This window comes from Sphaerodactylus townsendi, linkage group LG03, assembly GCF_021028975.2.
Source record: "Sphaerodactylus townsendi isolate TG3544 linkage group LG03, MPM_Stown_v2.3, whole genome shotgun sequence".
Classification (NCBI taxonomy): Eukaryota; Metazoa; Chordata; class Lepidosauria; order Squamata; family Sphaerodactylidae; genus Sphaerodactylus; species Sphaerodactylus townsendi.
Window position 1 is genome coordinate 134,558,497 of NC_059427.1, and position 121,896 is coordinate 134,680,392.

General features: G+C 47.2%; 1 protein-coding gene across 1 annotated transcript; it reads right to left on the reverse strand.

The window, feature by feature from the left end:
• Positions 1 to 35,843: 35,843 nt before the first annotated feature.
• RGS9 (regulator of G protein signaling 9) lies at positions 35,844 to 120,351 on the reverse strand. The gene is made up of 19 exons (XM_048487429.1): positions 120,142 to 120,351; positions 101,123 to 101,219; positions 97,301 to 97,351; positions 97,084 to 97,190; positions 94,338 to 94,389; positions 92,264 to 92,322; positions 91,340 to 91,416; positions 89,808 to 89,889; positions 89,082 to 89,191; positions 71,597 to 71,657; positions 69,666 to 69,727; positions 68,414 to 68,527; positions 66,731 to 66,846; positions 64,465 to 64,552; positions 61,368 to 61,506; positions 59,206 to 59,291; positions 55,208 to 55,322; positions 40,064 to 40,566; positions 35,844 to 36,075 (listed from the first exon to the last, which is right to left on the reverse strand). The coding sequence occupies exons 1-19, from the start codon at positions 120,202 to 120,204 to the stop codon at positions 35,934 to 35,936; spliced, it is 2,124 nt and encodes a 707-aa protein (XP_048343386.1). The 5' UTR covers positions 120,205 to 120,351; the 3' UTR covers positions 35,844 to 35,933.
• Between the last annotated feature and the right edge of the window lie 1,545 nt (positions 120,352 to 121,896).

The window sequence follows — 121,896 nt, forward strand, 5'->3', positions numbered from 1 at the left end:
ACCCACAACACAATGGAGTAACTTATGGTTCCACTGGAAACTATGTCATTCCATCACCTCCCATCCTCCTGTTTTTTCTCCTGCCATTGGCGAGAACAGCCAGTAAAGGCAGGAAGTCTCTTGCCAAAGCGGGAGATGTGGCATCCCTGGATGAATCTTCGCTGAAATTTTGTTTGGCTCTTCCTGTTTCAGATGTATATCACGGGCATGGCCAGGAGGCATGAGCCCATGGGGTCAAGCCTGCAGTCTGGACAATTGGCCTGTTAGATGCTGGCTTGGCCCCAAGGTACAGTTTGTTCTTGTTGTTTCTATTTGAATATTTTTTTTAATTGAGTCTTCTTGTACCTGATTGTATTTTTATTTGTGGCAAGCTGCTTGGGTCCTTTCAGGGAGAAAAACTAGCTAGCTAGGTCAACTAACTAGCTAGGTCCAGAATAGTTTTCCGCACGCTGCCTCCATGTCTGATTTGCTGTTGATGCATCATGGCTCAGCCAGGGTTCCAGAAACCCTGTGAAATATGTTAGCTCCCATCCATCTGAAAGTGTGGTTCATTTCTCACATTGCAAGGCAATGTGAGGGTGAAAAGAGGCAGCGTGTCCAGGATGTCAGAGAGTATCCAGCGGCACAGCTTGAAGTAACGCTTTAGCATCAGGCCCCCTGCTCAAATGATGAGCATAAAGCACCAGCATATGTGCTCCTCCTTTTTATTATGCTTCCTCCTCTGCTTTTTCCTTAATGATTGCTGATGTTTGTTTCATCACACTGTGAGCAGACCTACCAGATCAAAATAGCCAGCCATCTAAAAAAATGCTTCCCCCCCTTTGTTCTTCAAAGAAACCAAGTAATCTCAATCCTCTAAAAAGCTCAAAGCGTCAGGGCTAGAAGAACAATGGGGGCGAACCTCCCCAGTGTAGATGCATGTCTATATTTCTGCATGGTTATTACAATAAAAATAAATAAAACAGCAATCCTTGTACTAAAAGAATGCCTGGGTCAATTACTGTCATCCCAGGCAGATTTCAAAGTATTTGTTTTATTGTTGTTTAATGATTCTGTGTAGCAACATATTTTTAAAAATGGTGAATTTTTCACACTGTTTAGTGAATCCTGTGTGAAAGATAAAGAAGAAAGAGCTGTTTCTAGATCACTTGGATTTGTGCCTGGTTGCATGAAGCCCCAGTTGATTTCACCAGAATTGGCACGCGCAGCTGAGTGCAGGTTTTCAAGGATACATTTGCCATTTTAAAGAAAAGTTACAAAAGAGATTGTTCGGCCCAAACGTTGGGCATTCAGCCCAGTTCTGAACTTGATGAACATGAACAGGGATCTCTGAGGCCACTGGAACCCTCTGCTCAATTCAGATCCTTGTTCTTATGTTACACACTTCTCACCAACAGGATTAATTGTGAGGCATGCCAGTCCAAGCTTTTAGGCCATCCGTCATCCCAACTTGGAAGCATTACCCTGCAGCAGAGAAGAGCCTAGAGGTTTAAGTTGTATCCAGTCCCATTCAGAAAATCCTTTGACAAGTATCATCTTTTTGAGGTACTGGCAATAACGACAACACATAAAGGTATATATTTTATTGCCTAGTTCAAAGCTGCATTAAATTCTGGGGATGGAATCATAACTGTTCAGTGTCTGTCATTTTGGGAAATTCTCATTTAACAATAGTACCATATACTAAAGCAAAAAAATAATAATACCCCAGATGTTTTCAGAGAGGAATAGTACCTTTCTAAGCAGAATTATACCTAAGTCAATGAGCTTAGAATGGTACAGCACTGCTTAGGATGCACTGGAAATATATTAAACCTTTGGGTACTAGTTAATGCTAATTCTTCTAAACAATAGTAGTTTGCTGCAACAGGGCAACAATCATCCTATATGGATATCAAACGGGAAGAAACAGCCATGTCTATCAAGTGAATGCTCTTTGATCATCAGCAGTCACTCATTATTTACACATCAAAGGAAGATGCTCCAGAAGGCTTCAAGTCAGCCAAAAAGAAGAAAATGACTGGCTGAGTATTTATATCTTCAAGAAGTGCAATCATTAAAAAAGGAAAGAAAGAACTAGCCAACCTCCCAAGGGTATCTGCATCTTACACTCAGACAATTTATGCATATTTCATTCTGGCTATTGCTCCGTGGTTCTCCACCTTCATGTCTAATGTCATCAAGTAATTCTATCTCTGTTACCCACTTACAAAATTATCCCATAGGATATAAATTCTATTATTTACAAGCTTCCCTTAAAGTTCATATTATAGATTTATCACAGGGTTGTACAATACAGACTGCTTGGAGGGGGGCTAATCATATTGTGTTTCAATCCAAAGAGCTCCTACAACTTGACTGTGATTTGTTCTTTTTTTGGCAATTCACTTTCCCCAACTGTGCCCTCCAGAGAATGTGTTGTTCTGTTCAGAGGCCTATGCTAGAATTCTTGGCCCCCTACCGAGCAAGTTAGAAAGAAGCTAGAATGAGGGGTGGTGAGGAAATGTTTGCCTTCATCCTCCTCAGTATCAGGGGATGATGAGAAGAATACAATGCAGAGACTTGTTTCATTTACACAATCAAAACATAAGGCAGGAAAAGATACTGTGAAGAATGTTGTAGTTTTAAAAGCCCTCAGGCAGATTTCCTAGAAGGTCAAGTTAAGTGTGATGTGGAGGGAAAGTAGCCAGTTCTTCACAGGTAGGGCTGAATGAGTTCAGAGCAAGTGAAGTCTACCAGATTTTGACCATAAATTTCAAAAATATATGAGTATCCTAATGAAACACAATTCATCTGTCCCTCTTTCTATACATGTCCTATCTGACATTAGACTATAGGACACACTCTTGACCTTAGGATGTTATAGATCTGAACAGGGTTTCCATTACCTGGGAGTTTTCTGCAGCTCCCTCAGACAGCAGATGGTCAAAATGTCTCCTCCAGATCTGAGGTGAGAGCTCTTTCTCCCCTGAGAGTCCCAACCAAAAGAGAGCTTCTTCCTTACTCCCAGGAGTTTCATTCATTTCCTTTCTCCACCCACTGATCATAAGAAAGAGCCTGCTGGATCAGACCAGAGTCCATTTAGTGCAGCATTCTGCTACTCGCAGTGGCCCACCAGGTGCCTTTGGGAGCTCACTCCTCTCCGCTGCTTCCAGAGAGTGAGCAACATAGCTAATAGCAAGCCCCACCTCTCAGAAGCCTAGTGCCACTTCTCTTCATCCTGCTACTCCTCTCCTCCGCTACTCCACTCCGCTGCTTCCAGAGATCAGGTCATCCTGTGTCAAAAAAAACTTTTCCTGGGTATTTTTCCTGAAGTCCTTTCTAGTGTTTTGGAAGTTCCAAATCTCCTGCTCCCTGCTTGGAAAAAAAGGGAGGGGGGGATTTAACCAATCCCATTGTCTCTTACTACCTCTATCAGCATTTCTAAAATGATAGTTCAGATGAGGCTAGAAGGCCATTAGCCTGACTTCCCCATTGCTCCTGCCCAGAGGGAAAAATGGTTAAACTGTTCCCTTCAAACCTCATGGGAGAAGTCATTTCTTCATACTCCCATCTTATTCATTTGAAATGTGATATTGGAGGAGAACATTATGAATACCACGGACCACCAAAAAGACAAATAAGTGAGTTCTAGAGCAAATCAAGCCTGAAATATCCTTAGAAGCTAAAATGATCAAACTGAAGTTATTGTAGTTTGATCACTTTATGAGAAGCCAAGAATCACTGGAAAAGACAACAATGCTACAAAAAGTTGAAGGCAGCAGGAAGAGGAAGAACCAATCTGAGATGGATTGATTCCATCAAGGAAGCCACAGCCTTCATTCTGAAAGACCTGAGCAAAACTGTTAACAATCAAATGTCATTAATTCAAGGGTCAGAAGTGACTTGATGGTACTGAACACACACAGGCTCACATGTCAAGGCTAATTGGATCCCAGGGAAACCAGTTTCAGAAAGGAAAATGGTGACAAGAGTTAAACCCCTCCTTCCCTGGCATTGCAACCCAACCCACACTGGCCTACCCAAGGTTGCTTTTAAAAGCTGAAGTACACATCTGTGGACATGGGGTCCCAAGGAAATCTGCAGTTAGGCCCATGTAGAAACAAAACTTGGTGTCTCTCACTTAAGAACTAATCACAAGAAAATGGAGCTGTCTTCCACTCTCAGAAATTGCAAGGGAACAGGGACCAGGGTGGCAGAGATGATTAAGAGCCTGATTGGGGTGGGGGGAGGCAAATCCACCCGTGAGAATGGTGGGCAGCCTTTTTGGTGGATCTGCCCTCCCCAGGCCACTTGCCCTGGCAGAGGGGCAAAATTACTGGCACAAGGCCACTGTTACCATGTTCAAAGATGTCAGTCAGATGTTAGCCAATCACTCAGCCTGGCTGGTTTGTGCCAAACAGCCACAACCACGTGCCAAATTGGTTTGCAATATTTTTTGTAAAACTGTGTATATGCAAAGGCACTGCAGATTCAAACTGCTCTGCAGCCATTAGCATCAACACATAAACATTGAAGGGTAGGTTTTATCAAAACACACCATTTATTTATGACTGATTTATATAGTTGCTGTGACTTAAGTCATTGCCTGGTATGCAGAGCAGGTAGGCCATAAGGATAAGCAGGGTAATAGAACTTACTCGGACTGTGTGAGAATTCACATGAGTCAAAATCCAGTTGTGCCATACTACATGGTCAGGAAGGAATATAGTGCAGAAACATGCCAAAAAACCACAGACAAGTTGATAAACAGTCATCGAAAAACTGGCTCATGAAAGGTGACTAGAATGTTAGCCAAAACAATACATGTTCTGAAATCACTAATGTGAAGCTGCTTTTTAGGATCGACAAACGCACTGAGAGGTCACACCATGGTTCCCTCAAATAGTCCTCTTGGTTGACTTCCAGCTTTTCAAACTAAACTAGAACGCTGCTTTTACTGGGGTTGGGTTTTAATATATAGAGCTGTTCCTAATGATTTTATAGTTTGATACTACTGATTTTATTGTGCTCTATTGCCTGTTGTTCTCCGCCCTGAGCCCTCCGGGGGAGGGCGGCTTATAAATATAATAAATAATAATAATAATAATAATAATAATAAATCTGCATGATATGTAGTTATTGCCACCACACATAGACTAAACAGACTCTTGTATACTTCAAAAATATAGGTTGAACCTCTGCACATGATGTTTCTTGTTCCCTATCTGACAAAAGGCTGTTGTCAAAATTCTCTCCTGCACAACTATTGAGGACACAGAATTTTTTTTAATTTTATTTATTTATTTATTTATAATCATTTTTATATACCGCCCCTCCCCCAAAGGGCTCTGGGCGGTGAACAACACAATAATAATAATTCAACAATTCACATTAAAACCCCAATTAAAACAGCAGATTAAACAAATTTATCGGCATCCAGCATAAAACTTCATAGGCCCGCCCTGGAAAGAACAAACCCAGAGAGTTGGGTCCTGTAAAAGTTAAGGGTCCAGAGTGTAAAGGGTGGAAGAGGAGGGCGCACATCAGCAGCCAGCTTCTCCAAACGCCCGGTGGAACAATTCGGTCTTACAAGCCCTGAGGAACTCTCCAAGATCCCGCAGGGCCCGGATAGCTGGTGGTAAAGTGTTCCACCAGGCAGGGGCCAGGGCTGTAAAGGCCCTGGCCCGGGTAGAGGCCAGCCGCATCATTGAGGGGCTAGGGACAACCAGCAAGTTGGCCTCTGCCGAACTTTTGTGCCCTAACCAAATGTACTCTTTGCAGTCTGACATTATGGAAACCTGGAAAGTACAGAGGCCTACTGATTTCATAAAGACTTTCATGTTCTCATCCAGAAGGTATCTGGAAGGGAGAGGCATGAAGTTAAAAATGAAACAATCTAAATAAATTTTCTGCCTCTCAAAGGGCCAGGAATTTGGAGTCAATTAGTTTAAACCATAATATAAGCCCCATCCAGAGGGGACCCCCAAATCTGCTGGTGGAAGCAGCATGCGGCTGCACCTGAGGATTTGCACACGCACACACACACCACAAGGCACTTACCCCGACAGAGGAGTGATTCTGCCTGCATGCAGCTACTGCCCCCTGAGGATGTAGCTGGGGAGGAGCCAGCTTTAGTCAGCTCCCTCCCAGCTATTCACAACATTATTCTGACAGCTGGGAATTCAGACTTGCACCACCCAAAGTCTATCAAGCCCCACAGAGGTTTCTTAGTGGTGGGGAGGCTTTTTCACTTTTCAAGCCTCCCCACACTGCCAGAAAGCCTCATTGGAGGTGGCAGCTGGGCACCTGGCTCTTGGATGGGGCTGCCCATCTATTATGAACATCTGGCATAATTTTGAAAGGTGTGGTAATGGCCAGAACTTTAGATGGCTTTTAGAAGGGATTAATGGAGCCCTCACAATCAGAGGCATCATCCCAGGCAAGCTTGCTTGCAGGTGATCCATGGTGTCTGCTTTGGCCTGTTGGAAAGAGAAGGCTAGATTAGACAGACTGTTCCTGCAGTTCTATCAGTTGTGTCCAGGGAAAATGGTCTGTCAGCACTGACGACTGCAACCCACTAATCTCTATGAGCCAGTGTGGAGTAATGGTTATAATGTCAGAAAAAGAAGGATCCAGGAGACCCAGGTTCAAATCTCCCCTCTGCCCTCAAAGTTTGATGGATGACCTTGAGCCAGCCACACACACTCAGCATACCCTACCTCAGTGGTGGCGAACCTTTGGCACTCCAGATGTTATGGACTACAATTCCCATCAGCCCCTGCCAGCATGGCCATTTGTCGTGATAAAATGGAAGGGAGAGGCATGATGTCAGCCGTTATGGGATTCCCTTAGCAACAAAAGCAGGATATAAATGAAAGTATGTAAGGTGGAAACAATGAAGAACAACATAAAAGGGGTCTGAATAGGAAAAACAGCATTGTGTCAGGCCTGCGCCATTCCAGGCCTGGCAGTTTCCACATTTAAAGCCCAGCTGCGGATGGCCCGGCCATTATCATCATCAGTCAAGGCTATGGGGGCCTCCATCCTTTGCTTGTTGTTCCTAGTTCAATAGAGCTTAACCGTTTATCCTTACCTGCCATCTTAGAGGAGTAAACGGTCTGTACCAAACAATGCTGTTATTCTCACTGTTCTTTCACGTGCTGATATTATGGGAATGCAAGGGCAGGGGGATACCAGGGGTTGAACTAAACTGTAAGGTATATACCAGGGGTCAGAGAGCCAAACCCCTCCATTTCGGCTATCTGAATCTGGGATGACACAGTTCCAATAAAGCTCTTGAGACCTTCCTGAGTCTTGTTGATGACTGGAGTAACAGACCCTTACACATTGAAGGAAATTCGGTTGGTGAAAAATTTAGCCTGGCCCAATCCTGTGTTTTTCATATTGTAGCCATGTTTCTTTGGATATTTATTCAGAAGGAAGTCCTATTGGGTTCAGTGGACTTACTCCCATGAAACTGTGCACAGGATTGTGGCCTTCATTGAATTTATATTGCCATTAGCTGTGGAATATGAAAAAGAGAACAATGTCACATGTACGATCAATGTGAGATCATTATATTACAAAAAAGCTTTCAACAGTAGCTCATAAAACTGCACTAGAAATATCTGGATGTATTTATAATGAAAGACATTTTAAACAGCCATGTACCTTTTAACATCCTGGTCTTTTAACCAAAGGCTAACCTGTACAGGTTATGGTGCTTTTCATATTTAAATCCAATCAGTACTTTTTATAGGGCAGGAGGAAAATATAGCCAGATAAGATTTTTTTAAAAATAGTACATTAAGCCTTACAAAATAAAGTTATGGAATTTTTCAAATGAAGTCAATGACTGATAAGTGGGAAATCTAATAGAAATATGAGCAAGACTTCAGGTAAACTATGCTATAAAACTGAACATTTTGCATGCATGTAATATAAATTCTGGGCCTGAAACTTCAATGTGTAAAATGTACAGACAGCAAACAAATGTACAAAATTAAAGTTTTACAAAAGATGTTTTGCAAACTTTTATTATTTTGCATAATGTAGACTGGGTTTGCTAGAGGCAAAAGCAATGAAACACTATTCCTAACCACTGGACTCTCACTCAGCTCCTGATATCATTTGGCATTGCTCATGTACTTCCAGGCCCAACTTTGTAGCCCTAAAATCAAGAAAGGGGTTCTAGAGTCTGCATTTGTGATAAGTCATTGATTGAAACTTTTGAGCATTTCCTTCTTTCTTCGTAATTTATTCTGAATTGAGAAATACATTTCTTGTCCTCATTTTATTAAGAAGGCTTTTTTGCTGCCAAAATTAAAATTTAATGGATTCATTAGCAGATCTGAATTTTAACATAACAGTAGATTTTGTAAATATGTAACTGAAGTTTATTTTTTATGGAATCCCCATATGGATAGCAACCTTTACTTCAGAACTTGAACGTGTTCAAACAAACTTTTTGAGGCGAGTTATGGGTGTTCCTAATAGTGTAACCCTTACCACACTATGCCTTGAAGCTGGCTTATCATTAATTGAGACCAAGGCTTGGATCACTACAATAAAGTATTGGCTTAAGATTCATTTTAGAACAAATCAAAACGATATGACATACTATCTTCTTACAGATAATTATATTTCAAAATGGTCTAAAATGATTATCCAAAAAATTAGGCATATTGGAATTGACATAACTGCATTACACAATAGCAATGAAAAATTCATTTTGATTCAAATTAGTGATAGGTTGAGAGATCACGAGAGACATTTTTTTTACTCAATCATGATCCCAACCTGTTCACCTCGAGCACTGGGAATTTCTCCTAAGTATGGAGTCCCAGCTAGATACTTAGTTTCTACCTTATCTGTTGAACAGCGACGGGCCTTTATGTTGGCCCGATTTAATAGCCTTCCTTCAACTGTGACATCCGGCAGATACCAAAAAATCCCGAAACATCAAAGGTTCTGTCGATGTGGCTCACTTGACTCCCTGACTCATATTCTGCTTGAATGTGTCCTAAATGCCGATGTACGATCAAGTTTGATTCACCCTCTATTATTGGCAAAGAAAATACAAAACTCTACTTATGCTGTACATTTTCTTTTACAGGACCATTCTTTTGATGTTACTTGAGCAGTTGCTTCCTTCCTGGCCATTATTTTAAAACGATAGCTATTGTTTTTATTTGCTTATTGCTGCTGATCTATATCTAATTAGTTATTTAAATGTTTATATATTTGTTGTTATACTATGTTAATAAAAGGCATATTGATTGATTGATTGAGTTTGTTTTTTAATGAATAACGAACAGCATAAAATGTTTCTTTTTTCAAAGGGTCAAACAGCTTATTGGCTTTAAGACTTAGTTGGGTAGCCCTAATGGCTAAAAACTTTTTTTTTTTGCTAAAGGTGGAATGTCTCAGGAAGTTGAACTTGCACACAATTCCATGGGAAGTTTTAATTTTTTTTCTTATAGAATCACCACATACACAAAGCCCTGAATATGAGTGCTTTGGAATATGAAATTCTATTACTATCTACTTTAAAACAAACCCACCACATTTCCAATGTGTGGTTATACATAGGTATGGAAAGGATGGAGTCAAAGAGTCATGAGTGATTATAGCTATACCATGATCAGCCATGAGTGATTATAGCTGTACCAAAACATACCTTGTACATGCACCAGCACAAATCCAAACCAATTCTCTTCCCATTTTTCTTTCTTCGATATGTTCTTTGCCACCATTTTAGCTGTGATTTCTTTTTTAAACTCTTTTTTAAACTGCTGTTTTCAATCATCCTTTCTTAAAGGTGTACATCCTATATTGGGATTCATAAATAACATGAAAAGTCGATGTCCTTATTGAGACCATTAGCTGAATAAGTTTTTAATCTATAAATCCACTTGGTTTCCCACTGCAACAAGTGCTTTTTAATGTCTATAGTTCCATATCCAGGAATATCCCAAGTATGATTGATGGAACTAGAGTGTGATCTGAAGAAGATTGTTTCAAAAACGGCTATAATAGCGCAATCCGTTCATTCTCAATACTCGGATTAGGCACAGACCAGTCCGTTCACCAGTTCACACGTTAAGTAATCCAGTACAATAGAATATGGGCTTGATATATTGGAAACGCAGCGCACTGAAGCATATATAAAGTCTCTGAGAACAATAACCTGCGTCCCTTTGGAAATTACGGACACGGAGGTTCATTGTAATTAACATAAGAGGACTTCATTGAGACATATCGGAGGCACGACTAGTGAATGCTGCGACCTTAGTTACTGTAAGCTGTATCGTGAAAATTGTTAAGGAGTGTTTTTCACAATTTGTTTTGCACTGAATTTCACTGTTTATGCACTTTATTGTTGTTTGTTATGCACAATATATAAAGCGGTAGATGCAACGCGTCTTTGCTTAGTGGTTGATATTAACATTGCATTAGGCGAGGGATTGATTTTCTGCAAGCCTCAGAACAGAATTACACTTTCACAACCATATGTTTTTTCTTATGATATTAGCATATAGGCAGAATAAGGTCATTTACTATGAAAAAGTGATGGGTGGATGGGGGACCTTAACTGTTCCTCTGAAAATGCTTCTAGGGCATGACACAATTACCCCAGGGTAGAACCAGGATCATACTTACCAGGTTGTTTGTATCTTGATTTCTCCCTTCGCATGGCTGTCCGTTTCCATGAAGGAATCGAGTTGAAGTACTCCAGTTAATTTTGCACGAGCCCCCCAGTTTATTTGTGTTTACAATGCAAACAGGCGGGAAGGTTACCCACTGGGTGCTCCCTTTGCTGCTGCCGCTGCCTGGCCATCGCCTTGGCTTCTTCCTTTTGCTTGGCTCCCTACTCCCACTCTGCCACCACCACTCATCCGAGAACAGGAGGGAGAGAAGGGCGCTATCCTGCCTCTCCTGCGGGACGATGCCCAGCTTACTGTTCACCGAACAGGGTGAACAGGGGCAGCGGAGGAGGTGGAGGGGGCAGCGAGACCCTGGACGGGCGCAGGAGCAGGGAGAGCAGGCTACGAGGTGGGAAAAATAAACAGGTCTTTCTTCAGCTCTGTATGCATGGCAGTGGGATCAGCATGGGATATTTTAACAGAACCACCAATTTAGCAATTTTTGAAAAACCTGGGATAAGGGAAATCCCATGGATTTAAATCCATGGATTTAAAGGGAGAATGTGAGGTCCCCAGTTTAAACATTGAAAGTGATGCTGTTTCAGGGTGGGGGAGAATCAACCCAAAAATAGCATCACTTTCAATGTTGTTTAAGCCGGGAACCCCAGATTCTCCCTTTAAGGTGGATTTAAAAGGAGAATCTGGGCTCCTTAGTTTAAATTGAAGAGATAGAAAAAGTGCAGAGAAGGGCAACGAGGATGATTGAGGGACTGGAGCACCTTCCTTATGAGGAGAGGCTGAAGCGTTTGGGACTCTTTAGTTTGGAGAGGAGACGTCTGAGGGGGGATATGATCGAAGTCTATAAAATTATGCATGGGGTAGAAAATGTTGACAGAGAGAAAATTTTCTCTCTTTCTCACAATACTAGAACCAGGGGGCATCCATTGAAAATGCTGGGGGGAAGAATTAGGACTAATAAAAGGAAACACTTCTTCACGCAACGTGTGATTGGTGTTTGGAATATGCTGCCACAGGAGGTGGTGATGGCCACTAACCTGGATAGCTTTAAAAGGGGCTTGGACAGATTTATGGAGGAGAAGTCAATTTATGGCTACCAATCTTGATCCTCTTTGATCTGAGATTGCAAATGCCTTAACAGTCCAGGTGCTCGGGAGCAACAGCCACAGAAGGCCATTGCTTTCACATCCTGCATGTGAGCTCCCAATGGCACCTGGTGGGCCACTGCGAGTAGCAGAGAGCTGGACTAGATGGACTCTGGTCTGATCCAGCTGGCTTGTTCTTATGTTCTTAAACACCATTGAAAATGATGCTTTTGGGGGGTGGATTCCAGCATCACTTGTTTAAACTAGTTTAAATAACGTTGTTCCCAGTTTAAATAACATTGAAAGTGATTCTGTTCCCCTCAATTGGAGGGGCTGGATACAACACCATAAAATGTTTTCATAGCAGTAATAAAACATTTTGGAAGCATTTTGAAAATGGCATGGCCTATTGCTGTGTTCAGATTTGTGAGTTGGGGCATGTTCTATAATGTGATGGTGACTTTGAAACAACCTGGTGTAAAAATCATTGCTTGGTCACAGTGGGGGAGGGCGGCTGCCCAAGGGGGGGGCACCAAACTCCAGTTTGCCTAGATACGCCACTGGGCGTAGCTACAAGGGGGCCGGGGTGTGTGTGCATTGCACCGGGCACGCGCCTGGGAGGGCATCAAACTCAGGTTTTGCCCAGGGCTCCAGTTTGCCTAGTTACGCCACTGGGTGTGAAAAAAACTTGCTGAGATGTGTAGTTCATCAAAACACTGCCTTGCATGCAATGAGCTGAAGAACAACTACTGAAAATGATTGCAAGGAACTATGATTGCAACGAACTATGTGAGGAGTGGTGGCTATCCACGGGACGAATGATACAGCCCGAAGCACGTCGACCTGCTGTATTCAATAGGATGGTGGCTGTATTCGACCGCAACAAGCTGGCCATGAGAGGGCCACATAGGTTGCGGTTTGTGGAACATATTATAACTAACACGCAGGAGGCTTGCTTGGGTGGTGTGGGCCCCACGCTCGCCACCTGTGGATTGTTCCCATTATTATGTCCCCTGATGAACACAGCAAGGAGTGATCTCAGTAGGGAGCTGGTGGCAGTGGCTCCCTCTGCTGTCTGCTGTTAGCTGGTGCCCTCCTGAGTTCCCATTACCTCAGCCTCTATCACTTCCCTGGTATCACTTAGGTACTTAGTGTTTGGCACCTTCCATTTTTATCCATTAGTTGCTTGGATTAGAGTTAGGGGTTTATATAGTTTGTTAATCTGGTCTAGTCAGTATTGTTTGTTTAGTTTGATCAGTTGTATTAACTTAGATTAGATTAGGTGCAGCTGGATTGATCCAGTCTGCCTATTGTACTATTTTAGTGGAGTTATTAATTAGCTTGGGCCCACGTGTTGTGGAGCTTTGAGCGACTTAGTAGTGGGGAGATAGAGGGATGGGGGCACCACCTATGGGGCCAGGGATTCCGGTCCTAATGGGACGGGGTAAATATGACAGTAGGTGGCGGCCTTATGATAGAAGACGGACGAGATACGGTTATGCTCGTTCGCTTTCTGACCTCCGTCCTATCCCGAGGAATGAGAGTGGTTGGGTTCAAAGTAAATACCCTGCTTCGTCCCTGGTGTTGCTTAATGCCAGGTCCATCAATAATAAAACTGCAGTCCTCCGTGATTATCTCGGGGACCAGCAGATGGACCTGGCTTGTATCACCGAAACCTGGGTGCGTGACGGTGAGACCGTCGCCTTGGGCGAGGTCGCGCCACCAGGTTTCGCGTGTCTCCACCGGGCTCGAACTCAGGGCCGGGGGGGCGGCGTGGCGATGTACATCCGTGATTCTATTCCCTTCAGGGCCGTTCCTGTTCCGGAGATCTCCGGCATAGAGTGTGTCAGCCTAGAGTGGTTGGTCTTGGAGAGGTTGGCCGTCCTTTTGGTGTACCGGTCGCCTAGCGCACCTGGGGACGGTCTGCCACGGTTGCTGGAGGTGGTGGCTGACTGGGCGTTGCGGTTCCCTCGACTCATCGTCTTGGGTGATTTCAACGTCCATGTCGATACCGCCTCCTGTGCAGCGGCCGTGGACCTAGTGTCATCCATGGCGACGCTAGGCCTCTCCTTAGTAAATTCTGGCCCCACCCATGAGGCCGGTCACACGCTGGATTTGGTCTTCGGACTGGGAATTGACCTGGTCGTATCTTCTATTGATAGAGTGCCATGGTCTGACCATTTTGCCCTGAAGGTCCGGATGGACCTGCCGCGCCAACCCTGTCTAGGCGACGGGCTGATTTATGCCCGCCCGCGGAGACTCATGGATCCAATTGGTTTCCTGAATGCTCTGCGGGAACCTGAACCTGCTGGCACACTCGATGAGCAGGTGGAGGACTGGAACTTCCGGCTCTCTGATGCCATCGAAGTTGTTGCCCCCTGGCGCCCTCTGCGCCCCCGTTCTCGGCGGGCTCCATGCCGCCTTGAGCCCTTCGGGGATAGGCGGCCTATAAGTTTAATAAAATAAATAAATAAAATAAGTACACTGTGGAGCTCCGCAATATGAAGCGGGGTCTCAGACGTCTGGAGCGAGTGTGGAGGAAATCTCGTGACGAAGTGGCGCGAACATCTTATAGGACGTTTATGAAAGCCTATGAGATGGCGACGAAGGAGGCGAAGAGGGCCTTCTTCTCCTCCTCTCTCGCATCTGCTAGCTCTCGCCCGGCACAATTGTTCCGTGTGATTCGGTCTTTGACCTCCTTGTCGGAGGGTTCTCTAAATTATCAATTGGCTATTAGCTGTGAGGCATTTATGAGCTTTTTTGCAGATAAAATCGCATCACTCTGCCAGGACCTTCCCCGCTCTTTATCTACAATTAGTGAACTGGAGACTCCCTTGCCGTCTTCGGGCCCATGTTTGGCCCAGTTTTCCCTGCTCTCCGAAGCCGCTGTTGACAGGGCCTTGGCTGCTGTTAGACCTACTACCTGTCCTCTGGATCCGTGCCCCTCCTGGCTTGTTAAGCTTTGCCGGGAGGAGTTACGACCCCACCTGTTGAAGATCATCAATGGCTCCCTTGAGCAAGGAGTCTTTCCAGGTGGGTTGAAGGAGGCAGTGGTCCGCCCACTCTTGAAAAGACCATCCTTAGATCCTAGTGATCTGGCCAATTACTGCCCCGTCTCGAATCTTTCGTTTCTGGGGAAGGTAATTGAGAGAGTGGTGCTGGAGCAGCTTCAGGGTTTCCTGGATGACGCATCGGCATTCGATCCCTTCCAGTCCGGCTTCCGTGCTGGGCATGGGATGGAGACCGTTCTTGTCGCCGTCACAGACACTCCGTATGCAGCTTGACCGAGGCGGATCGGCGCTGTTGGTATTGTTAGATCTGACCGCAGTGTTTGATATCGTCGACCACGACCTATTGACCCACCGCCTGGCCGCTTCTGGGGTACGGGGCACTGTCCTTCAATGGATTGCCTCGTTCCTCTGGGATCGGAGTCAGCAAGTGTGGTGTGGGGACCAGGCCTCCCGACGGTGCCCACTTCATTGTGGGGTACCTCAGGGAGCGCTATTGTCCCCACAGTTATTTAATATCTATATGCGACCCCTTGCTCAGCTGGTATGGAGTTTTGGGCTGTTCTGTCATCAGTATGCTGATGACACTCAGCTCATTCTGTTGATGGAGGGGGGAGCGGTCATCGCCCCTGCAGCTCTCCAGCACTGTTTGGAGGCGGTTGCTGGTTGGTTGCAACAGAGCAGGCTAAAACTTAATCCATCGAAGATGGAGATCCTCTGGCTTGGTCGTGGGGGGGAGGGTGGGAATTTCCAGCCGCCGGTGTGGGAGGGGGCCTTATTGGCGCCAGCCCCCTCAGTCCGCAGCCTGGGGATCCACCTGGATTCGTCTCTTTCAAGGGAGACCCAGGTGGCCCATATAACCCGGGTTGCGTTTTTCCATCTTCGACAGGCCCGGCGGCTGGTTCCCTTCCTCTCCCACACGGACCTGGCCACAGTGATCCATGCAACGGTCACCTCCAGGTTGGACTATTGTAACACGCTCTATGCGGGCCTACCCTTGCGGTTGATCCGGAGGTTACAACTGGTCCAAAATGCGGCGGCCCGTTTGCTCACGGGGGGCGCCTCCCGTGACCATATCCAACCAATATTGCGTCGCCTGCATTGGCTCCTGGTTGAATTCCGGATCATCTTCAAGGTATTGTTACTTACCTTTAAGGCCTTAAGCGGCCTGGGACCCTCATACCTTCGGGACCGCATTACCCCATATGTCCCTACTAGTAGTAGTAGTCCCTGGCCCCTCATTGACGCGGCTGGCCTCCATGCGGGCCAGGACTTTTACAGCCCTGGCCCCTGCCTGGTGGAACACTCTTCCTCCAGCTGTCCGGGCCCTGCGGGATCTTGGTGAGTTCCGCAGGGCCTGCAAGACGGAGTTGTTCCGCCAGGCTTTTGGAGTGTCCAGCTGCTGATGAGTGCCCCCTCCACCCTCCTGTTTTCGGGCCATACCACCTATGGGCCCCACTCTTTTTCTCCCCTTCTGGGAGCATTTAATTGGTATCATTGCGGGCATTGTTGTTATTATCTGCTGCTTTTAACTTAATTCTTTTAAAACTTATATGTAATTATAATTTTGTTGTTCACCGCCCAGAGCCCTTCGGGGGTTGGGCGGTATATAAGACTAAAAAATAAAAATAATAAAAAATAATAAAATCCTCCTTTGCATTTAGAAAACAGATGTGGATGTTAACTCTTCTTAGAAGCACCGCAGAGCTTTCCACACATCATTATAAGGGACACTCTAAACTGTAATGATTTCCTGTTGTCACAATTCATGGTTTAACTCCTCAGAATACAAAAAGAATCCTAAATCAATGGTTCATCTAGTTCACTATCCTGTTTTCCATTAATTGGTCTAATCCCCCTTTAAAGCCAGCTGAGCTAGTACCCACTGCTTTTACATCATGTACTAATAATGAGTTCCACAAGTAAACTATGCTTGGCATCTTTTTTCATTTTTTCTATGTTGTATGCACAAACAGGGCCAGGGCTATATATTTTTTCAAGGGAGGGCAAAAGTACCCAATGACACCAATATATATTATATATATATATACACACACACATATATAAATCAGTTGTTGATTTTATAATGAACAACTTATTTAAATGATAGAATAAATTATGTTGACCTCTATGAACTGTTAATGAATAATTACACTTTTACATTATTTTATCTATCTATAATGTTTGAATATTTCCTCAACCCCTCTGAACACAATTTAAAAAAAAACCCTAAAATGCCTAGCCTTCTTTCCAGACATGTTTAAAAATACAAGAGATACATAATTTTGACACCAAACACACATCATGCTCCTTCACAGCCTGATAAAGTACAGCCTAATAAAAGCTTTATCTTGTAATGACTTAACTGACGCTACTGCACTTTAGTCACTGGAAAGACTCACTGGAAAAGATAATAATGCTAGGAAATATTGAAGGCAGTAGGAATAGAGGAAGACTCACCATGAGATGGATTGACACACACAAAAGGAATCCATGACCCTCAGTTTGCATGACCTGAGCAAGGCTGCTATTGAAAGTATGTTTTGGGGGTTATTGATTCATAAATCAGAAGCAAGTTGATAGCACACTTGAACAGGCTCTTCCTCCTCTTTCCCAAAGTGTAAAACCAGGCTCTTCAGGGAAGGTCAAATCTATTAGGTGAGAGGGGCAGGTCTACTTGTGGTCTTTGACAAAGCCAAACATAACACAGCTGCCATTTTTAAGGGGGGGGGGAGGCAAAATTGGAAAGTCGAAGAGCCAAAAGTGCTTCACCTGGGGAAAGAAAGGAGATTAGTGAGGCCAAGGAAGGTTATCTGAGGGTCTACATCTCTAATTGCATAGTACATCAACATCTTTGAAGTCTCCTCAGAAATCTTTTGCTCCTCATCCTCTTGGCTCGCCATAGTCTTGACTGACTAACAATTTCTGCCTTACCAAGGGTTACAACCCCTCACTTAGGCGTGAGCTTTCCCTCTCCCTTCTCCCCACTTCCTAGCAGCAGCCTAATTAGGGGAAAGGGTGTGGGCACTGCAGAATGAGGCATCTCTGCTGGGCAATAGAGCCTCCCCCCACCCACCAGCTTAATCAGGGAAACAGGGTGTGGATGCTGCAGAATGCACCATCACTTCTGTTCAGTTGAACCTCTCCTATCTTCTAATAGCAGCCTCACTGGGGAATAGAGCATGCACCAGTGGTGGGATCCAAAAATTTTAGTAACAGGTTCCCATGGCGGTGGGATTCAAACTGTGGCGTAGCGCCAATGGGGCTGGGCGGGGCACGACGGGGGCATGGCCGGACATTCCGGGGGTGGGGCATTCCTGGGCGGGGCTGTGGCAAGGACGCAGCCACTTTGCCGGTCTTTGGGTGGGAAACGAATGCACGCAGGCGCAGGCTGCCACGCACGCCGGTGCACCTCCTGCTAGACTGCTTCAAGTTCTGCGCGCTACTGCTGAGAGGAGGGGCGTAACTAAGGCAAAAATCATGTGGCAAAATCACCAATTAGTAACCCCCTCTCGACACACACAAATAATTAGTAACCTACTCTCGGGAACCTGTGAGAACCTGCTGGATCCCACCTCTGGCATGCACCCTATAGAATGAGCCATCTCTTCCATGCAAGTGATCCTCCACTATCTCTTAGCAACAGCCTAATCAGAGGAACAGTGTGCATGCTGCAGTACAAGCCATCACTGCAGGGTAATTGAGCCTCCACCACCAGCTTAATCAGGGGGAAATAGTTTGCACGCTGCAGAACCAGCCATCTCTTCTGGGCAACTGAACTTCCTCCACCTCCTGCAGCCACCCATTCTCTGCCCCACGACCAGGCCACACGTCCCCCTCACCACCTACATTCAGCCCTGTGTGCAAACAAGCAGAATGCATAGAACTGCATGCCAGCATGTAGAAATAAGTACATGTGTATTGCAATATTGTACAATGGTCCTATTTTTTTCAACCTCCTTTACTTATTCCCAGCTATATGTTGGCTTGGCATGTATTAGGTATGGCACAAGCTATGCTCACTTGAAAAGGTTTCCAGCCAGCTTTGCAAAACTGCTTTCCAACTGTGCCAGGAACTTTCAGAATGAGCCAAAGGGGCTTGAAAGAAGATGAAAAAGACCCTTCCCTAGTTCCTGAGCCAGCCGTTGTTCCTGTGGCTGTGTGTTAAATTACAATCCAGATTGTGCATTTTGTATTGCCATGGTACACAGGTGCAACCAAGAGCCTTGGGCTCCATTTCCCTGAAGCATCACAATTACAGAGCTCTTTCTGGTGGGGCAGCGGGAGGGGGGGATTCCTATTTATGCAGCAGAAAAACTACCACCTGCAATGGCTCAAAAGTCCTGTTTGTTCCTTTGGTTTGATAGTTCCTTTGGTTTCCTACCCATACAGGAGGAATTTCAAGTGTTCAGAGTTACAGGTTTGTTAATCTGTTAGGGACTCTGATGATATTACAATGTGAACATCTGAAAAGAATGGGTTCAGGATTTAGAGCACTAATCTGGAGTTTCCCAGCTGTCTATCTGATCTTGACAAATGACTGATATACACATCTATACAGGATTATCTCTCAGGGTTTTGAAAACTCAGGGAAGTCCCTAGATTTTCAGAAAAGTCTGAGTTTGTTGGAGGAAAGTTTGTATTTAAAAAAAACTTGTGCAGATATCACAGAAGTAAAGTGCTGGGGTTCAGGGCAAATATGTAATCCTGGTGAGGATGCGGTTGCTGCAAGCAAGCGATGGAGGTGAAGGGATGAGGGGGCAGTAAGTGATGGTGGGGAGGTGGTCGTGACCAAGAAGAGGGAGAAGACGAGGTAAGGGGAGATTCTGCTTCCAACACAAGTCCTTCTACAGTCCCCACTTGATTATTTTTAAACACAAATACATTAAACCTCTGTAAACTCTGTCTGCTAACCATAAGAAGTTCCATACTTCCAACTTGATAATAGCTCAGATAGCTCTTGAAAGGCCAGCTGAGCCCAAACTGAAAATTCTTATCACAGCTGAAGCATGTCAAACCTGGGTTTTGACCTTTCATGAGGGGGAGGAAGTTCACAGCTGGGAGATCAGGGTAGACTGAGGCATTTGCAATAAATACGTGTAATCTCCTGACTACTTCAGACACTAGATGGGAGGGCTAATATTTAAATGCTCCTGAACATCAAAAAATGGTTGCTTTTTTAGATAGCAAAATATTCAGATGTGCAATTTCTCTGTGGCACTTTGAAGTGGTATGGCTTGCCTTTCTCAAATATACAGAGCAACTCTGATTCACTGAAAATGCTTTCTTTCCCCCTTTTCTTTTCCCCAGCAGTGGCGTAGGAGGCTAAGAGCTTGTGTTTCTAATCTGGAGGAACAGGGTTTTATTCCCAGCTCTGCCACCTGAGCTGTGGAGGCTTATCTGGGGAATTCAGATTAGCCTGTGCACTCCCACACATGCCAGCTGGGTGACCTTGGGCTAGTCACAGCATCTCGGAGCTCTCTCAGCCCCACCTACCTCCCAGGGTGTTTGTTGTGAGGGGGGAAGGGCAAGGAGATTGTAAGCCCCTTTGAGTCTCCTGCAGGACAGAAAGGGGGGATATACATCCAAACTCCTCCTCCCCCTCCTCTTCTTCTTTCTCTTCCTCTTCCTCTTCTTCTTCTTCTCGCTCGTTTCCCCTTTCTCTCTGGATGGAGGATTCACTACTGTAGTAGTGTGTAAGAACAAGATCTTGGGGTACAGGTAGTGGTAAGTTAAATATGAGCAGTCAGTGTGACGCCACGACATACAAATCTGTTAAAATGATCCCATCCTGAAGAAAATTCCATTGAGTTTTATGATACTTAACCAATTTGTGTTAGTTTCTGAGTACATCTGCAGACTCCCGACTCCCACGCTCAACACTATTTCCCACTTTTATTCTTTGTCCTAGCTCATCTATAACCAAAGCTCTGAATATCAGAGCCCATATTGTGATCAGTACCATTGTCACGTAAAAGCTAACTCATCACTGTCCATCTCACATTTTATCAGCATTGCTACAAATCCTTGAAAAGCCCGTCGGTTCTCTGCCAGTTGCATAGACCTTCCCCTCACCAAAGCTTACCAAACAATTTCCCCCTGCTTGAAAAAACCGTGCAATGTGTTTGAAATTCAGATGCAGGCTTGTTTTTCTATAGAAATGGCATGATGGCAAATGATGAGGGGATTAAATTTCACTTCAATCAGCTCAAACCCAATCCAGTAGGGAATGAGGTCCCAGTGGAAAATATACACAGAGTTCCTTAGCTTCCTGATTTGAATCACTTTGTTTTCCTTCCAGACAGAGGCAGGAGTGGGGGGGGAGGAAGAGCGGAAAAATATAAAAGAGGGAGGAGACAGAATTTGGCCGCAAATGAAACGTTTTCTTTTTAAGTTGAGCACTTGAAAATGGCTCAGAGCTGGAACATTATAATACCAGATACTAAGGAGTAAACGAGCCGGCCAGAATGTTCTCTTTCTGAAAAGAGAAGGCAGGGAATGAGTGATGGCCTGGAAACAAAATGCAGTCCCTAAGAAGGAGGAGATTTGCTATATTTGATCTCTTTAGTCATTGAAACTTACTGATTAGCTCCTCTGGGACCTTCTCATTCTTTTCAGCCCACTGGGAAAATGCAGTCGGCATTGCGGGCGACTTCAGATGTGTATCTCTTTCTGGGTACTAACTACAATAGCAAGGGCTGATTCCAATGTAACATTTTCTGCTTGCACAATGTCCTTCTGAAGTCCTCCTGTTATGTTGCCCCTGGAGAAGTGACAGGGGAAGGGGTCCGTTCTCACAAAATTTCTCCACAAGTGTGTCATACCATGTGCAAGAAATGTTACATAAGTATTTGCCTCTGATTATTCTTATTCAAATGCACTCACCTCCTCCTCCATTTTTCTTTTGTGGCTTCTGTCACCCAAGACCTTTGTGAACAATTTCCACGGCTCCTTCTTGTTAAAATGAAGTGGAGGTTTTGACTTCATATTAATCCTTGGGGCAAAGGGCATTGTTCATTGTCCCAGCTGGAGGTAACAGGTCTCTTGCTACAACTGGAGACCGCCAGGCCCCTGCTGGCTATTCCTGCTGCCACTCAGCTGGGCAGTGGGAGAAAAGTAAGGTGGTAGAGGCTACTCAGCACTGCTGGCAATGTTGGTTCACTTTCTAGCCTCCCAGACTTCAGCTGAAATCACTGCATTTTCCCCTCCTTTGAACCCTGGCACGTCATCCTCAGACATGCCTTTCATCACCCTATCCTAGACTCTTACCCATCTTTTCAAGATCAGGTTTGTACATCTTCTTTCTCCCTTTTATTGGCCCAAAGCATCACTTGCTTGCCTAATTGCTTGCTGGTCATTCTTTTCAAGGTTTTCCCCCAATAAACTACAGCTCATAGGCAGAAGGCATATGTAAATGTTTTGCATTTGTTTATTGTACTACCTTTTTTTTACTATCATTACCATTTCATTATTCCATTCTATATTATTAGGGGAGACCTTTCTTATTCAAGAGCTATTTTCTCCCTTTTTTTAGGGGAGTGCTACCCCCAATTGAGACCTTGGTATACATTGGTAGAAGACTCCAGAGTAATTGCCCAGGTGATGTGTATTGGGTCTTACACATTGAAAGGAGGCTTTGCACTTTAAAGCCCTTGCACAGGTACCCATTTGGATAATAGCACTGCTGGTGATCCCCTTGACTCTATAGTAAAACCCTAACTCTGACTGTATGGATAGACTATAGTGGTTTTTTCGTCAAATGCTAGCTAATAATTGATGACATCATTTCCAGTCACACAGGAAGTTACATCATTGCATTGCCCGCAATGTCACTATGTTACTGGCCTAGCCCTCCCCCTCTCCCCCCACAACTGGTAAGCCTGTCTCATCCTAGTGTCACCCTTATGCTTAGTCCTCTTGTTACATCTTGTCTTTACTCCCACCACTCCGGGCTAGTCATAGTTCTCTCAGAACTATCTCAGACCCACTGACCTCACAAGGTGTCTGTTGTGGGGAGGGCAAGGGAAGGTTCCTTGAGATTCCTTAAAATAGTGAAATGTGGGGTATAAAAGTCAACTCTTCTTTTATATGAGGCCTTGTTAGAAAGTCAGATCAACATAATTGAAAATAATGTTATTTTCCCCACTATCTTGCTTGGAAGCAATGTCTCTTCTAGATTCAGTTGATCTAGGTATATTGATTCATGCTTTTGTAACTTTTAGACTGAACTACAGCATCACATCCATGGGGCTGCCCTTGATGATAATCTAGCAACAGAACACAACTTTTTGTCTGTGGACTGGAAAATGTCAGTTTGATCAGAGCTGACTTATGGCAATTCTATAGGGTTTTCAAGGCCAGAGACTTTCAGACGTAGTTTGCCATTGCCTGCCTCATGTCATGACCCTTGGAGGTCTCCCATCCAACTATTTGAGCTTCTGAGACCTCAGTTTCTGGGAAGATCAGGCAAGCCTGGGGCTCTCCAGGCACATTACACTTATTTTAAAACAGTTTGATTTCCTGTTTTTGAGTTCAATTCAAGATGCTGGTATTTCATAATCTGGGACCCATATACTTAGAGGACTGCCTCTCCAGATGATAACTCATGTACCAACTTCACTCATCACAACCGTTTGACTTGTGTTTCCCTGTGCAAGGTTATTCAGTCTTCCTCGTGTTCACCAAGGTGTTTGCAACCTCAAAAAACGTTTGGGGGTCCCCTTGGAGCAGTGATTCTTAACCCTTTCCATTCTATGGATCCCTTTGGTAATCTGATGAAGCCTATTGACCCTTTCTCAGAATGTTTTTAAATGCATAAAATACATAGAATTACAAAGGAAACCAAATATATTGAAATACAGTTATCAAACTATTTTTAAAAATCAATATGTGTAATAGCAATATATGTGCTTCTTTATTAACGCATAGGCAAGTAAACACATTTTATTTTTTAAAATATCAGTGTGAAGGCTGTTGTGACTAAGTTCGAATAAGAACATTAAAATCTGAGGAGTTACTGGAGCTGCTGGACACCATTTATATTTATTATTGTATTTTTATTGTATTGTATTTTATTGTATTGTATTTATAAGATTTAGCTTTTACTGTTTTATCACTGCTTTTAAAGATTTAGCCATTTTATGTTATATTATGTTTATTGTTGTACACCGCCCGGAGCCCCTCGGGGATAGGGCGGTATAAAAATCTAATAAATAAAAAATAAATAAAATAAATAAATAACTCAACTGTTGAAGTGAGTTATTTCAACCTTCAAACAAGTTTGAATTTGCCTAGTCTACAGTCTAAGCACCTCCAGTGTTTCAAAAAACCATGCCTCCTGACAGAATTAAAAATTCTAATTTGAACTGTCCAGTTTTGCAGAACTTTACCAAACAATGAAAATGTCTCTCCTTCAACATATTGATTAACAAACAATTGTAGATAGGGAATACTGGAAAGCAACATAGATGTCTGGATAGATGAATCCGCAACTTCACCATTTGGTGGCTGAATGCCTCTCAGAGTCTCCTGTCCACATGGAAGATTCTTTTCTCACTCTATTCCTCCTGGTTTACTGGTATCAACAGAAATATATCACTGTGGCTTTTTTTCTTTTTTAGGGTGAGCCAAAGTGCTCTATTACTTCACAGAGCACAGCATTACTCCCTCATCCCCACATGCATCTTAAGCAGCAGATCTGATAACAATTCATGCAGTTTCCAGGGAGGAACTTATTCAACCCCTTCATGGATCTCAGTCTCAGATAATTCTAGCTAGAAACTGCATCTTAAATTCAAATTGTGCCTTTAGAAAAACAAACTGCAACTATGGCAGCTCTTGCTGCACTACTTAGGGGTTGCAAGTTAGATTTGAAGTAGCCCTGGTTACAAAATAGTAGCTCAAAGGTCATGTACACAACACTATGTTTGTGTACCACACCAAAAAACTTAACAAACTGGACTCCAGAAAAATAGAACAAGGAACAGGAAGAGAGCAGAAGAACAATGGATTGTTAATGACTTTATCTGAAGCCTCTGCTGCAATGACATATGTGTGTACCACAACTGAGTGATATGGGTGTGGGAACCCCGCCCCGCCCCCAACTTTGGGTTCAATATTGACTAGACAACAGATGCAGAACTTACCTTTAGCACTTTCTTGAGTTGTTATTGTTTTCTTTTTGGTTGGGTTCAGTTATTGCAGCCTGAGGAGGCTGTCAGTGTGGTTGGTGAAGTGCGGCTAACCTCCTGTATGCTTGAATCATGTCCTTGAAAGCCAGCATGTTGTAGTGGTTAACAGTAGTTGACTCTAATCTGAGAACCAGGTTTGATTCCCCACTCCTCCACATGAGCAGCGGACTCTTATCCGCTGAACTAGATTTGTTTCATCAGTCTTCTAGATGAAGCCTGCTGGGTGACTTTGGGTCAGTCACAGTCCCCTCAGAACTCTCAAACCCCGTCAACCTCACAGGGTGTCTGTTGTGGGGAGGGGAAGGGAAGGAGTTTGTATGCCACTTTGAGACTCGTTACAGAGAAAGGTGGGGTATAAATCCAAACCCTTCTTCCTCTTCTTGATTAACATTATATAGCCCAACGTTTCTCAACCTTTGGGTTGGGCCCAAAAGTGAGTCTGAAAGTGGGACACGGGCCAGCCTTTCCTAATGTCTGCTCCTGCCCTTTCCATTGCTCTCTTTTGTATTTTGGAAATCAAGATCTGACCCTGAAAACAGTATCTTCCATGTCAGACATTAGTTGCTTTTTATCTATCTCAAGTACATGTTGATCTAATAAAATGTATCCTAATGGTTGCTAAAGTGGGTTTCTTAAAGGGAATTACAGGGAGTAATGGAGAAGAAGAGGGGGTCAGTCTGGAATGTAACCTCCATATGCAAAGGGTGTACTCCAGAATGTCAGTGGCTTGGGGTTCATAGTGAGGGCAACAGAGCTCTTTGTGCAATGGTTGCTGTTTTCTCAAAAGCATCTGGTTGGCACTGTAGAAAATGAAACACTGAAATTGATGCCAAAGTCATTGTTTGCATAGTGTATCAAAACTGCCTTGGGCCATCTTCAGATGGGACACCGTACCAAATAAATTCAGACTTGTGAGTCACCATATAGAAGGTTGAGAACAGTTGATATAACCAAAAGAAACTGGGTGGTTGGGTCCAAAAACTAGTCAACTTTTTGAAAGAGGGAGTTGTGAGGCTACTTCTGAGAAACATTATCTGGCCCACCCTTAGCAATGTTTCTAACTCTTAGCTAATTACTATGAGGTGTTGAAGTGGATGATAGTGTTCCAGTTCCAGGAGTTACAAGCTGAGATGAATTTTGCTGGGCTTTGGGGCTGAAACTGCTTTGGAAACCATCTGGAATGAAGTGGGCCAGGACAGGTGGAAGCTATTCCTGTTGATTCTCTTGGACTTCTTAGAATCTTTCAGTAATTTCCACCTGCGTCATCTGGCAGGGTTGAAAACTGTGGCCACTGCATTCTAGTAGTTCTACTTCTGCCAATTAGTACATTCCAACAGGTGGTGCTGGGTCCTGTATTATAACATTTTCACTAGTACTCTAACTGCAGCCACTTCAGGGGAAAAGGATGATCTTGCTGCATTTGTTCATGCCTTTGTGACATTCAAACTGAACTACTGCAATGTGTGTATGTGAGTCTGCCTTTGGGGAGTCTTTAGAAACTTCAGTTGAACTATAATATAACAACCATTTTGTTAACATTACAAAGAGCACATTTCCCAGGTGTTCAGAGATCTCTGGTACCTTTCAGTTTGTTTCTGGGCACAATTCCCAAATGCCAGTGTTGACATTTTAAGACCTGAAGAGTCTAGAGTCTGGTAGCCACTGGTGTACTTTCACCCATATGAACTTGCCTGTCAATAAAGATAATAAGTTGAGGCCTTTCTTCAAAGGTAGGAGGCTGCCAACCACTGATATAAACTGCTTATATTAGGAATGTAAACACAGCACAAACTTTATTGATCTTTTGTGCACCAGATAAAGTATGTCCCATTCTTCTGAACTTTTGGGGTCTGAATTTTTCTTTTCTGATACGTTATTTCTTTAATTCAGACCATGTTGATATGCCTTATTAATTTTTGTTGCTTTCAATGGCTACTGCCATTTAATATTAACGGGTGTTTTAAATCTATTTTTATATACTGGAGCTTCTTACCAAATAAGGATACTTAGGATTTCAGCCTTGAGAGTGCCACTGAATAATCCTGAGTTGGATCCTGAGTAGACCTGCTTAGGATTGCTTTCTTAAAAGAGATATTTTTTTCCTTGCTCGATTGCCTGCTTTCACCTTTGTCCCCTGAGGAATTTGTCCTGGATTATGGAATTTTAGCAAATCCCTAAAACCAGTGAAGGTGTGAAAGAGGCATCCGCAGCTCTATCTAAAAAGGAAGAAAAGTTAGGAGGAGGAGAATCAAAGGGAAACTGGAGCACAAGGCCCAACTTAATTCATATACATCCATTTAACAAGCAAACTCATTGATAAGCAAGCCACCTGATGCTTGCGCAGCAGAAAAAGAAAACACCTGGATCTGCCCGTGGCATGATAAGCCTGCAGCTTTAATCTCAACCTTCTCTCCCCACCCCTTGCCTCAGATGACTGAAGTACACATTCTGCGAGACCCTCTGCTCCAGCCATGCTGGTAATAGTGACAAAGCTTTGATGTTCCCCTCATTCAACAGAATGTTGTTTAGTTCAAAGCCCAGAACAGAGGGGCCTCTTTGCTTTTAAATTATTAGCTCCCTAAGTCTTCTGTAATGATATAGTTTGACTGAAGTATGCAGTTTATTAACTACATAAAGATGATATTATTAGAGCAGAGAAAGGCAGTGGAAAGTTTTGCCTTTCAGCTCAGCAGCAGGGGTTTTAAATACTTTGATCTCAATCAATGCTAAATGTCTTTGTATGAGAGAAAGCCGCTGAAATTTCCTTTGGCACCAGAGCTGCATCAATTATTTAGCCCTTTTTCTTACAAATTAAAGTCATCTTCAACTTTTGCCTTAATTTTTGCTTTAGTTTCCTTATCTTCCACCTTTTGGAATGATGAGTGGGAGGAGTTTAAAGTTGGCAGTCATTTTCCGATGTATGCCGAGAACATCCACATTCTTTTCCAAACTTGGCAGCAGGCTCAGTTCTTGAACTGGCTTTGGGGACAAATGATCTATTAGGGGCAATTTAAACAGATTGGGTTGGTTAAGTTTGCTATTTAGCCAAATGATGGCCAAACATACTCTGGAAGAACAGATTAAAATTCTTTCAGGACCCTTTTTTTAAAGGCCTTCCATAGCATCCCCTGCCCACCCCCCATCTCTCATGTCTCATATTTTGATATATTCTTGCCTGGGATCTTCACTCCTTCAGCACTGCTAATTGTTAGACTCCCTTGAATTACTGTATTTGCTCACTATAGTTGCTTTTATGTTCACTTTATTCAACTATCACTTCTCTTTTCCTCCATATTCTTTTTCAAAATCAAACTCTTCAGTAAGACCCATGGATTAAATACCCCTTAGGCTTCATTGCTGACCATAAAAAAGCCTAAACACGTATGAATTGTGTTTGTTCATCCCCTTAACTTTTTATCTGCAGCAGGGGAGGGCAGACCTTATGTTTCAGGGAGCTTCTTATTTTTTTAAGAGTCTTGGGAACTGTGTGTGTGTAAAGTGCTGTCAAGTCATAGCTGACTTACTACAATTCAGTAGGAATTCAAGGCAAGACACTAAAAGGTGGTTTGCTATTCCATCCCTTTGCATAGCAACCCTGTTATTCCTTGGTGGTCTTCCATCCAAGTAACAACCAAGACCAACCCTTTCTTAGCTTCTAAGATCTGGGAGTAAAAAAACAGATCGCTCAGTGGGGGACTAGATCAGGATTTTTTCTTTCTATGTATGTGTTCTTCAAATGTGTAAAATAAAAAAATTCTCAAAACAAACGATGGCTCAGTGAATGGAGCCAATCACAAAATGGCAGCTTTTTCAAAAACTACAGCATTGCAGAGTTATATGGGGAAACATTTCCTCTGCTCTTTTCCTGAAGCATAGACCTATCACCTGTGCCTATTACATGCCCTGCAGGAGAAATATGACTTCCTCTGTTTTCCCTGAAGACACAAATAGCATGTCTGGTGCAGAAGGAAAAGTCTACCGCGTATGACATTCTCATCCAGAGCAAGGATGTGCATTAAAGGTCATTTCTGCATGGTCAAAATGTCCTGTGTTGAGCAAGAAAAATATCCTTGTGCAGCTGAGATGTTTGCATGGTTCCCGGTCCTAAAGCGGGTTTGCCCCGCAATATTTCCCTCATCCCAGGGTATTCAAAAACCACCAAATTAGTGGTTCTTTTAAAAAATCCCAAGGTGACCCTGCTACCATGCAAACACCAATCAGGAGCAGAAGCAGTTTATTTTTTCCTGCCCAGCCACCTGATCCCCCCACCTGATGTTCATTCAAGCTGCCACTCAAAAACCACGGCCAATCAGAATGCGGGACACTGAGCATGCTCAGATATTCTTGCAATGTAAATACAGAAGTCCTGGGCTCGTGCGAAAGAAATTGGAGTATTTCCTCTCGGTCTCTGCTGGATTCCTTCACAAAACAGGCAGCCATGCAAACGGAAAAACCAGGATTAAACAGACCAGCATTATAAGGAACTGGTGCTACACAGGTATAATTCTATTGTGCGGAAATGACCAAAGTTGTCAACAGACCAGGAGAAAAAACTGCTGCCACTTTTAATAAAGTTTTCATAGGATGTTATTCACTAGATGGTGCTATTTATCTTCATGCCATGAAAAGTTACTACTGCCATTTCCACACGTGAAGCAACTTTTAAAGAGACAGGATATTTTCCTCCAAGTTTGTTTCTCCAAGTTTTCTCCAAACTGGTGCATACATGAAGGAGAGAAGGAGTAGAGGCAGGTGGGAATGGGAGCTGGTATCATTTTCCTGTCCTGAGCAAGCATGTATGCATACCTTCTTTGCATGAAAGGGAAAGAGAACAAAAGCTCCTGTGGTAGCGACAATGGAAAGGAAATGATAATAAAATAGTTACAGCAGCACTGGAGGAGTAGAGAACTATTTTTACTGTAGGAAAGTGACTAGTCACTTCCGAGTGATTTTTAACCCTAATTACAACTTTCTTCTCTGGAGATTTAGACCATGAGATCCTCAGGGTAGAAGAAACCTGCCTCTTTATTATTTTTATTTCTATTCTGACAGTCATGGCAATCTCCCACACAGACAGAGTTAGCTTGAATCATGCTTTGAGGCATTTTGCTAATGTCATGTACACACTTGGGACATATAAATAATAGCCTTCAGCATTTTTACACTTTGGGGGTGATAGTTTCTAGTATGAATGTGTAAAAAATCTTTTAGTGGTTCAGTTTTCCTTTAATGTTGGGTTTCTGAGAACACGTGACAGGAACTCAGCGCATGTCCCACTGAACTCTTGTGAACAACTATGGAGTAATGCAGTTTAGGATTTGGGTATATGGTTCTCACAATCATAATCACTTTGGCCACCAAGATTACACCTTTTTTGGGATATGGCTCCTGTGCATTTTCCTGTCATGCCAACAGCTTTTTCTGTCATGCAGATACAAGTAATCAAAGCAAGCTTTACCAAATTTCTGCTAGAACCAAGGAAGGTAGCCAAAATACACAGTAAGAGAAAATGTACAGATAGAGCTTTCCTATTACCATAAAGATTTGAAAAAGATACAAAGGGAGAATACCAAATCCTTGTCTAATTCGTTTATAGAAGATAATTCCTTTATAGAAGATAAATCATCACCATTGGTATCTGCAGGAGCTTTGGTTCTGGTTTAATGACTGACAATAGTCACCATGTGCACAGCACAAAATTTGTAAAAGTGAGAAATTGGATTATCATATATCTTTAAATATTCTGATGTCATGACTGTACTAAGAGTTGGAAGTCACAGAATGTCAAATTACATTGCTTACTGGTTGGTTCAGAACAAACCAAAGTTCTTCTTTATAGCTTGTGAACTTCTGAATTTAACTGAAAAGCAGTTGTTTTTTTTAAAAAAGGCAGCCATAAGTGTTTTTTGTCACATTTTGATCTAGAATCAACTAACTGACAGAAAAAGATTAAGATACTCAAGGTTTTATTCAGAAATATAATGGTTGCAAGAAGTTCAGATTTATTTATTTACTAATTAAAGGGCAAACCCTGGCTTGAAATGCATTTGATTTCTGTCCATCTCCATAGCCATTAGAGCAATCTCTTCAGAGGTCCCCAATGTGGTGCCCGTGGGTGCCAGGACATCTGCTGATACCACTGTGGGGTAGTGGAGAACCAGGTTTGATTTCCAACTGCATCACATGAACAGCAACTCCTATCTGGTGAACTGAATTTTCTCCCCACTTCTACACATGAAGCCTGCTGGGCAGTGGCGTACCTAGGCAAACTGGAGCCCTGGGCAAAACCTGAGTTTGATGCCCCCCCCCACAACAACCACCTTTATTAGGCATTGAAAGAATAAAAGAAAGAAAACAAGAAAACAAGCATTGGCAGGAAGGGGGTGGATTTAAAAGGAGAATCTGGGGAAATTTTTAGGGTGTGCCTGCTGTCAGGGGTGCAATTATTAAGATAGCAGCACCAAAATTTCAGAGTATCTTCATGAGGTCTCAATCTCAGATAATACTCCAGGTTTGGTGAAGTTTGGTTCAGGGGGTCCAAAGTTATGGACTCCCTCAAAGGTGTAGCCCCCATCTCCTATTAGCTCCCCATTGGAAACAATGGGGGATGGGAGAACACTCCCCTATGGGGAGTCCATAATTTTGAATTCCCTTTAAACCAAAACATCACCAAACCTGGGCAAGTGATATCATTACGATAGTCCTCATGAAAAAATCCCTTCCTTGAAATCTTTGGTGCTGCTAGCCTAAAAACTGCGACCCCTGCAGGCCAAAAACAGAAAAAAAACCTCTGAAAATTCAAAAAAAATCCCACCTGCATTTTTGGTGCCCCCCACAAGGTGGTGCCCTGGGCAACTGCCCACTTTGCCCAATGGGAGGAACGCCTCTGCTGCTGGGTGACCTTGGGGCTGAGCTTGCACTCTCTCTCAGAGATTCCCTTCTCAGCTTCACTGCACCAGGTGTCTGTTGTGGGGAGAGGAAGAGAAGATGTTTGTAAGCCCCTTTGAGACTCCTTACAGAACAGAAAGGCAGGGTATGAATCCAAATTCTTCTTCTTTTCTGGTGCCTGCCAACCTGCTGGCAATTTTTCTGATTCCTTCCAAGTGTTTTTAGAAAGTAGGTGTAGCCAGGTGGTGTTCTTGCCTAGCAGAGTATCTTAGCACTATTGGGAATCTGATTGGCTATACTATACAAATTAAAATACCATTGTTTCAGCACAAGCTGCCACCATAGTTTTTGTTTTATTCTGTCGCTTCTTTTCTGATGCATTTTTTTTTAAAATCCTCTTCTTGTCCCCTGCATTTGGACTTCCTGTGTGTGTGTCTACCTCTCATAGTGGCCATTTTGTGGTTGCACAATCCCAAGGTTCAAATAGTTGGGGGCCCTGATCTAGATAGTATACACTACTGTAATCTCCACAGGTGAGATATTAATGTTATTGTCAGGAATTTAAAGGAAATATTCTTTCCTATGCATTTGGCCTAAGGTGACATGCCTTGAGGCATCCATAGCCTAAGGCAATATAATGGTAATAACTGTAAATATCCCCTGAAAGGCTCATGGAAGAGGTGACTATCTTCTATGTGAAAATAGCTATTTGTATTAAAAGAAAGTACAGTCAAGATACTGAAAGAGAAAGAAAGAAGCAGATAGACAATGCTGTAAATTAGTTGAAGTACCTGGGGGGTTCAGGATTTCTTTCTGGATATCTGATGATGGGTAACAGGAATGCTGTCCTGCAGGAATATCTACACCTGTGCTCTGCCTGTATGTTTTTAAAAGAAGCCAATTCTACAAAAATATCATAAAGTCTCCTATGCTCTCTTTTCCAAAGTAAGCACTACTTCTGAAACTTCAAATCACTCTACGTTTTTACAGTTCTGGCACAAATTCTAATAAATAGAACAATGTAATGTGGCGGTACAATGTAGAAACTACTACCTAAAACTAACTGTTCCAGACTAGTAGCTTCTTCACCCCTCAGTATATCATGTTTAGAAGCTCATGCTCTGTTTCAGCTCTGTTTTGAGATTTGTTTTCAGATTGTTACTGTCCAAACCCTATTGCACTGTTCATTGGATGTCGTATCTTGTTTATTGTACTTGACTTACACTATGTAATCTGCCTTGAGTCTCAGTGGGAAAGGTGGACTGCAAAAAGTAACCTAATAATAACAGCTGTATGATTAATAACTGGACTCCTGTGGCCCAGAATGGTAATCTGCAGTGCTGCAGTGAAAGCCCTGCTCATGACCTCAGTTCAAATAGTGACAGAAGTCAGTTTCAGGTAGCCAGTTGAGACTTGACTCAATCAGGACAACTGTTCAAATTCTCCCTTCAGAGCAATTGCAGAAAATGGTGATATATCAATTTGAACGATCCACACATTTCCCTAATTAGGCAATCTCTGCTTCAGTTGGAGGAATTAGCCAGAGAGCAAGAATACTTAACTGGGATACGTATACCAGGATAGTCCTGGGTGAACACTCTCAAATGAGCAGGCAACTGAATAATTAAAATTATTTTTATTAAATAATAAAAACAAGAAATATATATTTAAGCAATAAACATCTGCACACAAAGCATACAAGAGCTGATTAAGAGAACGGGGAGGAGGCTGGACAGCGCTTCAGGGATGGGTCATAGTTACCAATCTTGAAGGGATGTCCAGGAAAGGCAGCACTGAAGAGGAAAACAACCAGCAAGAGCAAAAGGAAGAGCCCACACACAAGTGGGGGTGCATGCATGGATCCAGAACACACACTATGAATGGCCAAAGGACCAATATTTATACCCTAAAATGGTTCCCGAGGTGGTGTGAGATAAGTTGGCAGGAAAGCCAGACACAAAGAACGGATTGCTCTTCTGGGGGTTCCAACAAAATGATGAGTCATCAGGACTCAAGAGAATGCCTGGGCTATTCTCAATGTGGGGATTAGGTAGCCGCATCGCCCAGTCAGGCACACCTTAGGATGAGGGGAAAAGTTCAGCTGCCAACCTCCTTCCTGGCCAAGATTAGCACACAAGATGGATCCCACCAGTTTAGGATCACCAGTCTAGGGGAAAATCTGTTGTATTTTGTAAGGCAATCGTAGAGCTCAAAATATTTTTACAGAAGATGGCAACAAATGTTTTATCATAGCGTGCATATTTACATAGTGTGTAATAGTAGCTATGCTGGTTTAGATAAGGTGATAGGTATGCTACCAGTCTTCAAGTTTTTAATTAAACCAGGATCTGTTTGGTGTCAGTGAGAAAATTCCATGATTCAGGGTTCAGAATGAATCTGTTCAGGCACAGTTCATATTTCATAAGAATACAGGCCTTATCTGCATTACATTTTACACTGGCTTTAGATCACTTTGACATGACTTCCGCCAAAGAATTGTAGTGGCTAAACTCTGTAGAATAACTATGCCTACAGTCTCTGTCATGGGTGAAGCAATCTTTGGGGAGTTTTTCCACAGTTGTACAGCTGATGGACAGAGCTGGACAGACTTTGAGGGTTAGTAGTACTCAACTGGCCCAGGAGTGATGTTGCTTATTGGTGATGTCTGCATCCCCAGCAGCCTTGGAAATGCTATCAAGATATGTAAGCACAGCTGAGTAGGACCATTAGGTAGTCCCAGGGTTCAGGGGTCATGGCCTGGGGAACAACTACCAATAATTCTCAGGACAGGTACACGAAAAATATTTTACTTGGTTAGGATGGATTAATGCTCAAGGTAGCCAATGTGAATTACTCTCCAACCAATACATTTTAATAGCCTTACAATATCCAGACAGGCTATGATTGTTATTGCAGTAGAAGCTAAAAACCATTTATCAGAATGAACTTTCCTTGTCTTCTGGAATCATAAGTCATTGCATTAAAATATCTTTCCTCTGCAACATTTCAGCCTAGATCAGTGGTGGCGAACCTATGGCATGCGTGCCAGAGGTGGCACTCAGAGCCCTCTTTGTGGGCACGCATGCCGTCACCCCAGTTTGGGCACTTGGCAGTGGAATAGCATCAAGGGGGCGAGGGGTGCGTGATGCACTGGGTGCACATCCCTGCGGGGGCATGGCAAGGGTGTTTCAGGGGCATGGTGGGAGTGTTTTGGAGCATTCTGGGGGCGTTCCAGGGCAGGACGGGGCGTGGCAGGGGCGCGGGGCGCACACGTGCCCTGGGTGCAGTTTCCCCTTGCTCCGCCCCTGGCACTCGGTCTCTAAAAGGTTCGCCATCACTGGTCTAGATCAACATTAGGTACAAGGCCTGTGGTTGAATAGGAAGCACCTGATGATATAGTACTTTACAGATGACAGCCTGATCAGTGCTTGGATAGGAGACCATTAGGAGACACATGTATATATCCCTGAAAGAAGAGCAGGATGTAAGCATAATTAGTACAAATACAATGGTTCCAGAAAGCTAACCAAGTAGGAATTTCTTAGGATATACTTGGATGTAGTAGAGTTACCAAGAAGTAAAAAATGGGACTGATACCAACAACAAGAGGGAAACAAGCCAAGATATTCATTGAATCTTAAATGAAATGTATATCTGAATTCATTATTTGTAAGCTACATGCTAGATACTGGATGATTCTCATTGATTATTCTCATACAACTCCTTTCAACAACCTAGTTCAGCAACCAAATAGTAGGTAAGTTCAAGGCAAGGAAGAATGTAACCATTCTTAAGTATGTCACATCTGAACACTCTACAAGCCTTCTTGTGGTTCTTCTTGGTGAAGTAGTTAGTAGCCAGCATGGTTCAGTAGTTATACGTGGTAGACTCTAATCTGGAGAACTGGGTTTGAGCCTCCACTCCTCCACAAGAAGCTTGCTGGATGACCATCAAGTAGTCACAGCTGTTTCAGAACACTCTCAGCCCTTCCTACCTCACAAGGTGTCTATTGTGGGAAGGAAAAGGGAAGGCAATTGTAAGCCACTTTAAGACTCCTTTAAAATTAAAGAAAAGCCGGGAATAAAAGCCAACTCTTCATTTCTTCTTTTCATCCCTTTACTCTGTCTGGTTCTCCCATGGACAAATAACTTCTTTTGCCGATTCCTTGGAAGCCCAGTGGTTGTTCTCCTCTTCCTCATCAGAGTCTATGGGGTAGACTTTGCTCTCCAAAGGAATGTCTACTTTTATCCGGAAGAAGCTGTGGTGCAAAAAGAAAACTTATCACACATGGAATAACTTCCAGAATGCCTTCGAAGAGTACAGAGAGTAGAAAAGGCAAGGAGTTTGGCCTTGTTGTTGGGAAGCCATTGAAAGGTGGCTTTCTTCAGTACACCAGCCTATTAGTTCTCAACTGCCTTGCCATCACCTGTCTCTGCACAGCAATCCTGAACTTCCTTGGTGGTCTCCTATCCAAGGATTAAACAGGGCTGACCCTGCTTAGCTTCCAAGATCTGACAAGATCAGGCTAGCCGAGATCAGCCTAGTCTGGACAATTTTTTTCTACATCATTGCCATATTCAATAAGAGACAAGGCACCCAGACATTTAACAGTTATTCTAGGGGGATGGGGGATGCATGCCCTTATCTCAGAGTTGAAAGGGACCACAAGGGTCATATAGTCCAACACCCTGCTAATGCAGCAACTACATCTATAATATCCCCAACAAGTTGATATCCTACCGATACGTTAAAACCTCCAATGAATCTACCACCTCATGACAAAAACTGTTTAAGTGTTTTTAGGAGCCAGGTTGGCAGTCATAATTATTTCTCCTCCTAACATGTGATCGGAACTCCCTGGACAAACCCACATTTGAAACCACATAGCGGGCAAAAGTCGTAGTGGCAACATAGTGGGTGTGGAGAAACATCTGTTGGGGGAAGGATGAATTATATTTTCTACTAATTCCCCTCTTGGAAGGTATGTGGGGTCTCAGTTATGTGGAGTCACACATAGCATTTGGCGACCCTCTTGTCAGTTGTCAGTAATGTCTCAGTGACCACGCAAGTCAGAGTTCAAAACAGGGCTGCCGCTGCATTGTAAAAATAAGGATCAGTTCTGGACTTGCAAGATGGTTCTTTTACCTTCAGGGCCTGCATATTTACTTAGTGTGAAATATCCTTCCTTGTTTTAAAAGTGCTTCATTTTAAAGGCACAATACATGCTTTCAGTTTAACATCTATGTGTAGAAAATAAAGTGGGAACCTTTTTAAAAGGTTGTTTTTTATATATTCAGAAACCATTCTGATTTCATACATGTTAGAGAATTGAGTGGTGTCGTCCTAGATTAATTAGATTTTTTACTAAACAAAATGGTAAAAGTTATGAGAGGAATTGGCTATGACGCTATGGTGCTAGGCAAGAAAACTTGTGGTACAAATCAGAGCTGATGGTGGACAGCATTGATGAATGTGGCTCCTATAGGCTATAATGGCTTTAAAACAGGCATTGAAACAAGGAGAATTATGATGAAGAGGCAGGGGTTTCTAACCCTTTCCCTGCCATTTCCCTCCACTCCAGTTTAAATCATGCACACTGAAGCTGCTACTTGCCCTATGGGAGAAAAACTATAGACACATGTATATCTTCCCCCATGTGGCAAAGAAAAATGGATGGCTATTCTAGGAGGTTCTCAAAATTGTGGGGTATTCTAAAATCAAAAATTGGGGGGGGGGGGGTGTTCGAATATTCTGAAGAGAAAAAAGAGGCACCATTTTAATGGAGCCCAAAAGGCAAAGCAAAAAAAAAAAGAATTTTTCCAGTTTTCAGGTCTATTGTGGCACTCGACCGTGGGGAGCTGAATTTGGTGTCTCTACAATGAAAAATAGTTCCCCTCCCCTTGAGCCCCAGAAAGAATAATTGTAGGGTAATATGGAGCCATTCTTTTTAAAAGTTAAAGAGAATGGCTCCTATGTTAGTTGGTTGAAAAAAATTGTGGCATTCTGGGGGCATGCTATTTTTTAAGATAGAGGTACCAAATTTACAGCATAGAGCAGCAGTGGCATAGTGGCTAAGAGCAGGTGCACTCTGATCTGGAGGAACCGGGTTTGATTCCCAGCTCTGCCGCTTGAGTTGTGGAGGCTTATCTGGGGGATTCAGATTAGCCTGTGCACTCCGACATATGCCAGCTGGGTGACCTTGGACTAGGCCAGACCTGGGCATTATATGGCCCGCGGGCCGTATCTGGCCCGCCGGATGACCCTGACCGGCCCCCCTGCCTTGCTGGGGAGCACAGGCGTTTTTGCCTAGGGACAGTACCTCTTGTCCCCGGGCGCATCCAAGTGGGGGGCGCCAAAACGTCCCTGCACACAAGCTGATTCAGTAGGCCTTAGCAAGAGGCAGGGACTGTTGCCAGTGCCTGTTGTAGCCCCGCCCACTCTGTACGGTGGCCTGGAGTGTCCAGGGGGCGGGGGAGAAATCCCACTGTGCTCCCAGGAGCAGGACTGGGGCGCTCCGCCTCCCCTCCCTCTGACCCAGTGTGCCTTATTCTCCCTTACTCACAAGCCTTCTCGGCAGACTGGCTCCCATAGGCACAGGAGAGGGGAAGCTGAGGTGGGATCCCAGCAGCAACAGAACTGATGATGCTGGCATTTGTTTGGTAAACCTTCAGATGGGGGTGATTTGTGAGAGATTTATATGCTTAAAAGTTAATTTCCCCTTGCACTGGCTTGGAGCTGTTTCTCAGGCCAGCCTACCTCACAGGGTTGGTGTAAGGACAAAATTAGGAAAGAGAGCTTAGGTGGGAGAGAGCCAGCGTATGTTTTGCTGGGGTGGGGGTGTTTCGGGGCAGTGGTGCAAAAAAAAATCATTGTTTGAGGTCGGTAATTGGGGAAGGTGGCCGCCCATACCGAGGGGCTTAAATTCCAGGTTTTGTCCCCGGCTCCAGTTTGCATAGATACACCTCTGTTGGGGAGTGAGGAAACAGCCTTTGTCTTGCAGCCAGAAGCTGGTTGCCTTTACGCCGCTTCAAGGGCTTCTCAAAAAAGCTTCAGCGCTTCAGCCTTAGTTAGCTGGTGTCTTTAGAAGCCCACGCAGAAGCCGGGTTGCCTTGGCTACCGGCTTCTGCAGAGGCTTCAAACCACCTCGCCTCCCCTTGAAAGCTTGCTGGGGAGCCGCAGGCTTTGAAAGCCCCGCAGAAGCTGGTTGCCTTGGCTGACCGCTTCTGCGCGGGCTTTCAAAACCACCTCGGCCTCTGGTTTGCTGGGGAGTGAGGCCTTTAGAAAGCCCCGCATGAAGCTGGTTGCCTTGGCTGCCGGCTTCTGGCGGAAGACTTTCTGCGCCTCGCACTTCTACTGATAGCGCTGGTGCCTTGAAAGCCCCACAGAAGCCGGTTGCCTTGGCTGCCGGCTTCTGTAGGCTTTCAAAACCACCTCGGCGCTTATGGCCCGGCCCTCCACAATATTTTCTGTTTCTTATGCGGCCCCATGGAAAAAATAATTGCCCACCCCTGGACTAGGCACAGCTTTCCGGAGCTCTCTCAGCCCCACCCACCTCACAGGATGTTTGTTGTGAGGGGGGAAGGGCAAGGAGATTATAAGCCCCTTTGAGTCTCCTGCAGGAGAAGAGATGCCGTAAATCCAAACTCTTCTTCTAGATGGGGTGGGGGCCTGCACCAGGTGTTCAGGAACTACCAATTCCCATCAGCCACCTCTGTCAGCATGGCCAGAGTTGTGCTGGTAGAGAGCTGATGGGAATTCTTAGTTCAATTCATCACTAGTACCTCTCCTTATAAGAACCTCCAAGTTTGGTAAAGATTGAGTAAGGGGATCCCATTTTATGGGCCCCCAAATTTTCCTCCATTGGAAACATTGGCAAATGGGACACCCTTGTTTGGTGCCCCAGAAATTGGACCCCATGACCCAGTCTTCACTAAACTGAGCAGTTCTTGTAAGGACTAACCCTAACCCTTCAACTACATTGTATATTTGGTGACTCTACCTTAAAAAAACAGGAGTGGGCAGAGACCCCACAAAGGTTTTCCATAGGGTTTAATGGACCTAAAAGTTATTGAATATTTGAAAAAAGGAACACACAAACACACAAATAAACATACTGGTATGGGAACTGGTTTTTCCAGATTTTTCCAAAATCTGAAAAATGCACATCCCTATAAGAAATGTTTCCAACTTTGAATTCAAAATTAGCTAGTTACGAGGCAAAGGCAAAGGGATAAAGAGGTACTTACTTGGACACCTTTTTGTTCTTTTGTTGCAGTTCTTGGTTCAGATCATCTAATGGCTGCACTTTCCCATGAGTCACTGCAGAGCACTTGGGGGATAGTGTGCCAAAAACTGGTGAGTTCAAACATCCCCGTTTCAAGAACCTGCCGAGGGACGAGTTCACCCAGGACTTCGGGGGCAGCCTGGTATCAGAACTCGCTGGTTCCAGGGAGCAGGTACCTGATTCCCAATCCATGGAGATCTTGGTGCTTTCAGTAACAGAAGGAAAGGGGTTAGAGCTGGTGCCACTGATCTCCCAGTTCTTATCCACAGGCAAAGTGTTTTCTAAGGCTACTCTAATGGGAGAGGGGCAACTGGGGCTGTTTGGCAGAGTAATGTGTTCAGGACATTGAAGAGGACGCTTGCTCAGGGCATGGCAGGAGGGAGGAAAAGGACTGGAAGGAGTTGGGTGATCAGGAATACCACTGTAAACAGCCAGGTGGGGAACTGGAGCAGTAAACTGGCATAGCTGCAGGAAAGAGAAAAAGAATGTTTACAGCACAGGGAAATTGCATGGAATTCTTAAAAAGCTCTAGGGCCCAAGCGCAAAACTACTTCCTCCCTTTGGTCCATCTCACTATTTGCATCTGTCTATTCCAATATAGGGCTTCTCTCCACTTCCAAAAAAAAAAAGTGCTGGTCCCAATACAGATCGTTCAGCTTACTGCTCTCCACTATGAAAGTGCAATCTCAGTAACAATCTAATACAGTCTCAAAAGAGGTTTAAGTTCACTGTACAATGATAGGGCTGAGTACATGACTTTCAAGCAAATATCCATGTCATGATTTTTTTTTAAAGCAAAATACAAAACTGAGTGCAGTTCCAGGAACATGTGAAGCTGCGTAATGCTGAGTCTGATGCTTGGTAGGTCAAGGTTACTTTTGTCTGTTCTGACTTGCAGTGGCTCTCCGGGCTTTCAGGCAGAGGTTGCCCACAGCATGGACTACCCTATGAATTGAAGATGCTGGTGTGCTGAACCTGGGATTTTCTGCATGCAGAACAAATGTCCAAAACATGTAAGATGGTGAATGACGTAATCTATTTACATTGCAATTTGTTACCCCTGATAACAGGAAGAGGTATTTCAGGATGAAACTGCCACATGAGCCCTTTGGGGGAGAGCGGTTTATTAAATCAGATGATGATGATGATGATGATGATGATGATGATGATGATGATGATGATGATGATGATGATGATGATGATGATGATGATGATGATGATGATGATGATGATGATGATGATGAGAAGGTGACAGCAGGGTCATTGAAAAAGAACATGAGAAGGTCACTAGATACCATGATTTGAAAATCGAGCTTCAGCATCTATGGCACAAACCAACTGAGGTTGTCCCAGTGGTAACTGGCACGCTGGGCACCATCCCAAAAACACTAGGGCAGCACTTGAAACATCTTCGAATTGACAAAATTAACATCGGTCAAATTCAGAAGGCAGCCCTTGCTGGGATCCACCACCTATCATTACGCCCGATACATTACAACTTCCTAGGCCTCTGGGTGAGGCTCGAATTGTAATGAAGGCCAACAACCAGCTAAAGATCTGGCTGCTGTGAAATTTACCATCATCATCATCATCATCATCATGTGTGAGCAGTATATACTGGAAGGATGGATGGAGAGGTTCATGGGTGAATGACTGGATAGTGCAGTGTGCCTATAAAGGGGATAGGTATATGCTAGGAGGGATTCTCTACTACTTTTGCTGCTTCTACTAGTACTACCAAAGTGACAAGAAGAAAACTTGTACCAACCAGGCTACAATAAATTACCAAAATTTGAGTGTCTCCCACTTGAGTAGTACCTACTTATAAGTAACCAAATAATTTTACATAATACAGCTATACAAGATGTTTTGGAAAAATTATTACATCTCTCCCACCGGAGTAATGAAAAAACTTTTTGTATACAGTTTAGAACAGCACAGCAGTATAATCTTAACACAAAGATAACAGCTAGCCAGATTATAAATAAGTAACTGGCCTCGTTATACTTCAAGGCTGTTCTGGAAGGAAACAAAATAAAAACTTGTTACAAAGAATTACAATTTACATGCGAATTATTTTGGTTACTTATAAGTAAATTGCTACTCCAGTGGGAGACAAAAATTTTGAAGCAATTATTGTAGCCCGGGTTGGTACAAGTTTTCTTCTTTTCACTTTGGTTGTGTACCTTCCCCTTTTGCATAGCATGGAGGAATCTACTAGTACTACCGCAACAATTAATTGGATTGAGTTTTTCCATCATCTCTGTAAATGTTGATAAAATTTGGATGCACTGTTGTTGGCTCAAGACTGTCGTTACTCCTCCATCTCCTACACAAAGCTGAACTGTGACATTCAGCTCTTAGGATCAAGTTATTCATTTATTTATTATTTAACTATTTATTTATTTATTTATTTATTACATAACTATTGTACACCTCCTTGGCTCAAGGTGGCTTACAGGTAACAGTTAAAACATTACCATTTAAAACCAAATAAAACAAAAAGAACTCAAATACTCCCCTCCCCCCTGCTACCCTCCCTGCTGTAAACATGCCCCAACAAAAGCTCTGGCAAACAACCACAACTTGCTGTGACTCCTGAAGAATTCCAGGAAGGGGCTCCCTGCACCTCTTCAGGGATCCAATTTCATGGAGTGGGAGCTATGATGGAAGAGGCCTAGGCTCTGGTTGATGCCAGGTGGGCCACCCTAGATAGGAGAACAGCCAGAAGGTAGAATCGTGAAGACTGTAGTTGGTATGCAAGAAATGGGACGGATCAGGTCCCCTAACATATGGGGCTCCAGGTCATGAACTTGAAGAAGCTAAGTACCTACATAGCTGCAATTTACAGGTTGTCTTCAAGAGTTGCCCAACATAGAATGCATAACAATTATCCTGCAAGTGCGACTTCGTACACATGGGATCAATGGAATCAGACTGCTGATGTTCGGAGCTTTTATGCGTTCTACCATTTTAATCTATAGAAATTCCCTAATCGGCATATATGCATCTGTCTCTTCCCAGATGTCCAAGGTGCCAGGTGATGACAAGTTTTATTTTTCCTAAGCCTCTGCCGGGTCACTAAAAAATTGCATTTGTTTGTTGCGGCTCTTTGTTTGATTTGGGTTGTTGAGATTTTTTCCCGTGAGCTGTGTTGCTCTAATTCCACATTGCTTTCTACTTTTTTTAAAATGGTGTTTTTGCTTGCCTCTTATAATTTAATTACCATTTTTACTGCTTTTATGGTTTGGTGACTGCCTCTGATAGTAGAAGAATCACTGTTAGGTTATGCTGTTAGTTTTAATAATTAAGGCATTGTTTTTAGCATATTTTATAATAATTTGTCTGCTGTGATTAAGAACCCAGAATACAAATACTTTAAATAAAAATACAAATTAATTAGTGGGGCTAAGATTTGACAGTATAGTTGTGGTGCTGTTTCTGTTTGGAGTATACTTTCGAAGTGGTACTTGTAAAAGTGACATTTTCTTACAGGCGGTGATTGTGTTTCGCCTTTAAAACTGTCACTCTGGCATTGTTTTAAGAAATCGTCACTCTACAATAACATTTGGGAAATAGCTACTTTACAGCCCCATCCAAAAGGGAGGGCCTAATCCACCGTTGGGAGCAGTGCAAGGTCATGCCGGGTGGGATTTACACGCACCCTCCCTGGGACATTTGTCCTCAGTGAGGAGCACTGATCCACTGGTGGGCAAGCCACTGCAGCCCTCCATGGCAGCGGAGACCATGGCAATTGAATGTCATGCTAGCGTCCCTGCACCCCGCTGGTGGCTGTACTGCTGGTGCAGATCTAGGGACACTAGGCTTCTGTGCGAGGAGCTCCACAACTAGTCAGCTTCCACCCAGCCATTGTCCTTATGCTACCCCTTTGGTGGCATAAATCCATTAAGCCCAATGGGGACTTTTTGGCATCAGGGAGGCTTTGCCTCCTTACTCTTTTGGAAAGCCTTTTGGGAATGACGGTGCAGTGCGGTAGTGGTGCCCCGTCTGGGTGCCCACCCAACCCTTTGGATGTGGCTGTTAGTAGACTAATAATCTGCTTTTAACATTAATCCACAATATGACTTTTTAGTGGGCAGCCCTACTTTAAAAAAAAAATCTCCTCTCCCCAAGTTGATTGAGATTTCTGATCAGTTTGAAAGTAGGTCATCCCTAAAACATCTCCCTCTATGGATAAGTCATTTTTACAAGAGGAAACTAGAACTGAATAATCTGAAACATAGGCACACTGTGGATTTATGTAAGGGCTGCCTAAAAGCCCTGGTTCCTTCTCAATTCTTTCCTTACAGTTTCTAACATATTCACATGTTGTTTAACACAGCATTCATCTGGCACAAGCCTGTGGACATGACTGCTATTGCCCATGTATCTATACATAAAATATATGTTTCCCAAGATGCTTCTGCCCCTATTTTTTTAGGGTGAAACTGAACATACTGCACACCCAGATGTTTGTGTCTGGTCCTGGCTGCCCGTTATCACATTGCCTGCAATCCAGAGGCGTACTGCCCACAGGGACATGAGGTATCACATGCCCCTTGGCGCACACCATCTAATCACGTGGGGGGGTGCTGAGCCCGAGCCACACTCACTGGCTCCGGATGGTAGACCTGGGGGCCGCCGCCAACTTCAGGTGGTAGACCTGGGCGTGGGGGGGACTTAAAACTCAGATTTTGCCCTGGGCTTCATCTTCCCTAGGTACGCCTCTGCTGCAATCCTATTCCTCTAAGGCAACTCTTTTTAAAAAAAGAGCATTCCAATAGGGTATTGAGATCTCATTCTTGAGCATGTGAAACTCCAGCTCATCAATGAATATAGACCACAAAATATATTAGTTTACATTTGAATCTATCACTCTGTCAGCCAGTCACTATAGAAATACCCTTTACAGTTTGCTTTGATGTTCTCAAGAACACAAGTGTGGCTTTGCTGGAGCAGACCAAGGCTGTATTCTTATGGTGATTATTTTTTTGATGATGACTTTCTGTGTCCCTTCCCCTGCCACTGCTAATGCACTGTTTTTGCAGTACAATGAAGCATCTACATCAGTGATGGCGAACCTTTTTGAGACCAAGTGCCCAAATTGCAACCCAAAACCCACTTATTTATCGAAGCAGCCAATTGCACACCGGCAACTTAACCTGTGAATACTGGAGGTTTTATTTAGAAAAAGGTTGGCTCCTCTTCCTCCATCTCCCACCAGCTTTCCAGGGCCGAAAGAGGGCCAGCCTGCTCCTAGCCTCCTTACAAGTCCCACATGCATCAGCTCTGTGCCTCTCTAGCATCTCTCTTGCCTCCTCTCTGTGCCCCTCCCTCGGCAGCAGCCATCCGAAGACAGGCACTAGGCCCGGCTTGCATCCCTGAGTCCTCCCTGCTCATCACAAAGCCTGCCGCGACGTGCAGGCTCCAGTGGCCAAGGCCAGCCTAGGATGTGGTGTTATTGGCCAGGGTGATTTTCCACCCATTGCACATTATGAACTTCCCAGTGCACGCAAGCCACAGAGAGGCTCAGCGTGCCACCTCTGGCACCCGTGCCATAGGTTCGCCATCACTGATCTACATGGTAGTTTTCACTACATTTTCCTTTCTACAGGCCTCCTGCACAGCTATTCTGCCTTCCCGCACTACTGGACAGCTTTTCAGGGGCTTAAAAAATAATCGAAGTAATTTCTACATATTGACATACTGATTAAGCTATAGTGATGTGTCAAGTTACCACAGTAATTTAACTATAGTCCATTATTAATTTGAAAAAAAAAACAAAAAGCCCTCCAGTGGCTTGAAGTGGAATGGCAAACAAAAGGGACTGAGGAAAGGATAGTGATGTTGATATAGAAGGAGTGGTATGCAAAAATGTGTACTTTCTTATCCACACACCATGCAAAGACAATTTGACTGCTATCTTTCCCAAAAGTTCAAGCCAAACCAGATTTGAGGGGAAAATGTTTGAGTCCAGTGGCACCTTTCAGACCAACAAAGTTTTATTCTTGATATAAGTTTTCATGTGCCTGCACACAAGAGCTTATACCCAGAACAAAACTCTTAAAAGGAAAAGCACTGAACTCAAATTATTATTGTGCTGCTTCAAACCAAATACAGGCTGCCCACCTGAATCTATCTTCACAGATTTGGGAAAGGGAAAACAAAGCAAGGGAAAACATGGAAAGTAACCAGTTAAGAGAGGGCACCTGTGGGTACTCAAAAAACAAAAACAAAACCTGCTTCAGTTTAGTTACAGAACCAGAGCAAAAACGAGGTAGAACTATTGCAAGTGTAATTTAGTCCAGCATTGTCTTCTATTGCAGACAACCACAGAAGTCTGGAAAACAATGAATCAAGTCATGATGTTGACAGACAGCCATTTCTTTTGTTTGCTCCCTGCATCTGGTGAATAATGCCTCTAAACATGATGGTACCATTCTTAGCTATCATAGGTAATATGTTTGGAAGAAAAGTTGGACTTGTTTTGAACTCTTCTCTGTTTAGTACGAAGACAATAGTGCAAGGAAGGGTTAATTCTCGTTACTCAGAAGGCAAGGCCAAACTGTTCTTTATCCTCTATCAGAGAAGACCCGCTCAGAATTTGGAGACAGTTGACTGAAACAATCAATGTGCTAAGATAAATTGTAATATGAATTCTGTAAGATAAATTGCAATATTGAACACTGAATGCTCTTCAGGAATGGCCAGAAAACACCTGCACTAGACTCCTACAGCCATGCATAAATGTGAGTGTTGGCCACTCCTTGGTTGGAGCCTATTCCTCTGGGAACATTTTTCCTACTGATCTGGTACTAAACTTCATTGGAAGTCCAACTTTCCTTTCCCTAGAGTTCCTGTATGGTAGATAGGAAAGGAAGGTATTAAAACACCATACACCACTGGTAGGAAATAGAAAACAGAAGGACTGATTAGACAATGCATTAAACTTGAGTTGGGAATGGCCAGTTCAACTTGCATTTTATATGAGATCCAGCTCTCATCTTAAAAATAGTGAGGTGCGGTGGGGCAGATTGACTTTTTAATAAGATTTTATTTTTTATAAATATAAGAAAAAGAAAAAAGTTAAAAACCATATCAAAAGACCAAAAGAGAGAGAAAATATATACATATACTATAATAAACAATGATATAATGAACATTAGACAATAAATAACTAGCAGTTATGAACAGTAAATAGTGGTGCAGTGATGCACATTAATTAATGATTAGCGTAATAATTTTAGCATAACTCTTAAGATACTCCATGCAGTATCTGACAAACAATGATGTTAAACAATAAGATGAATTGTAATTTTGAATGAATAGACAAGAAAAAATTGCAGTGTTGATTACTATTATAAATTTCTAAAAATGCTTCCCTAATATTGAAAATTAATTTCACATATCATCTATCCACATATTATCATCTATCCATCTGCCTTTTCAATACAACGAATTAAGAGAATTATTAAATTTATAGATATCATTTCAACAATCTCTTTTTCTGCTCCCCATTTTTTAGGAATAATATGAGTAAAACGCTTTCCATTTATCTTGAAATTCTTCAGTTGGTCTTTATTCACATAGGCCGTTTCCGCACGGGCAATGAATGGCGACCTGGAGACGGTAAAAACGCCATGTCCAGGCCGCTAAAACAGCATTAAAGCGCATAGCTGCAACGAAAGCGCAAAGGCCGCTCTCCCGACCTGAAGCCGCATTTCCCCAGAGTGTTTCCAGTATCTTTTTGGGGAAACGCCGCCGCGTGAAGCCGCTGCCGAAGTTTAACCGCGAGCGGCTTCACACCGCTTCTCCCCTTACCTGGCATATTTCGGAAAGCCGCCAGGCCGCCAGCCTGGGGACATTCTGCCCGGCCTGGAGTATAGCGCCTTACCCTCTTGGCGGCGCTTATGATCCCCAGGCCTCGGCGACGCGCCGGAGGCCCGGGGACATGCCGGGTCGGCCGGGCGCCGGCGCTCCATGGCGCCGGCTGCCCGGCTGTTCCCAGGACCGTCCTTGCGGATGGTCCCAGCGTCGTTGGGTTGGCGTCATGAACGCCGACCCGGCCGTTTCCGCCTTCGTGCGGAAACGGCCTTAGTTTGTTAGTTTTGCTATTACTGCATATTCAGCTAGTTTGCTTTCTCAGTGCTCTCAGTTTGGACAGTCTTCTGATTTCTGTTTTCATGCAACTCTGGCCACCATGTTTCTAAACGATTCTTCTAAGATTGGAATTTTTGGGGGAGGGGCAGAATGTTTAATAGCTTCCATAGCAAATTTAGGTTTTTTTAAATTTTCTGTTTTACATCATGCATTTCAATTTTTTTGTCTTTTTGCACATCCACCACGTATAATAAAGAGTGCCATTCAATTCTTTACATTTCCAGGATTTCCTTTATCGTTCTTGTCCAGCTTCTTGATTTCCTTTGGATTAAAGTACCACTGATAAAACATCTTGTACCAATTTTCTCTTAATGTTTGACTGGTTGTATATTTTTTTATCTTTGTTTCACAAGGTTTCTCATTATTGGAGAGATATTTCTCCCCTCACATTTTGCATCCTTTTGACCATACATGTTTTAACTTTTTCTGTTTCTGTGTCAAATTGAAATAATAGCTGATAAATTCATCCTAATAGATATTTTGTGGCATTATTACCTTTTCAAATTCCATCAGCTCCCTTATTACACCTCTTACTGTATGAGTGACCTTTTAAAATCTTGTAACGAGTTGAGATTCTAATAGCCATTGTACTCTTTTGCCTTTACCCTTCATCCTTTCCCAAAATGTAATTTCTCCTTGAAAGTTTATCATATCTCCATGTTTTAAAATTGTTATTTTTTTTCTCACATTCTTACCATAGCATGGCTCTATGAAAGACATTAATGGGAGTATTGGTGAACTAATTATTTTCCAGTTAGATTCCCAAATTATTAGTAGTCCATCTCTAATTAGATGACTTCCATTTTGCATTATACTTGTTGACTAATTCCAAATCTGCCGTTTCTAATTTTATTACTGTTTGATCTGGATCGTTAATCCAATCCACAATCTAAACCAGACCAGCTGCTTGGTAATATAATTTAATATTAGGTACTGTAGACTTTCTCTCCTTTGTTCATCTTGTAAAATTTTAAATTTGATTCTTGGCTTCTTGCCATTCCACATGAACTTATTTATCTTTTTCTGCATTTCTTTCAATGGGTGTTTTTGTATATAGATTGGTAACATCTGGATTATTTAATTTTGGAAATGCATTTGTTTTTGTTGTGGAAATCCTTTCTAGCAATGAAATTTTTAGTTTAGACCATCTCAGCAGGTCTTTTTGTATCTTCATTCACATTTATAATTGTTTTTAAATAATGGATCATTTTGTCTGGTCAGGTTTATTCCCAAATATTTAATTGGATTTGATGTTACTACACATTCTGTAATCCTAATATCTTCTTCCTGCATCAATAAAAGTTTTAGAATCATTTAATCTTTCTCCTATTGATTTTTATATCCTGAAAAGATCCAAATGTTTCAATTTGTTCTATCATATATTGCACTGACAGATGATTGGGTTCTGAGCCAATATGGCAGCCAAAGGAACTTTGTCGCCACTGCCCCGTTCCACTCTATGTGATTTCTGTACTACAAAAGGGATGGGGGAGGTTGTTTATCTTACTGTCAGGAGTAAGACAAACAGCCCTCTCCCCATGGCCCATTTCTGCTAGTGAAAGCATGCAGGGTGGAAGAGAGGGGCTGATGAAATCTCTATTGGCCTATCTACTTGGGAGCCAATTTGCACACAATTTTTAAGGTAAGTTCTGGATCACACATTAAAATGTAATTTAATGTATTATCTAATCAGAGCTTGGTTTGTCTTAACTTCTTGTATGAATTTAAACCACCTGTTGCAGCATGCAATTGCTAAACGACATGCAGAAGTGAAATTGTCTTGTAACTCCTGTTAAGTGTGGAAGGAGATGACAACCTTGCCACCTTACAAACATTCTCTGTAGGTTCACTGGTGCTTAGAACTGATGCAACAACTAAGCTGAAACCCTTAGAAAGTAGACTTTACTTCCATTTTGCTCTGCCCTCCCTAAGGTTTAGTGTACTATACAAAGAAAATCTCTGAGGCATCTACTGATAAGTCTTCCTTAACAGCTTTGGAGGGCAATTTCCTCTATACATTGTTTGCTTTATTGTTTTATATTTGCATACAATTTTTTTCTTTCTCTAAGATTTTAGTGGCAACATATATAGAAATGTTTCTATACATGCATATATGTGTGTGTTTTGTTTTTATACTGTAATGGCCTATTAAAACAATGACTGGCTGACTGATGTCTTGAAACCTTTTGTACCCAATTTGATTGAAACAAAGAGAAATTCAGTCTGGGGTGTAGCAAGGGGGTAACGCACCCAATGCACTGCTGCATCCTCCACCCCGTCCCGCCCTGGAACGCCCCTGGAACGCCCTCACCACATCCCCACAGGGGCGCGCGCCCGGTGTGTCGTACTCCCTGCACCCCCGCCTCCTTGGAGCTACACCTCTGGAAGCAAGAGAGTGGTTTCCTTGAAGTGTTTCTGAGATCCATTGTCTAAGTTTACTGGCCACCATATTTCATGACTCTGAACAGTTACATTAATTATATCCTGCATCAAGTCATACTTCATTTGATTACCCGTCAGTCTTGTGTCTAAGAATTTTTGAACAAATGCACAGCTTTATTTATGCCCTAGATCCAAGTGACTCTTTTGTTCTATAAGTTCATTACAAATCCTACAGTAAACATAACTATACACTCAGCAATTTTGAATTCCTGTCACATGATCATAGGGTGAGTATTCTAGAAAAATCAATTGACAGTGGAAAAAAAATTACTTCCCTGCAGGAAACCTATAGGAGCCCTTCGGGGATCGGGCGGTATAGAAATTGAAACAATCAATCAATCAATCAATCAATCAATCAATAAGCAAGCCTATACTTTTACGGAACTCAACAGTCCTGACTTCTAAGGATGCAAAAGCATCAGCTGGTGTATGCTCTGGGTATACATAAGGAGCGCTTTAAAACTACTGAACCCTGTTATTGCTGTGCAAGAAAGGACCTAATTATACCACATTAACTATTTTCCTAAAAGTCAACACCCTGTCATTGAGATATTTAAACTGGTTACAACTCTATTAAAACAAACTGGGCTTTTTCAAGAATGCCTCATCAGCATGGTATAATGGTTGGAGTGTTTGACAAGGACCTGGGAGACTCAAGACCGATTCCTCACTCTGCCATGGCTGCTCTCGGGATAACCTTAGGCCAGTCACTTTTTTTCACACAGTCTAACTTACCTCACGGCATTGTTGTGAGGACAGAATGGAGGATAGGGGGCAACTGCTTTAGGTTGCTTGGGGTTCCATTCAGGAGAAGAGTGGGGTGTACATGAGTCTTCCACATATATATTTTAATAGTATTTTAACAAAGAAAAACGGTTTGAACTACAGTGAAAAAGTCAACCACATGAAAACAAAATTGAACACATAAAGGAGCAAAGACATGACAGGAAAGCACAATGATCTTTTCACTTTCTAGCTTTATTTAACCTGAAGAAATAAATGAAAGAAAAAAATGTGACAAATCTGGGTGAGAAAAACAGACAAAAAGACAGCACACCATGGCTTCTTCATTAACCAGGGGTGAAGTCCAATTCATGTTGGGCATTTAACAGAAGCTAAAAGTAATGAGACTATACAACTTATTGGTAATTTTTTACCTGGAACTATTTGATATTTGAGGCCAATACATGGTTTCTGTTATGTTGTACCTTTTAACCCAGTGATTTTCAAATTGCCTTCCAAGGGAACTTTTTCTGCATGGTCTTGTAATATGTAGTAAAGAATTCTAGGATATGTTCTAGAAGGCAATCACACTTCATGCAGGCTGCTGGCTAGGCCTGTTATAGACATTGTGCGTGAATTAAGAGCACATGTCCAACAACATTCTACTACTTCATAGAAGGACAGACCTGTGGTACAGGAAATGCTCTCTTTCAGGTAAACCAATCTGCCATTATTGTTGGAAGCCACCCCGATCTTGGCTTTGCAAGGAAAGAACAGGGTATTAATCAAATAAAAATAAATAATTACTGATCTTCCAGTTAAGAAAACCTTAAAAACTTCCAAGGGAGAGTTTGAAAACCACTGCTTTTGAGTTAATCCCATTCTGTTCCAACACTGGTCTTGATAAAAGCAGAACAAGATGATGTGTGTGTGTCTCTCTCTTATTGAACTAATCTCTGTAATAACATTTTCAGACTGGAGACATTCATATAGGCCTGCTTGTGGAAGATGAGTTTAAAATGATAGCACAATTTCTGCACTACTCTTGCCTTTGTCGTTACAGAAATAGTGCCTGGACCAATTTATGGTTTGATTTTTAATATTTTCCTGTGGTCTTCCTGGCTATGATAGGACAGTGAGATTATCACAATTATTCACACTGCTTTGTGTAGAAAAATGATAAAATGGTAATGATGTGGAAACAATGCAAATAAACCCAAACAAGGATGGATCAAGTCACAGAGATGGAAGCTGTAGAACTGAGCTAGTCTAGGGAAGAAACAGGTGGGCTGTTGGGATCCTGCAGAAAATGCATGACCTCTGATGCCACTTGATTGACCTCTGCAATGTTTTAGATGCTTATCAATCCAGAAATGATGAGAGACATGAACTTCCATTTGTTTCAGCACTACCAATCTCCAGGGTTCAGCATCAGCAACAGGCATCAGTCCACATACAAAGCAGGAATGTGGGCTATCCATTCTAGTCAGCAGACTTTCCTACTTATTGCAAGTGTGCCTGCCTGGCGTACCAAAACCTAGCTCTGGATCTCCAACTAATGTTTACAAACTTTGATACTAGACAGAATATAAGGATATTTCTCACACCTACAGGCCAAGGATGAAGGGAAAGAAATCCATATTCTGCATTTCAACCTGCGTGCCCAGGCCATTCCTGTCTGCTACCAAGGTCGTCCATTTCCATGTTGTGATTGCTTTTCCTATCAGATGTACATTTAATGCCTCTTTTCACCATCATTTTATAGTGACATGGGAAGAGCCTACTTGTGTTGTTTGTAGCCTGGGACAAACTGTGTGACAAACGCACACAGTGCACACAACTGGTTTGCCATGGGCTGGAAGCATCCTAAAGAATAAGCAGGCTTGGCTGCTTACTGCAACCATCATAAATGGCGATGAACAGAGGCCCTCAGATAGCTGTGCAAGAATAGTAAAGAAATTCATTCCCAATCCTGACTCCAGATTTCCTCACACCCTCTTGAAGCTACCTTTGGGAAAGTGATTTCACAATGAAAGCCAAGTGTCTATTTGCAGTAGGAGTGGATGTCCTCCATTTATCAACATATGCTTTAATGAAAAACCACATGATTATTCAAGACTCATAGCATCCCCTTTAAAATAAGAGGCAGCTAGTGTAGTGCCAAAATCAGTTAGATTTTGTGACCAAACAATACTGAAAATGCTCAGTAACTGCCACAGAAGCTCTTTACCCTTTTATACTCTGTCTCAGAAAAAAGATGTTAGTACGGTCTTTTGAGGTGCAGCGGTGGAGAACATTGCTTCCGCATTAGAATATAGTCCCGGGTGAATATGAGAATTATCATTCATTTTTACAGGCTGCCTTTGTCAAAATCATTATTTTGTGCATTACTGAACATGGTATTTTGATACAAGAACATTCCGAATGCCAAAATGTATTTTTACGGAAGAGGGGAGCAGGTCTAGGCAGGCATTAGGACCCAGGCAGAGCTTTTTACAACCGAGGCGTGTTGAGTTCTGTGGCAGAGGAATATACAACCTTTCTAACATCTTTTCCTGGGACAGATTATAATTGCCCACAACTGGTATCACATGCTTGATGGAAATTTAGAATAATTGTAAATTAGTGGAAAGAAGCTGAGAGACCGGGTAATGGGCTATTATGACAAGTAAGAGTTCTTGTTGCCCTAAATTAAAACAGGAGATTAGTGTCACCTTGAACAGTTATAAATTTTATTCCGACTTATCCCATTGAATCCTTGTTCATCTTTTAAGATGTCACTGGGCTCCTGCTTTATTTTGTTGCTGCAGCCCCAAGTAATAGGATATGGCAACAAGTAGCTAAAACTGGCAATCCTCTACGCAACTAAGCCAAACCCCTACAGATATGCAAACCTTGCACAGATAAACAGAGAGCTGAGCACTAGATTTCTTAGAAATTTTCAGATTTATATCACATACATAAGATATACTCATGTACTCCATGTTAGGACTAAAAACTGCAACCTCTTAACAATCACTACAACTGCTTAGAATCCCTACACCACACAGAAGAATACATTAAAAAGCAGCCAGGGTGGGGGGGTGAGGGTCTGTCCTTTGTCTAGCCTACATGCAGGTATGACAAGGTGATTATAGAAAATTAATTAGTAACGAATCTGAACAAAGTGCTCACTTCTATGTAGGAATCCCCCCTATCCTTCCTCTTTTGTTTCTGAATATTATTACAGTCCTTTGACTCAAAAAAAAAAGCCCTCTTGGCAATGGGGAGACGCTATAACAGGAAAATAGATTCAGTTCTGCCTTCAACCTCACAGTAATATTTTTTCAGCTTTCTCCCTCCATCACTTGCAGGCAGTGAGAGACGAAGGAGCCAGTTCCCATGGTATCTAGATTTTTGAAGTTTTGTTCTGGAAAGGACGTTTCAGGCAGTTTATAGAAAACACCGTTTCTTTAGCTTGGAAAATGAGCCTATTTGATATAGGAAAGTCACTCCAAGGCTCACAATGCAACTCTTCTGCTATCTCAGATTCTATCAGCAATCAGTTATAAAGTGACACTACTGTGGATGCCATGGTAACAAGATACGGGGGGGGGGGGGGGGGGGAAGAGAGAAATGGATCACTAATAATGAAATACTACTGCCACCTGCAGGTAGGATGGGAAAATGCAACCTAAATCCTGCCATCATCACATAACTGCTTGGCCTTTTCCCCTGCCATGTGATTTACAGGCTCTGGACCCTATTGGGCCTGCTGCCTACGGTCCAGCTTGCTCAGAACCTGAGTGATATCCACATAGAGTGCTGCTTCCTTCAGCCTTTCTTCTTCTTCCAGTTGCCTGAGGATGACAGGGCTGAGGCTAGAGCGGAGTTGTTTGCGACCAAATAGATTAGAGCTAAAGAGAAACAGAGGGAGGAAGAGAGAGAGAGCATGCAGGTTAATGTGGATGGCAGTGAATAGCATGTGAATCTGAGGCCGACACAGTAGCAAGACACTGAGAAATAGCAAAGCAGCATTGTGCCTTACCACCTATTTACAAATGCAACTGTCCTAGGGTAACATCCCCTGCACTCATTAATTTTTTAATGATCACAGATGAATCAGAAGGTGAATTAACCTGGAGGGGAGACAGCAGCTTCTGCTAAGGATTGGATTTTTGACTTGCCTCTCTTTCAAATACATTTCCAAATTTTACACAGCAAGTGTATTTGCTACCCAGTCACCATTACAGTAGTATTACTTGCCTCAGTGTGACTTGTGGACAAGATACACATGCATGGGTATTCATAGATCTTTAAAATGTATGTGGACCTGAGACATCTGACTGGGATAGCATCCCCAAAAAGAGTTCAAATGGATGCTTACAAATGTGTAAACCAGTGTAACTGATGGGCAGCCAATGAAGTGCCCGCAGGGTGGGAGTAATCTGAATGCTCCATCTAGCTCCTGATAATAGCAGAGTCATGTCATTCTGCACCAACTGGTGTTTCTGCATTGATTTTGAGAGGAGACTAATGTACAGTGAATTACAGTAGTCTAATCTCAATGTTACTGTGGGGATTAGGTGACCAGATCAGCCATAGAGGCTATCTTTGGGGCTAGGATGAGTTAGAAGAAATACTTTTTTTTTTTTGCAACTGCATTAACTTGCTTCTTTAGCAGTAGAGTTGGATTCAATATAACCATAAGGTTCTTAACAAAGTCATTAAAAGTCGGGGGGGGAGAAAATGACAACAGAGACATTAGCATACAGGCAAAGTACAGAGCGGCTGTAAGTGCTCAGATCACCAAAAACACGAGGTTCTGATGGGATGCTCTGTTTTATAAAGAACAATCTGACCTGAACATTAGCCAAACCAGCAAGCAACTAGCTGGGGTTGAAACATTCCAGAAGTTCTTAATTGGGCAGAGAGAAACTAACAATTATGAGGTAATCCCTGGCTGTTGATTGTGCAAATATAACCTTGATGTCTCTGGAATAAATGAACTCGCTTTTTAAAGTATAATTACTAATTCTACAGAGCTGTGTTCCTAAAGCCTCAGCAAACCTCCAGGATCTACAACAGATATTCTTGGAATTACAATACCCATCTGATGTAGTCAGTAAACAGAACAACAAAGCCTGAATGATTCCAAGGGACAACCTGCAACAAAAGGTTGTAGGGACAACCTGCAATAAACCAAACAGAATACCACCGGGGGTCACATATAGGTCAGCTCAAACAGTTCAACATTAACAACCTAAAACCTATGATACTCCTTTTCTTGCCCATAGACAGCCTCCTAATATTAAACAACTTCTTACCCACAGCAATACCATTCCAAACATGGACATAGACTCTGCAACCATGGCCTGCAACAAAATAGGCCAGCTCTGTCCTTGCATCCGCTCTGGCAACCCAACAACTGGGCCTCACAGCACCTGCCCTATCATCTCAGGATCATTCCCTTGATCATCTTCCAATTATATCTATGCCATCAAACGTCAGCACTGCCCTTCCACTTTCTACAACGGACAAACAGGTCAGTCTGTGCACAAAAGAATCAATGGACATAAATTCAACATTACAAACCTGCAAAATGCAAAAACTGGAACATTTCCAGATCATTCCATTGCTGACCTTAGAGCCACAGCCGTCCAACAAAGAAATTTCAAAGGGAGATTGCAATTCTAGATGGCTTAACTCAAGTTAATTCACAAATTTAGAACAAAGAGCTCCTTGGACTGAAAAGAGACATAGGATTTTTATCTGCCCCCGAACATTTTGTCTCTGCTCTGATCAAGCTGATTACAATATGCATGGTACCTTTCCATCCTTTAAAACATACTTTACAACATCCCTCCTATTTTCTGACTAGAATAAAAGGACGCCAAGATCACCATTTCTACTCATGTCTGACAATGGGAGCTTTGACTCTTGAAAACTTATACCCTGAAACTCTTGTTTGTCTCTAAGGTGCTAATGCACTCAAACCTAACTAGCAAACTTTCAAACAGCCTGGGACTGCTGTCATTAATGCTAATTGCTGAATGCCATGGAACTAATCTGCCTGCCAATGAAGCTGAACAACCAGGCCCTCAACATGCAAAAAATCTCAGATGCTTTCTTGTATTCAATGGCCTTTGTCCTACACCTCCAGTAAGAAAAGCCTGAAGCCTTCCTTCAAGCTTAAGCTGCCTTTCTCCAGCTGTTGGAGGCTGACCCTCCAACAGAAGAGCCACTTAAATTGGAGCCCCTCCAGCATAGGTTAGGATACTTTCCATCAGCTCTAAGTTTCTGCAGACTACTTTTTAAGTTTGTATCCTCACACACACAGCTGCTCCGTATTGCCTCTATAGTTGCAAGCCTTTCCAACGTGAAACTGAGAAAAACATTTTTCCTTTGAAGTGAGAAAGTGGTCGGCTCCTTGACTGGATGCCAGTTTGTTATGTACACGGTGGCCATGGGGCAGAAAGTATATTTTGCTATACTAACTGTTCCTTTTTAGGAGCTCCCATGCTCCATAGCCATCGAGCAGTAAGGCCTTCCCAGTTATGCAGCAGGGGCATTCAGGCACAGATTTATATACAAATAGGATTTGATCTAGAAACACTGGTTTTATACACACAGCACACACACATGTAAACAAAGGCCATTGAATACAAGAAAGCATGTGTGTGTATACACACATACAACAACCCTTATTGTTGTAGAACTGCCCATACCCTTCACTGCTTGTTCCTGTGGTTAACAACAGCAGTGATGAAATAAATATTTAAAGGCATTGTATTTTAAGCTCCTGCTTGCCTACACTTCCTTTTCAATGAAACCAGAAAGCTGCCTAGAGCACGAGGCTCCAAAAAAATCCCCAAACAGTTATAAACAAACCTGATGACATTTGCCAGGGCTGAGAGACATATACAGCCCAGAGAGTTTGAAAAATCCATTGGTGGCAGCCTGGTATTTTAGGAGATCTGCACACTAAAGAACCTTAGCAGATGTCGTACACCTGGGAAAGGATTGCCACAAATAGATGACACAAGATGAATATAAATTAAATATTTGGACGGAAATTCTTTATTGTCTTAAAAGGTTTACCAAGGCTAACAGGTGACCCTTTAAAATAGTTTAGCACAAATATGAGGCCAAATTACAACAAAACAGCAGGCAGGTCTTAAACACGAGAGCAGCTTCAGCCACTCAGCCTTTGTGAAGACGACGTGTAATAACTGGGACTGAAGCCCAAGATGTCCCTCTTTCAAAGTGGTACCTCAGCCACAAACTCACTGGATTCCTTTCAGTGCGCTCAATCCTTCCCCAATCCCTCCCAAGCTAAAATACATCCTAATTTACAAGGTGGTTTGTGGGTATGAAGCTCTAAGGAAAAAGTGCTAGATAAAGACATCCGTCTTATTACTGCTGAGTTTCAAATTGGGCTACCCCAGGGTGGTTTCTATGACAACTCAACCATTACAGGTGTAAGGTGCAACTGTTTCTGGTTGGCTGAGCTTTACTTTGAGAAGCATCTGTAGGAAAGGAGATTTCGTATGTTAGCAGGCAGAACAAGCAGCAATGGCCAACATTGTTCCTTGCTGAAAGCAAGTCTTTGCAAGCCTGCTCACGACAAAAGGTACTCATCAGCCTCTAAGCCAGAGATCGTTTTTGTAGAAGAACTATTTTCAAGTAAGCAAAGGTCTAAATCACAGTCATTTTTCACTTAGGCCTTGGCACTGTATCTTTGGTGCCCGTATTTAAACCAAGAGCAAATAACCCACAATTAAACCCCAACCCACTTGCCTTTTTTTATCTGATGGTTGTGGTTCAATTGCCTTGGACAATATTTCCTTGTAAACTGGAGACTTTAAGTAGCGACCATAAGAATCCTACTGGGGGAGAAGAAAAGGGAAAATTGGTAGTTACAGGCTTGCAAGCAACCTAATTAAAATCATTTCTTCTTACAGCTATTGAGGAGTCGACAAGGCTGGCAGGGTAAGGATCATCTTGGCCAACAGCACAAGAAAGTATCTGTTCTTCAATGTTCAATAAGTGTTATGTGAACCACTGGCTAAATGAATTCTCATGTGGGCAGAATTCACAGCAAAGCCAGTGAAGTCGTTTTGTCAGATGCCAAAGCACATGAGAAGGTCTGGGAAGAGCTGAAGATATCGTTTGTTCCTTTCCTCTGTTTTTCAAATGCATTTTCAGCAATTTGTGGTTTACATTGGTGGCAAAGAAATGGGAAATGCTAATTCAAATTTCCACGATGCACAACCTCAACTAGAGATCAAGGGCTACTGCTGCATATGCACGTATGAAATGCCCTTCCCCCACTTGCGGTCACTGTCGTTAAAACTGCACAGGCTGAATGGGGTAGGCAGGAATAAGATGGTTCTGGGTTTGGAAAAATGTGCAATGGGGCTAAAAGGTCTTCTGGTGCCTTAAAGTTTTATGTTTCTATGGATCTGTCTTTCTGGGATTGTCACAGAATGACAGCCTCAGAGGTGGGATCCAGCAGGTTCTCACAGGTTCCCAAGAGTAGGTTACTAGTTATTTGTGTGTGCTGAGAGGGGGTTACTAATTGGTGATTTTGCCATGTGATTTTTGCCTTAGTTACGCCCCTCTCAGCAGTAGCGCGCAGAACTTGAAGCAGTCTAGCAGGAGGTGGACCGGCGTGCATGGCAGCGTGCGCCTGCATGCATTCGTTTCCCGCCCAAGGACCGGCGCAGCGGCTGCGTCCTTGCCACAGCCCCGCCCAGGAATGCCCTGCCCCTGGAATGCCTGGCCACGCCCCCGCCGTGCCCCACCCAGCCCCATTGGCGCTATGCCACAGTTTGAATCCCACCACCATGGGAACCTGTTACTAAAATTTTTGGATCCCACCACTGGACAGCCTGCCTTGCGCCCAACTGCCCCAGAGACATGCCATGGTTGTCACCGCCTATAACTAATGAACTGGCTAATATTCATGGGGGAATGATGAGTTTTAAACTATGTCTTGGCATCATCTGCACTTAGACTGTAGTAGTATTAGGTTTCCTGGAAACACCCTAGAGAAGGTCACAAATACCTTAGAAAGCTGAGTGCCAGATGAATGCAGTGTACAGGTTCTAATGTTAAAAAATAATCCCTGAATGGAAAAGGCTAAAAACCAATGGCATAGTATATGAGGAACTTCCAAAGAATTCCAGAAATCTTCTATATGGTTTTAGATGCAAATGGAAAAGGTAAAGGTAACATTTCCATGCTTAAATCTGCTTTTATTGTCAAGCATCATCTCTCTGGCTCTGGTACAGACTCATAGCAGGGGCCCTGCATATACCTGACCCCATTCCAGTATACTGTCTCATGAGTTATGAAAGGAAAATCACTATTTTATTTTTTAAGTTAGACAAACATTGTTTTCCAACAATAGTTCTGCAGACTTGGTCAGGCCTTTCTACACTTTGTGCCAAATGTAACCATCCCTTCTCCCACCCCCTGAGCTTGGATTTTACAGAAACACCTTGTCCTGCATCAACAAGGCTTCAGTTCTTTTTAGGTAACTTTTGCATGGCCAAAATCTGGCTCAACAATTCTCCCAGACTAGGGATGGTGCAAATTTCTCAGCAAACTAGTTCAGCGCTCAAATTTGTTTTTGAAATTCACAATCAGAGCCAATCAGGGATACAATTTTGCAGTTGCGGGTTTGACTCTCCGCTGAGCAGGTGATCAGCAGGGAATCAGTTTCTGATCCTGGCCCCCGAGCAAAACAGCTACACAGCGAAGTCCCTACTGAAGACTAAATTATGTTCATGAATATTCTTTGAGTGAATATAGTGAGATTCACCAGGGTACAATCACTGACATGCAAATATTGAGTGGGTTTTTTTCAGACAGATTTTAGGGAGAGTTACAGTGAGGGCATTTAGACAGGTGGAAAAGATATGAATTCTGGGTTTATTTTTTAAAAAGTAACGGACCTTTTTCATGAGCATATAAATATGAGTTTGTGCAGCATCTAAGACATAGCGATGAGGGTGTCTGAGGCCTTTGACTGTGATGCCCATAGTGGTACCATCAATATTGATCCAGCGCCTTGCTCCTGGTGCAAGGAAAGTTCTGAAATGAAAAAAAAGGCATGGATATATGGGAAAAAAGAAGGCATAGCAACATTATAAATTGTCAGGGGCTTTCCTGCTGTAGCACCTTGCTTTATGGAATTATGTCTTTCTCCAATCAGTGACAACCTTTTAATTTATTTGCACTAGGCAAAGCTTATTTACTTATTAAATTGTTTATATATTTACCTAGGCCTTTGTCAATTGTAGGTTAGGGGGCTAGCTACGTTTGTTCTGGAAGATTTTAGGTTTCTATGCATTTCATAGCTGTTTGTTTTAATTTAGTTTGCTGCTTTATTCTTTATTTAAGTTTGCAGCGTTGATTGACTATTTTAATTCTTCTTCTTCAATAACCTTTATTAGGCATACAGAATAAAAAAAAATAGAGGTGATGCAGTGGGTAAATATTAAACAGGTCATGTTCCATGTATTGTCGAAGGCTTTCACGGCCGGAATCACTTGGGTGCTGTGTGGTTTCCGGGCTGTCAGGAGAGAATGCTGCTAGAACACGGCCATACAGCCCGGAAACCACACAGCACCCAAGGTCATGTTCCCTTCTGTTTTCCTTGTTCCGTACAGCAATCACTTGCAGGAGAAATTTAGCAGTCTTTTCCAGTGTCTCCTGTTTTTTTCTGTGGAGAAGTAAGTTCATTCACAAGTCAGCTGGACAGGTTAGTGCTTTTTATTTGTGAGTTGTGGTAGTTAGTATCTGATATTTGAATACTTAGGACAGAAGAAGATTGTGTGATTTAAAGTTTCTACTTGATTCAAGCAATGTGGACAGAATCTTTCGTTGGATGGTATAAGTAGTCGCCCCTCCTCTATTGCTGATGGAAACACATTGCATTTGGCGTGGGTTAAGGCCCATCTCTGTGTTGGCTCCAATATCAGGTCAATATAATGCACCAGCTGCCGATGTATAGGTACTATATTGTGGTATAGAGGGGAGCACGATCTGTTTGCTGATGTTAGAGGCAGCTGTTGTTCCTGGTCCAGTAGTTTTGTTTTTAGTATGCTAAAGATCTGATTTGGGTTAAGCATATCGAATGTTTCCAGTGAGAAACCAAGTAATTTAATCTTCCTAACAATGTTGGACCACCAGTTGGAACTCATCAGCTCAGGCATCGTGAGTTGGATTAAGCTGTCTTTTTCTGTATTGAAACAAAGTCTCATCCAGAATTTCAGAGTAGTTAACCATGCTCTGGTTTCTAATAAACTCAGGCCTGCTTCCAGACATAAAACTGAGTAGGGAACAGAGTCTGGTGCCCCAAACACTTTGTAAAGAAAAAACAGATTGCACTCTTTCAGCTGACTTATTCCAAGCTTTCGTCCAGATTGGTGTGCCATACATAAGATGCTGAATAACTTTGGCTTTGAATACTTCAAGTGTCGCTGGTATATAGCCTTGCCCTTTGGAAAAGTGGGATTTTAATACCTCTGCCATTTGGGTATGACACTCTTTCAGTACCCTGTCATTATAGCTTGCCCAATTGGTTTTATAGTTGAAATTAGGTCCTAGGTATTTATGATTCTTAATCTGTTCAAGTTTGTTACCATTAAGGTGCCAGTTAGAAGGTTTGAAGGTGTTAGCACAAACCATAATTTTGTACTTTGTGGGATTGATTTCCAGATGGTTTAGGGCACAATATGCATGGCACTTGTTAAGAAAGCGTTTCAAGCCAATCTGGGTTCTTGATATCAGGATTGCGTCATCTGCGTACAATAATAAGTGCACTTTCCTGTTTCCTAGAGTTGGACTGTGGGTGCCGGCCTCTCTCAAAGTTTCTGCCAGATCGTTGATGAAAAGATTGACTAGAGTGGGTGCCAGGACACATCCTTGTTTGACTTCTTTTTTCACCATAATTTTTGAAGTCACTTTTCTGGCATTGTCATATTTGATCTGGCAGGTGGTATCTTTATGTAGCGATTTTAAAAGGAAAAGGAGTCGGTTTTCAATCCCTAGTCTTTCCAGTTTGTGCCAAAGAAGTTCTCTGGAAACTGAATCAAATGCTCCTTTCAAGTTGAGGAAGGCCAGATAAAGTTTGGACTGATTCTTCCTCATGTATTTAGATAGTAGGACATTAAGAGTCATGCAATGGTCGAGTGTGGTGCTGCCACTCCTGTTTGCTAGGGTCTAAGAATCTTGTTGTTGTTGATCCAGGTAAGAAGTCTACCCATTAGGTATTTTGCATACATTTTGCCTGTAATGGAGAGTAACCTTATAGGCCAATAGTTACAAGGCTGCATATGGTCTCCTTTCTTGTAAATCGGGGTGACTACTGCATTAGTCCATGAGAGGGGAACTTTGCTGGTATTGTTTATTGTAGTAAAAAGCATGGCCAAGAGGGGAGACCATCAATCAGGTAGCATTTTAAACAACTCAGGAGGAAGCAAGTCAGGCCCAGGCAGCTTTTGGGATTTTAATTTTCCTATTAGTGGCCTAATTTCTGCTTCAGTAACTTTAGACCAATCTAACATATTGGCAGTTGAGTTCATGGAGCCAGCAGAACAAGTACCGTTATCTTCGTCATAGATATTCTGAAAATAAGTGAACCATGTTTTGGAGTTGATGTTAGAGAATGCCGAGGAAGTGGTACATTCTCCACCAGCCACTATTGTCCAGAACATTCTTGAATCACGTCTCCTCGAGGCTTGTATACGATTGTTCCAATTGGATAGGATCTCTTTCCGTTTATTCTCTTTCAACAAGTTGTTTAATCTGATTTTGCAGAAAAAAAAATATTCTGGAGGCATAGTTCTCTAATTAAGCTTGCAGTGTTGAGTGACTATTTTAATTCTTAAGACTATTTTATTAAGCAATTTGATTGCATCTGTGTTACTGGAAACCACCTTGAACTAAATGGAGAGATGGTATATAAATATTTTAAATAAATTATAAATAAAGTATAAATAAGGGGAAGCAAGCAGGAAGGTTATTTTAACGTAGTTCTATGCTCACGTGTAAATTGCTTGAGCTTTGTCTTTCACCTTGGATTGGTCTCCATATTTCAGATCTTCACAAGCTTCCAAAAAGGCCATGTTTTCCCCTGAATGCAAAGGGAAAGAGAAATGAGCTTGTCAGCCAATACAATAAACTGAAGTAATCTAATTCCAGGAGGGTCTGATGTAGAGGACAACTATTAACAGTTTTCTCAAAGAGGGATCTTCATTACATGCAGCTTTTCTCATCCCTAAATTTATTTATTTAGTTTATGTATTAATTGGATTCCTAGGGGACCCTTCCCATTTCAGGCTCAGGGTCACTTACAACAATGATACATTAAAATTCAAATCAACTTTCAGTCAATAAACACTGATTTCAAAAACTTCAACATTAAGACTGGAATTAATAGACAAAATTTCAGTATCGACATAAAATTGAAAAAGGGGAAGGAAGGCCAGCAGACGGAATATACCTGTTGTTGCCCTCTACCAAAGGCCTGTCAGAACAGCTCTGTCTTACAGGCCCTGCAGAACTGTGATAAATCTCGCTGGGTCTCATTAGACAGAGTGTTCAGCAGGCCGGGGCCAGGACCAAAAAGGCCCTGGCTCTGGTCAAGGACAGTCGGATAACTTTAGGGTTATGACAAGCTGCTCTTCCCAGTGTAATGTAATAGTACTACAATCTGGGAGACCTAGATTTAAATCCAAAAGACATCACAGACCAGTTACTTAGTCAAACCTACCTTGAAGAGTTGCATTGAGGAGAAAATGGAGCTGGGAGATCACTGAGCTCCTTGGAGGAAGGGCAGGGTCAAAATGAAGTTAATAAATAAATAGTAAACACTCCTTGGGCTCTTTGCATCTGGCTATCCTGTCTAATTCCCTATTAATGTGGGATGGGTCAGATAGAGATGACTGGTAAAGTTTAAAAGCTTTGTGTTTTCCCAGCCAAGTCATGTTACATGCCATAGAGCAATGATGGAGAACCTTTTCGAGACCAAGTGTCCAAATTGCAACCCAAAACCCACTTATTTATCACAAAGTGCCAACACGGCAATTTAACCTGAATACTGAGGTTAGAAAAAACGGTTGGCTCCAAGGCGTGTGTTACCTGGGAGTAAGCTTGATGGTAGTTGGTGGCTTTGCTTTGAAGCAACCATGCAACTCTTCCAACGGGTGAATCACAACCCTAGGAGCGTTTACTCAGAACAAGCCTCATTGCCAGCAACAAAGCTTACTCCCAGGTAAAGGATCATGCTTTAGTTCTTCACATGAAAATCAGTGGGGTTTAACAGCACTTAACAGGGTTACCTACACTGCTTCCCCAAAACTAGGTCTTAGGTTTAATGCTAAGAATTGAGCCCACCGGCCCAGACCAGCCTAGATGTGTGTGTGTGGGGTGGGGGTGACTCTGTTTGCCCGTGCCCACAGAGAGGGCTCTGAGTGCCACCTCTGGCACCTGTGCCATAGGTTCGCCACCACTGCCATAGAGCACCTCTGTTTTATGCTGGCTTTTTATGCATGAACTACTTACCCTAGGGCTGCTTGATTCACAGTGGGTTTTTTCCCATGGTTTTTTGCTTACACCCAAGATTCTCCTATTGCAACATGTCCCTAGCTGAGCTGATCTGTCATTTGGCCCACTGTGTCCAGGGAAGCTACCTGCTGCCTTTGGGGGTGGGGGGAGGAGGGGTGCCATCTGCAATTTAGCGTAAATTTGCTAAACCATGTAAGTTATATGTCAAAATAAAATTTACAAAATAAACAGCCCTTTAGATCCTTTGGAAGTGGTGGCCAAAAGAGTAGGAGAAACTGTTGTTGTGTGGACAGGGAGGAGCAAGAAAACCTGAAAAAGCAAAATGAATGTTGTTTCCCTTCGCTCTCCCTGCGAAGAGAGAGGAAGAGTCACACTTTTCAGAGGATTCAGAAACTGTAGATTCTCTGATCTGAGGCACGTTGAGGTCAGGAGGGAGGAAATGTCTATGTATCTAAGAAACAAACCTGAAGGAAATGGACTCTCAAAGCCAAGGAGACCACAAGTGCATAAATGGCCTTTGTTTTATATCTGAACCACTAGATGGCTTAGTCACATTTCCTTCACTGGGAGGTTAAATCTATAATATACTGTTCTATTCTGTTTGTGTGTATACACCTGTTACTTCAGATCACCTCAATTGTTGTAGGCAGAAGAAATAGAGGGGGTGCAGGTAGATGCCCCAAGTGTGGGTGGATGTCCCAAAGCAATGTGGCAGGGAGCTAAAAAGACACAACAGCATACCCACCGCTGAACTCTTTCTGCAGGAACTGCCGGAAGCTCTTGCGGCCTTTGGGATCCCTCATCAGCTCTGCAAAATTCAAGGCCCATCTTTCGACTCGTTTTTTGGTGGGGACCTCTACCCTGTAAAAGTTTTATTACAAATAGCTGGTGCTGTTTCTCTCTGAAATCAGATTTTATGAGATTCAAGTTTTCCATCTATTCTATTTGGATATTTACTTGACTGCAAAAAGATGTTTTCCATTTATTTCCAATATGCCATGTTGAACTCCTGAGATCAAGCCACTAAAATAACTGGTAATTAACCACCACTGTATCTGGCTGGATAGTTATACCCCAGCTCTAATTTAGAAGATAATGTTTCATTCACTAGCACTTTTTGAAAGTCTAAATCCTAATTACCAGTATGATGCCCCAGACTCCACCCCCCCCGTCCGAGGCATGCAAAAATGAGGCAGCAGGACTTCCTGCTGCCTCCAAGCACCCTCAACCCCCCCTGGACTCCCCCCTCCCTTCCTCCCCCCCTACTGGCTGAGCTCCTAGTTGGGAGCCTGCAGTCTCTTCTGACCTGCCCTCCGGGCAGGCCAGAAGGGACTGTAGTCCTGGCCTCAGAGACCTTCTTTTATAAGCACTTAGGCTGGGGGTGGGGCTTGGGGAGTAGGAAGTCCCACCCCTTCCTGCTCCCCAAGCCCCACCCCCTGGCCTCAGTGCTTATAAAAGAAGGTCTCTGAGGCCAGGACTACAGTCCCTTCTGGCCTGCCCGGAGGGGAGGTCAGAAGGGACTGCAGGCTGCTGGCTGGGAGCCCAGCCAGCAGGGGAAGTCTGGGGCGGGGGGAGGTGGGCACCCTAGGCCTTGCCCATGTCCATGGTGACATGGGCGGGGTCGAGGGCAGTGGGGAGTGGAGTCTGGGGCATCAGAGGGCAGAGCTGGGATGGTGGTGGGCAGAGCCTGAGAGGCATCCTGGAGACGATTTGTCTCCAGGCACCAGTTACCCCTGGTATGTCTCTGCTAATTACATTTTTCAGAGCTTCCACAATGTGGTAAGATACATCCCTGTAGTTTCAATTACTGCCAACAGAACAGCATCCTTTGATCATCTTACGGCATCACAAATTATGCTTAAGCTGGCTCTTACTTAATCAGGTTTGTTATGTTAATATAAAACCTGATTTAAATCAGGATAATCTTTTGCTCAAAGAAATATGAGCAATATACTATGCCCAGTATATTAGGGCATAGCTGGGTTAAAAAGTGACAAAACTCCCATCAGTGTCGCTGACCAAGATTTCACCCTGGTACCTCTTCCTTTAAAGGTGCCAAAGGACCAAGAAAGGATGCCATTAATTCACCTCCCACTCTTTGCCTCTCTTACCTGCAGCACTAAACTCTTGGCTGCCAATGCAGACAAGAGTTGGGTGGAGAGTAGAGCATCATGGCAAGAAGCACCTTCTCTCCACACCTTGGAACGTTTAAAAGAGGTGGGCACCTTCTCTGGGTGATGAAAAATCACACAATAGTCCTGTAGCACCTTTATCAAAATGTATTTTGGCATAAGCTTTTGTGAATCAGAGCTCACTTCCTCAGATACCTCACAGCTTACCACTAAATTCCATAAGCAGCTATACATTGCTCAGAATACGCTATGTCAGACAGTGAAACTCACAAGCTGAAGGGAAGTGCCATACATACATCTTTGCATTGAGCTCCCAGAAATCAACATTATCGGTGATCCAGGGGTTGCTGGGGAGGCATCCTGAAATGATGGGATCACTGGAGCAGAACTGTTCACAGTACTTCACTATTCTGGAAGCACAGAAGCAGAAAAGCAGATGGTCATCCATGGGCAATTATTTCAACCACAGTGATTGGGAGGAAATCAAGGAAACTATGATGCAAGTGATTTCACAAAACAAAGAGCCTTTTAGCACTGTTGTGATTAAAATTACACTGCTTACCATTTTCCAGACATCCCACTCCAAAATGGCTTTGAGAAAGTCAGCTTTGGGGGGGGGGGGGGAGTGCTTCTTGTTGCTTGTTTTTTTACGTTCCAGTGCTCATATGTAAATTTGTGCCAATTTCCACCAACTCCCCCTTCCTCTGCAGATACCCCCTGTTCCAGAGGTTCCCTTAACTAACCCACAGGAACAACATTTCAGAACTGACAAGGAAAAAACAATTGACCTAATAAGAGATTGATCCCCAGAAAGCAGGCAAAGCCTTTTCACAATGTGGAAATCAGCATTTATGCCTGAAAAGCATGCTGCCCTCACAGGCATAGGAGCAGGGTTGAAAGGTTAGCAGCTCTGTTTACAAAAAATACCTTGTGAACGAGCTCAAAAGTTTAACTTGAATATAATTTTTTTGCTTTAGGAAGAAGACACCTCAATCATCCCACCCCACACGGGAGGGAGAAAGGAAGGGAAACTGAACACCACTGGGCTCTGCATCCACATGATTGATGGGGCAGCATGGGCTCCTTGCCCACCTGAGGCAGGTGCAGCTTGCCCCACAGTCTGATCTGCCTCCCCTTGCCTGACCTTCTCTTTCCCTGCCGCTACAAGAGAAGGAGAAAGAACAGGTGGTCGCCATCTACTTCTCTCCCCCAACCCCCAAATCTGGCTTTCCCCACTGCAAGCTCCTCTACCACCACTGACAGGCTGCATTCCACCCATCTTGTGGGGAAGTTGCAGCTCTTTGCCTGCTTAGGCTTGCAGCAGTTTGCCCTCATCTGCCATCACCCAGCCCCCCCCCCCCCCCCACTCCACAAAGGAAGAAAAGATTAGGCAGCACCCTTCCCAACCAGCTCACGGGATGAGGTGACTCTGACCTGTTCAAGGCAGGCAAAAGTTGGGTCATCTGAACTTTCGATAGGGTAACTGTTATTGACAGCACTGAATTTGTGGGTAATTAACTGATGGGCATGTAGGATGTCAGTACTTACCCTCCCAAGGAGACAGAACACTTTACTGTGGTCTTCATCAGGGCCTGCTGGTAGTAAATGATCTACAAAGACATTTTGTTGTTGTTAGTAGGACAGCAGAGATTTGGTGAGCTTTATCAGCCAAGAAACTAGTACTGGTAATATTTTTTCTCCCAAAACATGACATTGGACAATTCCCCCGCAAGAAGGAGCTTAGGAGATTGCCAGGAATACAACTTTTTGCATGAGCTTGCATCATTCATCATCTGGATGCATAAGAAATGAGGAAAGCAGGTAATCTTTTTGAGAGTACATTACATACCACCTGCCACACAAAATGTACTACCATCTGTCAGATGGAAAAGCAAAGTTAATCAAGAGCATCAAGCATAAGAGGGAATTACAGGTATTTGTGGATTGGGGGGTGGTAAGTAAATTCACATGGAAGTGATAGCATGTACCACAGTGTACATGTGCCCAATGTGGAGTCAGGGCAGTAATTCTGGATAATTTGCCAACAATATATTTTTACTAGATCTGTGTGTGGGGGTGGGGGGATGTATTCAGAGTTTCTGCCTCAGGCACAAAATATCTTGACCTAGTCCTGGGAAAAAAGTGACTTTCTAAAATGGCTGAGTCCAAGCCAAGGATTAATTGTTCAAATATCTTCAGAAATCTTTACTTGGTGACTTTGAATGTATTTCCAATGCCAACCTGTTTGGCAAGGTCCTGTAGAAGTTCCTGGCTATAGGAAGTTGTTCTGATGTAAGCTGGCAAAAGCCCAGCTGATTGGTTTGCCCTGACCATTTCCTTTGGACATCACAGTCCGTACATATTCTGTAATGTGATAACTGACTTTTGTAGTGTGATAATTGAAATATGTAATAAAATTATTTTTAAAAAAGAAATCATTATCTGACTAGATGTAAAGGAAGGATTGGACATGGTAGAGGCATTGAAACTGGTCCAGGAAGTGAAATAATGGCGAGTGTTGCATGATGGGGTCACTTAGACCAGACTATGAAAAATGACAGTAAGGTCCAGTCTAGATATTACACTTATCATATGATTTTTTTCAACGGAGAAATGCTGCATGTAAATGCTGTGTAAATTATTGTCCTATTGTGTGGTGAATTTCTTTTCCTCAGTTACTCATATCCCATGAGTCCTCACCAGGACTCCAATTCAAGTTGATAAAGCTGTTTCTGAACTGTATTCCTTGTCAATACATCGATTGTTTCATCAAATTAGATTACATTTTGCTATTGTTGTACCTTCAAGGAGTTCAGGTTAATGTATGTGGTTTCCCCCTCTCCCTTGTGCCTTCATAACATCTGTGAAGGTAGGCCTGTCTGAGTGACACAGACAGGCCTAAGAACAATAAGATTCATGGCAGGGGATTTTAACTCAAGTCGTCCTCCACCCAGTTTTACAGCTACATCCCACACTGATTTCATCCATAGTTTGCTACTGTTTATAAAAAAAATTAATGTAATGTGGAAATAGTTTGTTTTGCGATGGTTTGTGAGATGACCGCACTGGCACACCTGTAGAGAAATGTTTGACCTATTTCTTTCAAGTGCAACCATAGTACAGCAAAAACCTAGATAGTCATCCAGAAATTCAGGAATCCACACAAATAGCTCTGGCACCAGCAGATACATGATGCTTGTCAAAGTCATGTCCCACTGGGACATAATACAAACAAAGCCATGAAATGAAATTAGCATACTAAATTTTCACTAATTTTGTGAGATGAATTCCCAAAGGGGAAAAAACACCAGCTGCCTATTACAAATACATACCATGTGAAACTGGAGAAATAATTATGGTAAGTGCAAAATCAGTTATACGTAGCTTTTAGGGGGAAAGATGCATTTACTACAACTAGACTGAATTATTCTTGCAAATAACAGTACTGATACATATAACAAAAGTGAAAGAGAAATTACCTCTTTCCTGTAAACATCTATTGTTTTTTTCTGTAAAACAAAGGAAAATAGCAAAAAAAATCTTGAGAGGTATGTTCAAAACTGCAATTGAAAAGAGCATCTCTGTCTTCTGAAACTACTTTAACAATTTTTAAAAAATCAGATTATAATCAGCTCCAGCTCAAAGTATTCAGTGATGTCCCGAGTTTCCACCTGCTTTCTGTTTTTGGTAAGACTGAATCAGTACCTGCTTCTCCTTAGCCTGCATATGTACTGTTTCCCCAAAAATAAGACCTACCCTGAAAAATAAGCCCTAGCATGATTTATTGGGATTTCTGGAGGATGCTTGAAATATAAACCCTACTCCAAAAATAAGCCCTAGTTACAGATTCCCCGACGCAGCTGATCTTGTTACGTGGGGGTGCAAAATCATGGGAAAAAATAAGACATCCCCTGAAAATAAGCCCTAACGCATCTTATTTTCAGGGAAACGCGATATGTGTGTGTGCACATGCATTTAATTACTGCAGTATTCTAATGGAGCTAATATAGATTCATTTAGGAATCAGAGCTTAGATCGTTCAGTATTCGTTGAAGGTGACATGAACAGACACATTGCAAAACATAAACACTGCAATTAAAATCTTCAGAAACCATTTCTGCTGGGCTAATGCTGTGATTTAAATAGCTCTGATGATGTTCCATGACATTCACCAGCCAGCAAGAAACTGAAAGCTAGAAATTAACTGCAGGCTGTTTGTTTCTCAGGTTGCCTTTGAAGTTTCATGCCATGATTTTGTTTGGAGAAAAAACTGACAGCAACAAAAGGGAAAGCACGAAGAGCTCAGACTCTCAAGAAAGCAACTAACTTTGGTGAAAGCCCTTTTACTCCTACAACTTTCCTTCAAAGGTCCACTGAGCTCATGTGGGAGGAGCTACTTACACAGCATATGCAAATTGTGAAAGAGAGTCCCAGTGCCAGTTCTCTCTGATTTTCAGTAAAGCAGCAGCAAAACAAAGGAAGTATGAGGTGGAGAGACTTCCTATTCTCTTTAACTGCTTTTATGCTCAAAACCACCATTACCCCAACTTCCACACTGTCACATGACATGGTAGTACATGCAGATCTGTGTGAAGTGTCAGGCAGAGGTGTATCTAGGGTGGGGAAAGACAGGGCACAAACCCCAGGTGCTGCCCTTCAAAGGGCACTAGCCTGTACCCTGCAGTCTCAGGGAATGATTATGCCAAACTCCATGTGGAGTTCGGGGGCAGGCGTGTAGTCTTTGTGGCTAGGTCACTGTGTCACAGGCAGTGGGCAGTTTTTTTTCCCTACATGCATCCTCTTGGGAATGGGTGGAAATTATTCAATAATGTGGGGAAAGTATAGAGACTCACTCAAGGAATTCACTGGCCTGAGCACTAGTCATGTTAACTGCCCTTGGTGACCCAGACCATTGAGAAACAAACTGGTTTCAGCTACATAACCCCATTCTAAATAATGTTTCTTAATCATGCTGGAGCAAAACTTGATTATGTCTATTTGTGCAATCCTAAGGAGAGTTATGCTCTTCAAAATCCACTGAAGGTTTAGGATTGCACTATAAATCTCTAATAAGTTACTGGCGAACTTTTTGGTTCCTCATTTACCTATTAAATTACATAATTCATTGTCCCATTAGGGAGCCCACAGTCCCAATTAAACCTCATCAGAGTTCCTAACAATCAGCCAAATGATACTTCTTAAAAGAGTCCCAAGTTCACAGAAAATAAAAGTGTAACATTATAATAGTGAAAGGCAGCAAAATGAAATTAGACCCATCCCAGGCTGATGTTTCTTAAAGGCGTCATGTGGTTGTCTAAGGAGGGCAGCAGGGCTGTGAACAGGCACAAATGGGGTGTTACAGTGCTTTAGTCTTCTCCTGAACAATTGCATAAGGACTTCACAGACAGGAAGGTCAAAGACAAATCAGAGAATAATAAACTAGGGAGAAAGAGAAAAGAAAGAGAAGGGGAAAATGGTTAACAATTTCAAAAACTAAAGTGGGCATCATATTTGCTTTTTAAAACTAAATGGGTTTCATGCATCTACCCACTTTTTCTTCCTAATGTATATTACTTCACGTTTCATTATTCTCTCATTCTCTGTTCACAATACAAAATGGGTTTAATATTGTCAAACCATGTTTTCACTGTACCGAATCAATTTAGGATCTTAATGAACATATCAACTGTTTACAGCATTTTCATCTATTAGATCAATGGCTCATGAAATGTTGTATGTACATCACATCGTTGCTTCTCTGACTTTGCACAATGTATTGCACACTGCAAATATGCATGATTGTCATTAGGGTCTGGGCCATGCAAAATTGTCCTGGGAGTAATCCGCATTTATTCATTAAATAAATAACATGCTGTTTCCTCAGTCTGATATTCTAAATACCTTACAATAAACAGAAAATATGCAAAATTTCCAAGTATAAAATATAAGTACACATAAACATGAAAAAGTGTGAAATATATAAAACTATAAAAATCCATTATAAAATTCTCCAAAAAAATAATTTTGTGTTTTAAATGCACCTGAAGAAGTGAGTTCTGGCTCACAAAAGTTAATGCTGAAATAAACTGGTTTAGATTTCTGTTTTATATTGCTGCAGAAGTCTAATGCATCGACTCCCCTGGAATTAAAAGCACCCTGGAAAGCAGCTTCTGTGTTTCTAATTTGGGCTACAAATAAAAGAAACTATCCAAACACATCTGGGGAAAAAGCAGCAGGCGTTTTTCTAATGTACAGTTCAACAAAAGGTATGCAGGTCTAAATTTGATCTGTGGGGGTCCTAACAAGAAAATGCCTGTTGTTCCAAATCCATGGTCAAACAAAATAAGTTGGAAAAAAGATTTTTTTTTTACTTGACTAACATGTTGCAACACCCCAGAGCTGTAACTAATTTTGTACTCAAGGCAAAATAACAAAATTGTACCTCCCCATTGGTAAAAAGGTAAATACGGAGATAACAACAAACATAATAATAACATGTATATTGTGTATGTTCTACATCTTCAATCAACTAATGTATAAGTAAATGAGTTTTTAATGCACTGTTTGAGAATTAAACTACATCAAGTAGACCTTTTTTTTTACAACTGCAGTTTTAACATTAAACAAAAGTATGTTTTTAAAAGTCTGCTTGTTTCCAGGTCACCCTGGAACAGGGGTAGGGAACCTGCGGCTCTCCAGATGTTCAGGAACTACAATTCCCATCAGCCCCTGCCAGCATGCCCCCCCACCCCCCCCCCCCCCCCACCCCTCCCCCCGTTCCCCCCCCCCCCCCCCCCCCTCCCCCCCCCCTCCACACCCCCCCCCCCCCTCACCCCCACACCCCTTCCCCCCCCCCCCCCCCCCCCCCACCCCCCCCCCCCCCCACCCCCCCCCCCCCCCACCCCCCCCCCCCCCCACCCCCCCCCCCCCCCACCCCCCCCCCCCCCCACCCCCCCCCCCCCCCACCCCCCCCCCCCCCCACCCCCCCCCCCCCCCACCCCCCCCCCCCCCCACCCCCCCCCCCCCCCACCCCCCCCCCCCCCCACCCCCCCCCCCCCCCACCCCCCCCCCCCCCCACCCCCCCCCCCCCCCACCCCCCCCCCCCCCCACCCCCCCCCCCCCCCACCCCCCCCCCCCCCCACCCCCCCCCCCCCCCACCCCCCCCCCCCCCCACCCCCCCCCCCCCCCACCCCCCCCCCCCCCCACCCCCCCCCCCCCCCACCCCCCCCCCCCCCCACCCCCCCCCCCCCCCACCCCCCCCCCCCCCCACCCCCCCCCCCCCCCACCCCCCCCCCCCCCCACCCCCCCCCCCCCCCACCCCCCCCCCCCCCCACCCCCCCCCCCCCCCACCCCCCCCCCCCCCCACCCCCCCCCCCCCCCACCCCCCCCCCCCCCCACCCCCCCCCCCCCCCACCCCCCCCCCCCCCCACCCCCCCCCCCCCCCACCCCCCCCCCCCCCCACCCCCCCCCCCCCCCACCCCCCCCCCCCCCCACCCCCCCCCCCCCCCACCCCCCCCCCCCCCCACCCCCCCCCCCCCCCACCCCCCCCCCCCCCCACCCCCCCCCCCCCCCACCCCCCCCCCCCCCCACCCCCCCCCCCCCCCACCCCCCCCCCCCCCCACCCCCCCCCCCCCCCACCCCCCCCCCCCCCCACCCCCCCCCCCCCCCACCCCCCCCCCCCCCCACCCCCCCCCCCCCCCACCCCCCCCCCCCCCCACCCCCCCCCCCCCCCACCCCCCCCCCCCCCCACCCCCCCCCCCCCCCACCCCCCCCCCCCCCCACCCCCCCCCCCCCCCACCCCCCCCCCCCCCCACCCCCCCCCCCCCCCACCCCCCCCCCCCCCCACCCCCCCCCCCCCCCACCCCCCCCCCCCCCCACCCCCCCCCCCCCCCACCCCCCCCCCCCCCCACCCCCCCCCCCCCCCACCCCCCCCCCCCCCCACCCCCCCCCCCCCCCACCCCCCCCCCCCCCCACCCCCCCCCCCCCCCACCCCCCCCCCCCCCCACCCCCCCCCCCCCCCACCCCCCCCCCCCCCCACCCCCCCCCCCCCCCACCCCCCCCCCCCCCCACCCCCCCCCCCCCCCACCCCCCCCCCCCCCCACCCCCCCCCCCCCCCACCCCCCCCCCCCCCCACCCCCCCCCCCCCCCACCCCCCCCCCCCCCCACCCCCCCCCCCCCCCACCCCCCCCCCCCCCCACCCCCCCCCCCCCCCACCCCCCCCCCCCCCCACCCCCCCCCCCCCCCACCCCCCCCCCCCCCCACCCCCCCCCCCCCCCACCCCCCCCCCCCCCCACCCCCCCCCCCCCCCACCCCCCCCCCCCCCCACCCCCCCCCCCCCCCACCCCCCCCCCCCCCCACCCCCCCCCCCCCCCACCCCCCCCCCCCCCCACCCCCCCCCCCCCCCACCCCCCCCCCCCCCCACCCCCCCCCCCCCCCACCCCCCCCCCCCCCCACCCCCCCCCCCCCCCACCCCCCCCCCCCCCCACCCCCCCCCCCCCCCACCCCCCCCCCCCCCCACCCCCCCCCCCCCCCACCCCCCCCCCCCCCCACCCCCCCCCCCCCCCACCCCCCCCCCCCCCCACCCCCCCCCCCCCCCACCCCCCCCCCCCCCCACCCCCCCCCCCCCCCACCCCCCCCCCCCCCCACCCCCCCCCCCCCCCACCCCCCCCCCCCCCCACCCCCCCCCCCCCCCACCCCCCCCCCCCCCCACCCCCCCCCCCCCCCACCCCCCCCCCCCCCCACCCCCCCCCCCCCCCACCCCCCCCCCCCCCCACCCCCCCCCCCCCCCACCCCCCCCCCCCCCCACCCCCCCCCCCCCCCACCCCCCCCCCCCCCCACCCCCCCCCCCCCCCACCCCCCCCCCCCCCCACCCCCCCCCCCCCCCACCCCCCCCCCCCCCCACCCCCCCCCCCCCCCACCCCCCCCCCCCCCCACCCCCCCCCCCCCCCACCCCCCCCCCCCCCCACCCCCCCCCCCCCCCACCCCCCCCCCCCCCCACCCCCCCCCCCCCCCACCCCCCCCCCCCCCCACCCCCCCCCCCCCCCACCCCCCCCCCCCCCCACCCCCCCCCCCCCCCACCCCCCCCCCCCCCCACCCCCCCCCCCCCCCACCCCCCCCCCCCCCCACCCCCCCCCCCCCCCACCCCCCCCCCCCCCCACCCCCCCCCCCCCCCACCCCCCCCCCCCCCCACCCCCCCCCCCCCCCACCCCCCCCCCCCCCCACCCCCCCCCCCCCCCACCCCCCCCCCCCCCCACCCCCCCCCCCCCCCACCCCCCCCCCCCCCCACCCCCCCCCCCCCCCACCCCCCCCCCCCCCCACCCCCCCCCCCCCCCACCCCCCCCCCCCCCCACCCCCCCCCCCCCCCACCCCCCCCCCCCCCCACCCCCCCCCCCCCCCACCCCCCCCCCCCCCCACCCCCCCCCCCCCCCACCCCCCCCCCCCCCCACCCCCCCCCCCCCCCACCCCCCCCCCCCCCCACCCCCCCCCCCCCCCACCCCCCCCCCCCCCCACCCCCCCCCCCCCCCACCCCCCCCCCCCCCCACCCCCCCCCCCCCCCACCCCCCCCCCCCCCCACCCCCCCCCCCCCCCACCCCCCCCCCCCCCCACCCCCCCCCCCCCCCACCCCCCCCCCCCCCCACCCCCCCCCCCCCCCACCCCCCCCCCCCCCCACCCCCCCCCCCCCCCACCCCCCCCCCCCCCCACCCCCCCCCCCCCCCACCCCCCCCCCCCCCCACCCCCCCCCCCCCCCACCCCCCCCCCCCCCCACCCCCCCCCCCCCCCACCCCCCCCCCCCCCCACCCCCCCCCCCCCCCACCCCCCCCCCCCCCCACCCCCCCCCCCCCCCACCCCCCCCCCCCCCCACCCCCCCCCCCCCCCACCCCCCCCCCCCCCCACCCCCCCCCCCCCCCACCCCCCCCCCCCCCCACCCCCCCCCCCCCCCACCCCCCCCCCCCCCCACCCCCCCCCCCCCCCACCCCCCCCCCCCCCCACCCCCCCCCCCCCCCACCCCCCCCCCCCCCCACCCCCCCCCCCCCCCACCCCCCCCCCCCCCCACCCCCCCCCCCCCCCACCCCCCCCCCCCCCCACCCCCCCCCCCCCCCACCCCCCCCCCCCCCCACCCCCCCCCCCCCCCACCCCCCCCCCCCCCCACCCCCCCCCCCCCCCACCCCCCCCCCCCCCCACCCCCCCCCCCCCCCACCCCCCCCCCCCCCCACCCCCCCCCCCCCCCACCCCCCCCCCCCCCCACCCCCCCCCCCCCCCACCCCCCCCCCCCCCCACCCCCCCCCCCCCCCACCCCCCCCCCCCCCCACCCCCCCCCCCCCCCACCCCCCCCCCCCCCCACCCCCCCCCCCCCCCACCCCCCCCCCCCCCCACCCCCCCCCCCCCCCACCCCCCCCCCCCCCCACCCCCCCCCCCCCCCACCCCCCCCCCCCCCCACCCCCCCCCCCCCCCACCCCCCCCCCCCCCCACCCCCCCCCCCCCCCACCCCCCCCCCCCCCCACCCCCCCCCCCCCCCACCCCCCCCCCCCCCCACCCCCCCCCCCCCCCACCCCCCCCCCCCCCCACCCCCCCCCCCCCCCACCCCCCCCCCCCCCCACCCCCCCCCCCCCCCACCCCCCCCCCCCCCCACCCCCCCCCCCCCCCACCCCCCCCCCCCCCCACCCCCCCCCCCCCCCACCCCCCCCCCCCCCCACCCCCCCCCCCCCCCACCCCCCCCCCCCCCCACCCCCCCCCCCCCCCACCCCCCCCCCCCCCCACCCCCCCCCCCCCCCACCCCCCCCCCCCCCCACCCCCCCCCCCCCCCACCCCCCCCCCCCCCCACCCCCCCCCCCCCCCACCCCCCCCCCCCCCCACCCCCCCCCCCCCCCACCCCCCCCCCCCCCCACCCCCCCCCCCCCCCACCCCCCCCCCCCCCCACCCCCCCCCCCCCCCACCCCCCCCCCCCCCCACCCCCCCCCCCCCCCACCCCCCCCCCCCCCCACCCCCCCCCCCCCCCACCCCCCCCCCCCCCCACCCCCCCCCCCCCCCACCCCCCCCCCCCCCCACCCCCCCCCCCCCCCACCCCCCCCCCCCCCCACCCCCCCCCCCCCCCACCCCCCCCCCCCCCCACCCCCCCCCCCCCCCACCCCCCCCCCCCCCCACCCCCCCCCCCCCCCACCCCCCCCCCCCCCCACCCCCCCCCCCCCCCACCCCCCCCCCCCCCCACCCCCCCCCCCCCCCACCCCCCCCCCCCCCCACCCCCCCCCCCCCCCACCCCCCCCCCCCCCCACCCCCCCCCCCCCCCACCCCCCCCCCCCCCCACCCCCCCCCCCCCCCACCCCCCCCCCCCCCCACCCCCCCCCCCCCCCACCCCCCCCCCCCCCCACCCCCCCCCCCCCCCACCCCCCCCCCCCCCCACCCCCCCCCCCCCCCACCCCCCCCCCCCCCCACCCCCCCCCCCCCCCACCCCCCCCCCCCCCCACCCCCCCCCCCCCCCACCCCCCCCCCCCCCCACCCCCCCCCCCCCCCACCCCCCCCCCCCCCCACCCCCCCCCCCCCCCACCCCCCCCCCCCCCCACCCCCCCCCCCCCCCACCCCCCCCCCCCCCCACCCCCCCCCCCCCCCACCCCCCCCCCCCCCCACCCCCCCCCCCCCCCACCCCCCCCCCCCCCCACCCCCCCCCCCCCCCACCCCCCCCCCCCCCCACCCCCCCCCCCCCCCACCCCCCCCCCCCCCCACCCCCCCCCCCCCCCACCCCCCCCCCCCCCCACCCCCCCCCCCCCCCACCCCCCCCCCCCCCCACCCCCCCCCCCCCCCACCCCCCCCCCCCCCCACCCCCCCCCCCCCCCACCCCCCCCCCCCCCCACCCCCCCCCCCCCCCACCCCCCCCCCCCCCCACCCCCCCCCCCCCCCACCCCCCCCCCCCCCCACCCCCCCCCCCCCCCACCCCCCCCCCCCCCCACCCCCCCCCCCCCCCACCCCCCCCCCCCCCCACCCCCCCCCCCCCCCACCCCCCCCCCCCCCCACCCCCCCCCCCCCCCACCCCCCCCCCCCCCCACCCCCCCCCCCCCCCACCCCCCCCCCCCCCCACCCCCCCCCCCCCCCACCCCCCCCCCCCCCCACCCCCCCCCCCCCCCACCCCCCCCCCCCCCCACCCCCCCCCCCCCCCACCCCCCCCCCCCCCCACCCCCCCCCCCCCCCACCCCCCCCCCCCCCCACCCCCCCCCCCCCCCACCCCCCCCCCCCCCCACCCCCCCCCCCCCCCACCCCCCCCCCCCCCCACCCCCCCCCCCCCCCACCCCCCCCCCCCCCCACCCCCCCCCCCCCCCACCCCCCCCCCCCCCCACCCCCCCCCCCCCCCACCCCCCCCCCCCCCCACCCCCCCCCCCCCCCACCCCCCCCCCCCCCCACCCCCCCCCCCCCCCACCCCCCCCCCCCCCCACCCCCCCCCCCCCCCACCCCCCCCCCCCCCCACCCCCCCCCCCCCCCACCCCCCCCCCCCCCCACCCCCCCCCCCCCCCACCCCCCCCCCCCCCCACCCCCCCCCCCCCCCACCCCCCCCCCCCCCCACCCCCCCCCCCCCCCACCCCCCCCCCCCCCCACCCCCCCCCCCCCCCACCCCCCCCCCCCCCCACCCCCCCCCCCCCCCACCCCCCCCCCCCCCCACCCCCCCCCCCCCCCACCCCCCCCCCCCCCCACCCCCCCCCCCCCCCACCCCCCCCCCCCCCCACCCCCCCCCCCCCCCACCCCCCCCCCCCCCCACCCCCCCCCCCCCCCACCCCCCCCCCCCCCCACCCCCCCCCCCCCCCACCCCCCCCCCCCCCCACCCCCCCCCCCCCCCACCCCCCCCCCCCCCCACCCCCCCCCCCCCCCACCCCCCCCCCCCCCCACCCCCCCCCCCCCCCACCCCCCCCCCCCCCCACCCCCCCCCCCCCCCACCCCCCCCCCCCCCCACCCCCCCCCCCCCCCACCCCCCCCCCCCCCCACCCCCCCCCCCCCCCACCCCCCCCCCCCCCCACCCCCCCCCCCCCCCACCCCCCCCCCCCCCCACCCCCCCCCCCCCCCACCCCCCCCCCCCCCCACCCCCCCCCCCCCCCACCCCCCCCCCCCCCCACCCCCCCCCCCCCCCACCCCCCCCCCCCCCCACCCCCCCCCCCCCCCACCCCCCCCCCCCCCCACCCCCCCCCCCCCCCACCCCCCCCCCCCCCCACCCCCCCCCCCCCCCACCCCCCCCCCCCCCCACCCCCCCCCCCCCCCACCCCCCCCCCCCCCCACCCCCCCCCCCCCCCACCCCCCCCCCCCCCCACCCCCCCCCCCCCCCACCCCCCCCCCCCCCCACCCCCCCCCCCCCCCACCCCCCCCCCCCCCCACCCCCCCCCCCCCCCACCCCCCCCCCCCCCCACCCCCCCCCCCCCCCACCCCCCCCCCCCCCCACCCCCCCCCCCCCCCACCCCCCCCCCCCCCCACCCCCCCCCCCCCCCACCCCCCCCCCCCCCCACCCCCCCCCCCCCCCACCCCCCCCCCCCCCCACCCCCCCCCCCCCCCACCCCCCCCCCCCCCCACCCCCCCCCCCCCCCACCCCCCCCCCCCCCCACCCCCCCCCCCCCCCACCCCCCCCCCCCCCCACCCCCCCCCCCCCCCACCCCCCCCCCCCCCCACCCCCCCCCCCCCCCACCCCCCCCCCCCCCCACCCCCCCCCCCCCCCACCCCCCCCCCCCCCCACCCCCCCCCCCCCCCACCCCCCCCCCCCCCCACCCCCCCCCCCCCCCACCCCCCCCCCCCCCCACCCCCCCCCCCCCCCACCCCCCCCCCCCCCCACCCCCCCCCCCCCCCACCCCCCCCCCCCCCCACCCCCCCCCCCCCCCACCCCCCCCCCCCCCCACCCCCCCCCCCCCCCACCCCCCCCCCCCCCCACCCCCCCCCCCCCCCACCCCCCCCCCCCCCCACCCCCCCCCCCCCCCACCCCCCCCCCCCCCCACCCCCCCCCCCCCCCACCCCCCCCCCCCCCCACCCCCCCCCCCCCCCACCCCCCCCCCCCCCCACCCCCCCCCCCCCCCACCCCCCCCCCCCCCCACCCCCCCCCCCCCCCACCCCCCCCCCCCCCCACCCCCCCCCCCCCCCACCCCCCCCCCCCCCCACCCCCCCCCCCCCCCACCCCCCCCCCCCCCCACCCCCCCCCCCCCCCACCCCCCCCCCCCCCCACCCCCCCCCCCCCCCACCCCCCCCCCCCCCCACCCCCCCCCCCCCCCACCCCCCCCCCCCCCCACCCCCCCCCCCCCCCACCCCCCCCCCCCCCCACCCCCCCCCCCCCCCACCCCCCCCCCCCCCCACCCCCCCCCCCCCCCACCCCCCCCCCCCCCCACCCCCCCCCCCCCCCACCCCCCCCCCCCCCCACCCCCCCCCCCCCCCACCCCCCCCCCCCCCCACCCCCCCCCCCCCCCACCCCCCCCCCCCCCCACCCCCCCCCCCCCCCACCCCCCCCCCCCCCCACCCCCCCCCCCCCCCACCCCCCCCCCCCCCCACCCCCCCCCCCCCCCACCCCCCCCCCCCCCCACCCCCCCCCCCCCCCACCCCCCCCCCCCCCCACCCCCCCCCCCCCCCACCCCCCCCCCCCCCCACCCCCCCCCCCCCCCACCCCCCCCCCCCCCCACCCCCCCCCCCCCCCACCCCCCCCCCCCCCCACCCCCCCCCCCCCCCACCCCCCCCCCCCCCCACCCCCCCCCCCCCCCACCCCCCCCCCCCCCCACCCCCCCCCCCCCCCACCCCCCCCCCCCCCCACCCCCCCCCCCCCCCACCCCCCCCCCCCCCCACCCCCCCCCCCCCCCACCCCCCCCCCCCCCCACCCCCCCCCCCCCCCACCCCCCCCCCCCCCCACCCCCCCCCCCCCCCACCCCCCCCCCCCCCCACCCCCCCCCCCCCCCACCCCCCCCCCCCCCCACCCCCCCCCCCCCCCACCCCCCCCCCCCCCCACCCCCCCCCCCCCCCACCCCCCCCCCCCCCCACCCCCCCCCCCCCCCACCCCCCCCCCCCCCCACCCCCCCCCCCCCCCACCCCCCCCCCCCCCCACCCCCCCCCCCCCCCACCCCCCCCCCCCCCCACCCCCCCCCCCCCCCACCCCCCCCCCCCCCCACCCCCCCCCCCCCCCACCCCCCCCCCCCCCCACCCCCCCCCCCCCCCACCCCCCCCCCCCCCCACCCCCCCCCCCCCCCACCCCCCCCCCCCCCCACCCCCCCCCCCCCCCACCCCCCCCCCCCCCCACCCCCCCCCCCCCCCACCCCCCCCCCCCCCCACCCCCCCCCCCCCCCACCCCCCCCCCCCCCCACCCCCCCCCCCCCCCACCCCCCCCCCCCCCCACCCCCCCCCCCCCCCACCCCCCCCCCCCCCCACCCCCCCCCCCCCCCACCCCCCCCCCCCCCCACCCCCCCCCCCCCCCACCCCCCCCCCCCCCCACCCCCCCCCCCCCCCACCCCCCCCCCCCCCCACCCCCCCCCCCCCCCACCCCCCCCCCCCCCCACCCCCCCCCCCCCCCACCCCCCCCCCCCCCCACCCCCCCCCCCCCCCACCCCCCCCCCCCCCCACCCCCCCCCCCCCCCACCCCCCCCCCCCCCCACCCCCCCCCCCCCCCACCCCCCCCCCCCCCCACCCCCCCCCCCCCCCACCCCCCCCCCCCCCCACCCCCCCCCCCCCCCACCCCCCCCCCCCCCCACCCCCCCCCCCCCCCACCCCCCCCCCCCCCCACCCCCCCCCCCCCCCACCCCCCCCCCCCCCCACCCCCCCCCCCCCCCACCCCCCCCCCCCCCCACCCCCCCCCCCCCCCACCCCCCCCCCCCCCCACCCCCCCCCCCCCCCACCCCCCCCCCCCCCCACCCCCCCCCCCCCCCACCCCCCCCCCCCCCCACCCCCCCCCCCCCCCACCCCCCCCCCCCCCCACCCCCCCCCCCCCCCACCCCCCCCCCCCCCCACCCCCCCCCCCCCCCACCCCCCCCCCCCCCCACCCCCCCCCCCCCCCACCCCCCCCCCCCCCCACCCCCCCCCCCCCCCACCCCCCCCCCCCCCCACCCCCCCCCCCCCCCACCCCCCCCCCCCCCCACCCCCCCCCCCCCCCACCCCCCCCCCCCCCCACCCCCCCCCCCCCCCACCCCCCCCCCCCCCCACCCCCCCCCCCCCCCACCCCCCCCCCCCCCCACCCCCCCCCCCCCCCACCCCCCCCCCCCCCCACCCCCCCCCCCCCCCACCCCCCCCCCCCCCCACCCCCCCCCCCCCCCACCCCCCCCCCCCCCCACCCCCCCCCCCCCCCACCCCCCCCCCCCCCCACCCCCCCCCCCCCCCACCCCCCCCCCCCCCCACCCCCCCCCCCCCCCACCCCCCCCCCCCCCCACCCCCCCCCCCCCCCACCCCCCCCCCCCCCCACCCCCCCCCCCCCCCACCCCCCCCCCCCCCCACCCCCCCCCCCCCCCACCCCCCCCCCCCCCCACCCCCCCCCCCCCCCACCCCCCCCCCCCCCCACCCCCCCCCCCCCCCACCCCCCCCCCCCCCCACCCCCCCCCCCCCCCACCCCCCCCCCCCCCCACCCCCCCCCCCCCCCACCCCCCCCCCCCCCCACCCCCCCCCCCCCCCACCCCCCCCCCCCCCCACCCCCCCCCCCCCCCACCCCCCCCCCCCCCCACCCCCCCCCCCCCCCACCCCCCCCCCCCCCCACCCCCCCCCCCCCCCACCCCCCCCCCCCCCCACCCCCCCCCCCCCCCACCCCCCCCCCCCCCCACCCCCCCCAGGCTGATGGGAATTGTAGTTCCTGAACATCTGGAGAGCCACAGGTTCCCTACCCCTGTTCCAGGGGGAGGGAAGAAGGAGCAGCTGAAGACAGGGCGGGGCAGATAAATGTAGGTTGGCTGGTGGGGGGAGGAAAAGGGGAGAAGCTAGGGTGGCTTTCAGGGAAGGGAGCAGAAAATGAGATCCCTTCCATTAGTCCTTGCAAGCCCCACCCCCCTTGTATGTTTATAATATTGACCTCCACTGCGTTTGGTGAAATCCACAATTTTATTGAGAGTTGCCATACAAATGAATAGATTCTGAAACTGAAAAAGCTATTGGCATTCTCATCTATCTTCTTAACATAACAGCTTTTTCTGTATAGATCTAAGCCTAACCCAGGCACAAAATATGTTTACTTGTATTTGCTGATTTTGCCAGAAGAAGGACTACATATGTGTCCTGAACTGCACTAAACAAAGAAAGGTTTTAGCTGATGTTCAGAGTTCAGCATTCTGAGAATCTCTCTCTTTTTAAAAAAACATGGGTTTCTAGCCTTTGTGGCTGTGAAAGTAGACTTTGAAATGGGTGGGCAGTATCTGTGATAACCACCAAATGTTCAGTACTCTTTGCAGTAATCTGAATTATCCTTTGTTTTCAACATGGTGCTCATGGGTACCATAAAGCCTACACAGGTGTTTCTTAGTGCCACCTTTTTGTCTGTTTCTTCCCCAAGCAAAGAGTCAGTCCTAGCTTTTTTTCATCTCACCAAAGCAGGAGCATTCAGAAAAGCCCAGGAGATATCTCTTTTAAGTCTCCATGAGTCTCCCATTTGACACTTGAGACTGTCATAGGAAAATGCTAGACTTGACATCTATCTTTATTTTGTGATTACTTCAAGCCTTCATGGCAGCAATTTTATGACCTCTTCCACCATAGTAACCATTTGTGATGGGACCCATTACCTATTCTCAAATTTTCAAAACTGCTCACAGGCTCAACAAATTTCATTTGTTTGTTCGTTCACTCACCCACTCCGTTAATAGTCCAACAAGGTTGGGGGTCACATCTTAGCCCATTCCTTAAATCAACAGAATAAATGCAATATTCTGTAACTTCTAATTCAAAGAAATGAACTGGGAAGGAGCTGTAGCTCATGATAGGACACACCTGGTTGGCATGCAAAGTTGAGTCCCTGGTATTTCCAGTTAAAGGATCTCAAGTGCCCATATTGGGAAAGCCTGAGGCATGGATCACATTATTCTAGTCAGAATAGACAATTCTGAATGAAGCAGACCAATATTCTGATTTAGTCAAGGCACTTTCCCAAGTTCAATATATAAAAATAATAATGATATGCAAAGACTGGCAAAATGTATACAACCCAAAAATCTGCTTTGTTCTTCATGCAGAATTCTGGTTCTTACATTGTTTTGGTTGTAATACAGAGCACACCGCTCTGACCCCAGTACTTAGACAGTTTTTAAAAAGCCTTTTCACATGGCCAGATTCATTTCTTAGGTATCTAGGAATCTAACAAAGGAATCTAAAGGGATCTAAGGACACCTTACCTAGCAACCCTAATTACATCTTCAATTTGTTGTTTAGCCAGGGAACATAATGAGACAGAGAAAATCCTACCCAATGACAGAAGGCACACCTTGACACAGCAAGCAAACTAAACCCTTCCTCAAAGCCTAACATTTCTGTCAAGCCCTAAAGACATTTATTTGGCATAAACACATATTCTTCATCTGTTTATCCCAAACTCAACCTCCTGCCCTGCCTTGGGTTACTTCCTTTATGTCAAGTGTTAAATTGCAAGCTCCACAGAGCAATTCTGTAAAACAGAATTATTGCATTCTGTAAAACACCGAGCATGTTTACAGTGTTATACAATAAACATAATAGTACAGCACAACTGCATCTGCTTTGAACACAGCTTGATTTGATCCAGCGCCTTAATGTTTGCTGAAATTTGGTCATCAATAATTAAACCTCAGCTGGAGCCATCCTAAAAGAGGAAAAGAGGGGAAACAGTTCAATAATGCCCAAATTTAGCTTTGGTGTGATCAAAAGAGCAGCAGCAGGGAAGACAAAGTGGGACTATGAGGATGTTGTAGCATATGGGCCCTTTTTACAGTCAGTATTTTTCCCCTCAAGCTAAGTTCCAATTATAGTCCAACATTTGCCAGAGGCAAATACTTTCTCTGTATGTTAACAGCTGGACTCTCAGTTGGTTGCTTACACAGTGTGCACAATTAAAAGTAGATCTTTGATTATGACTTGGGATTAGGGAATGTAACATCTTGGCATATCTCTACAACATGCAGCACCCTGTGATCAGTGTGGTACTGGCCAGAAAAACACCCAGTTGGCATACGCCTAGAGTGCATCCAAACAGACAGAAGCTTGGGGCCCAGGTTGGTGTCTGCTCCCAGCATGGAAGATTCACCAAAAGCCCCCTTAAGAATAACTCAAGGCATAGAAGACCAGAAAAGAGGGAATCAGACAGTGAAAGACATGGAGATTCAACAGATTCCATTATTTTAGAGGTCTCCCATCCAAATACTTGCCAGCTTCTAGGCTGAGAGTGTGTGACTGGCTTAAGGTCACCAGTAAGTTTCCATGGCAGAGTGGGGATTTGATGGCAAACCTATGACACCCCTGTCAAGGGGGATAAGCCACAATGTTTTGGTCGATGCACCAGCATTCACCGAGAGCCGACAATTCTCCTGTTTGAGTATTATTATTATTATTATTATTATTATTATTATTATTATTATTATTATTATTATTATTATTATTGTATTTATTTATTCCACCCTATCCCCAAAGGGCTCTGGGCGGTGTACAACACACATCATCATACATAAATCATCATAAAACACAGGCATAGCAAGAGGAGCAAATAAATAACTTACCAATAAATAAATACCTAAAGTTAATAACTCAAGCTCCATGGACTATAAAATGCTAATTTCCATTAAAACACTAAATCGGCATCCCACGGAAAACCCTTACTTAAAACCCTCCTAAGGAAGAGGGGGAACGGTGGGCCCCAATGATGTTAAGGGCCCTCAGAACAGGAGAACAGAGGTGCTATGTATTTTTGCTATTGTATGCTATTTCTTCATTTAATACATAGCACCACACATGACTGGACTGCATTTTTAAAAAATAAATGAATATGTAAAGAATTGTTTCTCTTTTGCCGTGGGGGAGGGGGGTTGACATGCCAGAAGAGTCAAGTTAGGCATTTTCCAAATTTTTGACACACTGTGCCCAACAGGTTTGCCATAACTGGTTTCTCCACTATGCCACACTGGTTCTCCTATAATTTTTTGGGGGGGGCCATCGAATCAAATCTGAGGCAAGAGACATTCAAAGGTGGTTTGCCATTGCCTTCTTCCACATCATGACCCTGATATTCCTTGGAGGTTTCCCACTGAAATATTTGTCAGAGTTGACCCTGCTTAGCTTTTGAGATCTGATGAAATCAGGCTAGCCTGGGTTATCCAGGTCAGGACATTGAAATGCAACAGAAACATAAATCACTCAGGAATAGAACTAAAGGATTTTCTCTTCAGCAGCACTCTCAGAAGACATGACTTCCGTTTCCAGGTGCCTCCTGTGTCACATTATGCCCTACTTTTCCCATCTGTAAAAGCAGGATATTCACACTGCCTCGTCTCTCAGTTGCAAGAGCAATTCCTTTATTTTTTTTAATAATTAATTTATTAGATTTAATATGCTGCCCCTCACCTCTTAGTCTTGGGGTGGCTCACAACATATATAACCATTTACATCATTTAAAAACATCTAAGAGCATTACAATAAATAAATTGCATTATAATTTTCTCCTATAGTTTCCTGTTTTCTACTCTTATGGCAACACTTTCCAAATTGCTGTGATGTGCTGGGAGAAATAAATTAATTGTAATGTAAGGTCTCCTGTGAGCCACAGTACCTACGCAGAGTGGACCTCTGTACATACAGAAGCCAAAACCTGCCTCCATAGAGTCCAGTAAGTGGTAGACTGTGTGCCCAATCTTGGAGGCCAGGTCTACCATTACAATATCTAATGACGAAAGGGGCCAGCCCACCCAAAGTCTGCAAGAGGCCTAGAGTAGTTGCACTCTCCCTCCTGCTACTGCCAAAGTAGAGCTAAACACAGCCTCAGGTAAGTTTGTACTCTCTCTCCCCACCCCCTCCTTCCTCGTTGCTCCTGCTGACTCTGTTGTGGGCGAGGAAGCCTCAGAGCTCACAGCCAGCTGGCTGCTGCCGTGAGGCCCCAGCTGGCTCTCCCCACGACTCCACCAGCCAGTAAGTCTGGGAACATCAACCTAACATGAAACAGTCTTGAAATTCTGGGAGATACTTTTTAGGAATCCCGAAATGTTGATAGTATGTTTTTTTACTTGGCATTGGAACTACCCAAATGAAAGAGGAAATGTTGTTCATCATCTTGAGAATATCCTAATGTACATTCCTAGGCTGAACGGTTTACACTGGTCCTGCAAGAATTTACAGCACAAATGCACCTCTCACATGCATCAGTGAACTCCTGTAAAAACCAAACAAATGCAGTCTCTTCTTCTTCTAGGCAAAATCTCTTCTGATTCTAGAGTTTCTGTTTCCCCAAGGGCTCACATTTTATTTTAGCTTTTTATGTGCTCAAGGACTGTATGAGTTCATATGCTATTTATTCATTTAAAATATTTATATCTGCCTCTTCATAAATAAATAAAAGAAATAAAAACAAAAAGATAAAAGGACAAGAACACCAGCAAAAACTGAAAAAAACATGCAATAAAACAGCATCAGATATAAACTGAGAGCTGCTCAGACTGGCAAGATATAGTTCCTGAAATTTGTACCCATTAGTAGCCTAGTGTTTTTCATATCACAGCAATAAGAATCATGCAAACCCTCTAGACTGCTAGATATGTCTGTACTTACAGGTGCTCGGTGGAGAAGCCAGTATGCCTTCTCCTGACAGTCCATAGCATAACGGTCTGCCTTGCTTCGTTCCTTTCCTGTCCTGAAAAACAACGACATGGTTATATTTCAACAAATCACAGCACAGGGCTTCTCCCATCCATGGGACTATTTGCACACCTCTGACCCCAACTCCTACAAGCTAGCATAGCACTTGGCAATAATTTTTAATGCTTATGATCAAGTTAGCTACTACTTCAAATGCTTACGATCAAGTTAGCTACTACTTCAAATCTTGGACACACTTTGACATACTCGTTCTTATGCACATGTTAGGTTACCAACCTTACGGTGGAGTTCATCTGGGGCATCTCCAGACTACAGAGATCAGTACCCTGGAGGAAAAGCAGATTCAGCTCTCTAACCAGTTCCTCTGCCCAAAGGAATATTATACCTCCATCACTCAACCTTCAAATGAGACTACACAACCAGCCTTTCAGTTTGCAAACAGGAGAAGTACACTGAAGTGCCTGAAGAGAAACAACTCTAGAAGATGGAAAGAAGCAAACCAAGTCTCCCTGTACAGGAGATGGGAATGACCACAAGCCATGCTCACTGGCCAGTTTGATCACTGGAGCGAAGGTGGATTCTTTCCCAGTCTCATATATGGTAACAAGCTAGCTTCAGTGGGAACAAAACCCATTCAATGAATAACTTCCCTCCTACCATGCCCCAAGGAAAGGCTTCCGTCAACTTAGTTGCCATTTGCCCAAACCCGACAAACGTTAACAGGAAAGACAGGTTATTTGCGACCAAACCCTATTTTTTAAATGTTGAAATCAGTATTTTGGATATTGGATAGCGCCAATGGGGCGGGGCGGGGCACGATGGGGGTGTGGCCAGGCATTCCAGGGGCAGGGCATTCCTGGGTGGGGCTGTGGCAAGGATGCAGCCGCTGCGCTGGTCCTTGGGTGGGAAACGAATGCACGTAGGCGCAGGTTGCCACGCACGCCGGTGCACCTCCTGCTAGACTGCTTCAAGTTCTGCACACTACTGCTGAGAAGAGGGGCAAAAATCACGTGGCAAAATCACCCATTAGTAACTCCCTCTCGGCACACACAAATAATTAGTAACCTACTCTCGGGAACCTGTGAGAACCTGCCGGATCCCACCTCTGCCTGGAGGGCATGGCAGTCCCTGCCCAGAAAACTTGGTATTGGACAAGGAGGCACTACAAGAACATCTTGAAAATGGATATCAAAATCAGGAAGCTTAAGTATCAGAGAAAGATGGGATTACATTTACAGAAAGCTAATTTACCCCTTTCAAACAATCTGTGCAAATTATTGCCCATTTGGTTATCTGTACACAGATCTATAAATCAGCTTAATGACGCTTCCATGCAGGAAAGAAGACAGACGTAACGGGGTCAGCTCAATAAAAAGGAAGGGAGGAGGTTTAAAATGAGAACCAGTGACTTGTTTAATGCTCTCCCCAAACCCAAGCAAAGCAAAAGAAAACAACAAAAATGCATGCAATCAGAAATGTCTTACCTATACTGCTCCTTGGCCTGCATAACAACAAAGTCCCACTTGTGGTTGATTTTTTTGTTCAGCATGTTATATTGTTCCTGTAAAAAGCAGCAGCAATAAGACACCAGTGAAGGCAGCAGGTTTCCGTTACATTCAAGTGCAGAATGAGATAAAATGCCACAGTACACAATCATGTGTTAAGCATAGATCAGATTTGAAAGATAACACTTTAACATGAACCACAATGATCATGAATTTAAAACTGTATGTTATCTGGTAGCTGTGTATGGAGTTTCTCTTCTCTAAACTGTAACCCAACTGACTTTGCACCCTGATATTATTTCACTTTGCACCCCGATATTATTTCACTGTGAGCAGACAACAGGCCTGAAACATTGGAGGGGAACCTGACTCGGACTCAATTTTTACTGGCATTGCTGGGATTTATTTATTTATTTATTTATTCATTCATTCATTCATTCATTCATTCATTCATTCATTCATTCATTCATTCATTCATTCAACTTCTATCCCACCTGTTCCAGACCAAATCAGGCTCAGGACAGTTCATAACAAATTCCAACAATGATTAAAATTTAAAATATATTAAAAATTCTAATGGTGCCCTTGAACCACATAACAATGACAGGGAATCAATCAAAGAGGGGGGAAAGAATAAGGGAAGGGTGGAACAACCGGATATCCTCGTTAAGGGAAGGGATGGGAAATAAAAAGTAGTAAAATATAAATAGGTAAGAGGGGAGGGAGAGAGGCCAGATAAGATGGAAACATGCAGATAATATGTAGTTCCGCTCTTATTCTGATATTGCAAGGGTAACTAACTGCTTTAATAATTATACCAGTTTGGATTCATGGTATTGGTTGCTCAGCACTAGCAAGAAACACAGACAGCAGCTTCCCTGAATTAGTAGAATGTCTTGTTACCTTTTCATATTCTTCTAGGACTCCTTTCCTTTTAATATTTTTCTTGGCTAAATAGATTGCTGAAACAAGAAAACAAGGGGAAAATGCAAATAACATTTGCTTCCTCTAAAATACAAACTCACATAACTAATGAAATAATCTCTTTTACAGAAGAGTACAGATTTCCAAATATTTTTCCATAGAGACACCCTCCTATGGGTATATCCATGAGGCATTTTTTGAGGTGAGGACTATACAGGAAGGAGGAAATAGTTTTGGTTTTCATTTGTTTTGGTTTTCACTTGGTTTTCCCTTGGGTAGAGGGAAAATATTTTGCTCCATTATTATTCTTAAGTGATAATTATATCTGTGAATGGCGTTTTCCCCACAGCCAAAACATCCCGGGGGAAAAACGGGATCATACATACCGGGATGTTCCAATCTCAGTTCCTCCCTACGCACGGCAGCCTGTAAGCACGTTTAATTTTCCTTGCCAGCAATGCCGCACATGCGCAAACTGTCCCGGTTTTATCGGCGTTCTCATTGGCTGCAGCCGGCGAGGCAGAAAAAATAAACTGGCCCATCTCCCGCGGTGTTTGCACGGGCATGGGATCAGCGCACACTTTTTCAAAAGAACCGCCAATTTCATCGTTTTTTGAAAGACGCGGGATAAGGCAAATCTCGCTGGGTGGGCCCGATTTAGACCAGGAAGTCATGCGTAATTCATGGCGAAACCAGGATGGTTCACTTCCTTATCCCAGGATATAGTGGCCGTGGGGAAAACACCAATGTTAAAATTGTTGACACTAGTGTCTTAGCAACACACACACACACCCCCTCCATTGTAGCAAGTACAGAGAAAGGTGAGGCTGATGAGAGGTGAGCTGACATGTCTCTGACAGTATGATCCACAAACCAAACAAAGCCAGTGCTCTTGAATGTGGGCCCATTTAATTGCAACATTTTTCTTGAGAAAATGTCTAACTTACGTATATTCTGTTTGAGGCTCAATATGAGGCAACACTTGTAAACATTCTCCAAAAGTAAGAAATATTTTCACCCATATGGTTAGCGGCATCGTAGTTAAAAATATAGCCACATGGAAGTGAATCCACATGGTAAACCATGGTAAACCAGTCAAAGGCATAGGGTTTGATTAGCCATGCTATTTAGTTACCAACTGTCAGGTGAGACCTGGAGATCTCCTGCAATTAGAACAAATCAATACATTGTCAAAACCAGAGGTGTACGGGGCCAAATGGCGCTCGGAGGCAAAAACCCCTCCAGGTGCCACCCCTGCGGAGCACTGCTTACTCATGAGTAAGCACTGCTTGCGAGTAAGCACCCCTCTTCCCAGCGCAGCAACCAAGACGCCAGAGAGTTTCTCTGACGTCTCAGCTGCTGGGTGAGAAGAGGAGCCGACAGCAGCCCCTCTTCCCAACCCAGCAGGCTCATCCTTACACTTAAGTCATCAGTAGCTTTTCCAATAGCTAATCTAGAAGTAGAGAACCAGCATGGTGCAGCAGTTAAAGTGTTGGACTAGGACCTGGGAAACACAGGTTCAAATTCCCACTTGCGCCATTGAAGCGTAGGGTGACCTTGGGCTAGTCATCAATGCTCTGCCCTGACCCTGGCTAGTATTTGGATGAGAAACCTTCAAGGAATACCAGGGTGATATGGGGCAGGCAAGGGCCTACCACCTCCAAAGGTCTCCTGCTTTGAAAACCCTATGGGGATGCCATAAATCAGCTGTGACTTGACTGCAAAAAATAAAATAAAAATTCTAGAGGTAGTTCAAGCTGGCTAACCCAGGCTACTGTGTCAGATTTGGCTAGGTTTCGGGAAATTTATGCCATTCTCCCTGGTTGAGGCATCTATTTACCTACTAAGCCTCATAGCTGACACCCTCCTGATGTTTCAGTGGCACTGACAAACTGCTGCATTTTAGAAAGGGATTTTAGGGAAGCATCATGAATCTGTCGCCACACACATATAAACCTTGCTACAGATGACTTCATGCTAATGAGCATCAGTCTTGACTTCTTTTAAGTATCACTGAGAAGACAGAGAATGTCTTCCAAATGTTATTACTCACCATAATCCGTATCATCTGCACCCCATTTCTGGGTGGGCCAAAAATAGGGTGTCTGCAGAAGACAATACAAAAAGTAAGGTCCAAGTTATATCATTTCATTCCCCTAAATCCTGTCTGCTGATATATCAAGGTACACTCTCCACACTTATTCTTTTGCTTATTTTAAAATGTATATGCCACATATTTACATATAATATTGATGAGCCTTGTAAAACATAAATATCAGTGAAGTGATTATTGACTGCTGCCTCATTATTCATGAATCCCTGCGAGAATTCCAGGTATGAATACTTTAGGATACTTTCCCAGTTCTTTATTAGAACAGCTGAGATCCATCCAAGCCCACAAGAAATGGAGGGTAAAATGGGAGAATGAACTGTCCCTCTACTCCTGAGATTTAGAGATGTATGATGGACTCGGTTTCACCTTCCTAGTTTCTTAGAATTAGCCATGACCCCACTATGTCTGATTCAGACAAAAGCCCATGTCCTGTCCATCTGCTTGTGTGCAGATTCAATCCTGATAGGGACAGCATGGAAAGAGGTGATGGGATTTAACCAGTGGTGGGATTCAGCAGGTTCGGACCACTTTGGCAGAACCGGTTGTTAAAATGGTGCTTGTGAAACAACCAGTTGTTAAATTATTTGAATCCCACCAAGGGTACTGGTTGTTAAATTATTTGAATCTCACCACTGGATTTAACCCTTCAAAATCTACTGAGTTCTGCTAACAGAAATCTGGCTCCCAAAGCTACCATTAGCACTTTAAAGTAAAAAAAGATGCCTTCTCTAAGAATCTATCTCTCCCCCTTGAAAATGCAAATACAAGTGCATGCAGCCCAATTTCCAATTAGCAAAACCGAGCAAGCCACGTAACATTACATTTCCTCTTCCCTTCCCACATAACTGTAATCTGAAACAACGCTATGTAAATACAGTTTGCCTTTTACGGATGAATGGAGATTTGAGACCTGTTTGGGGAAAACAAGTTTTGCATATTCTTGCTGTCAATTTCAACTGAGGAGCTGGGGTGTCCCTGCCAGGCTTTTTGTCTGTCTGTGTTTGTGTATATATATTTGTATGTATATACACACACACTACTGTGTATGTTTGTGTGAAGAAATAAAGAACCAAGAAAAGAGAGTACAGAGAGACCTATGGGGCAGGGAAATAGAAAGATGGGATAACATAATGGTGGGTGTGAGTTATCTCCTTGGCTGTTCCACTTGCCTACCCTCTGCTGTGATGTCAACTTTGCCCTAAGAGGCTTACCCAGTTTCAGAATAGGTATAGGAATCTAAACGTGCCCAGTGCATCCTCACCCCAGCTGGGAGGTTTCCTCCACATGGAGGCCAGTATTCAACAGTCTCTGATGATTGATTCCTCTTACTCTGAACTACTGCATCAAAAACCTATATTGCAGCAATTGTATGCTGTTCAGGTATGGCTCTGTAAATTGAGAATGTACTTTTGATTAATTAACATTCATTACAGAGAAGAGTGGTTCTCACACATATGTTGCCCAAACACAGACAAAATTTTAACAGCAAAAGCCTCAAGCTGGGGATAATTTGTAAATCAACCATTCTGTGTGGCTATTAATCTATTTGAAAACTTCGTACAAATATACATATGCACATCAAAAGAAAGAGAAGGCCTTGAACTGTGCTTTAACTGGCTTGTGTAAATTCAAGACTCTTGAATTTGCCAATGTGGTACAGTGGTTAAGAGCCGTGGACTCTAATCTGGAGAACTGAGTTTGATTCCCCATTCCTATAGAGGAGTGGCAGTCTCTTATCTCTGGTTTGTTTTCCCACTCCTACACATAAAGCCTGCTGGGTGACCTTGGGCCAGAATCATATGGGGGCCAAATGGCACCCGGAGGCAAAAAACCATCCAGGCACCAACCCACCCACCCACCCCGGCGCGGAGCCCTGCTTACTTGCAAGTTGGGCTCCAGTCCCTCTTACCTGCCAAGGATCCAGGAGTTTCTCTCAAGCCCTGGCTGATGTGTGGGAAGAGGAGCAGAGGGCAGCCCCTCTTACCTGTCCAGCAGCCCAGGACGAGTTTCTTGCGGCCCCGGCTGCTGGGCGGGAGGAGGAGCAGAAGGCAGCCCCCCTTGCCTGCCCAGAAGCCAGGGCGCGAGTTTCTCTCAAGCCCTGGCTGCTGGGTGGGAAGAGGAGCCGAGGGCACCCCCTGTTCCTGGCCTGGCAGCTGGGGCACAAGTTTCTCTCGTGCTGCAGCTGCTGGGCCGGAAGGCAACTGGTCACGTGGGGGGCCGATTTTGTACCCCCCACGTGACCAGATTAGTTGCCCCCAGCCACTGCCTTGGGCTAGTCACAGTTCTCACAGAATTCTCTCAGCACCTACCTCACAAGTTGTTTACTGTGGAAGAGGAAGGGAAGGAGTCTGTAAGTTGCTTTGAGACTCCTTATGGTTGAGAAAAGCAGGGTATAAATCCAAACTGCTCCACTCCCACCATAGAGTCTTTAGGAAGATTCAAAGGAAGACTCCTGCCCCGCTGCATTTTTTTCTTTTAAATGTGTTGTGGTGTTATTAATTTTGTGTCACTAATGTGTCTGTGTGATAGCTTCGTTGTAATTTAAGCTTTTATTTGTTGTAAGTTGCCTTGTAAACATTTTGATGAAAGTCAGAATATAAATGTTCTGCATAAGTAGATGAATTAATCCATACTAACTCCACATTACACCAGACTTATCTTCTGCTTTGGCTGTTGCTCCACTTACTTGAAATCGGTAGAGGCTGCTGTCTGGTTTGAGTGTAAGATTTTTGGGTTCCTGAAGAGGATAGATATATCCATACTTGATCATCATAGTTCCCAGGTTTAGCGCCTCTATAAAAAAAATATTTACTGCTATGGTTGGTACACACACAGTAAAGCCAAACAAGAATTTAGACTTTCTTAAAACATCTGCAAGTGCCAAACTTTACATCTCTTCCTACCTTCACTATCAATCTGCAGGCGTTGTATAATCCATTGCAATATATCAGAACCTGCAAGATAAAAACAACAGTACACCATATAAAATAGAGGAGAAGGGTTGCACAAAACTTCACTTTCTGACTCGCTGACTGCAGTAAACATCTTGTGTATAAACCTTGAGGAGGCTCTGATCAAAACATATAAACAATCACCCTGAACTATTGTCATCCTGGAAAAACTGGAAACAGATGAAAATTGTTTTAGAGAACTGAAAGTACTCTGGAAAAGGAATTGCTGCTCATGGTGTCTGCATTCACCCACATTTAGTTTCAGATTAACAGGTTTTGTGTTATTCCTAAAACATGCAAAATCTATTGTAGAGTAGTATAAATGTCCATGTCTACACCAGGAAACTTCATTCAGACTCATTCAGACTATAAAGACAGATAACACCTAATCCTGGGAGATTTTGTTTTGTTTTTTTGCTGTGGGGGCTTGATTCTCCGAGTCTCCGTACTCCCAGTGACTATATACCTGGCTCCAATTCCAGCAAGGATTCCACCACCCCTCACACAGGTGTTTTTAAAATGTGAAGCACTGCTACCGGTGAGAGGAGGAGGAGTTTATGATTGCCACAGAGTTAGCCAATAATTTTGTAAAGCCAGTTTCTTGTGGAAATAGGAGAAATTGGTTTCTCCTGGCCTCAATTAAGTTTGTAAGTTTTTTATGTCTGTTTGATGCATAAAGGTAAGACAGTTCTGACAGAAGGAGATATTCTACTGCTGCTAAGAAGCTGCCTTGCCTACATATGCACCAGAGGGCCCAGCTCTTCAACCCTTCATAGCAAACAAATTGCTAGCTTTTGGTTTAAAAAATTCTAGCTCTTTGAGCAGGGTCAAAGATCAAGTCAAGTCACACTTGAGAGGCCATGTGGAGTTAAGTCAAGTCACACTTGAGAGGCCATGTGGAGTTAAGTCAGAATCTGGTGTTTTCACGGAAAATCAGAACAGAATTTGGTGAGCTAGGAGGAAGCTAATAAGATAAAGGTCAAAGAGAAGATTAACAGGACTTTTATGCATGCAGTGCTTACCAAATTCTGAACGCGGCTGTGTTCTTTGCAGTGGGTTTCCTCGCAGTTTTCTGTTTGCATAGATTTCTTCTGTACAAAGTGTCCACAGCCAAACCAAACCTCCATTTCCTCTCCCCCCACTTCCATGTTCAATCCACGTGGAAAGAACTGCTCTTGTGTGGGCAGAAAAAGCCAGGAGGAGCAAGGAAACCCCTCCAAAAGCAAAATGTATGTTGATTCCCTTCACTTTTCCTAATAAGTTGTACTTTCAGAGATTTTGGAAATTGTGGACATTTTCAGATATGAATGTGTAATGTGTTCTAAAGAGGGGAAAATGTGTGCATAACCAAGAATCCAACCTGAAGGGATGCACCCACAATGTGAGGGAGACTAAACATGTGTGAATGACCATAGAAACTTTAGGGTGCAAGGTTATCATTTGTGAACCTTAAATTTCTCCAAGGCACCACCAATGCAGAATAAGTATTTGCATTCCCCAACCCATTCCCTCACTGGTATCTTCAACCATTATCCTCATAAAGCTGTTGTGAAACAGAATTAAAATTCTTAGTAGTCAAATGACAGGCAAGCTAACATCCTCCCTTGGTGCCTTACAAATATTTCCAGATAGTCTCTGGACAAAGACTGGCAAATTAAGCTGCATGAACTGAACTAAATGTAGCTCAAGTTACAAGAAATGGTTCATTACATGAGGACAGGATTATTCATAAAATAAGGGTTTAAGTAGCTCCAGATGGGGAAAAAATCACATTCCCTTAGTTATTCCCTCTTTTAAGTATGGTTGCTTCTACTTCTGAAACCGTAGAAAGGGAATGACTGAACAGCAGTGGCGTAGCTACAGTGGGATGGGTGTGTGCATCGCACTGGGCGTGCGCCTTGGGGAGGGGCAGCAAAAATGTATTTTTATATTTTTAGTGTTTTTACTTTGTCAGCCAGCAGGGCGTGCAGTTTTTAGGATAGTGGCACCAAAATTTCAGGATATTGTCCGGCGACACTCCTGCTGATACCAGCCAAGTTTGGTGAAGTTTGGTTCAGGGGGTCCAAAGTTATGGACCCCCAAAGGGGGTGCCCCATCTCCCATTGTTTCTAATGGGAGCCAATAGTAGATGGGGTTACCCTTTTGAGGGTCCACAACTTTGGACATCCTGAACCAAACTTCACTAAACTTAGCTGGTATCATCAGGATAGCCTCCTGCTGATACCATCCAGGTTTGGTGAAATTTGGTTTGGGGGGGGGTCCATAGTTATGGACCCCCAAAGGGGATGCCCCCCTCTTCCATTGTTTCCAATGGGAGCTAATAGTAGATGGGGCTACCCTTTTGAGGGTCCATAACTTTGGACCCCCTTAACCAAACTTCACCAACCTGGGAGGTATCATCAGGAGAATCTCCTAAAGATACCCTGAAATTTTGATGCTGCTAGCCTAACAACTTCGCCCCCTGCAGGCCAAAAACTACAAAAAACACAAACAAATATGGGGGGGCAGCAAAACTCCGATTTTGCACCGGGCTCCATTTCCCCTAGCTATGCCTCTGCTGAACAGAGGGCCTTTTGCTCCATTTACAGCCTGTAGCCAATGCATTCTTGAATCTATCCTTATAGGTACTCCCATCTGGTTCCTGTTTATTTCCCTTCTTGGCCTGGAAGAAGGCTTGGTACATTCAGCAAAGGCAAAACAGTAGCAAATTATTAGCAACATGCTGTGTTGTTCGTAAGCAGGTAAGAAAGTGATGTCTTAAATGAGCATGGCTGGCAAGCACAAAAGGAGAGTACAATCATTTTAGGCACCCCGTAATGACAGACTCAAGACATCAAAGCGCTGCTACCTGCCTATTTCTTAGTCAGTGTGCTTGAGGGTGGAAATGCTGTAATTTACAGGCATAGAAATCAGTTTGATATTTTGCTGTTTTTCTGTGAACCAAACATAATGGAAATTTTCCTTATTGTCATTTTCCATTCTTTGTGGTATTGGGATGGAAGTCTCAGCTGCCTGGAAGCAACCCTCTTTCAGCTGGAAAGACTGGATTGTTTTGACTAGCCTCCTAACACCATGGGAAAAAATAAATTTATTATTAACACCAGCTGCTTTATATTTATTTTAAATATTTTTATACTGCCTTTCTACCCAATCAGGGTTTACCAGGTGGCGAACATTAAAACATTTAAGCAGTTAAAATATAAAAATCAGTTGAAAATACATAAACAACACTAGAAGGAGGGCCAAAAATCGTTACTGGGGGTATCGCAGAAGAAACAAAAAATATTTCACCTGCTGGTGAAAGACACAGACAGACAGACAGACAGACAGACAGACAGACAGACAGACAAATCTCACTGGGCAGGAGTTCTAGTGTTTTGGTATCACAACGGAGAAGGCCCTTTCTTGATTGCCACCTGCCTAATCTCAGCTGGCACAGGCAACTGAAGCAGGGCTTCCAAGGATGACCAGAGCCAGCAGGTAGGTTCACATGGGAGAAAGCGGTCCTTTAAGCTGTGTTAATCCCAAGATGTACAGGGCTTTAAAAGTCATTACCAGTACTTTGGAGTGAGCCCAGAAGCAAATTGGAAGCCAGTGCAGGTGAAACAAGACAGGAGTTATATGGTCCCTACAACCAATTCCAGTCAGCACTCTGGCAATAGCATTTTGTACTAACTGTAGCTTCCAGACTGTATTCAAGAGCAACTCCACATCGACTATAAAAATGTGGCTGATGAGGTGTTCAATTGCATGCTATTTTCAAAGGTCTCTTACCAGTCATAGCATGTGGGATGTTAGTAATCATGACCCTCTGAGTGTGCATTTTGATGCCAGAATTCGGATCCTGCATCTCCACCAGCAGAGCTTCAAACTGCAAATTATAACAGATGCATGTTACGAATGAAACAGAAGGAAAATAAGAACAGCTTGAGTGTGAACACTAAATGATTAGCAGAGGAAAGAATTTTTTAAAATTCCATCAACCTGATTCACCCTTTCGGGAGATACATACATGACTATGTATTACAAGATGAAAGCATTTAGCAGAACAAATATTCTCACTGTGGTCGCTTCTCACTGGGAATACACTATACTGGTGACTTGGCACTACAGTTGCAACCTCCAGGTGAGGGATGGAATTCTGGAATTAAAACCATTCTCCAGACTACAGCAGATCAATTGTCCTGAGGAAATGGCAGCTTGGGGGGCTGATTCTGTGGCATGACATCTATGCTGACTCTCCTTCCCCAAACTCTGCCCTTGCAAACCGCCACATCTGTTGCATGCCACCCCTGTAGTGTGTGGAGGGAATTCACACCATCCTTGGAAAAGGAAGAGCTGGATGCATGGGAACATTGGGTGTATGGGGGGACCAAGAACTCTCTTGTTATTATTATATGTCACTTGACACAGAGAGAATGGAAAGCGAAAACGGGGCTTGAGGAAATATGTCCATACAAGAAATCTTGCCGCAATGGACACTGACCCCCGTAGACTCCTTGTGCATAATCAGCCTGAGATTTGCTGACACATTGTACTTTTTAGGATTACCAAAACCTGCATTTGGAGTTTAAATTGCAGATATATGATCAAATCCTGAGGAAATTAATTTTTAAAATAAAATTCAACATCTAGCCATGACTTTTCATCATCATCATCATCATCATCATCATCATCATCATCATCATGCTAAGAAGTATATCAGGCAACAAGTGCTCTCCAGCATTTTCAGTCTTAGGCAAGTGTTTCAACCTCTTCCCATGTAATTATTCAGTGCCTTCAGGTCTTGCTCGAATGTTCTCCTCCTGGTGTTTTGGGGGCGTCCTCACTGTCGTTTGGCATCGGGAGGTATCCACCTCATTGCCATCTTTGGGATCTGACCATTCTCCATGTGAAGGACATGGTCAGCCAGTTGAAGTCTTCTTTGTGCAACGATGGTATTGAGTTTCCATATGCCACTCCTTCAAAGCACTTCTTCGTTAGTGATGTGGTCATAATATCAGATCTTCAGGATTCGATGTGGGCACTTCTGTTGGAAGTCGTTGAGCCTGTTGTTGATTCTTGTTGATGCCTTCCAGGTCTCGCTACCATAAATGGCTGTTGGGGTCACAGTGGAGGTGAATAGGAGGAGCTTGGACTTTAGGACAATGGTTGGTGAGCATTAGATCTTATTCATTAACAAAAAAATAGCTGCAGCCTTCCCAGTATGGCACCTGACATCTGCCGGAGATCACACTTCCCAAGTAGGTGAACCTCTCTGCTTTCTCTAGCTGCTGTGATCCAATGATGATTCCCTGTGTTTGGGCTGTGGAGCTAACATGCATGATCTTTGATTTATCAGTGCTTATCCTGAGGCCAATTTTGCCCACTTCTCTCTCCAGGTCAGTCGTTACGCACTGCAGCTTTGGCTCGTCTTCCTCGAGCAGAGCAATGTCACTAGCAAAATCCAAGTCGCCAAGACGGTCTTGGTCAGACCAGTGTATGCCATTGCCAGAGCATGTACCAGTTTTCCGCAAGGTGTAGTCAAGGGCAACAAGGAAGAGAAGTGGAGACAGAATGCAGCCTTGTCTGACCTCAATAGTGATTTCAAGGAAGTCAGTGCAGCCATTATCTGTCTTGATGTAACAGCTTCAAGGATCGTAGGTACAAGTTTTTGAAAATGGCGATGAAGGCTGCTGGTATCTCCACACAAACGCAGGATCTGCCAGAGGGACTCTCAGTGAATGCTGTCATTACATTTAGTCCTAATAAGCTGGGCATTTTTCTATTGCTTCTGTTCAATTTTCTAATGAGTTAGAATGGCCCAAGAGATCTAATTTTTACATTCTAAGTGTGAAGAAAACACCATGCCATCACATTCTTTTCCATGTCATAACAAAACATTGCCCAGTAATGAAACAGCCTTTGCACTGCTTTACCTACAGCATGTGCCTTATTGGAATTGAAAAGTCATCAGTGAGAAACACTTTGTGATAGTGTTAGACATGGATTTTTGACACTTGATTTTCAAAATTTGTCACTCAACCTTAATCTAGGCTCACTGGTCATTTCGACCAAATCATTATAGCTTTTTCTACCCTACCTTCCAAAGCTATTTTGAGATATTTATTTATTTCCTTTATAGTCTGTCATTCTCAACAAATGGGAAAAGGAGGCCTGGTTATACTCTTTCATCCAGGGTCTACAAAAACCTGGACCAGGCCGGCCCTGATCAGGGCAGATAACCTGTGTGGAAGATTTCGGCTAATTACACACTGCTGCTGTGCCCTGCAGTGAGAATATTTCTTTCGGGGCAGAGATTTCTGTTCTGATGCATTCTGTGTTATGGTGCCGCAGATCCTGATAGCCCCACAGTTAGTGAAAGTGGGGAACCCCCGATGTTTTCCCTTGCTTCAGGATTTCTGCTCCTTCTCCCCCCCCTCACCCATGTGTATTTCCGGGGGAGCTATGACTGGCTTTTGCAAAAAGCACAGAAATACCGACATAACACAGAAATATGTTATATGTCCAGTTGCATTAATCCCTGGCCTTAAAACTAACTTTTATTAACCAATGCACTTGCATTCATACATTAGGAGCAGTTAGACATAATTTCTAGTCAGAATTCCTTCATCGTGAGCTCAACAGCAAGCCAGTTCCGTGCACATTTTAATCATCCTGAAGTTTGCACTGACTGCACTGACTCCCAGTTCACTTCCATAATTGACACTGACATATAAATTCAAGTAATTGACAGTGACATGTAAAGCCCTAAACGGCTTGGGCCCTGCCTACCTGAAGGAATGCTGTGCCCATAATGTACCTGCCCGGGTACTAAAGTCACAGTGGAAGGCACTCCTGGTGGTAGCTCCCCCACTGAGTGGCAGGAGCATGCAGGAAGGCTTTCTCCGTGATTGACCCTCAGGCTCTAGAATATTCTCCTCTTGAAGATTCGCCATGCACCTACCCTTTATGGGTTTAGGGAACCTGCAGCTCTCCAGATGTTCAGGAACTACAATTCCCATCAGCCTCTGTCAGCATGGCCAATTGGCCATGCTGGTAGGGGCTGATGGGAATTATAGTTCCTGAACATCTGGAGAGCCGCAGGTTCCCTACCCCTGGTTTAGGCATATAGTGAAAACCTTTCTCTTTACCCAGGCATTTTTGCTAGCCTTCCTGGAAACCACCTCTGCAGATGCAATTCTGGGGGCTGGAAAGGTGGTCTGGGGAAATAGGGTTTGGGAGTTAATATTATGTGGTTATTGCTTTTTTAATTGTCATAGTTTATGATTGAGATTTTTTAATGGTCATCTTTTATTGTGTGAGCTGCCTAGAGACTTGGTGTAAGCCGGGATTTAAACATTTTCGATAAATAAATAAAAGATCAGCGTTACATACAAGTGCCAGTTAGATCTTTGGGGCCTGCAGGCCTCAAGGCAAAGAAAACCACGAGTCTGACCTACACATTCCATCACAGTAGTGCAAGTACCTCTGGGTGGGGGAAGATGGCTTGCCTAACTGTGCCTACATGTAGCTGCAGAGCACATAGTCCTGTGCTTAGCTAGGATTGTGCCAACTTTGCCAGTTTGGCATAAGGGGGGGGGGGAGCCTAACAGACCATGGCCACACAGCCTAGAAACCCCACAACAGCTGTCTTTCATTCTAGTTTGTATCCTTCTTTTGGACACCTATTCTGTGGGTCATCTTCAGGACTGGGTTGGGACTCGTTTTGCCAGAGCATTTGGGTTTTAAAACTCTGTTTGGACTCTGTGTCTCAGTCTGGTCAGGTAACATGTGAATTAGATAACCAAAGCTAATATGAGTATGTTAGGTTAGCTGCTTAGATTTTATTGTTTCTCCTTGCTGTTTACTGCTCGTACATCGACATTCCTGCACATTTCTTTTAATAAACCTTAGTACAGTTGTCCCTTCCACATTGCCACTTTCCCCATTGTGGTTTTGAAATATTGTGGGTTGGCATAAGAAATTAAATGGGAATTTGGGGGGAGTTTTGTGGAAGCCACAGATAACAAGCGAAGGTCAGCAGACAACACACAAAAGTTTAGAAACTCAGAAATGCTTAAAATATATGTATAGTTTTGTATAATATCAACATGTTTTATCTTTTAATATCACACATATATACAAAAGAAAAGAAAAAATCAGGCTACTTCTTTGGTATGAAGAGAGGGCTAAAACATTTTACGTGGATTTCCAGATTGCAGGGGGCACCAGAGATGTGGAAGGGACAACTGTAATTATATCCTGTGATATTCTTTGGGTCCAACCAGAATCCATTACTTTGGAACTTCATTTAATACAACTACCAGTGTAATTTTTTTTATGGAACTCAACTTGCAAATGTCCCACTCTGCAGGGCTGACCTTGATTTAGACCTGGTGGGATGGAGACTTTGACCCTTGGTCTCTGACTGGCAGGTTAGTAAGGGGACTGGTGGTGGCTTGATACTCTGAGGAGTGAGGAGTCACTCTTAAGCATTTTGATGTTTTACTCTTGTCCAACCGGTCACCCTCAATTAGACTTTTTGACATTCGCTGCCTAGTGGTGTCAGTCAAACTGCATTCAGGCAATGTGTACAGCTGCATAGTATGAAGATTCATGAGCAAGGGAAGGATGCATAGGCAGGTGTGGGGTGGAAAGGGAGGTCTGGTGCCTGATACTAGGCAGAAGAGAAGCCCCAGACACTCTTTGCCCAGCCCTGGCCTGAACCAGCCACTTTCAGAGAACAGACCAATATATATTTGTGTAAAAACTTTGTTTCCTCCTCCCTGCCAGTTCATTATGATGGGATGGAAGATTCCACCCTGGCTGGTAGAGTGATCAGAGGAGTCGGGCCACTGCATTTCTTGCATAGTTGTAGACATGTTGTAGAATTCCTTAACTCCCTAATAATTTTCAAGCTCCAATTATATTTTCCAAAAGTGAAAGATTACTGAAGAAGGGATAGTAATCTCTCACTCCCGAGGTTACTGAGGGTTTGTAGCATCCTGCTTATTTCTCATTCACTTATACCCTGTTTCCCCTAAAATAAGACCTACCCCGAAAATAAGCCCTAGCATGATTTTGGGGGGATTTTTGGAGGATGCTTGAAATATAAGCCCTACTCCAAAAATAAGCCCTAGTTACAGATTCCCCAGTACAGCTGAGCTGGTTACATGGGGGTTGCAAAAGCATGGAAAAAAATAAGACATACCCTGAAAATAAGCCCTAACCCATCTTTTGGAGCAAAAATTAATATAAGACCCTGTCTTATTTTTGGGGAAACACAGTATATAACAGAAAACACACTCAGTAAGAATGTAGTACAGCTTTTGTTGACTGGTGTACCACTGCATCCCCCCCCCCCCCCCCCCCCGCCCCCCACACACAAAAGCCTGGGTTCCAGAGAGACTTTCCACTGATGGAGAGATTTCTGTCTGCAAACCTCAAGTCCCCGTGCCCCCACCCCATCTAGCTGCAGCCCCCAATGTCTCCTGCTATTCCTTGTGAACACAGAAATCCCAGAAACAGCATGGGATTTCAGCAAGAGAGTAGAAGTGACAAAGTTGTTCTTGCTGGAATTATTTCATTATTTCATCAGTGGAAAGTTCCACGATATCCAACTCAGCATATTAATAAATTCCATGGATTAGATCATTCACACATTATGCATGCAACATACACACTGTGGCAGCATTTCAGAAAAAAACTACTGCTATTATTTTTTACTAAGCATATTAGTTTATTATAACTTGATGCAATTTATATTATTGATGCTTTAGTTTAAACAGCCTACAGCTTAATACTGGTAGGTTTGTAATAAACAGAGGTCAACAAGATACAATTGATGTTTATAATTTGCCTAAACTGTAGTTTTGAAAGTGTTTATTTGTAGAAGCAGTTAACCAAGATGCTATCTCTTATGGTATTTCGAAGATGTTATTTTAAACTGGGAGACCCCAGCTCCCATCTTTCAAGCCACCTTGCCAGGAAGAAATATGCCCTTATTGTGTGCCAATGTAGGAGGCCTAACAAGTGAATTACATCCTCCAAATGTAGAATTGCAGTCCATAGATTTTGTTGGGTGTCACAAAGTTCCAAACTTCAAGGATAATGCATTGTCGAAGGCTTTCAAGGATAATTTCTAGACTCTATGTCCCCATCCTGCAGTCTGATATAAACCTCCTCATTACTTCCTGTGATAACAGTATTACAAGTTAGCTAGTTTACTGTTTGATGATGTCCACATGGCCTTCGTGGTATAGTGGTTAAGAGCAGGTGGATTCTAATCTGGAGAACCGGGTGAGATTCCCCAATCCTCCACCTGAGTGGCAGAGGCTTACCTGGTGAACCAGATGTGTTTCCGCACTCCTGTATTCCTTGAACCAGATGTGTTTCCGCACTCCTGTATTCCTGCTGGGTGACCTTGGGCTAGTCACAGTTCTTCAGAACTCTCTCACCCCCACCTACCTCACAAAATGTGGGGAGAGGAAGGGGAAGGAGCTTGTAAGCCACCTTGAGTCTCCTTACAGGAGAGAAAGGTGGGATATAAATCCAAACTACTACTACTGCTGCTACTACTACTACTACTACTCTTCTTCACTAAGCGGTTGTTATTCTTTTGGGTGACAATGTTGCCTTCAGATTTTCTGGGGAGCTTATTACCATATTAAAAAATCTCTTCTGTAGTGCTAAATGCCCACCTTTTTTAGACCATGAGACCTGTGTAATGACATGTAAAGGGATGGATCAAAGTGATGTAATCAGTGATGTATTGGTAATGCATTAATGTATAATGAAGAGGCTGAAATGTATTCATTGTTTTTGCTAACCTCTCACCCTTGGAGTCTCTAATTGGGTCTGGGGTTTCTGAGGACCTGATCCTGAGTTACAATTTGTGACATCAAAGGACATCATATATGTAAAAGGACATCATATATGTAAAAAATACGGCAAGTTACAAACCATTTATCAACTTGGATTTCAGTTGAATCAGGCGCTAATTGATTAGGCCAACTGAAATTCGAATACTGTTTTAACTTCATGATGTATTTGTCTGTAAGATCTCTCCCAATTTTGAAATTGATTTAACCATTTGGCTGCTTATTACTCAACCAGTCTTCCCCTCCCTGCCCCACCCACCCATATTGCAACATCACATTGGTTCCAGGACACCTGAAGTACAGAAGTATATCCTCTGACTAAAATTATCTGATTTTTCCTTCCTATTTTCATCTTAGCTCAACTTTGGATCCTTGTCTGTAAAGCATTTTACAGATCATTTTTACAGAAAGCATTTTTAGAGATCATTCAACCCAGTGGCAAGCCGTTATGTAGGGTTACAGAAGAGAGGGCCAATGAGCTGTAAAACCAGCACTTAATTACCCAATAGCCAAATTGAGCACATGCTTAGGGCACCAGCAAAGCAGGAGCACCTGAGAGAAAGGAAGATTTTTTTTAAAAAAGAATTTGATATTTAATATTTCAAAAAAGCTTTAAAGTAGTCATCATGGGGAAAAACAGAAGTTTTTTTATTTCCTTATACTCCACGGCAGAGGCATAGCTCCAAGGGGTCACGGGGTGCACGATGCACTGGGCGCGCGCTCCTGTGGGGGTGTGGCAAGGGTGCTCTGGGGCGGGGTCGTTTCAGGGCAGGGCGGGGTGGAGGACGCACCGGTGCACCAGGCACTTTCCCCCTTGCTACGCCTGTGCTCCACTGCACATTCTTCGGACATTTTTAAATTCTCTTATTTATCCCCATGTAAAGCAGGTGGCATCTACGAATACAGATTGAAATAATGCAAGGAAATCAAACTGTCATGTGTTGCATTAAATTTATGTTTTATTGTTGACATATTTTTATTTTATCATTATTTCATTGGTTTTATACACCACCCTTCTCCTCATGCTCAGGATGGCTTCCTTATTACTGACATATTCTTCTAAGTCATATGCACTTTATAAGGTGTTTCTTTCTTTCATTCTTATATGGTAACAGAGCTGCTAATTGTTGTCTGGTGGCAGTACCCACTCTTCTCTTCCACTCCTTCCCCATTTACATTTGCTTAGATGAATATTCAAACTCCATATGTGAGGTAATAACAGCATTTCAACTGAGTCTATCCATCAGCCTTCCAATTATGAAAAGCAATAAAGCTTGCCACACGCATATGGTTAAGATCAAATCACATTTTTTAAGATTAGATCATTAATTAACCCACGAGCCTTGGGTTAAAAAAATTCTCCTGCTGAAAGCATAATACTATGGTGCCCGGGTCAAATCTATCCCAACAATAACAAAATACTGTGCATTCTAAATCAAGTCCTATACCCCGGAGCACAAAATGTCTACAAATGAACAGTTAATGGATTCATAATAACTTTTGACACTTCTTATAATTATCCTCATTGATTGCTACCTAATGAGGCATATTAGGCACTGAGGTAGCAAATGGGTAGCAATTTATATTTTAAGCACCCTACTGAATGAAAACATAGGACTTTACAATAGTCATGAGCCAGAGATTTAGGGATAATGGTCAAGCCAATCAGAAGAGCAATGGGTTTTCCACAAACCCTTTTTGCGTATCTTCCAGTCTGCAAGAAAAATTATAAAACACATAAACCCCATTCTATAAGTACATGTCCCCTAGTGGTTCCTTTTGCATTTTCTAAGTGCACTGTCTGGGAAATGTCTAGGTACTTTATTGGAGATTATGTGGAGAAAGTGGTATGTTGAGAAGTGGATACAAAAATAAAGTCTAAAGGTCTAATACAGGAAGATAGACCATAGTTAGGGCAGCACTAAATATTCACTGGTTTCAGTTTTCCCAATGGGACTATCAATTTCTGTTGTGTGGAAATTTTTCTCAAAATCAGTTAGGTTGTACAAATATCACCTGTTCACTCCTGATCATTGCAGAGGGTGGTGTAGAGTGGAGGAGGTGATGTGGAGTCAAAAAGAGCCCCTGCTTACACAGTTCCTTGCAAAAGTCAATTCACTGTTATTATATTGACGATATATCATTATTGTAAAGGTTTCAATGGTGTTGATGGTAAGGGCAGCCGCCTAACCTTGAGTACATTCCACAGCCCGGGCGATGGGCCAGCTTCATCGGCGGAGACTTTATCTCTGCGCGGGAGATGAGGTCTCCGTTCCCATGGGAAGCAGGGAGGGGGATGGGATGAATGGAGTTATAACCTGTGCTTCTGGCGGGAAGTGTCATTCCTGCCACTGCGTGTACTTGAGCTTTCTAAGATGTCTGAATAAACGGTCTTTTTTTTCACCAAAGAGCCTTTTATTTCTGCTTCTATGGAATTCCTTACATTGTGGCAGGAATCCTTAATTCATCTATATCCCTAGTGCAGTGGACCTCTGGTGTCTCGGCATGGAGAGGTTGAATATTACTGCGGAAGGTGCGGTAGCCCCCAAAGAGGGCTCCGACCTTTCCCTTCTGGATCTGGAGGAACCGGCGGGAGAACGGGCCTCGCTGGTGACTCTTTCCCGTCCTCGTATCAGCACGAGTCTTCCTTTACTCCGTTGGAACGAGGGATGTGACGACGACCATGGGGACTTACATGAGTCGTTTGGGGCGCTGTCTATGGATCGAGCGCCTGTGGATCGGATCTCTACCCATTTTCGTATGGATTACAAACCTCAGATGCAACCTGTCATGGAGGAGACGGGCCTGACCACCTTTCATGCGGCAACCCAGGAGTCCATTGAACGATTCCTGGACTCGTATTTTGGTGATGCTCCCAAAGAACCACCGTGGCACAGCACTGGGGCCCGTCCCGGGGACACTGGGACTAAACCTGGGATTGGGAGGTGTCCGTAATCAGCCTTCCGATCGGACCCCTGATCCCGGGTCAGCGGCTGCACCCCAGGGAGCCACCGGTGGCTACGGTGTCTCCGATGTCTCGCTTCCAGACGACGAAGAGTCCGAAGAAAGCTCTGCACTCCCAGCCGGATCTGTTCCTCTCCCATCGGAAGAGAACTGGGATGAGGAAGTGGGCCGACTCAAGCGAGATGCCCAAGAAGCATGGACCTGCGTGAACGCCAGCTATGGGAGGAGGAACGGGCACAGTTGCAGCAAGAGCGCGAAAACCTGCAGAGGGACCGGGAACAGCAACGCAAAGAAGTCCAACTCGAAGTTGGACCGTGCATAAAGATGCGCTCCAACGACAATATGCGCAGAACCTGTCAGTCCATGATAAGGTCCTGGAACACTCCAGACTGGATTTACAGCGGCAACGCGAAAGCGTTCAGGCCTTGCGCACGCAAAGTGAGCTTACTGCAGCTATTAAACGGGACGAACTGGCTAAATTGGGACGAAAAGCAGCCCTGCATGCGCATCCAGGATGCATTGACCCGCAAGGAGAGAGAGCTGGCTGCGTTGGAGAGGGAACTGAGGAGGCAGCAGACCAGGAAGCCCCAAGTTGGAGTCTATGCTGTTACTGATACTGCCGGGCGCCAGAGGGGCAACGTGGCTGGGTCCTGCCACCCAAACGCCAGCTGCACCGGTATTGATACCGCCTTCGATTCCGCCCCTGTGCAACCGCTGCCCGCCTAACCTGCTCAACTCGTGCAACCGCCGCCCCTGCCGGGCGCCGAGAGCCGCGGAAAGGGGTTACTATAGGCCCCCGATACCTGCCCGCTTTGATGGGACCGCCTAAAGCTTCCCTACTTCATTTTGCAACTCAATGCCCACATGGAGAACTATGATGATTTATACCGGTCTGAGCGCGAAAAAATAATGGACATCGGCTCAGTCCTGGATGGGGCAGCAGCCGACTGGTTTGTGCCCTTTTTGGATTTGCAAGATGAAGACTCTCGCGCGGTGCCCGCATTCCTCCAAGCCTTCAGAGCGCGCTTCCAAGATCCGGGCGCCGAAAATGAGGCTATGCGCACCATCAAAACTATCCAGCAAGGCAACCGTCCGCTTGCAGAATTTGCCCGTGAATTTCGTCGCGGCGGCTGCTCGGACTCTCCTGAGTGGCCTGAACGCATGAAATGCATACTTCTCAGATGCTGTTGACGGCAAGCTGCGTGAAACGGTGTTTTAATTCGGGTTCCTCGCGACTGTTGCTGATTGATCCAGTTGGGATCCCAGGTGGCGCCCCCCGCTTGGAATACGCCAGCCGGAGGCCGCTTCAACCGAAACCTGCCACTGCGTCCACTAAGGCAAGCCCAGCCGCCCCCACCGAGACCACCTCTGAGCGCCGTCGCCGACTGGGATTGTGCCTTTACTCACGGAGGACCAGGTCATCTAGCCGCCAACTGTCCCAAGAAACAAAACCAACCGCTCCAGCCACGCCAGCACTCCATCTGCCAAGCCACCACGCAAGTCGGGCCGGCCTCCGACGGGCTCTTCTAAGGCGGTCATCGAAGCGCGACTCTAGAGGAGGGGAAGCAGCTGTTTGCCTTTCTTCAGCCCCCATGGATATGGGTCCAACTCCTGACGCGGTGAGTGAAGGCAGCGCTCCCATTACTGTCCAAGCGTTTCTGGCCAACCCCGCTAAACATACTCGCATTATAGCCTCGGCCCTTGTGGATTCTGGCTGCTCCCATTGCTTAATGCGGCCCCAGGTGGCAGAGGAGCTAGGTCTGGACCAAATTCTGGCTAAGCCTATACCATTCACCCAAATGGACGGCAGCCCTCTCGAACGAAGGACCGCCCAGTTCAAAACACAACCGGTTCTCCTCCGCTATACGGGGACCATTCGGAGAAAATTAGTTTTATTTTGGCGCCAGTGGCCAAACACTCCATAGTTTTGGGCATGCCATGGTTATTGTTACATGAACCAAAGTTCATTTGGAAAGAACGGATCTTAGAATTCACTGACCCTCCCTGCGGTGAACACATGAATTGGGAAAACTCAACTTCTCCTGACACACCCCTCCTCCCTGGCTTCATCAGCGATTGTTCCCGATTCTATTGGCATCCCACCGGGCGTACCAAGATCTAGCCAGAGTTTTTCAGAGCAAGAATTCGATCAGTTGCCACCCCATAGAGACACTGACTGCAAAATCGTTATACAGCCAGAGGCGAACTGCTCCAAAGGTAGAATCTACCGTGATGAGTCCCAATGAGGAGAAGGAACTTCGTGCCTTCTTGGACAAGAACCTCGCCGCGGGTTCATACAGAAGGGCTACCAAACACACACACGCTGCTCCCCGCTTTGTTTGTAAAAGAAAGATGGGTCTTTACGGCTTTGCACAGATTATCGAGGTCTCAATGCAGTCTCCTGTCCAATAAATATCCTTTGCCTTTGATCAAGGACCTTTTAGATGCACTGGGCAAAGGGCGCATCTTTACTAAATTAGACTTGAGAGAAGCTTACTACAGGGTCAGAATTGCTGAAGGCTATGAACACTTGACTACGGTTAACACAAAGTTTGGACAGTTTGAATACTTAATAATGCCATTCGGGTTAAGTGGGGCCCCCGGGGCTTTTATGGCCCTCATCAACGAAGTTCTCCATGATTTATTGTACAAGGGAGTTGTGGTATACTTAGATGATCGCTTTAATTTATTCACAAACCATAGAGGAACATGAAGCATTGGTTCAAGTATTGAAACGCTTTGCTCAACAACTCTCTCTTTGCCAAACTCTCCAAATGCTGTTTCCACCAGACCTCCATTGACTATTTGGTTACCGGATCTCGCCCGAGGGCTTAAAAATGGATCCTGCTAAAATTGATGCGGTCCTCCAATGGCCTGCCCCCCCCAACCGCAAAGAACTCCAATCTTTTCTGGGTTTTGCTAATTTCTATCGTGACTTTATCCCCCAATTCGCTGAGCTGACTCTCCCTCTCACAGACCTCTTACGCACTAAGGGTAAAGATCCACTGTCCGCCAAGCCCGGGGCCCCCCTTTCCTGGTCTGAAGAATGTCAAACAGCCTTTCAGCTCTTAAAGTCTGCTTTACCACCGAACCTATCCTAAAGCACCCTGACCCAGATCTCCCGTTTGTGGTTCACGTGGATGCCTCGGACAAAGCGCTTGGGGCAGCCCTGTTGCAGAAAAATAAAGATGGTAGGCTGGTTCCGTGTGCTTATTTATCAAAGAAATTCTCCTCGGGTGCTGAACTCAACTGGACTGTGGGGATAAAGAGACTGCAGCCATCAAAGTAGCACTTCCACTTGGCGCCACTGGCTGGAGGGGCTAAACACCCTTTCAGGTTTGGTCGGATCACAAAAACCTGGCCGCTTCTTTCCACCCCTCAAGATGTCCGCGAAAACAACTCCGTTGGGCCGATTTCTTTTCCCGCTTCTCTTTCACAGTCCATTTTTTCCCCAGGAAAACCAATAAACTGGCTGACGCGCTCTTCTACCCGAGGTGGAGCTGCCTTTACGAGACATTCCACGCACTGTTCTCTCCCTCCCAGTTAGGACTGGCTGTCACCCGATCTCAAACGCCCACTCCTCCTTCACCGCCCATTCCTAGTCTCGTCGTCTCCTTTCCTGCGGAACTCGAGGAGGCGGGGCTGCACGAGCCTCCAGCGGAGGAAAGTGACTCCAATTGCGCTTTGGAGAATGGAGTTTGGCGGAGGGGAGTGTTGGTACGTGCCTCTCCTCCGCAAGCAGGTTCTTGAAGCTCCGCCACGATGCCCGCTCGCTGGACATTTTGGCTTTCTGAAAACTCTGCATTTGGCCCGCCGGTCAGTTCTGAGGTGGCGCTGCAATGCGCAAGGACATTGAGGCGTATATTAAAGGCTGCTCTGTCTGTGCAGAAGCCAAAACCATTCCGGGAAAGCCCCATGGGCTGTTGAAACCTCTCCCGGTGGCCTCCCGCCCTTGGGAAGTCATCTCCATGGATTTTATTACAGATTTGCCCGAAAGTCATGGCAACACAGTCTTGTGGGTGGTGGTGGACTTATTTTCTAAACAAGCCCATTTTATTCCATGTGCCTCCATCCCTCCGCTTCCTAAGTTAGCACGGCTGTTCATTCAACATGTTTACCGTCTACACTCCGCTAAGGTGGTCTCCGACCAGCGGCCCCCAATTCATTTCTAAAGTTCTGGAAGGTGTTTTTGGGGTTGTTAGGGGCAGCCCCGGCAATCGCTTAGCCTACCACGCCTTCAAAGTGACGGTGAGTCGGAGAGAACGAACAGAACCCTAGAGCAGTATTTACGTTATTACACCAACCCCCACCACGACAATTGGTGCGAGCTCATTCCGCTTGCGGAGTACGCCTATCACCATGCGGTTCACAGCAGTACAAAGAAACCCCCCTTTGAAATTGTGTCTGGTCGCCGTTCCCGCCCTTGCCGCAACTACCCGCGACAGCTTTGGATCCTCCAGAGTTGCAACAATGGATTTTATCCCTAGTCGAGGGATGGAAATCGGTCCAGACCGCCTTACAACAGGCTAAGGACTCCCAAAAGCTGCAAGCGGATAAGCACCGCTCGGATTTTCCTCTGCGTGTGGGCGCTTGGGTGTATTTGTCTACCAAAAATCTCAGAGACGTGCATAAATGTTCCAAACTAGGCAAAAGATTCGTGGGACCTTTTCAAATTACTAAAGTGATTAATGATGTCACTGCCCGATTGGATTTGCCTAACTCTCTTAGTAACATTCATCCTGTCTTCCATTCCAGTTTACTCAAGGAGGCTCCCGCTTCCGATGCGTGGCACGACCCGCCGGAGAGACCCCCACCAACTATTATTGATGGCCACAAGCACTACAAAATTGACGCCATCCTGGACTCTCGCTTTAATCGCAAACGCTTGCAATATTTAGTCTCTTGGGTGGGATATTCCTCTGGGTATAATCAATGGGTTTATTCCGAAAATATTGACGCCCCCACCCTTATTTCTGCTTTCCACCGCGCCTTTCCGCATAAACCTGGGGGGGAGGGGTCTTCTTTAAGGGAGGCAGAGTGTAAAGGTTTCAATGGTGTTGATGGTAAGGGCAGCCGCCTAACCTTGAGTACATTCCACAGCCCGGGCGATGGGCCAGCTTCATCGGCGGAGACTTTATCTCTGCGCGGGAGATGAGGTCTCCGTTCCCATGGGAAGCAGGGAGGGGGATGGGATGAATGGAGTTATAACCTGTGCTTCTGGCGGGAAGTGTCATTCCTGCCACTGCGTGTACTTGAGCTTTCTAAGATGTCTGAATAAACGGTCTTTTTTTTCACCAAAGAGCCTTTTATTTCTGCTTCTATGGAATTCCTTACAATTATGAGAATTTAGGTAAACAGGAAGGACCCCACAACATGGAAGTATGTGGATGAGGGGCAAGGGGGAAGGTAAGAACAGCAGTGTGAGGAAGTGGAAAAGCCAAAATTGTCCCTCTGTTGGCAAGGGAAATGCCCTGATATAAGAAGCAGAAGGAGGGAATTGCATGGCCAACCAGAGTGGCACAGTTCACATGGGAAGCTGCCATGCAAAATCCCAAGGAATTTGTTACCTCCCCCCACTCCCAATACTCAGCTGCTCTCTGCATGCCTGATTTGGAAGTGTTGCATAGAACTAGCAGTAAGGAAAGCTTAATGCGGACATGCTTTTAGCCACTTATTCATAGGAATAAAGGCCAGATTACAAGTTACACCCACTTGACTGATTCAAATTGATCCACATAGCAGCTGTTATCATTTGGCAAATCAGCCATGTGCAATGACTGCCGTTTTCATTGTGTTAACAAAAATGTTCATGAAAGGTGTGCAGCAGTGAGGTGGCAATTCATATAATAAGCTACTGCAAATGAATAGTTCATCACATCTTCTTTAACCCATCTCAGCACAAGGAGGGAACATAGCTTAATGGTAAAGCACAGGTTTTGCATACAGACACTCATATATTTAGAGATCTAGACACTCATATATTTAGAGATCTAGATCCTGAAGAGCCACACCAATCAAAGCAGACTATAATGTGCTAGATGGAGCAGCAGTACAATATGAGTTTACCTTGATGTTACATCATATTATCATTTCTTAGAACTGGCAGATCTCATATATTTTATAAAACACCCCCTTTTCAAACCACTATTGCTCCAATGAGCCAAGCCAAACAGAAGTCCACACTTTGCAGCATCCTTTATGACTTAAATGTTGATCTTGCAATCCTGTCACATCTCTTAATGATAATCCTCTAACAGAGGGTAGTATTATGGTCCACCAGAAGAGCAATTTAATTCTATTACAGTATAGAGCCTCATCTCACAGCAAGCTCCATTTTTTAGATGCAATTTCAAAACCTCTTGAAAAGAACTGCTCCTCTCATTTTAGGAAAAGGTAATGGAAGCTTATAAGCTTAGATGTTGCAGTGATATTGCAAGAGCTCACAAAGATACAAAAGGAGACCCAACAACCTCTTTTAACTATCATTTGGGGGGGGGGGGAACTCCCACAAATAAGAAAGCATGGGTTTCTACTATTTCTAGGGAATTTTAGAAAATATGGTACGCTTGACACACTGCCCTTTTTCACACAGCGGAAATAAAAAATCAGTTTTGGTTTTTTGGGTTTACTTTGCGCAGATGACAAAAGTGTTGCCAGCCAAAACAGTTCTTTTTTTCCACCTGCTGCCCAAGGGAACTCTTGTCAGTTTCATAGCTGCACCCACCACGTTGTGTGTGGCTGCAAAGATTCTCCTATCTTCACCATTTGGCTTTCCATGGAGGTTCCCTCTGCTTACAGCTCATTCACACATGATTTCACTGTAAAAAGAAAATGAAGTTTATTTTGCCTGGTGATCCCATGCACCTATTGTTTTTCCTTTTTTTGTTCTGTTTTGAGTGGGATATCTGTGAAGCTACGACAACACAAAAATGTACAGACTGCAGATGCCTGTGTTGTGTAGTTGTAGCTTTGCAGACATTCCCCTCAAAACAAAAAAGAAGAATGACACATACACGGCATCACCAGGCAAAATAAACTTCATGTTCTTTTTACAGTGAAATCATGCGTGGATGAGCTGATAGCAGAGGAAACCTTCAACAAATGGTGGAGACAAGAGAATCTCTGCAACTGCATACAAAATGGCCAGCGCAACTGCAGCCAAAATGAAAGTAAGAGCTGGGGACAGGGAGAAATAAAGCTCTTGTTCACAAGGAAACCAGGAGATGTCTTCAACGCGCCTTCAAGAAAAATTATCACTAGTTTTAGCAATTTTTGAAACACCCAGGTTGAGAGAAATAAAATGTTCTGAAGAGGTTTGGGAGAGAGCGCTGTGCAAACCTCTTCCCCAAAATGCTTTTCATAACGTCCTCAAAATGTTATATTTCTGCTATGCGGAAAAGGTAACTCTCTTGTTCTGCTTTATAAAAAGTAGACAAGGCTAATACATGCCTGTGGCAAAAAAAACCAGCAAAAGGCTTATTTGACTCAATTTAAAAATCATGCAAGTAACATGTAGACTATTAACTGATCTCTGCTGTAATCATTTTTTTTCTGAGGAATTTGCAGGAGTATAAATCAAAACAGAATATAAACTATTAGTCTTTTTTTAAAAAAAGATGAATCGCAAGCTTCGGGTAAAACAGTTCCAAACCTTCTGGAAACCTTCTTTGAGTAGGAAAAGTACAAACACCGGAATGGATGACAAATACTTCAACACAGAATAAATTCACACTCCCTCAAATCTCTCCTTTTCTCACTTATAATCCTGCCACCTCCTCTTGTGTTGATACTTAGCTGAGAAGCAAATATATATACATACACTGTGCTGTTTCCAAATATGTAGAGTTTAAATGCAGCACAGAGACCTGAAATGGCCAGCTGTACATGTCACCGGCAATTCAGCTAATTCTGATTATGAGGATAAAATAGGATAAGCCAGAATGCCCCCCTCCCTTCCAGGCAGAACATTCATGGGAGAAAAGCAGGGCTAACACCTTCACTATTAAAAATATTTTCACATGCCTGAACTCTAGTAAAATGCCCTTTATATGAACACTTGGAGGGGAAAGGGAAGAGCTATTTCTAAACCCGGTTATCCATCTTTATAACATCTGAAAGATGTAAATAATTGTAAAAACACATACTAGATTATACAGGCAGGTAGCAGGGCTTGTGCCATCCTTTGAAAAAGACCTTGCAAACATGTCCTGAAGCATGCATACCTAAACAAACAAATACTTAAGAACATTTAATATGGATTAGTCATTCCCTTGAAGGAAGGTGAGGGGTGGATTTTCCTCATCCTTTGTATGCATGCAACTAGGTCAAGTAAGGGTTCCAACCCATGTCAATCAATTATTGGTAATCATTCTAGATTAACAACCTTTGTGGGCAAGCATCAGATCTTGCATATCTGTGGTCAGGATACGCAACAATGATCTAGGAAGGAGGAGAGAAATTAACCATCTTTGAATGAGACTGACAGTACAATCCTACGCAGAATTACTCTACTCTAAGAGCACCCCTAACAAAAAATCCAAAAGAAAACTTCCAGACAGAAAAAAGAAACACAATAGTAAGATGTAACATTTGAATTAAAACAACATATTCATAATGCTTGTAACCTCCACCCTGACTCAGTTTCATTCCAAGCAGCTTCTACTACTGCCATGTGAACAAGGCTACGTAACAGGTTGCTTTCCTTTGGAGACTCTAAAAATCAAGGGCATTGTCTCTAATTGTGCTAGAATAAAACAGCAGGGAAAGAGAATCAACCATATTCCTTAGACTAGAAACTGAAAAAGGTAACCTATTGTGATAATATTTCTATTACTGGCATATGTAATATTTACATGTCATTCTTGTCAGATAACAGATATCTTACAGATGCATTCAGGGTTCCTCCAGCTGGTGCTCCTGGTGATCTGCTTAGCAGGAAAAAATATTAAAAAAATAATAGCAAGTTACCTTTTTTAGGAATGCCATTCTTGGCCTGTGACGCTGGCCTTGATCTATGCGTCTGATGGTCATTGTGCTCTATGTGTTCAAGACAAAAGCTACAAAGGAAGATGTAATTTTTTAAAAAATAGGTTTAACCAATGTTTGAGAAGAAGGTGGAGGTGGTTGCTTCTGCTGCTGCTGTGACTGATTTCAAGCAAAATGCATTAGTGGAACTCCCCAGACTGGAAAATAAAGGCAGCAGTGGAATCAGACACAGCTTTGCCATGACCAATCAGCAAGGAGAACAGGGGTCTTATTTACATAGTGCCAGAGCTTTTCCAGCTGCTAGCATTAGAGGGAGCGCCGTTCATTTGTTGAAGGCTGAGAGGCTCAGAAAAGAGAAGAGCGTATCTCAAGAAAATCCCTTGCCATTTGGAACCTTCCAAGGATTAGACATTGTTAGAAAGGTAATTCTCATATATAACACTACGGGCGAGCAAAAACACTCTTAAACAGAATTCCCTTTAATTTCTTCCCATTCATAGTCATTGCATTTGTCTGGAGACAGCAAGCAAACACACTTAGTAATATCTGGAGACATCATGTTTATTTAAAATCACATCTAATCCATTATATAGATTTGGGGCAGGTAATAATAAAAACCAGCCGATCAAAAGCAGTAAAACCTATATTTAAAACTGTGCACTCTCTACATCTTGCTTAAAGATGCTCAGGCATGTTTTCAGAGAGAAGGAAATCTTGTTTTTGGAAACCAGGCTAAGAACTCCTCAGCCTTGCTAAATACAAGCTGCTTTAACCAGACTTAGTTCCAGCTGACACTGTATGCAGTGGACACCCTGGGCTTTAACCAGTATCACAATGAACACAGAAAGGGTAATGGTCTTCAAATGTGGTCAGCATGAGCCAGAGGGCTACTGCAGTGCTCCCTACATTTAACTATGACTTTTCCCTGAGTGTTTGGAAATACACATCTCCCTTTCAACAAACAGTACCATTCTCCAATATGGGTGAGTCTCAAGAGTCCACCCAGCTCTGATTTATGCAGCATCCACTCTTCCTCCTTTCCTGTCCCACACCTGTCTCCTCCCATCCGATTCCAAGCCATTTGCTAAATCTTTCACCCACCTTAACAGAGAATGGAGTATGACTTGCTGAAGGCCTGATAGTACATCTGTAGCAGAAATTCATTAAACATCATCTGTCTAGGACTAACAACATGCCCAGTTAGACAACCAGTAACCAGTGGCTACTGACAATTGTCTCCAGGAGAACAGCTTTCCTACCTGTGTGTGTGTGTATTTGTGTGTAAACCAAGACAGAGCACTCAAAGGAATGCCATTCCAGTAACTGGAATCAGCCAACTCTACAGCTCTTTGGGGAGAAAGTGTGCATTTAGAACTTTCTTCCCCAACAGGTCAAGTCCCACTATGTACACAGAACTGCATGATGGGAAAATGTTTTTGCAAAGAGGGGACACATCAGCAGTGATAGTTCAAACACTCCAGTGAAGACTAACCATGCAATGGAAGGGGGAAGTCAAGATGAGTGAATAGGTTCAAATCTACACAGGCAAAATATATTGTGTCCTGTAAAGGTGCCTGAAGTAAGTGAGGAAAGGCAGTCAAGGAAGTAAGTGAGGAAAGGCAGTCAGGGCTCGTTTCAAGCTCTCTCCCCCAAGGCCACACACCTGCACTCTAACCACATAGCCACAGAAGCATGCAGGTCACAAAGGACAAAATGGAGCTGGCTCAGAACATTCTC

Bases quoted from the DNA above. Each gene is read 5' to 3' on its own strand.
- RGS9 (XM_048487429.1), bottom strand. From the start codon at position 120,204: ATGACCATCAGACGCATAGATCAAGGCCAGCGTCACAGGCCAAGAATG. The intron at 101,220-120,141 runs GTAACTTGCTAT...TATAATTTGCAG, and splicing joins GAATGGCATTCCTAAAAAAG to TTTGAAGCTCTGCTGGTGGA. The intron at 91,417-92,263 runs GTAACAAGACAT...TGCTTTTTACAG, and splicing joins TCCTAGAAGAATATGAAAAG to GAACAATATAACATGCTGAA.